This window comes from Cimex lectularius, unplaced genomic scaffold (genome assembly GCF_000648675.2).
Source record: "Cimex lectularius strain Harlan isolate CLEC.00 unplaced genomic scaffold, Clec_2.1 scaffold315, whole genome shotgun sequence".
Taxonomy (NCBI): Eukaryota; Metazoa; Arthropoda; class Insecta; order Hemiptera; family Cimicidae; genus Cimex; species Cimex lectularius.
In genome coordinates, this window is record NW_019392916.1 from 1 (window position 1) to 128,750 (window position 128,750).

Genomic DNA, 128,750 nt, shown 5'->3' on the forward strand with positions numbered 1-128,750 from the left:
TTTAACGAGAAACTTACCAGCTTGGGTGCTTGGAGTGAAAGGACACCGTCGGAAGAAAGATTCGATTTGAGAGCGTTGACATCAACATCTTTGGGAATCCTGTATTTCCTCGTGAACTGTCTCGAGATAAAACCGTGCTCGTCCGATCGTTCTTCGTGCTTCCCATCAATGACAACCATATCGTTCTCGACTTTTACTTTAAGCTCTTCCGGCTTAAACTGCTGCACGTCCAAGTTGACTTTGAACCCATCCTTGTCAGAGACGATGGACGAAAGGCCAGAATCCCCGGCAGCAAGGTTCCTCCATGGGCGGATGTAGCCGCAGCGTAGAGGATTAGACAACAACCTGCTTGGTCTCAAGTCATCGTCGAATAGACCGAGTCCAAAATGCTGGTCTCGCAAATCGCAGACTGGCCTGCGATAATCGTCCAGCAGTTCGTTCAACAAAACTGGCAGCAATGACATCCTTCGAAAGTAAATTATTATTTTAAAAACACAAAATACTCAATAAATATCATTAATATAGTACAGAATAAAAGACTTTACAACTTACTTTGACGATTGGAAAGTTTAAGAATTGTTTCGACTTCAACAACGTTGTAAAGCTAACAAAAGCAAACTGAAAACTGATGTTGCCAGTGGGGCACCTGGCTTTTATAAAACCCCCACCAGGCCCTAGAACGTTCCCGCCCCTTCTCCCCTTTTCTAGATGTTTACTTAAGTAGATTCAACATTATCACCCCTTCTTTAAATACGGTTATAAATTATTAATTGAAAATAAATTCTCAATCCACGGATTCTGTTGTGTAATGAAATATAGAAGAAATACGTTTTACTAAAAATATAAATACTTTAGAGATACTTTACAATACACAAACAAATAATCATTATATAATACACTAGTTTTGATAAAATAGCTAGATATTTTAATGAAACAATTTTTCATGATATTAGCCTGCAAATTAATAGACACGTTTCCAGAATGTTGTTGTCAATGGGCTCTTGGAGTCGAGAAAAATTTAAACAATTCACATGTTACTACTCACTCCTCTTCATTTTGGTTGTAGTTTTGTAAAAAAAAAATTCCAAATTGAACTTATGATAAGAAAATAATATCCAAGATCGAGATGACATATACAAAAGTTACTAACGTCAAAAGATGCTTCCAGTAGAATAGGCCAAACAATTCCCATTTGTGTAAAGCTTTCAAATATGAAATTTTATCGAATAAAAACATTGACATTTTTAGACAGGTCAACTTTTTTAACCGAGATCCAGTACGATGTTGTGTCAGTATGTCAAAATTATGCTTGGCAACTAACTAAGCTGCGGATATGCTAGATGATGATTTACATAATTTGTGACCAAACAACATGATAAAGTAGTTTGTGTATATTATTTTTAAAAAGAAACAAGGTTGATTGTTGATTTTGCACACCTAAAAACCCTGGAACACTGCTCACATTAGGCCTTAAAAGATAAATTAGAACCAGATTTACAAAATAAAATGAGAATAAAGTTCAACATAGATAATCCAGTTGAGTTAGGAATTTTTATGTGGAACCAAGAGAATAGTTAAATTAATTAAAATTTGAAGTGAAAGATGAAGGAACATTACTTTTAATAATGCTTACATGTTCACCTATTCTAAAATATTTGCACACACACACACACACACACACACATACACAAAATCACATGATCAATATATCAAACTAATATCAAATTCATCTTTTGTGATTAATTTTAGGATGAAGGAAATTTTGTGAAGAAATTCAGAGGATAGTCTTATTTGGAAAATGGAAATATTAGATTTTTTTTAAAAAGAAAAGTGTTTATGTGGACATAAACATAGGAAAGTGGTAAACATTTTATTAATATTATTTTTTTACTCAGAAAAATACTGTATCAGAACTAAACATAGTAAAAATTAGCCAAAATTCCTAGTTGAGTCTGGAAGTGGGGAGGATGTTCTAGGCTGTTCTCAACGAATGTCTGCCCCACTATATAAACTCAAGCTGCCTTGGCTCCCTCATCAGTTGAAATTGAGTGAAACAAGCGAACACAACTTGGAATCTTTTGATTCGACTTTATATACAACATCAAAACAATCAAAAGTAAGTAAGAAATTAGTCATTTAAATTTTACTTTAATTAAACTGTTTTAATAAATTTTGTCTGTAGTAGAATGTCATTGCTGCCAGTTTTGTTTAACGAGCTGCTGGACGATTACCGAAGCCCTGTTTACGACCTAACTGACCAGCATTTTGGACTAGGTCTTATGGAAGAGGACCTGAGACCGTGCAGATTGCTACAGGCTCCACTAAGGTGCGGCTACATCCGACCGTGGAGGAACCTGTCGGCTGGTGATTCTGGCCTCTCGTCCATCGTATCAAACAAGGACGAGTTTAAAGTCACTTTGGACGTGCAGCAGTTCAAGCCAGACGAGCTTAAAGTCAAGGTTGAGAACGACATGATTGTCGTTGATGGGAAGCACGAGGAACGATCAGACAAGCACGGCTTTGTCTCGAGAGAGTTCACGAGGAAATACAGGATTCCGAAGGATGTAGACCTTAACGCTCTCAAATCTAATCTTTCTTCGGACGGTGTTCTTTCCTTTCAAGCACCTAAACTGGTAAGTTGATAATTTTCCTAATTTCGCAATTTCATATATTTAATTTATTTGCTAAATATATTTTTTGTACGAAGGTTACCAAAGAAAATGCTGCTCGTGAGATTCCCATCAATCACACCAATGCCCCAGCTTTGAAGCAGAACAAAGAAAAACAACAGAATGGTGAAAAATAAGACTGATCTTCCTTATCTTGTAAATTAACATAAATTGTTAATTTTCTCTCCTTTGACAGAATTACCAGATTGATTCCTTTTCGTATAATTGTTATTAACTAATAAAGTAATTATGTGTAATAAAATGTATCTATTTGTTTCTAGATAATTTAAATAAATATCATTAAACCAAGATTTTTGTTTTAATTTACTGCATATTTCATTTTATTTCAACTGACGTTTGAATTGTTTTAATCTATTTTTTAAACATGCGTTACATTTAAAACTGTAAAATAACAATTTAAGATTCTATTATCTTAAGCACTATTTTGCAAGGTTTGATCCAAAGTTAAAAAGAAGGGAGAAAAAAATGTTTTAATGGAAATCACTAAAATAATGTTAGACTACAAAAGCGGTAGGTTCACACGCAGAACAAAAAAAAAAAAAAAAAAAAAAAAAAAAAAAAAAAAAAAAAAAAAAAAAAAAANTAACCCCTCCCCACAGAGGTCGGTGTTTTTAACGCGGGTGTGAGTGTGTATGTGTGTATTAATCTACGATACAACTAGCTTAAAATTATGTCCGTTTAGTCGCCTTTTACGACAAGCAGGATTCACTGTGGAGTTATTCTGACCCCTCACAACAGAGGTCGGTGTTTTTAACGCGGGTGTGAGTGTGTATGTGTGTATTAATCTACGATACAACTAGCTTAAAATTATGTACGTTTAGTCAGTTTTTCCGACAAGCAAGGAACACTTTTGATTTATTTTAACCCTTACCCACAGAGGTACTACCTACAATACAACTAGCTTAACTTGCATTAACCAAACTATTAAAAATATTGGAAAACACTTACATTTCTCTTTATGTGTATAGCTGTTCTGCTGTCCTCTGTTCGTTCCTGTATTCCCGTTCTTTCTGTTGAAATGTATGAGTTTTCCACCACGGTTTGTATGCGGCCATTTTGGTTATTATAGTAAAAAGTACGTGAGCCATGCCCAACCCAAAGTGTCAGTTTTCTTAATGACCTTTTCTGAATATTTGTTTTGGGATAGAACGAAAAAGTTCGTTTTTATTTGTTATGAAATTTGATTTTGTCATTTTTTGTGTGTATTATTTGAAAATTCATCGATCATTTTGTATTGATCTCTCGTTATTCATTATGTAATTTTTTTATATTAATTGTTGGACGTTCTTGGTCGGTAGTTGCTATTACGGTTATTGGTAGTTGCTAGTTGATGAACTTAAAGGATGACGTTTTTGACTAAATGAGTAATTCTATTTTCTTACTTAAGTTACATCACTACGTTTGCGGTTAAAAAAATTGTACTTACCCTCACTCGTACGTTTTGTTGGCAGGTGCCCTTTTCGGCCCTGTTCGATCTGAAATTTAGAATTGAGTATATAGTTAAACTTTAAAAATATTGTAATTTTTCATTTTACAGGCATTGCAATGGTAATTTCATGTTATGCGTATGGGTCAGCTTCGTGACCAATATCTAATTGATTTTTAGAATTTCTACAAATTCTGGAAAAAATTTAAACTATGTTTTGTCCACAAAAAGTAAAAAAAAATTGAATCTCATAAATATAGGAGAACATTTACGATTTTGTACTTTTGGAAAAAAATCAGTTTCCTTATTTGTAATATTGGAATATGTTTATAATGTGAAAACGTTTTTTGAATTCGTTATAAAAAAAAGTGAAGATGATTCCGTCTACAAAATCATAAGCTTTCTGTGTAAGAGATTTATTATGAAAAATATTCCAAAATGTGTAATATATAAGTTTAATGATTTAAATAAGAACATATGTAAATAAATTTCTACTTTCACAATCCGACAAGTTGTGACATGTTTTATAATAAAAGAATGAGAGGGAGTGAGTGAGAGAGTGATATAAACTGTGAACCGTAAGCAGTGGGAGCATGCCAGGTTAAAATGATGAGAATAAAAAAGGATGAGGAACATAAAGAAGGTGAAAATGGAAGAAAGGAAAAAGCCCAACGAATAAACAGTAACATGAAAAAGAACAACACAGACAGACGGTAAAAAGAAAAAAAAAGAAGGTGATAAAAAGATAGTGAAAACAACAGAACAAATGAGAGATACGTAATAAAAGAAAAGAGGGTAAGATTGAGTGAATAAAAATATGATGCATAAAAAAGATGGAAGAAAGGAAGAAACATAACGAAGAAGTAGAAAGAGATGGAAACGTGGCAAAGAAGGACCTACAATAACGAGGTAGAAAGAGGAAGTGGGAAACAGAAAGAGAAAATTGAAAGCGTGTCACAGAGAAAGTGAGTGAGTGAGTGTGTGTGTGTGTGTGTGTGTGTGTGTGTGTGAGAGAGAGAGAGAGAGAGAGAGAGAGGATGTGAGAGAGGGTGAGGGAGAGCGTGTGCGTAAATTTTTTCAAGTTTATTATATGTGTATGCATACAGTTGTATTTTTAAATCCAAATTCTCTTTTCAAAACCAAAAAATCTTGTAATTTTTTTCTAAAGGACTGTCATTTCCTCAATATAGAAACGAAAAGCAAAAAAATGTTGTCAACAAAATTGTACCTTCATTTTAAGATTGTAGAAGTGTACTAAGAAAAAGGAGGCGGAATAGATTGGCTCGTAGAATATTTTCATTTGGATTTTGAATAATTAAAAAAATGTCAAGTTTGGGAACTTCAGAAAAAATGTTAACTTACAGGGAATCCTCTCTATAATGCTAATCTTCCATGCTGGAACGAGAAAACACTGCATCCTGTTTCGTAAACGGTCACTTAACACAAAAATAATTGAAAAAGAGCGCGCATAAAATTTCATTCGAAAATTTTTCTAAAAGGACTGTTTGTCGTCTCCTTGGTTACGAACTATGACCGAAAGCTTACATTTTCTTTGCCTAATTTTAAATTGGGAAGTTTATAGGCCGACACACAGCTGAGGTCATCGCCGGCCCTCTGCGTGTTTTCCTTCTTTTCCTCTTCTTTCGCGCTTTTTTTTTGTTTTTGGACTGAAGCCATTTGAACGTCTCGATCTTGTTACTGACTCACTGATTTCAAATATTGAGTGAATAACAACATGATGTGGCATAAAAAAAGATGGTAATGGAAGAAAGGAAGAAACATAACGAAGAAGTAGAAAGAGATGGAAACGTGGCAATGAAGGACCTACAATAACGAGGTAGAAAGAGGAAGAAAAAATTGAAAGCGTGTCACAAAGAGAGTGAGTGGAGTGTGTGTGTGTGTGTGATGAAGAGAGAGAGATAGATAGATAGATAGATAGATAGAGAGAGAGAGAGAGAGAGAGAGAGAGAGAGAGAGAGAGAGAGAGAGAGAGAGAGGGAGAGATTGACGGAGAGGGAGAGTGTGTGTGTAAAATGTTTAAAGTTTATTATATTTGTATGCATACAGTTGTATTTTTAAATCCAAATTCTCCATTCAAAACCGAAAACCCTAGTCGGATACTAATGATTTTTTTCAAAGAAAAACCATACAAAATTTATCTCGTAATTTTTTCTAAAGGACTGTGTCATTTCCTCACAAAATAAAAACCAAAAGCAAAAAATGTTGTCTTAATAAAATTGGACCTTCATTTTAAGATTGTAGATGTTATTAGTGTACTAAGAGCAAAAAAGGCGGAACAGATCGGTTCGTAGGCTATTTTCATTTGGATTTTGAGTAATTAAAAAAATATCAAGCTTGGGAACTTCAGAAAAAATGTTTACTTACAGTGAATCCTCTCTATAATGCTAATCTTCCATGCTGGAACGAGAAAACACTACTTCCTGTTTCGTAAACACAAAAATAATTGAAAAAGAGCGCGGATAAAATTTCCTTCGAAAATTTTTCTAAAAGGACTGTTAGCCGTCTCCTTGGTTACGAACTATAACCGAATGTAAAATTTTGAAAGCGTGTCACAGAGACAGTGTGTGTGTGATGGAGAGAGAGAGAGAGAGAGAGAGAGAGAGAGAGAGAGAGAGAGAGAGAGAGAGAGAGGGAGTGGGAGAGCGTATGTGTAAAATTTTTACAGTTTATTATATTTGTATGCACTTTATTATAGTTGTATTTTTAAATCCAAATTCTCCTTTCAAAACCGAAAAAATAATTCACCCTTGTTGGATAATAATAATTTTTTTTTCAAAGAAAAAAACCGTACAAAATTTCTCTTGTAATTTTTTTTCTAAAGGACTGTTTGTCATTTCCTCACAAAATAAAAACCAAAAGTAAAAAATGTCTTAATAAAATTGGACCTTCATTTTAAGATTGTAGATGTTATTAGTGTACTAAGAGCAAAAAAGGCGGAACAGATCGGTTCGTGGAATATTTTCATTTGGATTTTGAATAATTAAAAAAATGTCAAGTTTGGGAACTTCAGAAAAAATGTTAACTTACAGGGAATCCTCTCTATAATGCTAATCTTCCATGCTGGAACGAGAAAACACTGCATCCTGTTTCGTAAACGGTCACTTAACACAAAAATAATTGAAAAAGAGCGCGCATAAAATTTCATTCGAAAAATTTTCTAAAAGGACTGTTTGTCGTCTCCTTGGTTACGAACTATAACCGAATGCTTAAATTTTCTTTGCCTAATTTTAAAGTGGAAAGTTTATAGGCCGACTCACAGCTGAGGTCATCGCCGGCCCTCTGCGTGTTTTCCTTCTTTTCCTCTTCTTTCGCGCTTTTTTTTTTTTTTTTTTTTTACTGACTTTCCGATTTCAAATATAATAATAATATATACTTTTATTGCAAAAAAGAAAAGTTATAAACATTACATAATATATAATTTAAAGTTAATTTACGGCATTGAGGGTGCGTCTGCCTGAGGTCGGAGTGAAGCATCACGGAGAGCTTTAGTGAAGTATACTTGTATATAAATGTAATAAGCAAAATGAAGTATACTTCACTAATGACAGAATGGCCAAAATACTCATGAAATTCATGAAATCCTGTCAGACGCAACGAGTGCAGTCGGGCCAGCAAAATCGGAAAAGACAGAATGGCCAAAATATTAAAGAAAACACATTTGTTTAAAGAAATAGTTGTATTTGTATCAAGTTGAAAAAACCTGTTGGAAAAAAAATTAAGTGGCCCATGAGGGGATCGAACCCGCGACCTTCGCGTTATTAGCACGACGCTCTAACCAACTGAGCTAATGGGCCGGTTGGTTCTGGTGGGCTAAAACGCCGTACATGACTTCCCATTCAAGTAAAGTTGTACTTCGTTTATTTATTTGTTTGTAATTGTTAAACAAATCACTTGATTATTAATTTTTTCTGAAAAACAATTAAATTAATTTTAAAAAAAGATCGAATTATCTTCAAAAAACCGAATGAATTGTTCAAATTACAGATACTTTTATTTATTGTAATACATATTTAAAAACCGGACAGATACACTGATACTCGGTGAAATTAATTCTCTGTCGCTCTCTTTATTTCTCTCTCTCTCGCTCTCTTTATTTCTCTCTCTATCTCACTCTCTTTCTTTCTCTCTCTCGCTCTCTTTTTCTCATTTTCTCTCCCTCTCGCTCTCTTTCTTTCTCTCTCTCACTTTCTCTCTCCCTCGCTCTCTTTTTTTCTCTGCTCTCTTTTTCTCATTTTCTCTCCCTCTCGCTCTCTTTCTTTCTCTCTCTCACTTTCTCTCTCCCTCGCTCTCTTTTTTTCTCTTTCTCACTTTCTCTCTCTCTCTCGCTCTTTTTTTCTCTCTCTCACTTTCTCTCCCTCTCGCTCTCTTTTTTTCTCTTTCTCACTTTCTCTCTCTCTCTCGCTCTTTCTTTCTCTCTCTCACTTTCTCTCCCTCTCGCTCTCTTTTTTTCTTTTTCTCACTTTCTCTCTCTCTCTCGCTCTTTTTTTTTCTCTCTCTCACTTTCTCTCCCCCTCGCTCTCTTTTTTTCTCTCTCTCACTTTCTCTCCCTCTCGCTCTCTTTTTCTTTCTCTCACTTTCTCTCTCTCTCGCTCTCTTTTTTCTCTTTCTCTCACTTTCTCTCTTGCTCTCTGTCGCTCTCTTTATTTCTCTCTCTCTCTCAATTTTTCTCTCTCTCGCTCTCTTTCTTTCTCTCTCTCTCTCTTTCTTTCTCTCTCTCGCTCTCTTTTTCTCATTTTCTCTCCCTCTCGCTCTCTTTCTTTCTCTCTCTCACTTTCTCTTTCTCTCGCTCTCTTTTTTCTCTCTCTCACTTTTTCTCCCTCTCGCTCTCTTTCTTTCCCTCTCTCTCTCTCTTTTTTCTCTCTCTCGCTCTCTTTCTTTTCTCTCTCTCTCTCACACACTCATTATCTCCCTCTATCCTTCTATCTTTAAGTATCTACCACTCTTTAGCCCTATCCCATCACTTCTTCTCTCCTTCTCTACCTATCTTTACCTACCAGTATATACCAATCTCTTACTTTTTCCCCACCCTTCTTACTCTTTCTCTTCCTCTCTCTTTCTCTCTCTCTCTCTCTCTCTCTCTCTCTCACACACACACACACACACACTCACACACTCTCACAAGCAAGTGGCAGGTATCTTTCTGTTGTTGATTTGTTTTTGTTTTGATGATTTAGCCTTCGATATTTTCACCACCCTGTTATTTTTTTGTTTTTTTAACAAGAGAACAAATTGAAACATTTTCTGTGCAACGTATTAAATTATTTTAACGAGTGAGGACGTGATGGCTTTCTTCGCCCTTAACAGCTCTTGTATGTTTCCATCCTGATCATCATGATGAATAAGTGCTTTGACGTTTATTGTCGGCTCCGGCACAACGACATCGTCAAAATAATAAAATGTAGGATTTTCCAAATATTGTTTATACAGTTGAAATATTTCCTTGTGATAATTTAAATAGTTGATAAAAGCGGATTTATACAGTTTGTACATGTCGGCGTATGTATCGGTCGTGTGATACCTCTCGTACAGTACGGCCAACGGTTTTGAATGCCCATACGGACTCGGCACCTCCTTATGTTGATTTTCCCAGCTTCTTTCAATGGCCGGCGTTCCGTAGTAGTGATTTCCGGACAAGGCGAACAACCATTTGAAACTGAGGGGGAGATAGTGCGACAGGTCCTTTTTCTTCAGGAAGGTCATCTTGTAATCCGTGAATTTGTAAGGTATGTCGAATCTCTGGGTCTTGGACCTGAACAGCTTCTTATTGTTGATTTCCACCTTGAATTTCAACTCGTCGCCGTAGTTGACGGTCTCCTCGTCGAGGCTGTCTTCTGGCGAATCGAGCAGTGTCGAAGAGAGGTCGCAAGACGAGTCCAAGTACGAGGTCGAACTGTCATGAACGTTGAAGACATCGTCAATCACGTTCCTTTCTATTTCTTCTTTTTCTTCTTCTTCTTTTTCTTCTTCTTCTTCTTCTTCTTCCTCCTCCTCCTCCTCTTTTTCTTCTTCTTCTACGACGCTTGCTAGATTTTCGCTTGTCACTATGGTCGATTGGGTACTATTATCACAGAAATCGGGCACGAATTCCCACCCGGAGAAGTCTCGACCCACCACGAAAAACCTGTTTGTGTAAAGCATATCTCTAGCTACGGAATCCTTCGCGTTGATGCTCTCGTCGAGGCAGACACATTCGAATTTGCCGTCCGAGTACACGCACAAAGCCCGCATGAGGCTGTCCGTGCACTTGAAAATAGGCTGTTTACTCGAAGAACCGGTTTGAAGATTGATCTCTGTCACTGTTACGTTGCGATGTTCATCTTTTCTTTTTGATTTGATCGTTATTAACTCCTTCTCGATTTGAACGGTCGTCGTTTCGTCGAGGCGTATGAAGTAGGTGGCATCGCCGTTCCTCGTCATGCACGTCGATTCTTCCAGTCGGACCGAGCATATGTCTGACTTTTTGAAATGTACTCTAACGTATTTTGGGTGTTCTTGCAAATACTCGTTTTCAAATCCTATGAATTCTTCGTCTTCGTTCGGCTCTTCGACCTGGCTAGGCGTCTTTTGTTTACTCGTGGCGCGATTTGGCGTGGTGAGGATCTTCGACGGGTCTATCCTTATTTCGCGAGGGATCGACGTGATGAGCGTGCCGTCGGCGTATTTGAAATGGAGGGTGCCGTCGTATTTGTAGAAACTGGTCGAAATGTCGCCCCTTTTCACGTAGAGCTCACGGCCGAGGTTGTGCGCAGCACGGATCTTGCAATCCTGGCGTTTGTCGCAAAGCTGGTTGTCCTTGTAGGTCCACCTGACCCCACACCAGTCCAACATGTCGTACTCGATGATTTTCAGCCTGCTCGGCAAAGTGTAACGCAACTGTGGGATTGATGAGGTTTTTTTCGTCTCGCTCTTTTTCGGGGATTTCACACCTTTTCTCAATTCAAACGTGTTTTTCCTGACCCTATGTGCTTTCACACTGGCCGCCCTGAAAATAAGTTTACGTAAACATAATTTAATTACAACTCACTTTAAAATTGCAACACGTAAAAATGTAGGATCGGAGCCTACAATGAACAAACACGCACACAACCAAAAGAGGATAAGGCATAGATGGTGACCACCATCGAAAGTGAATATTGATGTGTCATCGGCAAAGGCAAAAGTATCAGCGTGAGTTCTACCCTGTGTGACGCATTTCCTTAGATGGATGAAAAGAAGTGTCTTGGGCAAATTGGAAGTGTCGGTCTTTAAGATAGCATAAGGTAGATGGTAGGATACCCCGATTGCCATTATCATGTCAAATGCTTGAGATATATCCAGGAAGACACCAGGGCGGTTTCAGTTCGAGGGCAATGGTAATGACGTCTACAACGCGGTAAACTTGATGGCTACTGATGATTAGGAGTAATGATTATTTGGAGATCGTGAGATGCGGTGTGATGTACGTCCACCACACATTAGGAGTAATGTGGGAAGGTATTTCATTATACATAAGGAGCATTAGTAGTTTTTCTAGTATCTTGGAAATTGGGTAGGCTTGTTCTGCTTAAGAATAATCCTTAGAGAAGAGAATTTCCCTAGGATGGGGTAAGTACATAGTTCATAAAGATAATTGCGTTTTTAGGGTGTTGAGAACATTAATTTTTCATTCTCCGGAGATTATATATATGTATTTTACTTCTTTGGGAGAAAATGGTTTGGGAGGAAGGCAAAGTTGTATTGGTTCGTGAAATTCATTGATAATATTGGTGGGGTGGTAGTAGTCGTGTATGTCAGGGTGTGGGGGTGAACATTTTTGTAGTTCGGCTTTATCCTCGTCGGATTTATCCCATGGTCTGTTTGCAAACGTGCTTTGAAAGTTGAGGGAAATACAAGTTAAAAGACTTTCAGTGGTATGAAATAAGACAAGTTAGCGCAAAAGGCTTATTACGATATGATTAATCGAGTAGGACTTATTCCCATTAATAACTGATAGTTTTATAAGTCTATTATTTATTTACCTTTCCCTCTCAATTTGCACAATTTGGTTCATCAAGTCAATGCTCATCATCAATTCTTTTTCGGTCATTAAGCGGGCCTCGTAAATCGTCGTGACTGTAGAATCCGGATGGAGGATGGATATTTCGCCGTTCAGCATGAACTGTATGACCGAACCGTTGTTCATGCACACTCTGAGGCTTTCTTTGACTCCGTTGTACCAGTAGAGCTCTTCGTAGAGGTATTTCTGATAAACGCAGACTTGTTCGTCGATTTTAACGAACTTAAGGGTGAGACCGTTGGGCAGTGTGGCGACGACGTCAAGTTTGACATCCGTCTCGATCCTGGAAGCTTTTTTGCCGGTAGTTTCCGGGTATGCCGTTTTGATTCTCTCTACATCCAAATTGAAAATAATGCCGTTGTTCGCTTGAACGAACAGAGACTTTACCGGCGCTTCCTGTTGGTTGGATGTGCTTATCTTAAAGACAAAGGTATTTCCAAAAGAGTCTAAGGTTATCGTTTCACTAAGTTCTCTGTTGTCACGTCTGATGGTGACAATCGGCCCTTCGTAACTGACGAATTTTCCGATTTCTTCGTCGATGATCAGGCTTTCCGTGTCGTACACAAGCCTTCTGCCCATCGGGCTTTTCTGTATCGGCGGAAGCGGGTATTGAAGCTTTTCTGCCGATTTGTCGTCTATTTCACAATCGGGGAGAAAACGATGGATGAATGACTTTCTGGCCAGTTCGTCGGCCTCTCTTATTTTGTCACGATTGATTTCGAGCCATTTCTCTTTCTTCGGCAAGAAGTGAAATTCCCTAAAGCTCACGTTTGTATCTAGACGTAGGAATAGTTCAGACGTCGTAGGTCCTTCGTAATTGAATTCGTTCTTAAACCAGAAGACGATTTTATCAGTGAGGGTGAGGTAATGGTAGTAGGACCAGTTGTATTTGTTAAAAGCGTCCTGAAGACACTGAAGGATTAAGTCTGCCTTCAGCTCTTCTACTCGAAGGGAGTTGAACAGATAGCCCTTGACGTTGTAATCGAACATGCTCAACAGCTCTCTACAATGATGAAATTTCGATAATTTCATGTTGTCCTTGTCTTCGATGGACATTTCTTCAAATTTGAAAGCAATTTTGGAAAATTCTTCATTAGAGATTTCGTCGTTTTTTTCCGACAAATTTATGAGTTTGGTGAAGATCATTTGGTGTAAGTGAAGCTGGAACATATCGAAGGGCATTTTAACATCCCCGCATTTCCACAGCTTGTATAAATGGCTCTGTTTGCTGATCCGGGTCGCCGCGTCCTGTTCCTCGTAATAACGCCAAAGCGTGGAATACGGCATGTTTTTGTACGTGTTTATGTGAATTTCCATTAGGTCGAAACCCGTGGAGTCGATGTCGACATATTCGATCCCGATTTTGTCCTTGTAGTGGAGCAAAACGGGCTGTTCTCCTAGATCGCTGTCCTGAAAGGACTTGCTTTCGATGAGCACCGTACTCTTCAACGAGGGACACGTACTTTTCGCTTTTTCCACGATGACCTCCACCATGCTGAAAAGTATCAATTCTATGGTCGTGTTTTCCAACGGCATCATCTCCAACAACAGCTGGTACGGTATCACCAGCAAGTCGTTCACCTGTGCCGTCGGGATTTCTACGACATTGCCATCGTTCATGTAGTGTATGTAAGTTCTCATTTGGTCGACCCATTTGAACATGAGCGATTTCACTGCGTCGAACATAACCTGACCGTACATTTCCAGCGGGGCGTTTTTGATTTCTTGCACTTTGTACGGTACGACGATGAAATTGTTGAAAAGTTCTTTCTGGGGGTGATTACGGATCAGTTCGTCTAGATCAACCCAGTATGAATTCGACGGCACTTTCGACGATTGGCTTGTGATGCTCGTTCCGGCTTTCTTCGAATCGATACTCCCGCGTTCTTTGACCATCTCCTCTATCCAATTTTTGGCGGCGATCGTCTTCCATTCGAAGTGAACAGAAATAGCCAAATTGACAGGGACGTTCACCTCCAATAAATCGACGATCAAGTTCACGTCCTTAAAACCCGTTAGCACGAAGTATACGTGAGGTCCAGGCGACGGAAATCCCGAAACGCTGCAGAACAACTCCTTTTTCGGATGTGCCGCGATCCTGAACAGCATCAAGTCTCTCACTTTCAAGATGTAGTTTTTGATTTCCTTTGCGTCCTGTTTGAATAACGAATGTTTGTTGCCCGAGGCAGTTTTGCTTTTCTCGTCATTCCTCGATCCTGGCAAATAGTGTGAATTCCTTTTGACCCCGCCCCATAGAAAATGTTGTCTCAAGACTTTCCGGTTCAAGTTGACAATCAACTTTGGATGGTATGAGTTCTCGAAGGACGTCACAAGAAACTTGTCGACTACGTGCTCTTCTGCCAACAGCGTCACCATGCATGACCATTTCTCGTCGTTGACAGGAATATTTTTCCAATTCATTTACTACAGATTAAACAATAACGAGTTAAAAACAATATGTTCACAACTCACATATGAACAACAAACTTTAAATACAAAGTTGATTTCACGTTATTTTGTTTATTACTGTACTTGTGGCAGAATAAACACCATAGCCTACGTTTTCCCAGGACAGTGATATAACACACTTTTTATTTCACACCTGGCTCGTGTAATACGTGTATTTGATGAGTGAGAGAGAGAGAGAAAAGAGAGAGAGAGAGAGAGAGAGAGAGAGAGAGAGAGAGAGAGATTGAGAGACGTAGCGAGATAACAATGACCTTGAGTGATCAGGCAGCAAGAAAATATAGTGATAAGAGCCTGCCAGAGAGAGTGAGAGAGAGAGAAGAGAGAGTGAGAGAGAGAGATTGAGAGACGTAGCGAGATAACAATGACCTTGGTCCTTGAGTGATCAGGCAGAAAGAAAATATAGTGATAAGAGCCTGCCAGAGAGAGTGAGAGAGAGAGAGAGAGTGAGAGTGAGAGTGAGAGAGAGAGATTGAGAGACGTAGCGCGATAACAATGACCTTGGTCCTTGAGTGATCAGGCAGCAAGAAAATATAGTGATAAGAGCCTGCCAGAGAGAGTGAGAGAGAGAGATTGAGAGACGTAGCGAGATAACAATGACCTTGGTCCTTGAGCGATCAGGCAGCAAGAAAATAGTGATAAGAGCCTGCCAGAGAGAGTGAGAGAGAGAGAGAGAGAGAGAGAGAGAGAGAGAGAGATTGAGATTGAGAGACGTAGCGAGATAGCAATGACCTTGAGTGATCAGGCAGCAAGAAAATATAGTGATAAAAGCCTGCCAGAGAGTGAGAGAGGGACAAAGAGACATAGCTAGATAAAAATGATCCTGAGTGATCAAGCAGAGACGAAATGTAAGGATAAAAGCCTGTCAGAGAGTTAAAGAGAGACATAGTGAGAAGAGATTGGGCATGATTGATCAGGCAGATAAAACATATATACATAAGAGACCATCAAATGTTAAAAAATAAAATATATGCAATTCGCTCATAAGGGAGGTTACAAACAGACAAAGTCATGAAGGGACTGACAGACATTAAAGACATTGGACAAAGAAAAACAGAGATACAAAGTCATGGAGAGAAGATAACCATGAGCGACCAGTGACAAAGAAAATTTACAGATAAGAGACTGTGAAGCAGAGAGAAAGAGAAAATATTCAGAAAGATCGAAATTGAAGGCAAAAGAAATGAAGTCAAAAAGAGTCTGTTAGAGAGATAGATTGTGACTTTAACGGTGAAAAACAGAAAAAAAAACCTATATAATATGAGGCTACAAAATAAAGTGAAAAAGAAAAAGAGAATAAGAGGACTTTTGCCCACTTCATAAATTAACTCCAAATAATTCTAATTATTCTACAGTCTGAAACTGCTTACTGTACTTTAAAAAATAAAATAAAAAGATATGAGTCATAAATGTAGAAAATAAAGGTTCAATGGAAGAAACGACACCTTTTTTTAACAAACATATTGATTATTATCGTTATCACCACTCTCACAATATCGTAAATAAATTAACAAATTAAAATTATGAATAAAACAGGTTAAAAAGATTCAATAAAGACATGCACTTCACATATTATTGTACACATTAAATAATACAAAATATTTTCATAAAATAATTTATTTATTTTCCAAATAGAATTTATATAAAGAATTTACATATTGAAAATATAAGCTTGTTTTTCTCTAAAATCTATTATATAAGGCGTTTATAACTTTCCATCCTAGATCAATATATAGTTTGTTTTCTTTCTTTTATTAATCCTTTTTTTATTCAGGTAACTCCAATTGCTTAGATCTTGGAAAATGAGTATTAATTAAAATAATTCTATAATGACAGGAATATTTGACACAATTAAATTGAATTATTCTTTCTAAGGATTGGATGATTGCTTAAATAAAATTTATAAAATAGTATTCATGTTACAAGTAACTCTATGAATTATTCCCTAAAATGAAAACAATATGAGCATATGAAGGAGAAAAAACGGTTAATCCAGAAAAGAAGAGCAACATTTAGAAAAAAAAAAATTACTTTAAACACACATCATTAACAAATAATATTCTGGGTAACTTGCTATAATAATATAAAAATATCAGTTTATTAATATTGGTTGGAAAAAAAAAATTGTTTTGTATAGATATGTACATTCAACATTTATCAATGAACAAATTTAATCTACAATCAGAATTTCTGGGAAAGTGATAAAAATATTAAACCTAAGAAAAAACAAACTCGAGGCCTTAAATGAAAAATCATCACCTTCCACCATTCTTCGAGAATAGAATCCCCGCCCCTAAAAAATTGCCTTAAAAAAAAATATAGAAGGCAAAGGAATGTTACTTTTATTATATTGATAAATTGCAGTTGCTAATAGCTTCTACCCAACTACTTTTATAAGTTTTTCTTAGATCCCCCGAAATTAATATTAATACTGTTAAAACAAAAACAAAACAAAAATAAAAAAAGAGGAAAAAATTGTGAATAATGAGCAAACCTCTACAATCTAGGGCTCTAGAAAATGCATGTAAAACCTATATATCACAATCAGGATTCAGCGTTTGTCAAGCTGTTTTAGTCATTGGTGTAATCCATTGTCTTGATGAACTCGATCGCAGAGCAGAATTGCGTCCAATAGTACTGTTCTTCTCCTTCGAGCCGGTTCCCGTAGTAGTTAGTGACATATTCAATCGTGCTGAGCAGTGATGGCGGATTCGCCTGTAAATTCGATGAAGTTGGTAGGAAAAAATAGTTTCCAAAAATTTTATTTAAGATTAGTATTATACCATTATAAGGACATAAACGAGTACTGGCATCAAATCGTCCGCTGCTGGAACACACGTGAGAGACAGGAGATTCATTATCGTTGTTATACTTCTGAGTACGCAATGCAGTTTGTCCCTTGGACTCCTGTACGCAGCCATTTTACGTATTTCAGTCTGCGCGCTCAGCCAAGGGCATTCGGAATGGAACATCTGTGGGATCCTTAGATCCTTGTGATCCGGCGATATCACCTTGGACAACTTGGTGATGTGCTTTTGTAAAACCCTTTTAGAAGTGCAATAAATTAAAACTTCATGAATTTTAATTTTATTTATTATTTATTTTTATAAGTGTAAATAAGTAGCATATATTTTTTAAAATAATGAACACAAGAAAGAAAAAAAAAAGAAGAAAAGAGGAATATGTATTAGAGCAAATCACTGTCAGTTATGAGAACGCCTGACCAGTAATGATGCTTCAGGCAACAAAGAGAATTATTTGGAAGAGTGTGGGAAGTATCTGATTTTTAATGGTGGATAATTGTGAAACTTCTTGTAGCTGTTCTTGCTAGGCTGTTGTGAATAGTAAAATTAGATACACAGATTAGCATTGATAATAGTTCGAAAATTTTGGATAAGGATTGGAGTTGTCAAATAGTTGAATGAGAATGTGTGAACCTGACATGACACGATATTTATGATAGCAAAGGGTGAACGATGTACTCATAGGTGGTAAGGATTGTTTGGAGTCTATATTTTTTAAAGGAGAAGTCTTAAGATACTTCCTTGGGGAACCCCTGCATCTGTGAGATCCACTGGTAACTTGATCGTATGGGTCAGTTAAGAAGGATTTTAGATAGAAGGTAAAAGGGCGGACTTATGAGGCTTGCATTAGGTACGAATACACCTTGACAGCACTTCTTTCATCCAAGAGTTGTAGTGATGATATCTAAAATGCAATGGAGTTCTCGAATAATGGAATGAGAATGTCTGAACCGCACAAGATGGGATGTTTATGATAGTGAAAGTTGAATGGCATCATTCATAGGTGGTAAGGATTCTTTCAGAAGAGGTAGAAATGTTTGGAGTGTATATTTTTTAAAGGATGGATCCTAAGATACTTCCTTGGGGAACCCTTGCATCTGTGCGAGCCACTGGTAACTTGATCATATCTGTCATCTAGATTAGATAGCAGGTAAAATGGCAGACTTTATAAGGCTTGCTTTCTATATACGAATACACCATAGCAGCGCTTCTTTAGCCCCAGAGTTGTAGCGATGTGTGCAATGCAATGGAGATCTCAAATAATGTAATGAGAATGTCTGATCCGCACAAGACGGGATGTTTATAATAGCGAAAGTTGAATGGCAACATTCATAGGTGGTAAGGATTCTTTCAGAAGAGGTAGAAATGTTTGGAGTGTATATTTTTTAAAGGAGGGATCCTAAGATACTTCCTTGGGGAACCCTTGCATCTGTGCGAGCCACTGGTAACTTGATCATATCTGTCATCTAGTTTAGATAGCAGGTAAAAGGGCAGACTTATGAGGCTTGCTTTCTATATACGAATACACCATAGAAGCGCTTCTTTAGCCCCAGAGTTGTAGCGATGATGTGTGCAATGCAATGGAGATCTCAAATAATGTAATGAGAATGTCTGATCCGCACAAGACGGGATGTTTATAATAGCGAAAGTTGAATGGCATCATTCATAGGTGGTAAGGATTCTTTCAGAAGAGGTAGAAATGTTTGGAGTGTATATTTTTTAAAGGAGGGATCCTAAGATACTTCCTTGGGGAACCCTTGCATCTGTGCGAGCCACTGGTAACTTGATCATATCTGTCATCTAGTTTAGATAGCAGGTAAAAGGGCAGACTTATGAGGCTTGCTTTCTATATACGAATACACCATAGCAGCGCTTCTTTAGCCCCAGAGTTGTAGCGATGATGTGTGCAATGCAATGGAGATCTCAAATAATGGAATGAGAATGTCTGGGCCTGACGTGACGGGATGTTTATAATAGAAAAGGTTGAACGGCATCTTGTTCATAGGTAGTAAGGATTCTTTCAGAAGTGGTAGAAATGGTTGAGGGTATATTTTTTAAAGGAGGTGTCCTAACACCTTGGTGAACCCCTGCATCTGTGCGATCCACTGGTAACTTGATCGTATCGGTCAGTTAAGAAGAATTTTAGATAGCAGGTAAAAGGGAGGACTTATGAGGCTGGCTATCTATCCATGAATATACAATAGCAGCACTTCTTTCACATGAGAGTTGTAGCGATGATATCTACAATGCCATGGAGTTCTAGAATAATTGAATGAGAATGTTTATTTTGCAGAGAATGGGTCTTAAGATATTTCCTTGGGGAACTCCTGCATCTGTGCAAGCCACTGATAACTTGAAATTATGTGTAGGTTATGGAGGATTTTAGAAAAGGTGGTAGGTAAAAGGGAGTTTGGAGTGTATATTTTTTAAAGGAGGGGTCCTAAGATACTTCCTTGGGGAACTCCTGCATCTGTGAGAGCCACTGGTAACTTGATCGTATCTGTCAGCTAAGTAGGATTTTAGATAGCAGGTAGAAGGGCGGTCTTATGAGGCTTGCTTTGTACATACGAATACACGATAGCAGCACTTCTTTCGCCCCAGAGTTAGCAATGATGTCTAAAATGCAATGGAGTTTTCGAATAATGGAATGAGAATGTCTGAACCTGACATGACGGGATGTTTATGATAGTAAAAGTTGAACGGCATCATATTCATGTTTGCAGTGTTTATTTAGCAGAAAATGGGTTTTAAGATACTTGTGGAACCCTTGCATCTGTGCGAACCACTGATAACTTGAAATTATGTGTCGGTTATGTAGGATTTTAGAATAAGGTGGTACTTAAAAGGGAAGATCCTCTCAAGCTTGCAATTGAGCAGAACTTTTCTTATCAAAAGTTTGTTTCATAACTAGGAATGAAGAAACAAAAATACTTACTGATCTCGAGCTGTATCACCCTCTTCATTAGGGTACATTGAATGATTATAAACAGTACTGCACAAAGATCGTTCCACGGTTATCCTCGCTTGTTTTATCTGATCCTCACTTGCTCCTTGAAATAAACAATATTTTACAACAAACATCGTTACAACATGAAATTAAAATTACTTTGCCAGACTGGATCGCGTTCCATTTCGTCCAATATGACGTTCAAGAACGATTCAAGAAGATCGCTCTTTTCATCTGCGAGAGTCAACGATTGGAATTCCATGCTGAACTTGTAAATCTGCTCTTCTCTCTTTTCGAGGAAAATCCTAACGCAGAGTGAACTCAAGAATCCGAGGATTACAGTCTTCTCTCTGTTTACTCTTTCTAACAGCCTGTAATTTTTGTTTTTTATTATGTTGTAATTTACTTAAATGAAAATATTTTTACCTGTCGAGGTTTGAAAGAGTGGATAACAAACATTGCCTGCATTTTATCAAATATGAAATATAGGGCATTCTGTTTTTATAATCCATTTTAAGCGACTGGAACAGCTTATGACACCTGAAAGAATCCATTTATAAAATATTTTATTCGAAATCATTTGAAAGCAAAAAAACTTACTCTTCTTCGCTCAGCATTTTCACACAGCGCAGAGTCTCGTAAAGCTGTGGGATCAGACAAGAATCCTGCAGGTTTATCGCTTCTGCAAGTTGAAGTTGAAGAAAAGCGACAAGTTCGTTTTCTTTCCTGACCCAAGCTTGCCTCTAAAATATTTCCTTGCTTAATGCCATTCTTCGTTTTAAACGATCGTTAATAATTACCATGGGAAGAAAATCTGGAAGTTGGAGAACTTCAGTCGTGGACAGAACGAGACGGAGTTTCTTCTTTGCGTCTTCGAACACATCGTATTCTTTGTCTGCCTTGTCGTTTACATTCGTCTCCGGGTTGGGGGCCGGCCTGGATTTTTCCGTATCGACGTCATTCCTCTGACCTCTGTACTTGGCGAGAATGTCTTCGGAAGTGTCTGAAAAGAATTTTTGATTAGATGCACAATAGGGGGTTGGTCGAAGGACGCTGCATACCGATTCGAGGTGTCCTCTGCTCCTCGGACATTCCCCTCCTGAGCCTCAAAGGCGGCAACATGTCGGTATCGCTGGGTGGCAGCTGCTCATAACTAAATTTAAAAAAATACATTTGATGGATTAAACCTTCCATGCTGTAATTATTTTGATATTAAATAATTACCAATCTCCCCTGAATGATTTTCCTCTACGCTTCTTAAAAGAGAGTTTTAAATTGCGGAAGAAACTATTTTTTGGCTTTCCATCTTCATCAAGCAACTCCTGAAAATAAACAATATAAATTATTTTGTTTCACAGGTTAAAAAAAAAAAAAATTCACCTTGTCACCCCTTTCTGCAGTCTTATCAAAACTTATGCTTTTTGGAATAGCACCTGTATGCGCTGCTGGCTTCGGCATTGGATTGTCCGTCATCAGGACAGAACCGTTTTGAACAATTATTGTAGTTGACGTGAGGCTGAGTTCAGTCGGCGGGTTCCTCGGACCGACGCTGCTACCGCTGGAAGACGAGGAAGCACTGAAGCAACCCCCGACAGCACCAGGTTCCCTGTCAATCCTGTCATCATCCATTGATACCTAAAATACAAAACAAATTATCATTAAAAAAAATCTTTTTTTTTTCTTCTTCTTAACTAACCTCAAGACTTGATGTCGCCTGAGATGAAGTCCTAAATTGCAACTTCGATGACGAAAAAGGCGGAAGAAGTGAAGAAGAATGTAGCGGAGAGTTGGCTGAAGCTTCTGACGTCGGAACACTATGCGTAGGAGATCCGGCTGCCTCAGATGCAGCCACCTTGACCTCGATATTTTTATTAATCTGCGACATTTCTTCATGATTGCCTAAAATTAAAACAATTAGAAAAAGGAAAAAACAATAAAATTTATACAGGGCTTACTGAGACCGATGTGATCCCTGTTGCTTGCGACATATTCAACGGTGCGTCTCCTATTGTCAGGCCGGGAACTCCCTCGTCCAGTTGCATTCGACGGCATACAAGCTGAATCGCTTTTGACCGATCTGCAATCTGCAGCAGGACCTGAAACCACAGACAAAACTTGGGACAATTTATATTGAAAAACATTTGGCTTTCTCTTTTAAAACTATTAATTCCAACCTTTCAAATTATACTTTAAATATTAGAGAAAGACAAGAACTACCTGGTGGCATCATTGAAGCTTCATCTATCTGGTCAAGCTCATTACGGCTTTCTATTTCAGATCGTCCAGTGTCATCAGATCTAAAAGATAAAATATATAAAATTATCTGAACATTAAAAATAAATAAATAAAATACTGACCTAGCTACACTTGCAGTATCATCAGTGTCGACTTCAGTCATTCTTTCTGAATCAGAAGCCATTACATCCGTACTCCAGGCTTCGGAAGCCGTCTCAATTGCATCGCTTAGCTGTTATATTGTTAAAATGAATTATAAGAATTTCATAAATATATTTGGTTTAATTACCTGATTGCTTGATTGCGTTTCAGAAAGAATCGGCGGTGGAGCTGGTTGAATCGGCTGCTGTTCTACGGTCTCGCTGTCACTGGCGAGAACATCTGTACTCCACGTATCGCTTACGAGCGACACCGTTTCATCAGCTCCTTCAATCAACGTTTTAATTTCGAATTTGCCGAACTTGTCGTCCAAGTCGAATCTGGGCTGGGGTTGCATTTTCCTAGGCGGAAGCGGGTTGAACTCGAGCTGCTGCCTCGAGGCAGCGCCGACCGAAGTCAGTTCGTCGCCTTCGGTTATCTGAGAAGAAGGAGTGTCGCGGCCGGATATGTTCGGCGACCCCCTGCCAGACACGTTTGCAGAAATCATGTCGGAAAGGTTGTCGTTCTGATCCTCGGTCTCTAGCTCGAGTGATGAAGCGACGCTGTGATTTGAAGGCACTTCTGACACAACTTCTAAATTGTCGCTGGTGTTTCCGATTGAGCCATCATCATGCGATAAAGAAAATCTTGTCCGTTTTTCCTGTCCTTCCGTCCTATCAATATGCTCAGTCTTACCTTTATTTCTGTTCTTAGATTCTTTCTGCAAAGCTAAAATCTAAAAAGAAAAAAATGTTTTTAAAAAAATATTTATTTGTAAAAGTATCTTGTACCTTTTGCTCTGAATCTAGTCCTAATGAGGTTTCATTGTTAAGGTCAAATGGAATAACAAGCACCGTCGGCCCAGAGTCTTCATCTTCAGGTGAAGAACCATTCTCTACGCCTCCATTTACCCCTGCTAATTTCCCTTTGCTCACTATAGAAAATTAATTCAATTAATTAAGGTTTTTAGTTGAGATAAAAAAGTCAGTGTCACGAGCAGGATTCGAACCCACGACCTTCGGCTAAATACGCCACTACTCTACCACTTGAGCTATCATGACTTCGATCCACTCGATAGAAATTTAATTTTGATTTTTACATTTTTTCCAATAGGATAAAATTTCGAGTACTCACCTTTAGACAGAATGCTAGTTTTCTTGGATGAATTTTCTGGTGAAGAGTTTACGGATTTGACATGACCATTTGAAACTGACGTAGGAAGCTGGCTGATCAATTCAGTCACTTCTTTTTGCAACTTGACATCCTCACAGTTTATCTCATTTGATACCGTCCTTAGAAAATTCACCTTAAAAAAAAAAAATTATACAGAAAATATTAAGATTTAGTTATTTATTACTTACCAAAGAGTATAATTCTGCTTCAGTAAATAGAGCGGCGTTTGTAGAAAGGACTTCGAATTTATTTCCCTCCTCGAAAGTTGGCTCGTCGTTCGACAGGTTCGTATCGATCATCGAGTCGATAATCGAACACGAACTTTCGCTGTCGAAATGTGAATAAAGGTCTTCCAGTTTGGGATCGACTGGTTGGAACTTCCTCATGGCGAGCATTTGTATTATCTGGGCGACTTGCATCAGATTGAAACTCGCCACGATGCTTATAGGAATGTCCGTTATGCCGTAAAGCTCCGGCTTTACGATGGCCGGGCAGATGAACCTGGCAAAAATAAGCTCGGTGCATATAGCGAACGCTTCCTTTTCAGAAAGGCTGTTAGCTTTTATGAGCTTAGAATATATTTGGTTCACGAGCCAGCAAATGGAAGTGGGAAAGCAGTGGAGGTTTTCGTTCAAGCTCAAAATGAAAACTTGCGTTATTGAGACGAGACTTTTAATCGTTGAAGACCTGTGATTTTCAATATCGACTTTGTAATCATCACAGCCTTCTGCCCCTGGCCTTTTCATCCTTTCCTCCAATCTAAAAGAAAAATTAACTCAATACAAATTCAACATTTAAAAAAAATCATTAATCAGATTTTTGAATAAAACCTTATGGCAACTTTTTCAGGATCGATGTCGAGGTACTTTTCTTCCATCATTAATAACTGCATTATCGGCTCGTATAGTGCAGCTGTAAGATACAGCTTGGCAGAAAACAAGTTTTCATGGAAAGACGAGTACAACCGTGAGAATGCGCAAGATCGCCGCAACATTCTGAAAAGAACATTATTCAAACATAAAAATACAATATAAAATTAAAATCATACATTTCCTTTTTCTTTATTATTCATAATTGAACAAGTTAAAGATTGATTTAAGCAGAAATAGTTTAACTTTTATCCCCCCCCCATATATATTTTTTTAATGGGTCATTTTTGAGGGTAAAAAAAACCAAGAATAAACTTTTATTTATTGTCTAGTTACTCATGAACCACAAAGTTTCGATCTAACTATCCAGGGTTACAGATAGGAACTTTACTATTTTAATTAGCAAGATACTCATCAATATATATTTTTGGAAAGGTTTTTGCCGCTAAATTCAACTATGCAGTCTGTTTCGAATTTGGAACAACCGTTCTCAATTTATTCACAAATAAACTTTTTCAAACACTGCTTTTTTGATAAATGAAATATCCAACTTCTTCAATCGATCACCAATTTATTTATTATTTCAATTGATAGTAAATTACTTGGTCCTGATTCAGAAATAAAAATTTTGGAATATTTTGCTCAAATAACATCGATAAATGGGACGCTCTGGAGGTAGCTCAATAAAACCAAATTCAGCCTAGAGCAAAACGTAAATAAAAAATGATTTGATGACCTTTGAGTAATTTGCAAATAAACTTTTTCAAACAATGTTTTTATGATAAACGAAATATCCAACTACTTCAATAAATCACCAATTTATTTATTATTCCAAATGATATTAAATAACTTGGTCCTGGTTAAGAAATAAAAATTTTGAAATATTTTGCTCAAATAACATCGATAAACAGGACGCTCTGGAGGTAGCTCAATAAAATCCAATTCAGTCTAAAGCAAAATATAATTAAAAAAGGATTTGATGACCTTTGAGACTTTTGAATAATTTAAAAAAAAATTGAAATGTTTTAACGCATAGTTTTCTCTTATCATAAAAACCAATGTACTCAAGTTTACTTTTTACATTCTTCAACTTATTAGCACATCATAAAAACACGTTGTCCATTATACCAAAAATTGGAGATTCTGCTATTTTTAATTTGGAGCAATTGTCCTCAATTTATTCACAATTATTTCAACGCTGTTTTTTTGATAATTGAAATCTCCAACTTTTTCAGTCAATCGCCAATTTATTATTTTAATTGATTGTAAATTACTTGGTCCTGATTCAGAAATAAAAATTTTGGAATATTTTGCTCAAATAATACCGATAAGCAGTTTTTTGAATAATTCGCAAATAAACTTTTTCAAACAATGTTTTTATGATAAACGAAATATCCAACTTCTTCAATAAATCACCAATTTATTTATTATTTCAAATGATAGTAAATTACTTGGCCCTGATTCAGAAATAAAAATTTTGGAATATTTTGCTCAAATAACACCGATAAGCAGTTTTTTGAATAATTTGCAAATAAACTTTTTCAAACAATGCTTTTATGATAAACGAAATATCCAACTTCTTCAATAAATCACCAATTTATTTATTATTTCAAATGATAGTAAATTACTTGGCCCTGATTCAGAAATAAAAATTTTGGAATATTTTGCTCAAATAACATCGATAAACAGGACGCTCTGGAGGTAGCTCAACAAAACCCAATTCAGCCTAAAGCAAAACATTAATAAAAGATGATTTGATGACCTTTGAGGTTTTCGAATAATACAAAAATGAAATGTTTTAATTAAATATGTTAACACATCCTAAAAACTATCGCACTAAAATTTACTTTAAAAAAAAATGGAGATTCTGCTGTTGGGAAAAGTAGACCAAAATTTGCTCCAAGCTTAATCGCTCTTAATGAGCTACGTCCAGAGCGTCCGGTTAATTGATTTGAGGAAAAGAAACTAGACAAAAAATAAAAATTTAATATATCCCTGGGGTTTTCACAAAAGCGCCTCAATAAACAAAATATTGGGGGGAGGGCAAGCTAACTTCCCAATTAAAAAAAGTAAAATTTTATTGATAAATTTATTCCTTTATTTAATCATGCCTTTTTTTGTAAATCTTCTTTAAAAATTTACTAACACTCACCTATCAAATCATTTAACTACATATTTAATTCTAATGGTATTTTTTGTAATTTTTTATTGTAATTTTTTTTCTTATATTAATCAAAACAATGGATAAAATGAGAAGTCATTATTCTAGAGTAGGCGTACTATCTGTGTGTAGATAAGTCGCCTGCTATCTTCTTTTTAGCCTTGACATTTCTAGGCACAATGTAAAAACAAAATGAAGCAATTTTTTTTTTAATTTTTATTATTATTACTTTTATTTTTATTTATTTTTTAATGCCCATACCTCCTTGGGTTTTCCGACTGAACGAACTGGTGATTGACCAAGTTGCTGAGGATTTTGAGAACACTGTTCTTGTCCTTCGGGAGGACACAGCTCGTAAAAAGGCCAGTTACGAGGCTGTGTACGAAAGAGGGTATCTCCTCCGAGAGGCACCTTTCCCCGGCAATCAAGATCCTCGCGATCAGCTCTGGCGACTCCCTGAGAGTAAAGAGCATTTCCCCATAGCTTGAACATTTCTGGAAAAAAAATATACATATATAGAGAGAGAGAAAGATATTCTTTCTGCGCAAAATAAAACCTTTAAAAAAATCTATTACTTGGTATCCGAGTGTGGTGAGCGCATCGACGAACATAGTACACTCGAGCGAATTGGCTTTTTTGCAGCATGTTGCCGGAGGGGCGTCAATGCAGGACAGGGCTAGCTTGTTGAGGTTGAGCCTTTGCTGCGACGTCGTCCAGGCAACACGAGCAAGCTTTGACGAAGCTGTCAAAACCTTTTAAAGGAAAAACATTATATTAAAATACTTGAAAAGTGACAAAGGGTTTAGAAATGATTCTCACATATTATATTTACTCAGTACATAAAATCAGCATATACTATAAACATTAAATGTGAAATGAGTATAAAATAAATTAATAAGATAAAAGAAAATTTAATAATATTTAAATAAGAAACTGATTCAGTCTGAATTCAGCAAAAATCGGACACTTAGAGCATTATAAAACCAACAAACTGACAGAGTAAGTTTTAGTTACTAGACATATTAAATGTTCAATTAAAAATTAGATCTTTTTATACTCAAAATACAGAGTAATTTTGTGCTTGAGACAAAATCGCCCAATATTTAAAATAATCCAGAAAATGGCATTGAGAAGAAATTGTTGAGCCAAAGCATATACATAGACATGGAAATTAAACTTAAAAAAAGAAATAATTAAAAATCTTTGGTGCCAAGTTGTGTTAGAAAGAGATAATTAAAGAGATAGAACTTAAAATTTGAAAAGAGCTGGGGGCCCAGTGCGTAAGTGAAGAAGGGAATCAATTGGAGGCACAGATGAGGAAGGATCAACTGTGCGGAACGAGTTTAATGTGAGTGTCCGAAGGATCTGAAGGTGAGGCATCATATGTGTATGGAATTTGGAAGTTAAATGATAAAGGAAGGAGCTAAGGAAGTGTTAATTAAGGTATAACCATTTCGTCGATGCAGAGTCATGAAACCTCCTTGGGATGCAGAAGTTAAAATACACAAAAAAAATTTGTTAGACGTATAAGCTTATCTTCAAGCTCCCTGATGTGCCCCTGAACAAAACACATTCATAATTAAAATTTGTAAGGTACAAAAGGGAAGAAGGTGCCTGGCATGTCGGAACAACAAGAAACAAAATAACGTAGAAATCTGGGAGATATGGGGCTTCCAGGACAAAAATTCCAAGGTTCTTGAAGGTGAGACAGAAGGAAAAGTATGATTTTTAATTGTAAACAAAAACCTAGGAGATAAGGAATAAAGGAGGGAACCTGGGACTTTTCTAATTCGCTAATTGAGTTCATGTCCTACTGAATTCTTAAAATTCCAGCTTGTAAAGGATACATAAATCTGGGAGTCATCTGAATACAGGTGATGTAATACTTTATGAATTTAAGGAAGTCTTTAATGTAACAGCAAAAAGTTTTGCTTGAGCCTTGATTGGATAGAGAAGAGGATGAGGGGATTATTTGGTATTTGCTTGAATACTTGGTTCGAAAGGAAAGGATGGAACCTGCAGACATGTGGGAGACAAAATTTTATGTGTGACGTAAAAGGTACCTACCATTATCAATTTGTCAATAGCAATCTGTACATCAGTGGAGATTTTTTAGAATAGACTGTGTAAGTCAAGACAGAAGCCAAATTGGAGATTTGGGTTTTCTATCTAGGTAGACATTTGTACATTGCAAGATTTCACATGGTTAGAGGGGCTTGATTGGAATTTATTTAGATTGGATTTTTGGATTTATATAGGTTCAAATCCACACATACATACAAACATGTGTCGAGCCTATTCACTTCTCGTTGTACACTGGCGATTCCAGCTTTTCCTTTTTACAGTAAATCGCTGACAGTGTCGAGAATCACCCACCTCGGTGTTGGCAATCTGGAGAGTTACCTCAGTCTTATCCATCCAACCACTGAGATTGGACACCCGGGGGGAGGGGTGCATCAACAGCTGGTCAATTCAGCACCCATGCAGTTCCAACTCGTACTCACATTCATTCGTAAATTCACTCTTTACATCATTCATTCAGTTAGGGTGTTGGAGTACTTGATATTCCTCCTTCACCCTTTACACATATTTTACAACTAACCTAATCAAAAGACAACGGGGTACTCGATATTCCCTCGACCCTTCAGATCAAACATTCACGCTAATAAATACATTCACTCCCAACACAAATTAGATAGGTGAATTCAGCACCTAACGCAGTTCCAAACCCATTTGTACACACATTTACAATATATCCAAATACATTCACTCCTATTTATTCAATTTATTCATTTAAGGTGGTGGAGTATGCGAAATTCTTCCATCACCATTTACACACATCATACAACTAAACCTAAATGAGGGTTGATGGGGTACAAAAATTATTTAGAGAAGTGTATGGTTGTCTATTACGCCACTGGATTTTTTTAAATGATTTTTGCCTAGATTTTTAGTATTTTTTTATTTAAGTCATCTGTATATTCTGTCCTAGAACACTTTTTATCAGTAAGTGTGGCTGTAGTTGTTCTACTGACGTATTCTATTACACCATATCAAACCTTAGCGTTATCTTGATATATGACATCAAATGTTTTGATTTTTTTTTTTTTTTTTAATGAATGAATGGAAAAAACACTATTAAATAAATAAAAATAATCTCTTATAACATATAAGACAAGGCACATTCCAGGAAGGGTTTACAATCAACTTCCAGAGAATATGCTTTTCTATTTTTATTTTATTAATAATTTGGAGATCATGAGATGCGGTCTGGTGTGACGTAGGTTTTAGAAAAACATTTTCTTTATCGTGCCAACGTTTCGATCTTTATTGAGATCATCTTCAGGATTTATAAATATTGTTTAAATTTTACCATCACATGTAGGATGTGAAAAAAAAAATGAATTTTTACATTGCCAGAAATTTTAGATTCAATCAAAGCATTTGTATTTTATTATTATTTCTTGAATTAATTTTTTTCCCAGCACAGTAATTCTAAAAAAAAACAGTGTTTGATAAGGTGTAGGACTTTGCGGAGATAGGTGTGTAAATTTAATGTAAATTGAAGTATGAGGTCAAATGAGGTCTTAATTATGTGATCTACTATAACTAGGGGTGAATGAAGAAGGGAGGTAATAAACATATAATAGAAATAAATAATAAAATAGATACAACAGTTTGAAGGGATTTAATTACATCAAACCATTGAAAGCCTCAAGTCTGAGAATAATAGAATGGCAAACAGCTAAAAACTCAATCATTCATAATAAGTTTACGCTTAAATTAAATTTATCATATATTTTGCAGTTAATGAAATTATTGAATTTATTTTTTCTTCCATAGTTGATTGATTGATTTTTGTGTTTTTTATAAGGAATTATGTAAGTTTTTAATTATTAAAACGCAAAACGTTTTGAAATATATTTAGTAAGCAATTTAAGGAGGTAGACTCAAAACCGGCTTATTAAAAACATCAAGGCGCATATTTGGCAAGAACTGGCTTCAGTCATACTTTCAAAATGTTATGTTATTTGTTAAATTTGTAATAAAGTGTCAAATGAGATTTCTTCTACTTTGGAGGTATCACAAGGTACTCATTTGTGTCCTGTATTTTTCTTGTTTTATATTAACCTTGTTAAATTTGATTTTTACCAATCTCTCTGAGTGGTCTGCCAACATTGAATATAATTCAAATCAAATTTAAACAAAATAGACACATTGAAGATGGCAAAAATGAAGAAATGCCTCTAACAGAACAGCGCAGTGAGGGTAATCATCTTCACCCTGCATCAAAAAGATCTCATGACAAAATTAATGTATCAAACACTAACAAATGATTTTTTATCTTGATCCACTCTATTCAATAGAAATAGAAAACCAAAAACTCACTTTCATAAAAAGTTTTTTTTTAACCTAGTATCGATTTCGGGGTGCTGCCCACTTTTTGCTGAACGAATGACTTTTCAACAAAAGACTAGCAAATTTCAAATGTAGTCGTTTAATACAGTTTCCTATAAGGATTTTACATGACGGTCAATTTTTGAGCTTGGAGACAATTGGCCTTTTTTGATTAAGGGTTGCAGTATCCCAATGACAACTGTGAATTAATGAATAAGATTAAATGAATCAGCGATGACAAATAGGCCAATCTGATCAATTTCCTTTATGGTCACATTCAGAAAACTTTAACATAAAAAAACAACAGCTGAGCCTATTTCATTCTTTATTGATTACGCAATATGATCCTTACCTTTAATCGTCTACCTGTCTTTGCTGGTATGTCAGATTTGTACAATGTTGAATATGATTGAGACTAAGTTTTAAAAGGAACAGACACACCGAAGATGGCCAAAATGAAGAAAAGCATCTGACAGATCAACCCAATGAGTGCAGACGACCACTAAGGATCAAATTACAGAACCACCCCACAAACACAACATGAAATCTCACGACAAATATTTCAAGCATTAACTTTTTTTTTTTAAATACTAGCAAATAACAAATGAGTCGTTTGATACTGTTTCCTATAAGGATTTTAAATTATGTTGGTCAATTTTTGAGCTTGTAGTCAATTGTTCTTTTTTGCAAGGGTTAAAGAATCCTAATGGCAACTGTGAATGAATAACATGAAATTAATAAGCAATGACAAACAAGTCAATCAGATAAATTTCCTTTACAGTCACATTCAGAAAATTTTCATTATTATCTTTTCCTTATAATGTACAAGTCAATTGATCAATATTAACTGATTCTTCTTTAATGTCTTCAACTTGTCTTTTTCGATTAAGGGTTACAGAATCCCAATGACAAAAGTGAATTAATGAATAAGATGAAATGACTCAGTGATGACAAACAGGTCAATCAGATCAATTTCCTTTACAGCTACAGAAAACTTTAACATAAAAAGACAACAGCTGAGCCTATTTTTTGGTTTTATAAGTAATTTGATCTTTACCTTATCCTGTCCTCAAGGTTGATCTGTCAGATTTGTATCAATGTTGAATATGATTGAAACCAAGTTTTAATAGTCAGACACACCGAAGATGGCAGAAATGAAGAAATGCATCTGACAGATCAGCCCAGCAAGCAAATAAGCCAATAGTTTTATTCGCTCTCTTTTTACACAACCTCGCAAATGTCCTGGAACGTCGAATTCGTATATGTAATACGGCAATTAAAATATTAATGCATGTTGATGATATAGTTATTCTACTTATATCACCTCACATTTATTTATTTATATTTTTTTTAAAGGGGCAATCTTATAATCTTATCGAGATTCGCAAATATTTTAGGAGTCATATTAACCCTGAGACACTCTTGGACAAAGCACTTCTCTTGGAAAACATCAATTAGCTCTAAACCATGGAGCCAGCCTTCATACTTCAAGAAACTATCCCTATTGAAGTCAAATTTAATATTTTTAATGTGATATATCATGTAATTCTGTGTTATGGCTGTCAAATGTGAGGATATCTAAGGTTCGTAAAAATAGAAAAGTGCAACTTTCTTTTTTATAAAAAAGTTATTCTCATCGCCATCTGGTTCACCAAACTATATACTGTACGACCAAAATGGATTTAGTTTTGGTGTATACTTAAGCTTCACTACTCTTGTTTTGTGAAAGTTCTGTCTTCTGATACTAGATACTCAAAAATTACAATTTTGGCAGTAATAAAGTGTAATATTTCATGGTTTATACACTGGAAATATTTGTTTGAAAAGTGCCCTTCCTCCTAACCTTAGACAACCTCTGTGACCGGCACAATTATTTTTCAGGTCTTATCAGTAAAATTAAAAATCAACATCACAAAGAATGCCAGCCAAATGTCCAAGCATCTACGCGTCTCTCCCTTTACAAAGAAGTACAGATTTTTCCTACATGAAAACAATTTTGACGGCCTTTGTCTCAATGAATTGCGATGGCTATTAAGCTAAAAGTAGAAGGTCGTGGGTTCGAATGCCGCTCATGGCACTAACTTTTTTATCTCAACCAAGACCTTACATAAAAAGAATAATTAATTTAAATTTATTCTGTATTTTCCCCCCTTTCTGATTGTTTAACCAACAACCTCTGGTAGACGGAACCAAGATCCATGTCTATAAATGTTTGAAATAATGCTTTGTCAATTGTCATAAGTTCAATAAAGCATTATTATTATTATTCCTAAAATGTTCTTAAAAATTTAGATTTAGAGATTCATAAAAATTACTGATTTATTCAATCCATTATATTAGTGGTCTATTGACCAAATTACTTCTTTCAATTAATTAATATTTTTAATTTCAACCAAAACCTTGCATAAAAAGATTAATTACTGATTTATTGGTCTGGAGTCAATATTCTGCGAGAGATCAGACAGAGAAAAAAGACCTCTGCCAAGATTTCAATTGGAAATGTTTTTTTGTTTTACAAAATTCAAAATTATTTTCCTAATTTCTGTGCTGTAGAATTAAATCAATAGATGTGAAAGAAATCAGAGTTGACCATGCAGAATGCCCCTAAAAATTTCGATTTAAGTTTTTTTTAAATTATCGATTTATGTTCAATGGCAAAATCCTGATTTATTGGTTTTGATATGGAGTCAATAATTCTGTGAGAGAAGAGAGACTGACAAAATAAACCTCATCCAGGATTTCAATTTGAAATGTTTCTGTGTTTTACAAAATTCAAAACTAATTTCCCAATTTCTATGTTGCAGAATCGAGTCAATATTTCGGAAAGAAATCAAAATTGATCTCTAGTCTCATTACAAATTGTTCCTAAAAATTTAGATTTAGAGATACATAAAAATTACTGATTTATATTAAACAGCAGAATTAGTGATTTATTGATTTTGGTACAGAGTCAATAGTTCTGTGAGAGATGAGAGACAGAAAATAGACCTCAGCCATGATTTCAATTGGAAATGTTTCTGAGTCAAAGTCAATGCTGTAGAATTGCGTCAATAGTTCTGAAAGTAATCGAAGTTGACACTCTAGCCCCAATTCCAAATGTTTCTAACAATTTAGATTTAAAGATTCTTAAAAATTATTGATTTATCTTAAACAGCAATATTCCTGATTTATGGCTTTCGTATGGAGTCAATAATTCTGTGAGAGATGAGAGACTGAAAAAATATACCTCGGCCATGTTTATAAATTTACTTACTGATTATTGATTGTTTCATCATGATTTTTTTGAGAAATTATTTGTGAGAATAATTGATATTTGGCGTTTGGTATCGACAGTGATCGCTCGGAAGTCATCGTCATCGTCGTGCCAATTGACGTCAATATTGATTTAAAACCGAGCAAGGCCGAAACCTCCGCTGGCCCATTCAAGGACGTCCACAGGAGGAAATCCTTGAGCTTTTCCCCTGGGCATCGGTTTGTGTACATTTGTCGATTCCTGTCATACTAAAACCATTTTCTCAATCGGCCCGATGGCGTTCCAACGCTGACACTCCTCCAGGGCGAGTTTTTCCAGACCCGTTCCAACCCGGACCCTCGTCTAAATGCCATCCATCGCCTGTCTCGTTACCGTTTGAGGACAATTCGTCGAAATAACAATTCGGGAAAATGGAGCGGAACCCACTTCTTTGGGACATCGTCGAACTGGCCACTCACCTCCGCCAGGAGAGGCTTTTCGTCAACTCCGAACACGGATTCCTACAAGAGTTAAACGATAAAGTAAATACTTTCATTAAAAACAAAATCTCTTTTAAATTTATTTTCAAAAAACCTTTACTCAAATGGAACTTATTCTAAAACAAATTTGACTTTTAAGTCAATTTTTTTTGCCCCTTTCCACATTAAAAGAAATTAATATGTCTCTAGCTCACTAATTGACTGTAGTCACTAATTGACTTACAAGGTCATGCATGACAGCTGTAGTATGTAAATATTGACCAGTTTGCATCATTATTAAATTTCTGCCTGTTTGTTAAAAAAAAAACATTAGAAGTCAATCAGACTATGTAAAAAAATACATAAAAGGAAAAATCATATAAACTCCATTCCAGACAAATAAATTTTTTGGTAAATTACGAACATTAAAGAAGAATCAGTTATTATTGATCAATTGACTTGTACATTATAATGAAAAGATAATCAATAAATAGTTACATTTCATCTGTAACCTGTGGGATGATGAACATATAATTTGGTCCTTAACGATCATCTATTCTTGCTAGGCTGAAAATAATAATTTCAATTATTCTTTTTATGTAAGGTCTTGGTTGAGATGAAAAAGTTAGTGTCACAAGCGGGATTCGAACCCACGACCATCGGCTCAATACGCCGATGTTCTAACCACTTGAGCAATCGTGACTTCGATCCTCTTGGACACCAACTCCCCATCTCAACCTACAACCTTCAGAATTTTCTATTCTATTCCATTTTTCAAATGTGGAGGATTCGATTCTCAGCGAGTTATGAAATGGCCACAGGGAGCTTTTAGTGACATGATACTTCTTTATTTATTAAATATTAATCCATTTATGTTTAGTGGTCTAATTGACCAAATTACTTATTTCAAATAATTATTCTTATAATGTGAGGTCTTGGTTTTGAATTTAGTAAAACTCAGAAACATTTCAAATTGAAATCCTGGATGAGGTCTATTTTCTCTTTGATCTCTCACAGAATTATTGACTCCATACCAAACTCAATAAATCACTAATTCTGCTGTTTAACATAAATTGGTAATTTTTATGAATCTCTAGAGGTCAACTTTGATTTCTTTCAGAACTATTGACTTGATTATATCAATTATTCTCACAAATAATTTCTCAATAAACTCATGATGAAATCAATAATCAGTAAGTAAATTTATAAGCATTGCTGAGGTATATTTTTTCAGTCTCTCATCTCTCACAGAATTATTGACTCCATACCAAAGCCATAAATCAAGGAATATTGCTGTTTAAGATAAATCAATCATTTTTAAGAATCTTTAAATCTAAATTGTTAGGAACATTTGGAATTGGGGCTAGAGTGTCAACTTCGATTACTTTCAGAACTATTGATGCAATTCTACAGCATTGTCTTTGACTCAGAAACATTTCCAATTGAAATCCTGGCTGAGGTCTAATTTCTGTCTCTGATATCTCACAGAACTATTGACTCTGTACCAAAATCAATAAATCACTAATTCTGCTGTTTAATATAAATCAGTAATTTTTATGTATCTCTAAATCTAAATTTTTAGGAACATTTGTAATTGAAGATAGAGGTCAATTTTGATTTCTTTCCGAACTATTGACTCGTTTCTACAACATAGAAATTGGGAAATTAGTTTTGAATTTTGTAAAACACGGAAACATTTCCTATTGAAATCCTGGCTGAGGTCTAATTTCTGTCTCTGATATCTCACAGAATTATTGACCAAAGCTAAGAAATCAAGAATACTCGGTCCTCCATCATCCCATCACCCCTTAAGTCTATTTCTATTATATAACTAACCAAATTGAGAGTCAATGGGGTACTATATATTCCACAATCGGCCTTCTTACACTAAACATATGTGCTAATACATACATTCATTCTCAACACATGCTATAAAAATATTAAAAATATACACACTAAAGCAACCCTATTTCCTTCAAGAATCAGAAAAAGGGACCCAGATTCTCACAACTATGCACAATTCTCATATTGGGTGGTATTCCTAAATGCTCTCTAAATGGAACCAAGGAATGCACTTGTCGATCAGGTGGGGCACTTCAAATAGCCTACAATAATCAAAATCCTCTTTGCCGATCCGACCCACTGATGGTACCTTCTTTTAATCACATTTTTTTTTCATTGTATTTTTTATATCAAAAGATTGCAGGTTAAATCTGGAGGTTAGGTAGTCCTGGCGTTATTTACCAAGTTCTTTAATGGTAGTTTGCCTGTCCAATTAAATGTCCTGCATGGTGTAATTGGAAAATATGTAACTCCCAAGACTATAACAATTTTACACTTATTTTCATTTAGTTCCTGGCCACTCTACAAGTTTATTTAAAGTTTTTTGCATCATGAATGGAAATTAATAAAGACCCTCACATCATCAGCAAACAGGAGTAAATTAACTGAATTAAAGCAAGGATTAATATCGTTAATAAATACCTTGAAATGAGGGCTGAGTGATCCCTGTCCTGACAAGACTGCTACAACAAAATTCTTATTTTAATTTAATGTATTTGTGAAATGTCAAAACACATATACAATAAATAATAAATCTAAAAGGACCTGAACATGACAAATGGTGAATTAGTTATAATTTTGTTTAATATTCACGTATAATGTACTTACATCGGATAAAACTATTTTTCTTCTACTTCTTCACCTGTAATTCTCTGCGTTTTTTCAGTTCTTCAATTTTTCCTCAGAAATGTATTCAACATTTTTCCTCAATTATTGTATGGTTTGTACTAGAAATCTAGACGAAAAAATGTTACTTCTTAAGAGATTGTTTTAATTAAAGAGTTTTGTTCAAGACACAGAAAATTAATATGTATAATGAATATTTTTATATAAAACAAAGCATTCTGTGTTTATTTGTTTTAAACTTACTAACAATCTTGTTTTAAAAAACTATATGTCTTCAAAGTCATATTTTCCAGGCATATAATATCGTACATAGTTTTTCTATTTTTAATATTAGGAAAGGCAGTAATAAAATAATAAGTTATTGAATAATTCTCCATTTAATAAATTAATAACATAATGTAAATACAAATTCACTCACATTTAAAAAGATAATTAGAGGATTTTGGTGGAAAAATACTTTTGATTACTGTAAGTACAGTTGTAGAGATCAGTTATTTATTTGCTCATAACAAATCCGAGCAGTTTAAATGTTTAAGGTTAGCTTTTATTATTAAAACTTTCATGTGTTCAATAGACATCAATAGACATTGTAGATCCAAAATGTTGGTTGAAAATAGAAACAGTAAGAAATAACAAATAAAAGATATTTACAACAAAAATAGCATATACATATAGTCAAACTGTGCAGTCTTCATACATTCCTCAGTGAGTAGCAAACACTTCTTTATGTTTAAAATATGAAAAAAAATACAATTGCCTTTCAATTAGAACTGTTTGCTTCATGTGGCACATAATAGGTTGAATCAAGGTAAAGTTTTGTGAAATCACTGACGATCGACCTGTCTGGTATGCTCTGAGATTTGCCATACATTGCCATCTAAAATAAACAGTTTTTGAGTTTGAATTATTAAATAATTTTTATTAACAATTTTACTCACTTTTCCTTTGACTTCTGATTTTGGATCATTCATGATGATTTTGACAGTGTTTTTAACGTCTTGAACAAAACGGTCCGCGATGCCTTCTGCGACATGCATGTGCGTCACACAAAGATGAACCCTATTTAAAAGAATTGTATTTTTCAGAATTGAAATTATGTTTAATATATTTACCCTGGGGGGAACTGGAGAGGGTTCAGATTCCAGCCTAAATCGTTGAGAATCTCTGAAAGGCGATATATGTGGAAAACCTCCGAGCCGATCGCTATTACCGATGTAATAGGCTTACCGAATATGAATATCTCAGGGATCATTCTAAGTTCCCTTTCAATGTACTTTGTGGTCTCGATTATCTTTCTTGTCGACTTGACATACCCTTCCAGACCAAAGTACATCAAAGTCGCCCAACATGCAGCGATTATACCTAAAATGTTTGATAAATTAAACATACAAATTCGGAACATATTACTAATTAAAAAAATACCTCCAGCTCTGGAGCCGTTAATGGTTGGAGAACCATAAACACCTCCTGGCCAATCAGTTGTAACGCAATATTGATAATGTCTATACTCTGGTTTGGAGTATAGAACAACGGAAGATCCTTTTGGAGCAAAACCATACTAAAATGTTTTCAGTTATTATTTAATTTTATAACTGTATGTTGTGGGTTTTGTGTGTATTTTTAATTGTCATGTGTATTTTAGTTCAGTGCTTGTTTCTGTGCGTACATTTTTTACTGCATTTTTATTTTCATAAGTTGCTTGTTGAATAAATTTGTTTTTGTTTGTTGCTTGTTGTGGGTGTTTGTTTTTGTATTTTTGTTTTTGCTTCTGGTGAGGGAGTGAGTAAGTGAGTGTTGGTGTGTGTGTGTGTGTGTGTGTGTGTGTGTGTGTGTGTGTGTGTGTGTGTGTATGTATTTGTTTGTTACTTTTTGTGAGTAATTTTGTTCATTGCTTGTTTTGTTTGTTTATTGCTATATGATTTTTTATTTTCATATGTTGTTTGCTGTATGCATGCTTATTTTTGAGTTAATATTTGTTTGTTGCTTGTTGAATGCATGTTTGTTTTTGTGAGTATTTCTGTTTGTTGCTTGTTGTGTGTGTGTTCTTGTGTGCATATTTTACTTTTGTTTGTTGTTTGATTTGTGTGTGTTTTGAGTATAAATTTATTTTGTTTGTACATTCTGTTTTTATTTGTTGCTTGTTTTGTGTGTTCATTCATCTGATTTTTTATTTTTGTGTATTCCTTGATGTACGCATGTTTGGTTTTGTGTGTATTTTTTTATATTTATTTATTATTGGGTGTTTTTTAGGGTATTTTTTATCTTGAGTGTAATTATGTTTAATGCTTGTGTGGGTGTTTATTTTTGTCTCCATTTTTATTTTCATAAATTGCTTGTTGTGTAAATTTGTTTTTGTGTGATTTTTCATTTGATGCTCGTTGTATGCATGTTTGTTTTTGTTAATTTCCTGATGAGGGTGTTTATTTTTGTCTGCATTTTTTATTTTCATATGTTGTTTGTTGTATGCACGCTTATTTTTGAGTGAATATTTGTTTGTTGCTTGTTGTATGCATGTTTGTTTTTGTGAGTATTTCTGTTTGTTGCTTGTTGTGTGTGTGTGTGTGTGTGTTATTGCGTGCATATTTCACTTTTGTATGTTGTTTGATTTGTGTGTGTTTTGAGCATATTTTTATTTTGTTTGTACATTCTATTTTTATTTGTTGCTTGTTTTGTGTGTTCATTCATCTGATTTTTTATTTTCGTGTATTCCTTGATGTACGCATGCTTGTTTTTGTGTGTATTTTTTTGTATTTCTTTATTATTGGGTGTTTTTTATGGTATTTTTTTTTTATCTTGAGTGTAATTATGTTTAATGCTTGTTGAGGGTGTTTATTTTTGTCTGCATTTTTTTATATTTTCATATGTTGTTTGTTGTATGTAAGCATATTTTTGTGTGAATTTTTGTTTGTTGCATGTGTGTTTGTTTGTGCGAGTATTTCTGTTTGTTGCTAGTTGTGTGTGTGTTCTTGTGTGCATATTTTACTTTTGTTTGTTGTTTGATTTGTGTGTGTTTTGAGTATATTTTTATTTTGTTTGTACATTCTATTTGTATTTGTTTCTTGTTTTGTGTGAGTCTGTTTTTGGGTGTATTTTTGTTTGTTTTCTGTTGTTTACTATTGTGTGTGTGTTGGGTGTATTTTTATTTTTGTTTGCTGCTTGTTGTTGTGTTTGTTTTAAAAATTAAGCATTTTCTACATGTATATAATGTTGATTATGAATTCAGTACCTTATGAGTATCTGCAGAAATACTAGTTACACCAGGTACTGAAAAGTCAAAAGGTGGTAGCTCAAAACCAGCTTGCGGCATGAATGCTGTTAAAAAACCACCTAAACAGCAATCGACGTGTACAGGAACACCATACCTCCGGCCTAAGGATGCCAAAGCTTCAATATCATCCATAGTTCCATATGGATAATTCGGAACTGACCCTACAATCTATTTTTAAAACATTACATCACAGAAATTATAAAATATTTACGTAATATTACCATGATTGTATTAGAGTTGATAGCTTGTTTTACTTTTTTTATGATAACGCTTGTTGTCAATGGATCTACAGGTATGTAGCAGATTCTAATGCCAAAATAAAAAGCCGCCTTTTCAAAAGCAGGATGCGCAGTACGGGGCAAGATCATTTCTGGATTTGTTATACCGCGTTCTTCCCTTCCATAGTCTCTGAACGCCTTGCAGGCCATGATTATCGACTCCGTACCTCCCGAAGTCATCTGATTTCATTTGATTCAGATATTTTACAAGGCCGAATTTTTTAAGTCGGGTAAATTACCGTTCCGCAGGCTTTACTGCTCCCGTGAAACAGGTCCGTGCTTATGCTGACCACTTCGGATTCCATTTTGTTCACACCGGGGAAAATGTCAGCATGCAGGGGGTTTGTGTACGATGCGAGACCGTATACCTCGGTCAACAGGTTGATCAGCTCGGGCGAAAAATAATATACTGCACCTGATACAAAACCTTTATCCCATCTGTAATGCCCTAGGGAATAATAATAATAATTAAATAAATAACTGTACTTTTAAGAGAAATCAGCTACTACCAAGATCGAGGTTTTTCTTGAGCTCTTCAATGATCTCCTCTTTCGACTTGCCCTTGACTTGGAGCACCCTGTTGTAATTTGTGTGCCCCATCCTTTCCTTGACGTCTTTCTCGAAATCCGATGAGATCTTACTCAATTCCTTGTTTATTTTGTTTGCGACTGCAGGGATCTTGCGGGCCATTCTGAAGAAAAACTTCTTCCCCCTGCTTACAATGCCTAACAGAAAGTTATTTATACTAGTTTTATGCTTTAAGTCAACTGTTAATCTGTATACCTAGTTATTATCGAAAATAAACAAATAAATAGATAGATAGATATAATGATTCAGGGTATGGTATACTGCGCCCTTTAAGAGCTATTGTATCCCCTGTGCTCTGCCTAAAGCACATCGGTGAGTCCTATTTCATCAAGAAACTTGATTAATAGGCCCGGTTTCAGTGGTTGTAGTTCTTCTATGGTCACATTGTACATCCCAAAACACTTCCTCCTGTGGGCTAGTGTAGCTCCGCAGTTTGTTAGTAAGTGTGTTGGTGTCTCTTCTGCTTCCTTGCAGAATCTACATGTGCCGTCTTGGATTATTCCAATTTTCTTTAGATGTCCATTTAATCTACAGTGTCCTGTCAGGAATCCTGTTAGGATTCGCAGTCTGTTCCTGCTTCCTTTGACACATTCTGTGATTTCTTTCTTGCCAAAGTTGGTTAGAAGATTCTTGGATTGTCTATGTCCAATAAGTGAATTCCAAAGTTCGCTCATTTTCTTTTTGTCCTTCTGTCTGAGGTATTCGTTAATAGTGTGTGTTCCTATTCCACAGAAGGGTTCAGGTCCTATTAGCGGTGTGGCAGCCCCTTTTCTTGCCAGGGTGTCCGCTTTCTCGTTGCCTTCTACTCCCATGTGTCCTGGGACCCAGCAGAGGCTGACTTTATTCTGCGAGCCTAATGTATTTAATTTGGTTTTGCAGTTCAGCACCATCCTTGAACTAATGGTATTTGAGCTTAGTGCTTTGATGGCTGCTTGGCTATCTGACATGATAGCTATATCCTTGTTTTTGTATCCTTTATTTAGATTGAATTGGATACATCTTTCAATTGCATCAATTTCAGCTTGGAAGATACTGGTGTGCTTTCCCATGGGTTCTGAGTATTTGGTTCCGGGTCCGAACACTCCTGCCCCCGTACCTTCCTGTGTTCTAGATCCATCTGTGTACCAAAGGATGGTGCTATTTTTGAAAACAAATAAATACAACTGTTTGATTTTTGTCTTTGAGTTTATACAGAGGGTTTCTATTTTCAATACAATCTTTGCAAAATTTTATATTCAACTTAAAACACTGAATAAAATATGGTTGCTTCTGATGCAGGCATCTAGCTATTCTCATGAAGCGTTCTGCTGACTGTTTTAGAGCTTACCCTTACATTACGGACTGTTTGGAGTTGACAACCTATCATGGAAGCCGTTAAATGACGGTTCTGTACTGTGGTAAGAGCAATAAATTATCTTTAGCTGTCGTATATCATGATCAAACACCACAATCGATTGAGACTTCCAGTCGGCCTTAAACCACTACAGACCATCGTGAATGGCAGCAAACATGTCTACATGAATGCATAAGGAATATTATTAGAAATTCCATGTGCAGTAACTGTTTTAAGTTATATTAGGTCTATGAAAAGTACGTTCACAGAGTGTCAATTCAACAAGCAGTTTATGTTGCTGTAAGAAATGGTCTATTTTATACGTTAAGTACCAAGATGGTTGAACCATATACATCTGAGTCATGAGATCAGCAGAATCATACAATTCATCCTTGTCAGTGTATGTCAGTTCATTGGTCGTTAATTCTGCGTTGACAACTTCCTTGGAGCATCAGGCAGTTCTGAAGAAGTTTCCAGACGGGACTTAATGAAATTATCTTTATCTTTTTACTTACTCTCAGGCTGGAAGACGATGTTCCAGACCCAGACTCCGGCGAGAACGGATGTCGCCGTGATAGCTGCCACCTGCCAAGGTTCACGACCCGCGAATCTTGTATTTATGCACTCCTTGATTGCCCTAGGGCCAAGGCTCACCTGGAACTTCATAGCTAAAGCAAAAATAACAATCAACAACTCCGGTTCTACCATGAACTAGTCTTTGTCTGAGGAGTCGAGGTAGATTAACCGAGTGCATCTGATAATCTTATCAGTACTGATAAGAATAACATTTCAAGAGTATATCAAGGCCTGTAATCCAAACTTATTAATATTATAGACGGTTGTTTTTTTTTATCCCGAGGTGATTTTTTTCCTCTGTTCAAATAATTTATATCGAGTGTAATTTCAATTAAAAAAAATTAATCAAAATATTTCAAAAAAATTGATAAGATAAGCGTTATCAACTCCTGGAGGTTTCATACCTTCTAACCCTCCTGTTGTATGTACAAAAACAATGGGATTTTAATTATCTTGATTTTGTTGTTTTTAAAATGGGGAACGGAAAAAGCCAGCCGGCAGGGCTGGAAATCGACGAAAAACCGTTCCTGACGGGCAACTTCTACTCACTACACAACGCGACCTATGGCCAGCCGGAGAGAAGGGTCACAGTGTTCGAAGGCATACTCACAAACAAGGCGAAACACTCAGCCGTGGACAGGTTCGCCAAGGTGATAAATTTATCCAATAGTGTTAAAAAAAATCAATAATAAAGATTTAAACATAAAAAGTAGCTACTTTTGACTTGAGCTTGCAGTCTCATGTCTTGAACCGCTCGCATGTTGACCGTTGTTGGTTGTCAGTTAAGTGCACAGTGAGAATCTCAAGGTGTTTTGGTCTCACTGCACATATATTTACACACAAACCACAATGTACAATTCTATATAAAACACCCCGGATTCCCTTAAGAAGTACAGGAGGAAAGGAACAGGGGAGCCAACAATTGGCGCAAACCCAAGTACCATCTTTATGCCAGGGGTCATGCCTAGTCGCTACTTGGAATTTTGGATCATTGATAAGGATTCCCATGTTTATATTTACAATAACTACTTACTCCATTATTATATTATAATTGATATAAGAAAAGAATAACTACAAACAAGATAGTAATTTTAAAACTTGACAAAAAATTAGAAATAAGACCTCAGTCTTGTTCACCCAGACACCAAAGTTGTGCTCATATTCGTATTCATTTTCATCCTTAAGTACATCCACTGCTATTTACACATTCATAATATTACAATCCTGCATACTTGATATTCCTCTATAACCTGTTACACATATTGTACAACTAACGATGGGGTACTCGATAGTCCTCCAAGGACCCACTCGCGTGAAACATTCATGGTAATAAATACATTAAATTTTAACACAAACTAGGTATACACAGCTATTAGTACTATAGACAGTAGAATAACCCTGTTTCGGGGTGTCGGTAGCCGCAACGGTTTAGACGTTGAAACGGCACTCATCACTGAAAGGTAAAGGTCCTGGGTTCGAATGTAGGGCCGCTGGATTCAAAATTGTAATTCGCTGTAATTACAAAATCAAATTGTAATAATTCGCTGGGGATCCAGCGGCCCTGCATTCGAGCCTGACATACTTACAAATGGGCTTTTAAAAAAAAAAAAAAAAAAAAAAAAAAAACCGGCGCCCTGAGGGTTGATATGACCTCTGCTGTTGCAAACCGTCGTAAATAACCCTGTTTCCTCCAAGAACCAGAAAAAGGGACCCAAATACTCACTGCTGAGCTCAAGCACAATTTTTTAAATTAATTAATTAATTTTAACAAGGATATTTCATCTACAAGGTTATTGAACGTTTGGGATGCTGGTTTTTTTGAAAAAAAAAAAAAAAATTGGCCGTACAATTCCAAAACTGTTGTGGCACGTTAAACTGACACATTATCTCTGGTTTCCAATCAAGAATGTAAGAATTTTTTGATATGTGTTGTTTTTTAATTAGAGGTTGTAATTTATTATTGTTCAGGAGAGAAGATTTATCATCAGTATCGATGAATTGCAATTGTTGTTAAAAATAGGAATAGTGTAGTAATATATTTTTGGTTTTAGAATATCATGGTACACAGACACCCGAACATCCTGAAATACGTGGCGTCTTGGAGTGTAGGCGATAAATTCCACCTGGCCACCGAGGAGGTGAAGCCTTTGCAGCACGTAATCGACGAACAGACGCCGTTGCAGATCTGTGTCGGCCTGCACAGCGTACTCAAGGCGATTCAATTCCTACATGAAAAGGTGATTGCTCTCGGGAAAAAGCAAAGTTTAAATTTATTTTAAAAAAAATATATACATATTTGCAGGCCTGCTCGTCGCACAATAATATTTCACAGTCGGCCATTTATGTCACACCAGACGGACAGTGGAGGCTTGGAGGAATGGAGTATTTGTGCAGGTATAGTTTTTATATTTAAAAAAAAGTTCTAATAGTATTTATGTATTTTTTTTAATTTTTTGATTTTTATATTTAAGGTTTACCGAATTAAATTATAAATTTTTAAATGAGGCTAAAGAAGGGAGATACGACAGTGGTATTTACCCAGGAGGGACAAAAGTGCCTAATCCCCCTTCGGTAATTGACAGGTACGCATTTGGCGTACTCGTGGAAGAAGTCCTTACATCAAGAATATACGGTAATTTTTAGTATAAAATAATTTTTAAATTAAGAGAACAATTATACCTTTTTTGCTAGTAATAGATTATAGTTGACGACTGGTTTTCTTGTTACTATCTTTTCCCATTAGATTTTAGATAAAATTGAACAAAGGCTGTTGTTATGTAATTATTACTATGTCAACAAATGAAATATGAATTAAGAATGGGAAAGGTTCAACAAAACTTTTTGTTGAAACAACCGACAATTTTTGAATGGCTGATTATTTAGATATCGTGAGATGAGGTCTGGTGTGATGTGAGCTTAGAAAAATATTTTCTTTATCAAATTCACTAGTTTCATGGTCCGCTTGACCAATTAATATTTTGCAATTAATTACGGTTTTTAGTTGAGATAAAAAAAGTCAATGGCACGAGCGGGATTCGAACTCATGATCTTTGGCTAGATACGCCGCTGCTCTACCACTTGAGCTCTCGTGACTTCGATCCACTCAGACACTAACTTCCCATCTCAACCCCACATTTTTTTAATTTTCCCTCCTTTTTGCCATTTTTAAGTCACGATAGCTCAAGTGGTAGAGTAGTGGTGTATCTAGCCAAAGGTCGTGGGTTCGAATCCTGCTCGTGATGCTGACTTTTTTTTAATCTCAACTAAAAACTTTATTTAATTTTCATTATCGTTCCCAGTTTCAATCTTTACTGAAATCATCTTCAGGGCCTGGGATTTATAAACAATGTTTATAATATTAATTAACTATTCACATAAAAAAAATTATATAATAAAGTGACTTTTAAAAAGGCTGTTATAAATCAATATTTTTTATTTAAACAAAAACAATAAATGTTCGTGGTTTATTTTTTGGACAAGTATTTGTGAAGCTTTTGTACCAGGCTTGTGACTATCTGTAAAAGTAGGGTTATTACGAATAAAAGGACTATGACTGCGATCGCGGTCGACTTGCAGCAGTCCTGTTCCCCTTTTGCCAGCAAGAAAACTATAAAAGATGCCAGCGATAGGCAGCACGTGGCTTTGAAGCCGGGAAATATCGACTCCTTCTGAGAATGCTGAGTCTGCTCCGGGTAGTACGAGACGAACGTGGTTTCGTGGTCGATAGGTGTCATTTCACGGCTCGGGGTGTTCCTGATCTGAACCGGGTTGACGTTTTTCTGCCTCGGCCCGGCCTCCTCGGCATTGTCTAACTTGACACACGACCTTTTGGTCCTCCTGACAGGTGGCCTTCTCTCACTCGGTTCTCCCATGGGTATACCTTGTATTATATCGTTTAAAAACCTCAAGGAAATTTTATTTTAATCATCTGTCATTGTTAATTTATGGGAAAAAAATCACATGAACTTTTTATTACCATTTTCAGGATTACCATGTGTGTTATTTATTCAATGCCTGATTAAAATAAATAAAATTAAATGCTAAGATAGAAAAGCTTATCTTAATCATAATGTCTGGGGCAATATTACTTATAATGTACAGAAATAATTCATTTCCTTTGCCTACAAGATATTTTGGTTCACAAGACCAAAAATCAACAATTGTTTTTTTGGACAAAATGCATTTGTTAGAAGTACAGGAAGACTGTAAGATAATTTCCTATAAAATATTAACAAATAAATTTTTTAGGGATAAATGGTATAAATTACAATATTTTAGAATATTATTGAATATATGTAGAACTTCAGATCATTGTTTATCATTATTGATGATAAAAAATTGGGTACCCCAGAATCCAGATCCTCACTCATGACAAACTCGCCCCCATTTTTCTGAACTGACCCCTGACCCTGTAAATACAGAACGCTTTTAGTTCTTCCTTATCCTCAAACCTATGGAATTCCCTTCCTTTCTCTATCAAGTCCCACGCCTTTCCAGTTAGAAGAAATCTCTTTAATTTTTTCTTTACAATTTGATCACGTATATGCCGGATTCTCTGATAGTCATACGAGGTGAAGGCAAAGCATGTTTGGAACTGCATAGAAGCCCTGGAGTCAGCAATATTAATGACCTGACACTGGTATTACATTTTTTTCCTTCTTCTTGGGAAAAAAAATTAATAAAGCTTAAATAGTGGCGGGATGAACCGAGAAGAGAAACGCGAGAAGCAGAAAGCAATTCGCGGCCTGCAAGATCCTGATCGGGAGAGCACTGGGTCCGAGATTGAAAAAAAAAAAAAAAAAAAAAAAAAAAAAAAAAAAAGTAAGTAGAGTCAGTTCGATATAGACGTTCCGAGGAAGAGGTGGACTCCGCGAGGAAAGAAAATATTCTTTAAAAAAGTGTATGTGTTTGTGTGGCTTGTGATCCTAGTCGTGCTGATCGAAGAGTTCCTACGAAGAGAAAGTGAAGAGTGATCCCGTGAGTTGGTTCATTTCCAATTTCTTGTCAGGCCTGATAATTCCGGACTAGAAACATCTAAACAGCTATAAGTTTCGGCCTTTTGTTAGCTTTTAATTACAAAGAATTTGTCTATGTACTTGTAAATAGAATAATTGTGATTAGCATTCATTTTTTTTAATCGTAGTTTTGAACTCTAACTAAGCTAAATACCTTAAGATATCTTGCTTGTGTTAACGAATTAACTCGGATAGAAGAACTTCATCATTTAGCTCCCATCATAACCCTGGGTGGAAGCACCATCAGAAAGAAGAGAGCCAGAAGCGCTACATCGGTCGTCTGGGGTCTGACACGGAAACCATATCTGTACTTCCTTTTCCCTTTCTTTCTATTGTTCTACTCTTCTTTTCCTTTTTTTCCCCCTGGTTTCGGTATTTTTCCTTCTCCAAAAATACCGTGGCGCTCAACATAACACCTTTAAATAAACTTTCACCTCCTCACCGACCATCACTTGTCTCTCCCTTCAACATGTTCCCCCCCTTCTCAACTGAGCTACTGCCAACGTACTTGCAGCCACAGTAAGGAAGCTGTAACACTGGCATGGTTCCCTGGGCATTCAGGGCATGGAGGCAACGAAACGTTTGACGTTTGCCAAAGAGGTATCCAACACGGACTCCCTAGGTCTTGAATGCTACTGTGGCTTAGCATCCTGTGTCAAAAGAGGATACATCTTAAAATGGATCCTTAATGAGTCCAAAACCTGGTGGAACAATACTACATGAGGCATGTTTAGGATTCATACAAGGGCCATATGCAAAACATGAAGGAATAACTAACGAAGGCAACTACAACCGAATCAGAATTCTGGTCAGATTCCTGACAGGGCACTGCCATCTAAGAAAGCACATGCACTGGATAGTACAAACAGAAAAAACACTGCAGATACTGGCAGGAAGAAGACACCGCTAAATATTTGTGAAGATCTATCTAGGTGCAGGTTCTTGCAACTATGACAGGAAAAGCCACAAGCAAGATCCTACACTAAGGAGCTGCTTGCATGGAGGCTGATTAACAACTTGAAGCTGGCCAGTGAGTTATAAAAAAACAGGGGAGCACAATAGATCTTCTCAAGTCGAGGTGCAGAAGGCCTTGTGGCCTCTCTTTTATCCCTTTACTTATCTCTTATAAACCTTTTTTTTCCTCATCCATCATTCTTTGTACCGTTTGTATATTTCCAAAGTTTAAATTCCATTTTAGACAGCGTACCAGGCTCATCGGACTTTCTACAATTGGCGAAATGTCAGCTGCAGTCGCCCATACCAGAAAATTGCCCTTCGCTTGAAACCCTGATGAAACACCCGTTTTTCAACCACGAGTTCATCGCGATACACAATTTCCTCATCGAGCTGCCGTTGAAGACAGAAGTTGAAAAACAACTTTTTTTTAGGTAAATTTTAAGAATTTTGGACTGTTTAAATATTTAAAAAATAAAATTAAATAATTATTGTAGGGAGTTGACGTTGAAATTGGGTGAATTCAGTGAAGAAGTAGTCGCTGGACAGTTAGGAGCGCTGTTACTATCGAGGATAGTTCTTCTTGACTCGACAGCGCAGAAGTTCCTTTTGTCACAAATTTTAATTCCAAAATTAAGTAAGTCAGACAGAAAAAAAAAAAAAAAAAAAAAATCACGGAATAAAATTTGTTCGAATTTCAGGCGGAGACTCTGCGAATTTATTTTCGGAGAATGTATTCAAGAAGTACATCGTGCCAAAGTTAATGTCAATATTTTGCGTGAGGGATATTCAAGTCCGCCTCACGCTTTTATCTCATTTCAAATCGTTTTGTTCTATGTTCACTCCCATCCAGCTCCACACGCATATTTTGCCAGAGGTAGCGGATTTAAAAAATAATATTTGTGTCTCTCTCTCTGTGTCGTTTATTTTTCCATTCTTTATATACCAATTGTTCAATTAGCTTTTAGTCGGTATAAAAGATACGAACGACGACCTTGTATCAGCAACGCTCAGAGCCCTTTCAGATCTCGTACCAATACTTGGCGCCGCAACCGTTATCGGTGGAAAGAGGGCGAGGCACTTTTCAGACGGCCGTCCAAAAGTGAGAAAACTTTTTTTTCCAATAAAAAATTGTTTTACAATATTAACTGAATTTTTTTTAGGTTCATCCTTTAAAGGGTATCAAGAAGAAGACCGTTCGGAGCACCGAGGTTGAAAATTCAGGTTGGTCCTAGTCGAAAAATTTCCGCCTTAATAAACAAATACAATTTATAAATATTCATAAATTAAATTTTTTTTATTGTGTACTGAAACTAAATTGATAAAATAGTGAAAAAATTGACCAATTGAAATATAGAATTTTTTCTGTGCCTGTGCATCGTGATCTTAACAGTAGAAATCTTTGTACTTGACTATGTATATCATAGTATGTTAAATAAAAATATTTTAATATGTTCTAATCTTTTGGGGCGTCAGTAGCCACAATGATTTAGGCGGTGATTCGGCGCTAATCACTGTAAGATAAAGGTCCCAGGTTCGAATCCAGGGGTCTTGCATTCAAACCCGACATACAAATGGGCCTTTTTATTTTATTCTCCCAAAAACACCAGTGCCCCGAGGGTTCATATAATCTCGTAAAAAAAATTTTTTTGTTCAAACTCAACGATTTAACATCAAGCCAAACAACTATTTAATCGTAGACGATTAAACTTAAATCACTGTAAATTGTAATTGATCATTGATGATCATACTGTATGAAGTTAATGTTGGTCTCTGTACCACTTCAACTGTTGTCTAAGTTTAAATTTTAGTTTGCTCATTTCTGACCATTTTGATCTGCCTGGTCTCACTTCGTTTGTAATTTTGGCTATTGGTCCTGTGGATTTTGTACAAATAATATTAAACACACACCAACGATTGAAAAAAGAGGCAAAAATTATCAAACAAGTTTACTTTCAAGGAGAAATTTTTTTTATAAGCAATTTTTTATAAACAAATCTTTCATGGTAAATGTTTATATTTTTATTTCTCTTTTTGTAATTTTTCCAGGTGAAGATATGTTTTTATGCGAAAGGCCTTCTCCGGATGGGGGAGAAGCGCCTTCTTCTCAGCCACTCTCTGAGGATGAAGTCGAGCAGTGGGATTCTTGGGATCCATCTCCTGTTCTCGAACCCGTAAAATTACCTTTATTAAAAAGAATTTACTATTTTTTTTCTTTAAATTTGATTTTTCTGTTGTTTTACCTAGGTTGAAATTGTACCGACAATAGAAATAGAGATAATACCCGAGACGGTACAGTTGAAAACGCCAGATTTGCCAAGCGAAAAGGAAAAGGATGACGGGGAAGTCAAAAAGCGACCTTCTTTGCAACAAGAAGAAGTTGATTTCTTCCACGACATGGTGCCCGTCATATCTAAAACTCAGATCATACAGATCACGGAAGTTCAGCCAGAAGCCGAGCCGGAAAAGACGAACAGGCTTTCTTACGTGGCAGACGAGGAGTGTACTGGCGAAGGATGGGGGGATGACGGCCTCGAATGGGCGGAAGTAAGCGACCCGTCTGATGCCGAAGCCAAACCCGATTCATAAACATCTCAACTAATTGTACATAATTTCAAGGAAAAACATTTTTATTTACAAAATATTGCATTAAATTAAAAGAAAAAACAAATTGTCTTAATGAATGCAATTATATAAGAAATGCGACCCTGTGATAATCATCCAAAAACTTTCATTAACGCTATTAAAATACACCTGAGCGTTCTTTGGGTCCAGAAATTTACTGTTTGAAACTGTGATTTTATCATTTCAATAATTACAAAAAATAACAAGAACACTTTTTAAACCCTTAAGATTAAAAAGCAATATAATTAACAAAAAAAAAGTCTGTAAAATATTTATTATCAAAAACCTATGGTTATGCATTTAAATTTAGTTTAAAACAAAAACAAAGAATTAGTTTAGTTTCTTTCAAATCAGCGTCTGTATGCTGATCTGTAAACACCATAAACAATCTGTGATTAGGCATATGGCAAAAGAAAAAAAAACCTAAATCAATTTATCTTTTTTTTTTGTTTATTCTACTAAGGTTAAATGAGTGATACGTTGTTGGAAAGTGAAGTATGCTGTGATCGCGTATGTGGTACAAGGTGCATTCCATTTTTTTTAAAAGTTATTTCATAAACAGCAGTGTTTAAAATCCTATTTTGCATTTAAAAAATAGGTTTAAAGTAAATGTTTTTAGTGTTTGTATAATATTTATACCATAACATCAGTTTGTTCGCAAAAGTTGATCAAGTGGCAATATTATTTTTTGCTCAACTCTGAACATTTAATTTAAATATATAAAGAATTTTATTGTAAATTTATTCTGGTGAAATATAGTTAATTAATAATAAAAAATAAAAAATAATTTTGATCGTTGTACTTGTATATCCTGAAATAGCTGAAGAATTATTACTATTTATTTTTATGATTTAATGACTGTATTTTTTACTTGACAGACTGACTCACTGAAGATGGCGAAATTCCTAAAAGCATCTGACTAATCTAGAAAGCATAGAAGGATCAAAACAGGTTAACCCCCCTGCTGGAGATCTCTTGAATTATTAATAATTATCAAATTGTTTTTAATAAAAATTTAAACTTTGTTTTGAAAAAAAAAAAAATTTTAGAAAATAAAAATTTATTTTGTAAAAAAAGTATTTACATATTTACAATTATCTTAACATACAGAGTTTAAGATTTTTTTATTAGGAAAGACATGAACAGCCATGTCGTTGAAAACGTCCAAAAATTGAAATGTGTTTTTGACTTCTATGATTTCTGCATGTTCAAATGAATTGACTAGGTACGGGAATTCATTTTTCAAGGAGCGAGACGGTGTTGATTCGACTATTGACGCCAGGTTATTACCTGCGATGATGCAGTTGGCCAGGCTCTCGCCCCAGTTGGCGAGGAGGATGTTGTTGAACAGCTCGCGAGGGCAGTGCGGCAAGAAGAACAGCGTAGACTTCGTTGCTTTTCTCTTTCCCATTTCATTCCTCGGTATAAGTTCGGACCTCATCTCCTCCAGGATTTTCTTTTCAGGCTCCGTAAACACGGGGTCGAATACGAGGAGGGGGCAAGCGTAAAACTCGCTCAGCTCTACGGCCATGGCGTACTGGTAACGGGCGTTGGGTGATTTTGAAAAGTTTCCGAGACCATAGCAGACGATCTCTTCCACCTTCGGCGAGTCAAGATTGACAAGGCCTTCATCAATCGACTTGACAAAACTGAAAAACTGAAGAGAATCCACCATCATGCCTTTTACTTCCAAAAACTTCCTAGATTGACAAAATATAAAAACTTTTTGATTATTTAGTTCTAAAAAAAAAAAAAATCAAGCATCAAGAATTCTGTTTTGTTTTAAAGTTGAATCCGCAAAACTTATCGGTGGTGGTGTGAGAGTTGAACCGACACTGAGTCCGTTTATTGAAAGTTATGTTAGTCAAATGTGTTTCGGCTTTGTGCCCATCAGTGAGGAAGTTCCTCACACGACAAAACCAAAGGGTGATACCAGTCCCAGAACCGGTCCAACATATTTTAACAAAATATTACAAAAACATGCCACTAAACCTTTTATGCATCTGACATGATTTTATCAATGAATAATTACTTTTTGACTCGTTCCAGGTACAAAGGGGATTCTTCATCAAACTGTTCATAATTCTTCTTTTTCTTTTTCTTCACCAGTTTAAAACCGTCCTCCTCCATTTCACACCACTGAGATCTTCCTGCGACCATGGTTTAATTAATATTTGTTAAATTTGAAAGATTATTTATTTACTTAAATTACTACTTGTTAGGATGTTTTGAGTTGAAGACTCCCTAAGTTTACTGATAACGTCCATTAATCGAAACTTTATCAGTTGAAAATCGATTATTTTGTAACCTGCCTTTTTGACACGTGCTTTTAACATAAACAGTCTGAAGCTGATGGTGGTTGATTTTAATTACTTTTTAACTAAATATGACGACCTGCGATCTCAACGTCAACTTTATTGTACCCGAGAAAAAGCCCAAGGTAATCCTGAAAAGCCGAGTACTTAATTAAAATGATACCCTTTTTTTTTAACAGGCCAAAGCAATAAAATCACTTCTGCTTTGAACATTGCATTGGCTTTAAAAAAGAGCTTGGACTTTGATTTAGTGTGTTATTAGATTTTTCAACTTTGAAATTATTTAAGGTGCACAAAAGAATTGACTCAGCATTACAACCTGCTTCAAATCTCCAGTCGTTTCATAAGAATTTGCAGAAGAATGACTTCCCTAAGAAGGGTAAATTTTTCAAGCCGAATAAAGACGATGTGGATAGCAATAAAGGCAAAACTTCTTCGCTTTTCCACCACAACCCTGAAATACCGGATGCGACGGATTTTGACGTCGTCCCGATTGAGGAGCCGCTCTTTTCCCAAAACACATTCAAAAGCCTTGGCGTCCTTCATCCCCATCTTGTGAGTCGATCGATTTAAATTTAAACCTGTCCCAATGATAAATTGATTTTTAAATTTCAGGTAGCGAATCTGGAACAGTTATTTCAGATTACGAAGATGACGATAGTTCAACAGCTTACGATTCCGCCGTTGCTACAAGGACAAGACGCCCTTGTGAGATCGCAGACCGGAAGCGGGAAAACTCTAGCGTACGCTGTACCGATAATGCAGATGCTTCAGTCAATTACGCCAAAAATAGCCAGGAATGATGGTGTAAAAGCTTTGATTATTCTGCCAACACGAGAACTCGCACTGCAAACTTATGAATGTTTTTTAAAACTCTGTCGTGTAAATTTTAACCCAATAATTAAAAATTGTTATATTTTTGTATTTTATTTATTTATTTATTTATTTTTTTTTTAAAGGCATTTACTTGGATAGTCCCTGGTATAATAGTGGGCGGTGAGAAGAAAAAATCAGAGAAGGCTAGACTGAGGAAAGGCATAAATGTGCTAGTCGGAACGCCTGGTAGAATACTCGATCACGCCCAGCACACGCAGGTTTTATTGTTGCACAAACTTGACTGGCTTATTCTCGACGAGGCTGACAAGCTTCTTGACCTTGGCTACGAAAGAGATATCGGAAGGTGATATCCCTCTTAAAAAAATAATTTTATATTATAATTTATATTTTGTATTTGACAGCCTGGTCTCGATGATAAAAGACCAGAGGGATCGTTCAGATGAGGATGTCGGAAAGAAGCAGACGGTGTTGCTTTCAGCGACTCTTGGCCCGGGAGTCGAACGATTAGCTGGTCTTACTCTCAATAAACCTTTAAAAATTGATGCAAGTCAAAATGACATGCCTGAAAATGATGCTTTGGTGATTCCACACCAACTGTCTCAGAAATATGTTGTCACACCTGCTAAATTACGTTTGGTGACATTGGCTTCTTTTATTGTAACAATATGCGAGGTAAAATTTTTTTTCCTTTTTTAAACAGTGCAATTTTATTTAAAAAAAAAATTATTTACAGGTTGAAGGGAAAAGTAAGGTGTTAATATTTATGGCTACACAAGATATGGTTGATTATTACACAGATTTAATACCTTCTGTAATCACTTCAAATGTCGTTTATTTCAAACTACACGGCAACATGACTCAGACAGACAGGGTCGAGGTTTTTAATAAGTTCAGACAATCTGATTCCGGTGTTCTCCTCTGCACTGTACGTTTCTTTTTCAATTTTTAAAACTTTGATTTAAAAAAAAAAAAAATGCGCAGGATGTTGGTGCGAGAGGCTTGGATTTACCACAGGTCGATTGGATCGTACAGTTTACCGCTCCTATAGAACCGAACAAGTATGTACACAGGGTCGGGAGGACGGCTAGGGTCGGCACTTCAGGATCGTCCTTGCTCTTCCTCATCCCGTCCGAGCTACCTTTCCTTCAGTTTCTTCAGGAGAAGAGGATCAAACTCGAGGAGGTGAACATGGAGAATTACTTGAAGAATCTACTTAAAATAAAACTTGAATCAAAAGATGGCCAAGTAAGTTTTTACTACCATTTTTTAAAATTTATTATTTTTTTTTTTTTAACTTACACCAGGAAAGCCACTGTGAGAGAAAAATTAAAAATATGGACACAAACGTAAAATTTAAGATGCTCATGAAATACTCACAAATACTTCATCATAAATAAAAGATATTTTCTGTATTTTTGTTTGTAAAATTTAATTTTTCTCTTTTTTTTTCAAGAGTTATGGTTCTGGTGTTGAAGGCGCAGCGACTATGTTGCAGCACAATTTTGAACATGCCGTTCTAAACGAGAAAGGACTGCACTCCCTTGCTTGTAAAGGTAAAAATCTTGTAATTTTAATGATAGTCGTCTGTATTTGGCTTTTTGATATAAATGAAATTGATTTACCGTATGATTTTTTCAGCGTACAGGTCTTGGGTCAGATTTTATGCATCATACCCCAACGAATCAAGGGTGGCGTTTAATTTCAAGAGCCTCCACCTTGGACACCACGCGAAATGTTTTGCCCTTCGAGACACACCTTCGGTGATTGGGGGCATCGGCAAACCAAATTTCAAGCTGAAAAACCGGTCAGTTAATATTTTACATTATAATTTAAAAAAAAATACATTTTTTGAGATACCTTATCTTACCCAAGCTTTTCAAAATGATCGTATCATAGCTTTTATAAACTCTTTGATTGACATTACGATCGGTCCAGAAAGGGTTTAAAAAAAAAAAAAAAAAAAAAAAAATGAGGCTATTTCTCAAAAGTATGGATGTGTAACAGAAGGCGAGGATAGTCAGGGGGGAGTGTTACTAACACTATAATGACACTGTCAGACATTGTCTGCTATGATATTATATTATCCCCTTGGAAAGGTGTGAAAGCTTAAAACGTTTCACCTTGGCTTCTTCAATCGATTGATTTTTCTTTTTTAAAAAGTTAAAAAAGAAAAAATGTAGATCTAAAAATGTTTAAAATGGATAAGATAGTTTCTCCGTAACAAAGCCCTTTGAGTTTTTAACTGTACCTCTTCTATTATTGTAATAAGTACCACTTGTTTTTAGATGAGATGAACAATTAATGAAGTGTACTTAAGTATATCGGTTGTACAAGACATAAATTTTGATAAATTTAATTTATCCCTTATTGATTTGTAAAATATCAACTACAAATTTTAACATTAGCATTAATTTACATAAATTTATATATGAACTATAAAAATCTTCCTTTCTCGTTCTCTCTCTCTCTCTCTCTCTCTCTCTCTCTCTCTCTCTCTCTACTCATTCNTCCTCTCCCTCTCTCTCCCTCCCTCCCACCCTCTCTCTCTTACTCTCTCCCCCTCCAACTCCACTCCCTTTTTTTTTCTTAATCTCTTTATATCTCTCTCACTTGTTTTTTGTTTCTTGTTTTTATCTATATCTATTCTTTCTCCCTTTATCACTTTCTTTCCCTCTCAAACCCAATCTCACTCTATCTTCATCTCTCTCTCTCTCTCTCTCTCTCTCTCTCTCTCTCTCTCTCTCTTTCTTTCTTTCTTTCTTTCTTTCTTTCTTGACCTTTCTTCTTCACTCCATCCTTTAACTTTAACTTTTAGAAAATACACACACACAAAAACATCTCGGCTTTTTCATACATTAAAAAAAATTACTCTCGTTTTGTGGGTCATGTAGGCAAACGGGCAACTAGAAGGCCGATAAATTCGCCAAGGAAAGTTCGATCAGGACACCCATCGGCCCTGGACCCTTTTATGGCATACCCAATAGCCAAAACGTCAAAAAGGCAATGGGTAATAAAAATAAGACCTCAGTTCAATGTGATTGTGAAAAAGTTCATCAAAGGACAAATACTACTCCTGTTGGACTGGAATGATAGTAGGATTACAGATCCTAGAAGCTAAGACTCGTAGCAATAGAAAACAAGTGCTAGATATAGCCAGGAAGGAGAAGAAACGGTGGGATATTTTCTTTTTTGGTACACAGTTCCGTAATGTTCTAATACTCTTGAATAGGAAAAGCCAAGGCCTGGAAGAAAGCTTTGGGATGTGAGAAAAATCTTTTACGAAGAGCTCTAGACAATGATGATGGCATTAATATTGGCCGCGGTGCGCAAGGTCGTGAAGAGGCAGACTCCTTTTAACATTAAATAAATTGAAAAAAATCTTCCGCCTGTCGACTTAGCAAGGACTGGTTCAAAATATGGTCGATAAGGAGGAAATAAATTAAATAAAACCATTTAATTATTATAAGAAAATGTCAACTTGCAACAGCGAGACTAGGCGGTCCAAAAAGTATTTTATGCGTATTTTAATTTGGAATATTTTCAATTAACGAGATGCGACAATCCCACAGATGTCCATACGCTTTACGGCCATTGGATTTTTTTTTTATCTGAGTTTTATAAATAATTCTATTAGATTTCCAGATCCGATTGACCAAATAACTTCTTTCAATTCATTATTTATGTAAGGTATTGGTTGAGATAAAAAAGTGTCACGAGCGGGATTCGAAACCACAACCTTTGCCAAATCTCGCTAGTTACCAAAGGTACTTTAAATTTTGTTAAACTGAATAAATATAGAAAAATAAGGGGGTGTTAAACTCATTTTTCGTATGAGATTTTTCTGTGCGGTCGACAGGGTGAAGATCCTTTAATTTTATCGTTACTGATCATTTTGCCTTGCTCTTCTTCGCTGGATTGGACAAAGTTATATAAACGGAAGGAGGGTTGAATCTGTACAGAGTATTATTCGGAAATCGTGAGATGCGGTCTGGTGTGATGTAGGTTTCAGAAAAACATTTTCTTTATCGTGCCAACGTTTCGATCTTTATTGAGATCATCTTCAGGGCCTGGGATTACAAACATTGTTTAAATTTAACAAATACATATAGGATGGGGAAAAAAGTGAATTTATGCAACGCAAAAAAAGATTTTTTATAATTAATGAATATTTTCAGTTGACATTAAAAAAAGTTAACGGCACGAGAGGGATCCGAACCCACGACCTTCGGCTAGATACGCCGCTGCTCTACCACCTGAGCTATCGTGACCTCGATCCACTCGGACATCAACTCCCCATCTCAACCCCTCCTTATGAGTTTTCCCTCCTTTTGCCATTTTTCTTTCAACTCAACTAAAAACCTTCATTAATTGTAATGATTTAATTGGTCAAGCGGACCACGAAATTAGTGAATTTAATGAATTAAAATGAAGTACACTTCACTAAAGCTCTCCGTCGCCATTTCAGTTGTCGTCGAGAATCCAAACCGATTACACGACATTTGAAAAATGGCAAAAAGGAGGGAAAACTCATAAGGTGGGGGTTGAGATGGGAAGTTGATGTCCGACGGATCGAGGTCACGATAGCTCAAGTGGTAGAGCAGCGGCGATTCTAGCCGAAGGTCGTGGGTTCGAATCCCTCTCGTGCCGTTAACTTTTTTTCATCTCAACTAAAAACCTTCATTAATTGTAATGATTTAATTGGTCAAGCGGACCACGAAATTAGTGAATTTAATATTTTTTATATTCAACCAAAGCATTTCTACTATTATACTACTAATTCTATTTCTGCGTAATTATGCCATTCTTGCGTGTCGTGTTGACAGTGTCACTGAGATATTGCTGTTTTACGCAGAAAACAAACACTTTGAGTGAGTAGAAATACTTAAAATATAAAAAATATATTTTTTGTATTGTATAAATTCACTTTTTTTCACATCCTACATGTTTTTGTTAAATTTAAACAATGTTTGTAAATCCCAGGTTCGGTAGATTATCTCAATAAAGATCGAAACGTTGGCACGATAAAGAAAATGTTTTTCTGAAACCTACATCACACCAGACCGCATCTCACGATTTCCGAATAATCATCGACTAACGGTCACCCACCACCACACACATCTATACAGATTGTTCGACTGTCGGGATTTTTTAGATTTGATCCTTGTCTGAAGATGGCGAGAAGCTGGAAAGCATCGGTCAGACTAAAACAGCGAGGTTAAACATACCAAAATAATGGAAACAACCATTACAAAACAATATGTAAATATGAGGGTTGAATAGAATTATAGATTGTTTGTTGGCAGATAGTTTGGATTTTGGACAATTGGATCAGTTTCTGAAAATGGCTAGGTACCTTAAAGCATCAGGCATACTAAAACATTGAGGGTATGTAGACGGAAATTATCGAAGACAACCAAACAATGAATTACGTAAATAGTTAGCGGGATTGCATAGAATTGATAGATTGTTTGATAGCCGATAGCTTGGATTTTGGATGGTTTGGAGACTGAAGAAGGCGACAAGCCAAGTCGTGTCATACTAAACCGACGAAGATACGCAGACCAAAACGATTTAATTAAATAATAGGAGGTTTGAATAGATTTATAGATTGTGTTATGGTCAATTAATGGGAATTTGGAATACTGCATCAGTGATTGAAGATGGCGAGAAGTAGAAATGCGTCTGGTAGACAAAAATTGCTCAGGGTCCGAAGATCAAATGTCTTCGCAGACCCCAAGGGGAATCTCACAAATAACATTGTACATTTCTGCTTGGATGATGGTACATGCAACTTGTATGACCATCCTTACCCGCTTTCTTTCTTGTATCCTAATTTTCCATTATTCTGGTATGCCTATCCTCGCCGTTTTATCTGTACACTAGGATTTGGAAAGAAAACACTAAACAAACCAGATCTGTTGGTTGAAGATGGCGAAAAGCCGCAAAATATCTTGCGTACCAAAATAGGGAGAGTAGGTAGACCAAATGATCAAAAACAACCAAACAAGTAACGGTAAACTAAAATATAGACTGATTGATGATGAACAGATGGGATTTTGGATTGTTAGATCAGTGGCTGAAGAACGCGTCTCACAAACCAACACAGCGAGGATATGCAGACCAAAGTGATCATTAACGGCCCAATTAATTTTTTGTGTTACTAGATGCAATTTGTCACTAGTTGTCAAATGAAACAGGCTAAAATATAGTCAAACGCAACTATTTTTTTTTCAACTACTGTCTATTTTGTGGGCCGCCTTGTCTCGCTAGTTATCAATTGACACAGGCTTTACGGATTACTTGTGAAATTTTCACGAAACTGAATAAATACCAAAAGTAGAGCGTGTAGATATGGTTTTTTTTTCTGTAGAGCATTTTAGGATCGTCTCGTTTCGCTAGCTGTCAGTTGAAACACGTTAGAAAATAAAGGTAAATGTTAGAAGGTAACGACTGAACACCGGTTCGTTGGTTCATCCTCCGCGGTCTTAAAAAAAAAGTTGTTATGCGAGCACTATACAGAAATAGTTTGCTGTTCTACTCATGAATGCTTTTTGGTTGGTGCAAAATTAATGCAGGTTTCGAAAATTTGGTTTATTTTCGCAGGTGCTTGTCATATAAATAAGCTGAATCCTATACTATTTATGGATTATAAATAAATACTTTTAACTGTTATTTTTTATTCAAAACATTTTAGTTTATTAATTTCTTGGATTCGTGATGAGAGGTCAAGAATGAGGTAGTTTAGAAAAACACCTGTTTAATTTTGTGACCGCAGTTTCAAACTTTATTCGGGTCATCTTCAGGGCATAAAGTGTGGTTCTATTCTTGTGGTGTCGTATTGGTGTTGTGTGAAATTGTTGTATTAACAACTAGGTCAAATTTATTTTTACGAATTTAAACTTGGGCGAAGTGCGGCACGAACCGCGCTTAGCATCAGTACAGTTTGGGTAGAGGGAAGTATTAGAGAATGGAGATTTCGATCTCAAAGACAAGGAAGGTCGCGGTAGGCTTTCCGTTGTGGACGATGACCAACTCGTCGAAGAAAATTCACGTAAGACACGGAAAATTGCGGAAGAGCTAAGCGTTGTCCACTGAACCGTGGTACGCCATCAGGAGCAAATTGGTAAAGTAAAGAAGCTCGACAAGTGGTTATCGCACGAACTAACCGAAGCCCAAAGAAATCGACGCTTTGAAAAAATCGATCATTTTGGTCCGCCTATACTCGCTTTTTTGGATTGTCATCCCACCAAAGCTGGGTGGGATATTTCAAGAAGGCGAATGTCCGAAGTGTCCATATTTGTAGTTATGGGTTCGCCAAGTTTTGCTGATTATCAAAAGGCACTTTAAATTTTGTTAAACTGAATGAATATACAAAAATAAGGAGTGTTAAACACAGTGCGAGATTTTTCTGTGCGGTCGTCAGGGTGAAGAACCTGCAATTTTGTCGTTAATGATCATTTTGGCCTGCCCAGCTATGCCGGGTTATGTATACGGTAGGAGGGTTGAGTCTATACAGATTGTTTGACTAACAATTTGGACGATTTGATCCGCGTCTGAAGACCGACAAGTAATCAAGTCTCTATTGGGTAGTTTAGAAATACACCCTTTTCATTTTTTTTTGCCGATGTTTCGACCTTTATTCGAGTCACCTTCAGGGCCCTGTGTTGTGCTGTTCTTGTGGTGTCATATTGGTGTTTAAAATTTGAACCATCTCTTCTGTTGCGCCACAGAAATGATCGATTTGATCGAATCACGTGCGATATGAAATCTGCACGATAACAGGACGCATACTGGTCAGTGGTTGGACACGGATGAAGCGCCAAAACTCTTCCCGAAAATCTGCGCCCAGAGATGAACGTGTGGTGGTGTACTGATGGGGTCGTTCATTATAATATCTTTAATTATGATGAAACTATAACAACAGAGAAATATTGCCAAGAAATTGACAAAATGCACGGGAAATTGCTACGTCTTTGTCCAGCAATGGGAAAAAGCAACCCTGCAGAAACTTAAGGACTTAGGATATGAAACCTTACTGCTCCCTCCATATTTACCCGACCTCTCGTCTACAGACTTCCACTTTTTTTAGGCATTTTGAGAGATAAAATTTTTACAGAACGAGGTGAACTTCCAAGACTTTCTTGTGAGTTGAAATAAACATTTTTTGTCTGCGGAATATGTATAGATTGTGATGGAAAATATTTTGCACTAGCCATTTATTAATAAATATTTGTTTTTTAATTATTTCCAATGACTATTCAGCTTTGTTATTTACTAAATTCATCAGGTAGTATGAGTTGAAAGGCTTCAGTTTAAAAATGCCAATATAAAACGATTTTAAGGAGGAAGGTTTGCATAGTGGTATGAGCGTTAATGTTGGTTATGAGTTCGAATTTCATTACCGTCAACTTCAGGAACGCTAACTCGTCTTTTGAGGCTGTTCGAGTCGTCATCAAGTTCGCAATAAGCATGAACACGACAATTGTTGGAACAGAAGAAAACGTGGTCGATTTCGTTTTTCTTTGTTGCCCCTGAGGAAATTAGAATTTGATTCACTACAGCGTGGGGAAAACTATTGTTGGTTATCTCCAAGCATTCCAGGGGCGATTTTCCTTGGCACTTGAAGACGTTCTTCGCAGAATTGGAGCTGTAAACGGCCGTCACGACGGCCGCTAACCCAATCATAGATTTGTCTCGCGTATTTACCAACCAGATTGGTCAACACGTCTCCAGAGGCGAGCACGTGCACCTATTCTATTACGGCATTCAATTTGAGCGGCCACACACGGCCGGGAGGAGAAAAAAATTATAACATAAACCCATCCGAAGAAGATTCCCGGACCGTACGTGACCCGACGGGCCCCTTCTTTGCCGGATTTCGGCTTTCCACCCGGTTTTCTTCTTTCCGAGGGGGGAACGTTTCTAATTTTTTCGCTCCGTTGTTGAACTTTCTTCTTGTATCAAATTGAAACGGCAGCGGAAAATGATTGTTCAACTATAACGCAAGAAGCATAGTTTGAAAAAAAACTAACTAATTTGAGATCGACTTCCAGAACGAGCATGTCGAAATGAAAATAAAAAGGGCAACTGGCCTATTAGGTGCAAACGTGGGCAGGATTAAAAACAGAAACATAAGAGGAAACATAAAAATCGTTAAATTTTTTAAACATGCCTATGTCAAGGATAATTGCATTTCATGTCATTGCCATCTTCCGGTCTTGCGTTTCCTTTAATACCATGGGGTCATGTATCCTTATTTTCTGATCTGTTCAATTGTCGGCCGTTTAATAAACAACAGATCTTATTCTGCTCTTCTCGAAGGAAGCCATTCCACATCCGAAGGATAATTGCCTTCGGACCTTTCCTCTTTTTTAAGTTGTGCTCAGTGTTCAGGAATATACTGCATATCTGACATTGGGCCAACATTGTGGACGACCGGATGATGGTAATAATAAATAGATACTAGGAGGTTTTATGTTCACCCAGTTCATGTTTTATGTTCTACTTTTCTTTAATTATTCAGAAATCGTGAGATGCGGTCTGGTGTGATGTAGGTTTCAGAAAAACATTTTCTTTATCGTGCCAACGTTTCGATCTTTATTGAGATCATCTTCAGGGCCTAGGATTTACAAACATTGTTTACATTTAACAAATACATTTAGGATGTGGAAAAGTGAATTTATACAATACAGAATATATTTTTTATATTCAATCAAAGTATTTCTATTCACTCAAAGTGTTTGTCTTCTGTGTAATTGTGCCATTCTTGCGTGTCGTGTTGAGAGTTGTGTGTTCTACTTTTCCTTGTTCCGTAGTTAGTTCAGAGCAATCCACTCAATTCTTCTTTTAAGAAGTATTAAGTGCTTAAAATTCTTTTCCTCGGTTTTTTTTTGTATCCTAAGTAATGTCTCCATCGAGCGGTTGCTTCGCATTCGAAGATGATAAGGGTGGCTGTTTCTTCCTCCTTATTTCATAATCTGCAAATGATCGTCTTGAATATACCTATGTTATGTAGATGTTTTCTCAGATTCTACACCTTAAATTGAAAAGTAAGACCAGCAGGTTTATGTCGGTATTTTCGGAATACCACGTGTATGTATAAAACAGCTAGGAGATGCAAAACGACCAATGTTTCAGACCTCAAGAAAATTGTAATTGCCCAAATTATGGTCATCCTACTCAGTTCAATTCTAATAGAAACTTGTATCACACTGAATAAATTACTTGGGATAATATAGCGACAGTACGGAAAAAAGTCAAATGCTTTCCATCCAGGAAAGAAAAATCCTAAAATTTCTAGAGTCAATTCAATTGAAAATTAAGACCACCATTTTTGTATAGTGTTTTCTCTCCAAATCTACAGAATACTACACGTGTACCAAAATAGATAAAACAGGGGAGGATAAGCATACCAGAGGATGATGGAAAAAGACCTCTTAGACCTCAAGATAGATGTCATTGATCTTGTGTTTTCAACAAGTCAAACTCGAATAGAAACATGAATCAAGCGCGATAAATTACTGAATAATACAGCTATAGAGCAGAAAAATAAGGGTAAATAACTAATAAATCCATTACAGTTCGTGGTCCGATTGACCAATTAGCATTTTTCAATTAATTAATATTTATATAAGGTATTGGTCGAGATAAAATGGCAAAAAGGAGGGAAAATTCGAGAGGTAAGGTTGCAGATGGAAGTTAGTGTCCGAGCGGATCGAAGTCACGATAGCTCAAGTGGTAGAAGCAGCGGCGTATTTAGCCAAAGATCGTGGGTTCGAATCCCGCTCGTGACACTGACTTTTTTTATCTCGACCTAAATATTAATTAATTGAGAAAGGTAAATAACTATAAAGTAGGGACGCTAGACAGAACTCTGACTATCAGAAAACATATTGGCACTAGTATAAAGAAAGTATAGGTGAGTTGATGATCTAAAGAAGTATAGTATTCTAACTTGGTTGACCAGGTCATCTTCATACATTGCGTGATGACCTGGATCTCTAGCTTGTAAGCAGAAAATACCTCTCCACCTAGAAATAAAAACTGCAAAACCTCTGGAGGGATTTTTACTTAAATTAAATAGTGAAAACTAACTTAGTAAGAGTATATTTGGTACTCATATCTCTACTGGTAAACAAAACGTTTGACCAACTTAGGTACCAAAAAAGAGTGGGAGTGGTGAAAAAAAACCTCACGGTCGTATTGAGGTACAATCAATCGTATACCGATGGATCTAGGTTACAAGAAACCTAGATAATATTTACATAATGTTTTGTAATGTTTGTTTCTATTATTTTGGTATGCTTAACCTCGCTGATTTAGACAGACCGATGATTTCTGGTTTCTCGCCATCTTCAGACACGGTGCAATCTGTATAGACCCCTCCTTCCGTTTATATAACTATTCGGAAATCGTGAGATGCGGTCTGGTATGAGGTAGGTTTTAGGAAAACATTTTCTTTATCGTGCCAACGTTTCGATCTTTATTGAGATCATCTTCAGGGCTCAAAGTGTTTGTTTCCTGCGTAATTTGTCGTGGGCACTCTCAACAGACACGCAAGAATGGCACAATTACGCACAAAACAAAAACTTTGAGCCCTGAAGATGATCTCAATAAAGATCGAAACGTTGGCACGATAAAGAAAATGTTTTTCTAAAACCTACGTCACACCGCATCTCACGATTTCCGAATAATCATCGACTGACGGTCCCTAATCACCACACGTTTATATAATATTGTCCAACCCAGCGAAGCTTTCTTCAGTCGCAAATTCAACCATCCAAAAGCCAAATTATTGGCCATCAAACAGTCTGTTCTATGCAATCCTCGTACTATTGGGTTGTCCGGAAAATAATGCAGGATTTTGGTATTAAACAAAAAAAAAGAAACTAGTTACTTTAAAGCAATGTTCTTTAATCAAAATAATTTCCCATACTCTCAATACATTTCTCCCAACGTGTTGGTAACTTATTAATTCCGTCTGAGTAGAATTCAGAATTTTTAGAATTGATAAAGTCAATAAATGCATTTTCCAGTTCCGTTTGATTTTTGAATATTATGTGTTCTAAGTAGTGGTCCAGGTGTCTAAAAAAATGGTAGTCAGTAGGCGAGAGGTCCGGAGAGTAGGGTGGGTGAGGCAAAGTTTCATAGCCAAGCTCCAATAATTTTTGTGACGTTACACGTGACACATGTGGTCGAGCGTTGTCATGCAACAAAATGGGCCCTTTCCGATTGACCAAAGAGGGCTTCATTACTGCCAATTTCTGATGCATGGTATTAATTTGGTTACAGTATGATTCAGCATTGATGGTTTCGCCAGGATTTAAGAAGCTGTAGTGTATTAAACCAAATGAAGCCCACCATACCGTAACCATTACCTTTTTTTGATGAGTTGGGGGCTTTGGAGCTTCTCCTTTGTCGAGCCACTGTCCAGAACGTCTAGTGTTATCGTAGAGAATCCACTTTTCGTCACATGTAACAATTCTGGCCAGAAATGGGTCATTTTTGTTTCGACAAAGAAGTGATGCACAAACATCAAAGCGCTGATTTTTTTGGCGATCGTTTAATGAGTGTGGAACCCAATTTTCGAGTTTTTTCACTTTTCCAATCGCCTTGAGGTGGTCAGCGACGGTCGTTTTACTGACTTTGAGTTGCTCTGCACCCACCACTGATCGCAGAACATCATCATTAAGAGAGGAAGGCCTTCCACGACCTTCTTCATCTTCAAGGCTGAAATCTCCCTCCCGAAATTTTTTAAACCACCTTTGCACAGTGCACTCATTAACACAACCCTCGCCCCAGACTTGGTTAATGTTTCTAGCCGTTTGGGCTCCGCTTCGGCCGAGTTTAAACTCGTAAAAGAAAATCGTACGAAATTCTCGCTTTGACATTATAAGGATGACTGAATTATTTCCAAGTAGCGGAATGCTACAGAGGTAAACAAACAATATCATTTGGAAGAGGATTAATAAGTGTTGACATTCATACAAATGAGTAATCCTGTAAACGTAAACAGAATATTTTATATAGATTTTTTTTAATGAAAACTTAAAATCCTGCATTATTTTCCGGACAACCCAATATTTACGTAATTCGTTTTTGGTTGTTTTTGACCATTTTGGTCTTCCTGCCCTTGCGTTTTTGGTCTGCCAGATTCCTCGAGTCAGAGCCGCTCTTTGCTATTGCATACGTCTTGTTTTGTAGAGTTTTTCAGATGGCTAGAGAACAACCGATTGGTTATGATTTGGCATAAGGTACACCAGCTATTTTGACACTGTACTTTGCGGTCGTGTACATTGTCAAAGGGTACGCCTTAGCTTAGAGGTGTACAGTTGTAAATGACCAGATCGCTAACACGGATAGGAAATTTAACGTTTCGACACAGCGTTTTATGCGCTAACCGGTAAAACCGTAACAACAATTCCTTGTAATTTTTTCCCCTAGGACCAACACCGGGCCCGATAAAGGGAGAAAAAATTATAATTTGATTGGTATAAAAAGGCAATTTGTGTTTTGAAAACCTTTTGATAAGGGATAATCGTGAAGGCGATCCCGAGGCGCCTCGGCCAAGGAGGATAAAAAAAAATACTTCAATACCCCGGGGTATAACCAGTATTCTTTGCTTAAACATTTCTTTAGAGGACCCCTTTTCACACACAATAGCGGACGGAATTGCTTCTAATCCGGTGATGAGCCGTTACCTCCCGGCCATACCTGTAAAAACTTGAATTAGTGTCTTCTCTTTGATAAATTACGTTCTATCTTCCATCCACCGGCTTCTTGATTCCACTTCGATTAGCTATCACACATCTAATCAAGACCATTGTTCAACCCGATGTGTTTTCCTGCGGTCCAAATCCGTCACGCTCGATTCGGCATTTTTTAAGTATTCATTTAGGGGGCTCGCGCTTGGAGGAGATATCAAACAATCTGTACATCTAATCTACCTTCTTATCTTTCATAGGACTTATTGCTTGCTTGGTTTGGATCATTTTGGTCTTCCTACCTTAGCTGTTATTGCCTGCCAGACAGTTGTTGGCTTATCGTCATCTTCAGTCACAGATCCAACAATTCGATGTCCAATCTGATGGCCATCAAACAATCTGTACATCTAATCTACCTTCTTATCTTTCATAGGACTTATTGCTTGCTTGGTTTGGATCATTTTGGTCTTCCTACCTTTGCTGTTATTGTCTGCCAGACAGTTTTTGGCTTATGCCATCTTCAGTGACAGATCTAACAATTCAATGTCCAGTCTGTTGGCCACCAAATAATCTGTAGATACAATCAACCTTCTTACGTTTATAGAACTTATTGTTTAGTGTTTCTGGTTAATTTATGTCTTCTTACCCTTCCTGTTTTGATTTATAAGATGTGTTTGGATTCTCGCTATGTTCTGTCACTCTATTGACCATCAAGTCAGAATATTTATCCAATCCTCCCATTTACAGAACTTATTGTTGGGCTGTTTCTGGTTCTTTTTTATCTTCTTACTCTCTTTTGACCTGTGAAACTCGTTTTATCTTTTCACCATATTCAGCCACAAATTAAACCATACCAATTACACTAATGGTTTTACCATCAATCAATGTATATTTCTAATCAACCCTCCGTCCAGTTATAAAACTTGTAGTTGGGTCCTGGCCATTTTGGTTTGCCTATCCTCGCTGTTTTGGTTTAGCAGACGCATTTCGTCTTCTCGGCATCTTTAGTCACCGATCCAACATTTGTAATTTTCATTGATCAACCATCACACAATATTTCCATTTGTTCATCCCTCCTACCATTTACATAACTTGTCGTTTTGGGCATATCCAATCATTTTGGTCTTCCTGCGCTAGCTGTTTGGTCTTCAAGACGTTTTTCGGCTTATTGCAAAATACAGTCTCAGATCCAACAATTCAATATTAGATCTTTCGGTCATCGAATAATCAGTACATCTAATCGACCTTGTTTCTTTTTATAGGACTTGGCTGTTTTGAATCATTTTGTCATCCTACCCTCGCTCTTTTGTCCCGCGAATCTCGTTTCAGCTTCTCATCTTTAATAACAAAATAAACCATACAAATTACAATAAATTTACTGTCAAATCTATACTTGTAATCAACCATCCAACCAGTTAGATAACTGGTAGTTTAGTCGTCCCTGGTCATTTTAATCTGCTTATCAATTTTTCTATTCAATCCTTTAATCATTTACTTAACTTTTTTGGTCATTTGTGAATATTGCGTTCTATCTTAGTTGGTCTGACAGTCGCGTTTTGGCTTCTTGTCCTATTCAGTTTCAAATTCAAACAAGTAACTTACACTTATAATCTATCCGTCCAACTGTTTGCATAATTTGTAGTTTTGGTTATGTACGATTAGTTTGGCCTTTCTCCCCTAGATGTTTTGTTCTGCCAGATGATTTTCGGTTTATCTCAAAATACAATCGATTGATCATCAATCTGTACTTCTATGTAGACCTTTTACTTACAATTTACATAAATTTTTTGGCCGTTGGTGCTCATTTTGTTCTTCCCCTCATTGATGTTTCGGCTTCTAGCCATCTTCAGTCACACCAACAATCCAATAACCAATCTATTGACCATCAAACATTCTATACTTTTAATTAACCTTCCAAGGGGCGTCGGTGGCCGCAACGGTTTAGGCGTTGACCCGGCGCTCATCACTGTAAGGTAAAGGTCCCGAGTTCCAATCCAGCGGGCCTGCATTCGAGCACGACATACTTACAAATGGGCTTTATTTCAAAAAGACCGGCACCCCGAGAGATGATATAAACTCTTCTCTTGGGAACCCTCGGGAAAAAAATTAACCTTCCAACTATTTACACAACTTGTAGTTTGGTCGTTCCTGGTCATTTTGGTCGTACTCACTTAGCTGTTTTGTGCTGACAGACGTTTATCCGCTCTTTGTCATCTTCAGTCACAGCTGCAACAATCCAATTACCAATCTATTGACCATCCAACATTCTATACTTTTAGTTAACCTTTCAAGGGGCGTCGGTGGTCACAACGGTTTAGGCGTTGACACGGCGCTCATCACTGTAAGTAAAGGTCCCGGGTTCGAATCGACATACTTACAAATGGGCTTTTTTTCAAAAAGACCGGCACCCCGAGAGTTGACATATCCTCTGCTCTTTCGAACCCACGGAAAAAAAATTAACCTTCCAACTATTTACACAACTTGTAGTTTGGTCGTTCCTGGTCATTTTGGTCTTCCCTTAGCTGTTTTGGGCTGCCAGATGTTTATCCGCTCTTTGTCATCTTCAGTCACCGCTGCAATAATCCAACATCTTCATCTATTAACCACCAAACAATGTATAATTCTAGTCAACCCGTCTATTATTTATATAACCAGTAGGTTGGTCGTTCCTGGTCATTTTGGTCTTACTCTCTTAGCTGTTTTGTGCTGCCAGACGTTTATCCGCTCTTTGTCATCTTCAGTCACAGCTGCAACAATCCAATTACCAATCTATTGACCATCAAACATTCTATACTTTTAGTTAACCTTCCAAGGGGCGTCGGTGGCCGCAACGGTTTAGGCGTTGGCACGGCGCTCATCACTGTAAGTAAAGGTCCCGGGTTCGAATCGACATACTTACAAATGGGCTTTTTTTTCAAAAAGACGGCACCCCGAGAGTTGATTATAACCTCTGCTCTTGCGAACCCTCGGAAAAAAAATTAACCTTCCAACTATTTACACAACTTGTAGTTTGGTCGTTCCTGGTCATTTTGGTCGTACTCCCTTAGCTGTTTTGTGCTGCCAGACGTTTATCCGCTTTTTGTCATCTTCAGTCACCGCTGCAATAATCCAACATCTTGATCTATTAACTACCAAACAATGTATAATTCTAGTCAACCCGTCTATTATTTATATAACCAGTAGGTTGGTCGTTCCTGGTAATTTTGGTCTTACTCCCATAGCTGTTTTCGTCTGACCAACATTTTGGCATTTCGTCATCTAAAGTGACCTAACCGTGGATTGTGGACTGACCAATGCTTAACACACTCTCACATTCACCTTCTTGCTAATAAATATATTTAATCTCATTATACAGAAAGCAGAAGCACAAAACGAGATGTCTTAGTTGTATTCGAGATAAATTAATTTGATAAAACTTCTGTATGAATAATAATGATAATAAGACACTATATCCCGTCGATTTGTTGGCTTTTTGTGGTTCTTATACTAGAGCTGAATTGCATCACCTGACCACCATACTTCTAATGGTATGTTCTTGGAGCGAGGATGTTCCCTCTTCTACGATTCAAATCATCGGAGGACTGAAGTCTTGAAACGTAACTTTTCTGCCGATCCGACTTGCCGAGTTCCATTTTTATTGCATTTATCACTAAAAACATTAAAATTATTTTATGAAAAGCTTAGCTGGTGTAGGTTTCATTCTATACAAATTAGTATGTACTGTGTAGGATTCTTAAAAATGACGTAAAGCTGCGGCTTTGTTGATCTGTTCTATATAAAAAATCTTTTTCTTTTGTTCCCATTGGAGGGATAAATCAGAATAGCGTTAAGTAGAAAACTAAATATTAACATTTCACATGGTGTGGGAAAGACTATTAAGGATCCCGTGATTAATCGTCTTTTCCGTCATCTGTTGTCCGGCTTTGTTTGACTTCCTGGGGCGCCCTGGATTATTGATGTTAACCGCAGTTTCGCTTATTTTATATATATATTTTTTAAACCACCCATCGTGCGGCTCCTTTAAGATGCGTACCTTTTTTCTGTTCCAGGTCCAAAAGGAAGGTGAAGAAGGACTCACTGGGCCTGGAGGCTCAGGCGTCTAGGACCAAGAGGCTCATAACGTCGGAATTCGATTCGGGGATGCCTTCGAAAAAGAGGAAGACGTGAATGTATCTCATTCGTCGCATCACAGGAAAGGAAAACGTGCTAAATTCGCACAAAAAGACCAAGGGGGGTTGTCAAATGAATATTAACAATCCCAATTTTATTAAGTTAGGTTCGTAGGAATAGAATACATTCAAACCGTGTGTGCAGACATACGTTACATCAACAGTTCAAACCAGACAGACCGTAAAATTAATTTAAAAAACACTTATTCAAATTCAAACAAGGTTACATATATAATTGTAGGGTAAATAGAAAAATAAGTGTATAATGGAAAAAATTAAGGGCTAGTTAATAAAATAAGGAAATATCTTTTAAGAAAAATTTTACGTATAAAACTGGCTTATATTTCGGAGATAGAAGGAGATAACTATTTAATATTTCAGACATTAAAAAAAATTATATTCTCAGCATTAAATTATGTTTCATTGTGCTAATTGGGCTTCTGGTCCAAAAAAAATTGGTATATTTGATTTTATATTATTTGTCCTTTGGAAGTCGGAAAAATAAATGTACTCCTAAATTTAGCCTAAAAATCGCTGGATAAGCGTATTTTATATATAATTCGGCCCTACACAAATTTTTACAAAAAAATAGCCCAACTTTCCTGCTTAGTCGTATGTTATTTATATAAATTTATATATTGAAAATTAATTTCTCAGATTAACTAACACGTAAAATGATAAATATTTTAATTTGTAAAACAATATGTATGTATATAAAAAGTGTATATACTATTTTTTTAATTATGAGAATATTTTATTTACAATAAGATTAAAATGTAGGTATGAAAAATATAAATTTATATTTATTAATGAATTAACTATTTTTTCTTAATTATTTACCCGTGGAAATTGCTGATAATGCTTATAATTGGGCTCCTGTGAGATAGAAAAGGATAAAAAATAAATCATATCGTAATTTTGTGCAAAATTTCAGAACAATAACTCATATTGAGCTTATGTAAGCTGGAACAGGATGGTAACTCGTATCGGGCTCTTGTACAAAGTTTCAGGACGACACTTCACATTGAGCTTCTGTGATATGGAACAGGATGAAAAAATACCTCATAATTGAGAGAGCAAACAATCTTTTATTGATAGTTTCATGAAGATGTCACATATTGCGATTCTGTAATATGTAACAGGATAACAGCTCATAGCGAGCTTTTGTAAAAAGTTTCAGGACGAAAATTAAGGGCTCATGTGAAAAGGATCAGGATGATGAATAATCATATTGACCTCATCCGGGATTTATAAAGAGGATCTTATCTTAAGCTAGATAAGATAAGAAGAATATAATCCATATTTAATTAATTTGTTTAATCTGTAATGACGACTCTACAGCAAAGTATCAGGTTCAAAAATCATATCCATATTGACCGCTGTGAGAGGTACCAGGAAGACGAATATTCCATAGTTAATCCATGCAGTATGTAACAGGATAAAATAATTCGTGTCAACTATGATGGAAATTATCATGTGGATTAGACTATTGATCTCATAGAAAATAAAGCAGGATGACCGATAAAGCATCAGGAAGATAACCCGTATTGAGCTCCTGTGAGATTTAAACGGATGAAAAACCATATCGAGCTCTAATGCAAACTATCAGAATAATAAATCATATTGAGCTCTTGTTTCATGTAAAAATGAAAAACTTATCAACTTATATAACTTAACTCTTTTCAAGCTCTTGTGTTAAAGTTAAATATCAGGGTAAAATCCCTTAAAGAGCTCCTTTGAGATGTAACAGGATGGATTAACAACTCACATTGAAAAATAGGGCAAAGTTTCAGTACGAACAAAATTTGGACATCTTATAAATTTCTGAACGATAATTCATATTGAGCTCCTCTGAGAAGGATCAGGATGGATTAACATCTCACACCGAGTAGTAGTGCACACGTCGAGCTCATGCTGTAGGTGTTAGGATATCACATATTGAGCTATTGTGACTGATCTAGTGCAATGTTTCAGTATAGAAAAACCATCTGATATGACATGAAACTGGATGGCAAATAACCCATGTAGATTTTTTGTTGAATTTGTCAGTAGGATAACCTACGCAGAGCTCTAGGGTGAAATATTAGACTATCGAGCCCTTGCTATAGTTATCAGGATGATATCACATATCGAGCTGTTGTGAGCAGTATAAGGATGAAAAAATAACAAATTCTTGCTGTACATATCAGGATATCACATATTGAGCTATTGTGAGCAGTATAAGGATGAAAACTTAACAAGCTCTTGCTGTAGGTGTCAGGATATCACATATTGAGCCATTGTGAGCAATAAAAGGATGAAAACTTAACAAGCACTTGCTGTAGGTGTCAGGATATCACATTTGAGCTATTGTGAGCAGTAAAAGGACGAAAACTTATCGAGCCCTTGCTGTAGTTATCACGATGATATCACATATTGAGCTCTTGTGAGTAAGGATAGATTGATCCCTCATATCGAGATCTAGTGCAATGTTTCAGTACAGAAAAACCATCTGATATGACATGAAACTGGATGGCAAATAACCCATGTAGATTTTTTGTAAAATTTGTCAGTACGATAACCTACGCAGAGCTCTAGGGAGAAAGATTAGGATGAAAAACTATCGAGCCCTTGTTATAGTTATCAGGATATCACATATCGAGCTATTGTGGGCAGTATAAGGTTGAAAACATATCGAGCTCGTGCTGTAGGTACCAGGATGCACCTAGTTGCACTTATCAGGGTGCAAACCTACATTGAGCTCTAGTGAAAAATATAAGGCTGAAACCTTATCCGGTTTTTGCGTTATCAGGGTATCACAAATTAAGCTTCTCTGAGAAATATCGACATGGATTAACATCTCATATCGAGGTTTAATGCAATATTTCAAAAAATCATGTGGAGCTCATTCGAGGTGTAGCAGGAAGCAGTATCAGGATGACATCACATACAGAACTCTGAGAAATTTCAGGTTGGCAACACTTAAGCCGTAGAAAGTATAGCGCTGTTTAGTTTAGTGTCAGAATGATGACCCCCCAAGCGTATTGTTGGATGAAGCATATTGGGGCCCCTCTGAGATGAGTCAGCATGAAAAAGACATTGAACTTTTGTGAGAAATAGTAAGACGAAAACACATATTGAACTATTGTGGAAAGTATCAGGGTAATAACCTATACTGAACTCTTCTGAAAAGTTCCAGGAATATGAATAATACATTTTTTCCTTAGGTGAGATGTAAACAGAGTAAAGAGAAACATATCGAGCTCCAGTCCAAAGTATCGGAACGATAACCCATTTTGAGCTCGTCGAGATCAAGTTGAAAAATCACATATACTACAAAACTCATTTCCGAGGAACACGGTAATTAATTAACCCAATTAAGATCCTGTGAAAAGAATGAAAACTATTTTTGAAATTTTGTACAAAATGGCAGGTTGATAACCGACCTACTGTGAGCATCATCAGGGTGAAAAATCTTATACTCTATAGATAAGTAACTCTAATTAACTGTAAGTACTAACTACAAGTAACTCTCTTATGCACTCTAGTGCAACTTATAAAAACTTGTACAGAGCTCTTGTAAGATGTGAAGGAAAGGACGAATAACAAATGTTGATATGGTGTGAAAAATCCAGAATCTTGAATAATCCATATTGACCTCGTGTGGAACGAATAAAGAGCCAATGAGCACTTGTAAGATGTAATAGGATGATGAAAACTCATATTGACCTTTTAAGAATGTACAAGGTTGAAGAAATAATCCACGTTGAAATAAAAGAGCGATCGATGGCACATGGTGGTTCTGATTGTAGTAGCAATTCAGATGAGGATGCTAGAATCTTCCCCAGTTGCATTTCTTACGTATTGCATGTGCAAGACGTACATTATATGAAATGTTTCTTTTCTCGAACGTTGAAGGGTGAAAATCGAGTTGGTTTGAGTTGGAGCGATAAAGCTGAATAGGCTATTCAGCCGTAAGGACGTATAACGCCGGTATTTAATAAGAGGCGAGTGAGCAATACATTGTTACGTTAGGTGGTGTGAAGACAGAGTACTAGTTGAATTCTCAATCCCCCGTTTTGATGGTCTCCACAGACACTGGACGAAATGTTATTTCAAACTCAATTTGGCACGGTTTATTACCGATTAGGCCGCCTCTATAGGGCAACAAAAGGCCACAAAGTGTTTTTTGTTATTCTCAACTGGGGCCGTGTTCCCGACCGTGTTTCTTAGGCGGCTCCGATGTATAAAGGAGAAGGCGAAGAGCGCCAACAATGGACGGTAGCGCTGTTGAGATAGTCCGACCGGCAATAGTAATTACCAGGCGTTAATTGTGTTTAATTAAATGGATGCTGCCCGTTAAAAAATGGACCCGGGCTTCCTCCATTGTTATATTGTAATGCGGAGGAGTGAAAGAGATCCCATTACACTTCACCGATTGTCTACAACACAATCTTGCCCCGACGTTGCTACCATCCATTCGGGACAGTCTTCTGTTTCACCCTGCGCTGAACTAATTAAATACCTTTTTAAAAGGAGAGCAGTGCTGTGACGTGAATAAGTTACAACCTGAATATAAAACTCACCCAAAGGATTTTGGGTGAAATTAAAGAGGTCGGTAATGCTACGATCCTTCACTATTGCAGTTCACAACAAAGTTACAATGATTGTCCTTAAATAACAACAAGTAACAGGTACCGACGGGTCATTTGGTTCAATCTGGCTAATAAAATCATTACAACAGTCTTTTTAATTAAAAACGTAAATAACAATAAAAGTTTAAAAAATAATAAACGATTCAAAGAAAAAAATTCAATTAATTGCTTACCTAACCGGCTATGGATTCGTCGGTTCTCAGTGTTCCAAACACGATCGCCAGTTCAAAGAAATATTTGGTAAAACCAACTAATACAAAAATGCAACGAAACAGGTTCTCAAGTCAATATAGATTAATCATGATGCGGGAGTTTTCACAGGAGACCAATATTGGTCTTCTTTGAAATTTAATGTGAGTTCAATAAAACTTCTTACCCTGATATTTGACCCAAGTGCTCGAAAAGAGTTTTCATTCTCATAATTCTCACAGGAGCTTGTTGTGGATTATCTTGAAATGTAGAAGAGCGCAAAATGTTCTCATTCACACCTACTCAAATTTGGGTAATTCTTGCTTAGGAGATTGAAATGAGTTTTACATTTAACCTGTTGCATCTCACACAAGGAAACTGTGGATTATTTAACGTCCAGGTTTTTTCAGAAGAGCTCAAAGGAGTTATTCTCCAGATACATTGCACAAGAATTCTATATGCATTTTCCTCGTCCTTATATAACACAAAAGATCAATGTGAGTTTTCATCTGACACAACACAGGAGCTCAAATGGGTTATTGCAATCCAACTAAATCAATATGTGATATATAATGCTAAGATTTTTCATCTCACTAAAGCTCTATATGGGTTATCGTCCTGACGAGTTCAACTAGAAATCTATATGAGTTATTTGCCGTCTAGTAACATCTCAAATCAGATGGGTTTCTGTACTGAAACATTGCACTACATCTCGATATGAGGTGCTAATCTATCCTTATACTCACAACAGCTCGATATTTGATATCATCCTGATACCTACAGCAAGAGCTCGATAAATTTTCATCCTTATACTGCAAACGATAGCTCAATATGTGATATCCTGATACCTACAGCAAGAGCTCGATAAGTTTTCGTCCTTTTACTGCTCACAATAGCTCAATATGTGATATCCTGACACCTACAGCAAGAACTTGTTAAGTTTTCATCCTTATACTGCTCACAATAGCTCGATATGTGATATCATCCTGATAACTATAGCAAGGGCTCGATAGTCTAATATTTCACCCTAGAGCTCTGCGTAGGTTATCCTACTGACAAATTCAACAAAAAATCTACATGGGTTATTGAGCTCGATGTGTGCACTAGTACTCGGTGTGAGATGTTAATCCATCCTTATCCTTATCAGAGAAGCTCAATTTGAATTATCGTTCAGAAACTGCACAAGAGCTCAATATGAGTTATTTGTCATCTTCTGATGTCACAGAAGCTCACCATGAGCAGTTTTTCTATACGTTGATACTTTCCTATAAAGGTCGAAATGAGGTATTTGCATCCTGTTCTATTTCACAAAAACCAACGGGGTCATCGTCCTGAAACTTTGCACAAAAGCTCGATATGAGTTATTGTCATCCTGTTCTATCTCACATAAGCTCAATATGTATCGAATGTATTTACTAGCAAGAAGGTGTAGTGTGAGAGTGAATTCAGCATTAGGCAATCCTGAGAGAAGAAAACAGCGAGAATAGGCAGACCAACATGACCAGGAATGACTAATCTAAATGTTTGGAGGATTGACTAGATATATAAATTGTTTGATCATCAATCGATCGAATTTTGGGTTGGATATGCCACTGAATGGCCCGATATTTACATTAAAGCTGACTGAAGATGGCAGTAGGTGTACTGAAATCTTAAACTTTCAGGCAAAAAAAAAAATTACCATCTTGTTCATTGCCCGGTTTGTATTGATTTGAGCTCGTGAAGAAACGTACAAGGTAAGGCCCTTATCAGTGGTAGAAGGGTATGAATTTCACCCGTAATTAATTTAATTGTCGGCAATAAAAACCATGGAGGTGTGCAGATTATTAAATGGCGTGTGTTATGGAGTCAGTGATTTTCCCCTTGGCATTATCCGGCCGGGTATTTCTTTCCAACCCCCCAGCTTTCCCTCGGTCTGATCTCTCGCCGGTTTTAAACGGCCGTGGGATAATAAATAATGGCGTTTTAATCTTATTAGACGGCTTATCACCCTGCGGTCTAGAAATGGGTACACAATCTTATAAATACCGGAGCGTTTATGTTAATTCGGGCCCTGGACAAATTGGTTTCTAGCATGACGGCCGTCTCGCTAAAAGGTGTGTTAAAACGAAACACGGCCCCAGATAAACACCACTTTTAATCACACTTAATTTCCCTCCGCTTGGATATTTCTGACTTCCACGAAAAAGAAGGGAGCTTTCGATACTTTCCCCCTTAAGCCAAATACCGACGTGCTTTATTTTCCTGACGTCTAAACAAGGGTTTCTTTTGTCAGGGATAACAGGGATCATTACGAACCATCCATTTTCCCTAAACGACCATTTCTAACAATACTTTTTATTTCTTTAAATCAAACGTATCAAAATTTTACAGCTAAAAGGACCAGGTGTGTCACGGATTTGGACCAAACATTTTTAGTGATTCTACATTCCAATATATAACTTTTTAAGAATAGGACCTGGTTTCGCCGAAAAAATATAAAAGTTGAAATTTTCCGTTTTTTCATATTTCCATTTCATAGTTCAGTTCACTCTAATCAACTATTTGGATAAACCATTTTACAGCATTTTTCACATATATTAAAATTAAAATCACAAAAACACAAAGCATACAATATTTTTCAAGTAAACTAGGTCATAAAAAGTTTTTTTTCGTGAAATAGTATGAAATTTCGTTTTAGCACCTCTATTGACCCCTGAATATAAATTTTGTTTGAAGTTAAATTTGTCGATTTTTGACCCATACAATTTTTTTCCATTTTTAAGAAATCGTTCTCGGAATATTTGGTCGAAACTTTTAAAAGGATCTTAACGTCAAACATGCCATTTGAAAGGAAAGAAACCTAGCTTTTTAACGATATATGTCCCATAAAAATATGTAAAAGATTTCTATAAAAAAAACAGAAAATAGGAAAATTATTTACCAGAAATTAACCTTGTTTTTTTAAATGGAAATAATAGTTCGACTTTAATGTTTGATACAGTTCTCAAATCCGCTTGACAATTCCAAGAAATCGTTCTCTTCTTGTCGGTCGACACGTTTAAAAGGATCTTAACGTCAGACATGCCATTTGAAAGGAGAGAAACCTAGCTTTTTAACGATATATATCCCATAAAAATATGTAAAAGATTTTCTATAAAAAAATCCAGAAAATAGGAAAATTATTTATCAGAAATTAACCTTGTTTTTTAAATGGATATGATAATCCGATTTTAATGTTTGTACAAATCTTAAATCCGCTTGACAATTCAAAGAAGTCGTTCTCGGAATATCTGGTCGAAACTTTTAAAAGGATCTTAACGTCAAACATACCAATTGAAAGGAGAGAAACCTAGCTTTTTAATGACGTATGTCCCATAAAAATATGTAAAAGATTTCTATAAAAAAATTCAGAAAATAGGAAAATTATTTACCAAAAATTAACCTTGTTTTTTTAAATGGAAATAATAGTCCGATTTTAATGTTTGATACAGTTCTTAAATCCGCTTGACAATTCCAAGAAGTCGTTCTCGGAATATCTGGTCGAAACTTTTAAAAGGATCTTAACGTCAAATATACCAATTGAAAGAAGAGGAACATAGCTTTTTAACGATATATGTTCCATAAAAATATCTAAAAGATTTCTATAAAAAAATAATAGTCTGATTTTAAGGTTTGATACAGTTCTTAAATCCGCTTGACAATTCATTAAAGACGAATTATCACTCATGAAAATCGGTCCAGTAGCTTTTGAGAAAAAGGATGTTAGAGCTGCGTCAAGCATTTCAGTCAGGGGGTGGTCGAAATTATCAGTCTAAAAAATAATTTACCCCAATTTCCCCGAAAATCAGTATCTGTAAGTTTTTCAACGCTAGAATCACGACAATGAGGTCCAATCCGAGCCTTGACCATTTTCTGACTTACTTTGCTTACAGAATATTTTTTAAAATATGGGAAAATAAGGGAAAATATTTTGTTGATTTAACTGTATAAATTATACCAAATTCGAATATTCTACGTCGTAGGACATTTCCTTTTTGATATTAACCAATAATGAAATTAATACACATGAAAATCTACTTAAATTTAATTTATACTTAAAAAGCTACGTTCTGTTTCTTTCAAATGGTACGTTTGACGTTAAAATCTATTTTGGCCTTTTTTGAATTATAGCCGTTTCAATCAAATAATCCGATAACGGCTTCTTACAAAAATGGAAAAAATTAAGGGTTAAAAAATCAATAAATTCACTAGTTTCGTGGTCCGCTTGACCAATTAATATCATACGGTTAATTAAGGTTTTTAGTCGAGATAAAAAAGGAGGGAAAATTCAGAAGGTGTGGGGTTGAGATGGGAAGTTGGTGTCCGAGTTGATCGAGGTCACGATAGCTCAAGTGGTAGAGCAGCGGCGTATGAAGCCGAAGATCGTGGGTTCGAATCCCGCTCGTGCCATTGACTTTTTTATCTCGACTAAAAACCTTAATTAAAATCAATAATTTTAATTCAAATAAACATTTATACGTAGGGATCTCTAGAGGTGCTAAAACGAAATTTCATATTAATTTCATAGAAAATTATGAAATAGTTCAATTCACTAGGTTTCGTGGTCCGCTTGACCAATTAATGTCTTTCAGTTAATTAAGGTTTTTTATTGAGATAAAAAAGTCAGTGTCACGAGCGGTATTCGAACCGACGACCTTCGGCTAGATTCGGCTAGAAATATAGTGACATCAATCCTCTCGGCCGAGGGAAAATTCGAAAGGTGGGGTTGAGATGGGATCGAAGTCACGATAGCTCAAGTAGTAGAGCAGCAAAAGTCGTAGGTTCGAATCCCGTGACACTGACTTTTTTATCTCAACTAAAGACCTTAATTAATTGAGTTATGAAATAGTTTACTTGAAAAAATAGTTGTTTTAGAATTTGTTTTGGTTGTTGATAAACTTCGATAGCTTTTATCTATATTATTGAAAGTTAGGTAGAAAGTGCTGTAAAAAGATATATCCACATAGTTGATTTGAGCTAGTAAAACGCAAAATAAAAATATTAAAACGATGAAAATTTCATTTTCATTTTTTTTTCTCGGCCAAACGCTAAAATTATTGTACAAAAGTCGATTTAAGCGACTTATTTCTTGGAGTAGATTGCGACCTGGTTAGATATAAATATATTGAGCTGTATTGTAATACAACGAAAATAACAAAGTGATTATTATTGTCATCATCAATATGTTAAAAAAAAAATAAAAAAATAAAATCGCCATCCCGTTTTGTTAATGCATCCCATCAACAAGGGCATAATTGAACAAATGTAAAGTCGGCCTGTACAATTCATATCCAGGATAGTGGCCGTTCATCACACGCCGACGAAACAAACAATATTAATAATACTCATCGGTTAAACGGTCGAGGAAAGCCGGCGGCGATAAATCCAGGTAAAACAGGTAGTCGGACCACGGGCCATTTGAAAGTGTTCCCTCGGAGCCGAATTAAAAAAATAAAAGCCGAAGAATTAATTGCCCGTGTTCGGTTTCCGGTAGTGGCGGCGTCGGCGACTCGGCGGATGAATAATGCGACGGTTTTCGCCCCCCGCTGGCCACTTTACTCTTTACAATCATTAACTTACCAAAACCAGCTTATGTAAAAGATTTTTTCTATCTTAAGAGATCAAACCGAGAGATCAAATTCCAATAACATTCGGGGCGAAGATCCGTGAAGTCGATAGTACGTCTCAATTCCCATGATGGATGTTTCCTTCCTTCCTGGAGCATCGACGAAGGCGTTTTTCTCACTGAAAAAGCGTAAAACCAAAACGGCTTTAAGTGAAATCCAAAAACGCGATAGTGACAATAGAGCGTGAAGGGGCTAAAGCCTCAAATTATGTCCTAGCGAAACTTCTTATCCCCACACTATCAGTATTTCACATCCATGTTCATTTCACAACACTGTTCATAAATACTGAAAAAGTGCACAAATAAACATATTCTCAGACAGCAAAGCAGCACTGAAAACTTTAGACACTTCTTCTCAAAGCTAGTCTGGGAATGTTTTACAAGACATGAGGAGTAGCATACACCCTTTGGGTCATAACGGAGTACAACAGAAATCATGGAAATGACAGAAAAATGGATGAACTCGCCAGGTGCAAAACAACCAAAGTGGTGGAAAACAAATGTTTAACAGGAGAACATTAGGTAATTTTAAAAACCCTAAATGTCAGGGCATAGAATTAAAGTTAGTGGATTCAATCAAATTCCTTGGTGTGACACTTGACTGGAAACTTGGTTGGAAAGGCACCATATCAATGGTACAATGTAGGAGAATTGTCGGTAAAACATGGGGCATCAAACCATGGGTAGCCAAATGGCTATATACTGCAATTATTCTACCTAGATTCTTTTTCGCAGCTTTAGTGTGGTGGAAAGTTCGAGAAAATAAAGAGAATAGTAATAAATTAAGGTCATTTCAAAGACTAGGTTGTTTGATGATGACAGGAGCATTTTCAACTACACCCACCTTAGCACTTGAAATCATAACCAATACCAAACCACTTCACATTGAGGTTAAGGTCAGAGCACTAATCAGCTGCTACAGATTAATTAGCGAGGGCAGCTGGAATCATAAGTGCAATAACATAGGTCACTCGAAAATCTCTCAACTATTGAGTAAGGTTAACGGTCAATTACTAAGCGTTAGTGATAAAAAGATTAAAAAGGGGAAAAAGCACTTTCAGGTAGTCACCCCCTTGTGATTATGATTATAGTCTGGATGATGACCATCGTAACATAGACTGCTACACAGATGGTTCACTTATCAAAGGTAGAGGGAGTGGTGCAGGAATCTACATGCCAAAATTAGGAATCAGCATCTCCTCCCCTCTTGGCAATAACACCTCCGTTTTTCAGGCGGAAATCTGGGCCATCAATGTGTGTTGTAGAACACTTATGGAAAATAAAATTAGGAGAAAAGATATTAAAATCTTTTCTGACAGTCAGGCTAGTCTTAGGGTATTACAAAAAAATTCGTCAAGCTCACGACTGGTGGAGGAAACTATAGATCTTATCAATAGGATCTCTTTCAGGTTTGAGAACAAGGTGACCCTTATTTGGATACCAGCACATAAAGGACACCATGTCAATGAAAAGGCGGATGGCCTAGCCAAAGAAGGTTCTAATACTGCGTTTGTCGGGCCACAACCGGGATTACCTCACTCTATGAGCACAGCGGAGGAGAGTGTTAATAAATGGGGCATGAAACAGTTTCTTAAGGAGTGGAATCTATCCCCCGGACACAGGCAATCGAAAGATTTTGTTAAGGCGATCAAACCAGCAGAATCGAAATGGCTATTCTCTTACTCAAGGAAGGGAATTGGGAGGCTGATAGGTATTCTGATGGGCCACTGCCCACTGAGAAGACACCTCTTCGTAATGGGTATCCTACCAGATCCCTTTTGCCGCTTCTGCGAAATAAAAGAAGAAACGACAAAGCACTACCTCGCAGAATGTGATAGGTATGCTAGGACTAGAGTTGAAATCTTTGAAGGAGAGGACATCACCAAATCACTCCCCGAGATAAAATGGTCTAAAATCTTGGGGTTTGTGAACAAGTCCAAGAGGTTTATGCAGGACACGTGAGCCGACCAAGTCCCGGACCTTTTAGGGATGGGGTACGAGTCTACCCAGGCATTTAACCCCTCGGGTCTTGGTCGCCCACCCTGCATTATATATGCATATATATAGTGGTGGAAAACAAAAATCTACCTCTTTCAGCAGACAAGAATCAAGAAAAATAATAGGCCTTTAAACTGACCATTGCTCGTTTAATTATCACCGAACCATGGGAAATAAGGACGGATCAAATCCACACAAGGTGACTGAGGGCGTCAGTTTCTGGTTGATTGTGCGCGTATGAGATTAATTGAGTTTATGAGAATTTGTGAACAAGTGAAAGAAGAATTGGAGTGGGTGAGTTCGTGATTGATTTATCCAGTTGATTCATCCAGGAAGTTCATAAACTTGTGAGTCAGTAGGTGTGAATTTGTGAGAGGGTGAATAAGTGAAAGGCGGAATTTAAGCGAGTTTGGTAAGATAAGTGTGAATCTGTGATTGATACACCTTTTTAGTGAATTCCGAATGAATTTGTAAAGGTGAGCGTGGATATGAAGAGAGAGAAAAAAAAGAAATAAAAAGGAGAGGGTTAGACAGTAGTAGATAGATAAATTGATACAAAAATAGGGAGATAGAGAATGAGAAATAAGAAATAATGCAAGAGAGTTAGAAGTTGGTAGGAAGGTTAATAGATTAATATTAATTAATAGGGGGATAATAATAGGGGGATAGATTAATTAATAGGGGGTGGGAGGGAGGGTGAGAGGGAGAGAATTAAATTAGATAGATAATTTAGAAATAGATAGGGAAAGCGAGAGAGAGGGGGAATTAAATAAAATAATGCAAGAGAATTAGAAGCTGGTAGTATGTAAATAGACAGATAGGGAGAGAGAGAAAGAGAGATAGATAGATAGATAGATAGATAGATAGATAGATAGATAGATAGAGAGAGAGAGAGAGAGAGAGAGAGAGAGAGAGAGAGAGTAAGAGTGAGGTAGAGGCAGAACTATAGATAAATAGAGAGAAAGGTAGACAGGTATAGAGATAGATAGAAAGAAAATAAAGTGATATGGANAGAGAGAGAGAGAAAGAGAGGGAGGGAGGGAGAGAGAGAGTGAGAGAGAGAGAGTGAGGTAGAGGCAGAACTATAGATAAATAGAGCGAAAGATAGACAGATATAGAGGTACATAGAAATAAAATAAAGTGATATGGAAAGGTATATAAAAGGTATATAGAAAAAACATATTGAGGGAAATTAAGATAGGAAAAGAATATAAAGTGAAAAAGTAAAAAAGAGAGATGAGATGGATAAATAGATATAAATGGGGGGAGAGAGAGAGAGAGAGAGAGAGAGAGAGAGAGAGAGAGAGAGCGAAAGAGAGAGAGTGAGGGTGATAGAGAGAAAGGTATAGAGCATAAATACATATTCAACAAGCATAAACACCGAACGCCAATAGTCATTGACATCCTGATTTTTGCCTCGTTCCACATGAAAACTAACACAAACGCTAATAAAGCAGTTTACATTTATTTCCTAGAATTGTAATCGGGTTGTAATCAACGCGTGGGCAACGTTTGCGTGTCTTCATATGGATTGGTCAGCGGCCTGCGGTCCGTTCGTTTCCCTTTTTTTATTTAAATCAATTGGCCGGTGGAACAGATGCGACCATTTAATGAAGGCCAAAGTCCCCTTGAAGCCGGTACATGCCTCCCCCGACAAGGTGGGCAATTAAGCAAATTGGGAAACTTACTGCTGCGAAAGGGTCTAATTTTTTCTTTAATTTTTAGATCCACCTTTTTTTGACTTTATCAAACGTGATAATTTAAGTGCCAATTAAGGCCTTCTTTCTCAATTTTGGGTCCACCACCTCATATGCTACATTACTCAGTGTGTAACATGTCAAACTAAGTGTGAGTGTTTAAACCAGGAATATTCCATTGAATCTTTTTTTTTAACCTAAACAAAATTTAGGGATTTTCCCATCTTTTCGAGACGAAGTTTCAGTACGACGAGGTCACTAACATCGTCTGGCGCCCCTGATTTCCTCATAGTTTCCTACCTATTCAGAGACAGGTCCTTTAATCAGTAACTGCCTCTTGAGACAAAGGCACTTTTGTCTCTGAGTCTCATTCAAACGGCCGTGCGTTTATTCACAACGCGAAATCAGTCAATGAGGACTTGACAAAAGGGCCGGCCTCCGAGGGGGCCGCGCCTCGAGGAAACCTCGCCATTTCGGAACCGAGTGAAATCGAGCGGCTAAATTGGCAACAGCCTTGGGCAATGTTTTACCAAGTTGTCCCTAATCCGTGACAAAAAGGTAATGAGCCTCCGATTGGTTCTAAACGTTTAGGTTTCTTCACAAAAGTTTTGCCAACTGAAGGACGGTCCCATTAGGTCATGCTGGGTGAAAAAGAATTGGAAATCCAGGGCCAAGGACTAACGTAATAACGTCCAAACGTCAATCATCTTTGAAATAAGAACAACAAAGAATCCTCCAAAACTGCGAGAGATCTTGACCATAACACTGGCCTATCTTTTCTATAACTATGTCTCGTCCTATCCTCACGTCTATCCTATATCTGGCATATCTTCCGTTGGATCATCCATCGACTAACGGATCATCTAGTTATTCATCCATACAAACGTCTAACAATCGATAAAGCTTCCGCGCATCTATTCAACTATTCAGCTCATTAACATCCATAGACATCCAACAATCAATCAAAAAATTATAAGTCATCCATAAAACCATGTACATATACATATTCAATTATTCTAATAACCATCGGTCGACTATCAAACAATCCATATAAACGTTGATCGACCATTAAACAATCAATCAAATTTCATAACCATTGGTCGACCATAAAATCATATATCTACACAAATATTCAACCATCCTGATAACCATTGATCAACCTATACATCTATTCGACCATCCTGATAACCATTGATCAACCTATACATCTATTCGACCAACCTGATAACCATTAATCCACCTTTGCATCTATTCAACCATCCTACTATCATAACTGCAAGAGAAATCATCCATTTACAAAAACATTCAATAATCATCCTCAGAATCCCTATAAATCAGTTTCCTCGTACTCTCAAACTAGCTGTTTACAATATCATCAATTTACCATGCCATGTAACTAACGAGCCGTCCATTTTTATCCAACCAATTCATTATCCAATGACCTCCATGTCCATCAAACTGTAGATCTTCAACTCTATTTATCCGTCTATCGACCATCAAACAAACTACCCATTCAACCTTCAAATAACCAACAACTCAAACATTCGTTTATCTTAACGTACGATCAATCGAACAACTAGACTTTTGGGTGTATTTAATATCTTTCGATTACACTTACCGACACTGTCTCCCATCATTCCAATAACCAAGGGTCGACTCTCGAACCATCAGTGCATCTATCCATCATTATATCATAACTGCTCAAGAAAGCCATTCGTTCAACTAAATCTTAATCGATCTCAGTATCCTTCCAAATCAGCAGGTTAATTATTAAATAAATTATTCAACAAATCATCCATTTATCTATTTAAGCCACCGTTCCACCAAACGACCCATACATTACTCAAAACAACCTATAAGTCAAATGTTCATCCATTTAACCTTTTATATAATCAAACATCTAGCTCTTTAATTTTCGATCCTACCATTTTTCATCCTGCTCTCCATTATCCATACATAGGTCGACAACCGATATATCCAAATACCAAATTATCGATAGCCTCGATAGCCATCAAATACTTATGATCCAGCAAGCAGTTTATTCATGTATTCAGATATCCAACCATCGATCGAAAATCAAACAATCTATGGAACCATCCACTATCCTGATGACCATCGATGAAAATCAAAATGTGTGGTGATTAGTGACCGTTAGTCGATGATTATTCGGAAATCGTGAGATGCGGTCTGGTGTGATGTGGGATTCAGAAAAGCATTTTTTTTATCGTGCCAACGTTTCGATCTTTATTGAGATCATCTTCAGGGCCTGGGATTTATAAACATTGTTTAAATGTAACAAATACATATGGAAAAAAGTGAATTTATACAATGCAAAAAAATATATTTTTTTAAATTTAAACATGTTTGTAAATCCCAGCCCCTGAAGATGATCTCAATAAAGATCGAAACGTTGGCACGATAAAGAAAATGTTTTTCTGAAACCTACATCACACTAGACCGCATCTCACGATTTCCGAATAATGAAAATCAAAATCTTTCATCATCCAACTATCGTTATGATCATCGATGAACAATCAAACAATCTCCGCACCCTTCCAACTAACCTGATGTCTATCTATGCATCCATCGACTATCATGATGACCATCGAAATTATTTAATCATCATACAAACGATATAACTATTCAATCATCCATTTATCCCGCAAACCAACGAAATCAATTAATTAAGGTTTTTAGTTGAGATAAAAAAGTCAGTGTCACGAGCGGGATTCGAACCCACGATCTTCGGCTTGATATGCCGCTGCCACTTCGATACCACCGACTTCGATCCAGTCGGACACTAACTTCCCATCTCAACTCCGCCTTTTGAATTTTCCCTCCTTTTTGCCATTTTTCAAATGTGTAATCTGTTTGATTCTCGGATCGAAGTCACGATAGTTCAAGTGGTAGAGTAGCGGCGTATTTAGCCGAAGGTCGTGGGTTCGAATCCCGCTCGTGACACTGACTTTTTTATCTTAACCAATACCTTTCATAAATATTAATTAATTGAAAAATGTTAATTAGTCAATCGGACCACGAACTGTAATGGATCTATAATTATACAACAATCGAACAACATACATATACTTCAAACTTCATAATCATCAAAATAATTCGTTACAGTAGCAAATACATTCCAACCATTCACAACCGTCAATAATTCTAGTATGAAAAGGGTTAAATTATTTTAAGGAAAACTGCACACCTAAGGTTGTTTTGTGTTTCGAATTGCATTCAAGTGTTTCCTAATCATAATAGTAAACATTTCACATACTTTGATGTAGGCTATTCGCCAGTTTAGCCAATTTGGTCCGGTCGTTCGCACCGTTTCTCAATCACCGACAAAAAAAACGACGTCCCTTTGTATATTTGGCGTTAATTTAAGGATCAACGCCGAACATCTAAGTTTTTTGTTGATCGTTTTCTTGATCAGTCTTTTTACGGAATTTTAAGAAAGTTTTCGCATTAGTTACTAAAAATTTCACTTCCTGACACGTTAGAAAAACGCGCCATATGCGGCGACTCTGGCTTTTCTCCTTTTATTAATAAAGCCGTCATAATTGAACTGGCCAATCAACGCAGGATGTTGAAAAACGGCCGGCATAAATCATAACTGGGAGACAAAGGATCGTGGGATCAGGTAACAGTGGCGGCCCGTGATTCATCGGCAGATGTCTCTATTAAGGAAAGACACTTTATCGCCTAATTTCCGGCTTTTAATTATACTCCGCATGAACTAATCAAAGCCCAGGTCAAAAGTGATCGAATCCCTGCGAGACGACTTTCCAAATGTTTGATTAATGACATTTTCATCTAGCAATTGGGATTTTGGAAAAAGAATATATTTTTTAAAAACTAATAATAAGAGAGTAAAAATTTCGTGTAAATGAATAAGGACTCGGCGAAGCTTCAGGGACCACCTACATCGACGATACCCGACACCACTCTCACAAGCAGTTAGCCACAGGACAAGCAATCACGAAGAAATCCAAGATCCTTTACCGTGGGTGAGCCTTTGGAAAATTTTCGTCGGGGTAGAAACGGATTAATAAAAAAAAAGCTAACAGACTATAATAATTAAAGCTTAGCTCAAAGAACAAAAAGAAAAAAAATTAAAAAGCATATTCATAACGTAGTAATAGTAAGTTAAAATAGCATAAAAATGGATATAATATAAATATTATAAATCAAAATATACCAGTTAAACAAAATACAACCTTGAAAGTATTTTATATTAAAAAACAAATATCAAAACAACAACTCACATAAATTAGAATAATATGAGGGTCAAATGGAAATGTAATCTAAAAACAAAAATTAAAAGAGGTAAGGTAAGAAGAATTTACAGAAAGTCGAAAAAGGAAAAAATTACAGTAGTTGTCGCCTAAAACAGAAGAAATATGGATAAGTATAAGATACAATAAAAATTATTACAAAACGCTATTTGACAAAAAAAAATTTAGTATTATAACAAGAAAAAGAAGGAACCAAAAAAAGAACAAATAGTAGACTTAAGTATAGTCATGTGGAAGATAAAATAAAATTAAAAAGAACGACAAATTTTATTTTGATGTTCACTAATTTCTTGGTCGGCTTGACCAATTAATACATTACAATTAATTAAGGTTTTTAGTTGAGATGAAAAAAAGTCAATGGCACGAGCGGGATTCGAACCTACGATCTTCGGCTAGATACGCCGCTGCTCTACCACTTGAGCTATTGCGACCTCGATCCACTCGGACATCAACTTCCTATCTCAACCCCACCTTATGAGTTTTCCCTCCTTTTTGCCATTTTTCCTTTTTTCATCTCAACTAAAAACCTTAATTAATTGTAAAGTATTAATTGGTCAAGCGGACCACGAAATTAGTGAATTTAATGATTAAAATGAAGTACATTTCACTAAAGCTCTCCGTGGCCATTTCATTTGTCGTCTAGAATCCAATCCGATTACACGACATTCGAAAAATGGCAAAAAGGAGGGAAAACTCATAAGGTGGGGTTGAGATGGGAAATTAGTGTCCGAGTGGATCGAGGTCACGATAGCTCAAGTGGTAGAGCAGCGGCGTATCTAGCCGAAGATCGTGGGTTCGAATCCCGCTCGTGCCATTAACTTTTTTTCATCTCGACTAAAAACCTTCATTAATTGTAATTTATTTTGATGCTTGGGACAAAATATGGGGTGATAAGTCAGAGAACAAGGAGAAATGTTTCTAAGTTGCTAACATCGAGACAAAACTAAGAAAATGTTGAATTTGTGAATAATAGAAGAAAAAGGAGTGGTTTAAATTGATATAGTGTAAAAGTTCAAACAAAATTTATGAATTTATGACGAACAAAATTAGAAATAAACTCTTTAATTAAAATATGCTGTATGGGCGCAAAGAAAGTACACCACAAATGTAGAAAGAGGACAGCTAAGAAGGTAATATAAATGAAATGTACATCCTGAAACATAAAAAGATAGTAGAAGTGAAAAATGGATGATAAATACAAAAAAGAAAAAAAAATAGAAAAAGAGTAGAAAAAAGAACAATGGAAAAAAGGAAAATTATGTCAAAGAACCATAAATGGTATAAAATAAATTTATAAAACTAAGAAGTTTTGTATGTAAAGGGAATGACAGGCAACGGACAAATTTCACCAAAACACATACATAAAAAATATGTAAGTAGAGTAGATAAAATTGATGGACACAAAGAAAGAACACCACAAATGTAGAAAGAGGACAGCTAAGAAGGAAATATAAATGAAACATAAAAAATAGTAGAAGTGGAAAATGGATGATAAATACNAGACTATAGCTTAATACATAAAATAAAACAGAAGAAGGTGTACAAAACAGGGATTTATAAAAAAAGTATTAAATGAACAAGAAACGCTCATGCAAAAGAAAAAAATGAAAAAGAAAACTACTATAAATAGGTAGAATATGTCTTGTTATATAAAATAAAAAAAGGAAGCTCTACAGAGCAGGGATTTATAAAAGTTAGAATTAAATGAACAATGGTTAAGTATTAAGTATCAAATAACTAAAAACTTAGAATACAAGAATTAAGCAAACGATTAAGAAAATACAGAAGAAGAAAGATAAGACATGATACACTATTAGGAAGAAATAAAATAAATAGATTTATTGGTTAGATTGGCCAATAAATAGGTACGTTACAAAGGAATGATGTTGGAGATACAAATATAGAGGAAAATAAAGGACAATGATGTTGAAAATTATGAATAGGTAGATCATATTAAGACGTGCGGAAGATACAAACATAATCAGTTATCACAAAATAAACAAGGACGGATTTGATGGGCATGATGTGTATATGGATTAAGGATTAAAATTGTGACAATCTAATAATAATAAAATTGGAAATTGGAAATGAAGATTGACACTGCCTCAAAAGCGAAATTCCTGGGGATAAGACAGGACATATGCAAGGATGTAAACTAATTGGCATCTCAGGATTCTTAAAATTGTAAAAACAGTTTAGACTTTATTTGATAAGTGCTTCAGTAGTCAAACTCTGAAAGGTAATTTTTCAATACTTTTCGTAACGTTTAAACGTTTCCTCGTCGAGCCTCGTTGGCTGTTTTTCTTCGCTTAACAAAGGGAGGAAATCGCGAGGAAAAAAGGTTTTCCACGAAGAAACGCATTGTTCTCCATCTCCATTTCACCATTATTTTACATTCCATAACTAAGAAAAAAAGTCATCTTGATATGAAAGAGGACTATTTTCTAATCGAATTCGGCCGGAACGCTTCTGATTTCGTGTTTACGTTTCATTGGACCGGTAGACCTTTTCCCTTGATTCGATTTGGTGGCGGTTTTCAGGTCAGTTTGAAAACGCTTTAGGCCCGTAGTTTTTCAGCAGAAAGAATAACTATATTTCAACCTGTATTTAGTAATAGAAAGAAGAAACAGGGAAAAATTCGTTAATTAACTTCATAAATATTGAACAGCCTTATGGAAAGTCTTAAGCTCTCTTTAAGCTCAAAGAGGTTGTTTTTGATGAATAATAAAAGAAAAAATTGAATAACAAGATTAGCCCAGGAAGGATTTAGCGATTAAATAATCGTTGTATTTTGAAAATCCTTTTTCCTTTGGCTCAGAAAACCAAGAGGGACGCCCAATAAACGGCGTTAACCTTTTCACTCCGACGTGGAGATTAATTAAAGTCGGCTAATGATCCCGCCCAACCTTGCTGTCCCTGAGTCAAAAAGCCATTACCGGAGAGACAAGATTAAAAAGCCCATCGACTTTTAAAATAGAAATCTATTTTTGAAATCATACAACTGTTATTCTACTCAAATTTGATATTAGAGATTGCCAGAAAAACCGAAAATAAATTATGTAGAAAGCTAGAGAAATGTTCAGGAAAAGTAAGGCAAAGAGTGATTTGTCAATAAAAAAATCAGTTAATATAATGGCACTGAAAGATTGAAAAAATAATAGGGGTAAACTAAACCAACGAAAATAGCTTGTTAATAAGTACATAGGTGTTTTATAAACACAAAATGCACAAAATATTTAAAGAAAACTTTCCAGAAACTCAATATAGATAAGACGTTAATAAAATATTATATATGCCTATACTAAACTAAGTATGTTGCTTAGACTGCTTTAAATTCAATTGATTTTTGGTCGGAACATGAAAATTATACCTTTTTTTATACTAAACGCTCACCAGGTGAAGGCGAACATTATGAATTTACAATTAATTAAAGTTTTTAGTTGAGATGAAAAAAAGTTACTGGTACGAGCGGGATTCGAACCCACGATCTTCGGCTAGATACGCCGCTGCTCTACCACTTGAGCTATCGTGACCTCGATTCACTCGAACATCAACTTCCTATCTAATATCTAAAGGAGGGAAAACTCATAAGGTGGGGTTGAGATAGGTTGATGTCCGAGTGGATCGAGGTCACGATAGCTCAAGTGGTAGAGCAGCGGCGTATTTAGCCGAAGATCGTGGGTTCGAATCACGCTCGTGCCATTAACTTTTTTTCATCTCAACTAAAAACCTTAATTCATTGTAATGTATTAATTGGTCAAGTGGACCACGAAATTAGTGAATTATGAGTTTATTTGACAATTTTTTCATTTTTAGAAGTAAACTTGTAAGTAAAGTGGACATCATAAAAATAGAATCTTATAAATGAAATAAAGAATCTCCCGGAGGGAGAAAGTGTGAGAGAGAGAGAGAGAGAGAGAGAGAGAGAGAGAGAGAGAGAGAGAGAGAGGGTCAAGGGAGAAGAAGCAATAAGTAGATAGTAAGATAGAGATAGAACACCTAGATATTGTAAATAGAGCTAGAAAAAGGTGAGGGAGAATGTGAGCGACCAAATGAGAGAAAGAGGGAGGGAGAGAGAGAGAGAGAGAGAGAGAGAGGATGCAGGGGAGAGAAAAAAAGAGAATGAGGGAGAGCGAGATAGGAAGGGTTAGAGACGGAGAAGGGGAGAAGAAGCAATAGGTAGAAAGTAAGGTAGAGATAGAATACCTAAATACTGTAAATAGAGCTAGAAAAAATGAGAGAGATTGTGGGAGAGAGAGAGTGATAGTGTAGGAGAGAGAAAAAGAGAGTGAGGAAGAGCGAGAAAGGACAGAGAGAGAGAGAGAGAGAAGAATTCACGCAAGAGGGTTGGAAGGTGGTAGATACTTAAATAGATAAATAGCGAAAGAGAGGGAGAGAGAGAGAGTGAGAGTGAAAGGGAGAAGAAGCAATAGGTAGGTAGTAAGGTATAGATAGAATACCTAGATATTGTAAATATAAGTTGAAAAAAGCGAGAGAGAATGTGAGAGAGATAAAGAGAGAGAGAGAGAGGGTGAGTGGGTGCAAGGGAGAGAGAAAAAGAGACTGATAGAGAGCGAGATAGGGAGGGATAGAGACAGAGAAAAGGAGAAGAAACAGAAGGTATATAGTAAGGTAGAGATAGAATACCTATATACTGCAAGTTGGGCTAAAAAAAAATGAAGGAGATAGTGAGTGAGAGAGAGAGTAAGAAAGTGAGGGAGAGAGAGAGAGAAAGTACAGGGGAGTGAGAAAAAGAGAATGAGAGAGAGAGCGAGATAGGGTGGGATAAAGAGAGAGAGAGAGAGAGAGGGAGAAGAAGAAAAAGGTAGATAGTAAGGTAGAGATAGAATACCTAGATATTGTAAATATAAGTTGAAAAAAGCGAGAGAGAATGTGAGAGAGATAAAGAGAGAGAGACAGAGAGGGAGAGTAGGTGCAAGGGAGAGAGAAAAAGAGACTGATAGAGAGCGAGATAGGGAGAGATAGAGAGAGAGAAAGGGAGAAGAAACAGAAGGTAGATAGTAAGATAGATATAGAATACCTAGATACTGCAAGTTGGGCTAAAAAATGAAGGAGATAGTGAGTGCGAGATAGAGAGTAAGAGAGAGACCGTGAGGGGGAGAGACAGTGAGAGAGAGAGAGAGAGACAGTGAGAGTGAGTGAGGGAGGGAGAAGAAGCAATAGGTAGATAGTAAGATAAATATGGATAGATACTTAGATATTGTAAATAGAGCTAGAAAAATATAAGAGTGAAATTGAGAGAGAGAGAGGGGAGTGTAGGGTGGAAATAAAAAGAGAGTAAGATAAGCAGAGATAAAGAAAGAGTGAGAAAAAGGGAGAAGAAAGAATGGAGAAGAGTTAAAAGATAATCCCTAGATAAATAGAACTATAGAAAAAGAAAGTGAGAGATGGAATAAGAGGGTGGATGTTAGAGTCCGAGAGAAGAGCAACAATGGATAGGGTTAGAAGGTAAATAGGTAGATGGAGAGAAAGATAGAGGGGGGAAGAAACACTCGATAGATAGTAAGATAGAGATAGATAGATACTTAGGTGGATAAGCTAGAAAAAAGTGGGTGTGAAAATGAGCGAGGCGGAAAAGGAAGAAAGTATTGATGAAGGTTAGAAGATAAGTAATATAGATAGAAATAGATTAATAGATAGATTAATTGAGTTTGTTTGCATGCAAGTGTGTGAAACATAAGGCATAAAGTCACCAGAAAATATCAGGCAGCAATGTCCAAAGGGGATAAAATATATAAAGCCCGACACTTACAAAGTATTTGTTGAAGGTGTATTATTTCATTCTTATTATTTCCCCTCCCCGGGGTCCATTTTATTTTTTATTTTTCTGTAAGAATGTAAGAAAACATGCGAACCTCTCGTTACTTCCCACGGAAATAACAAATTATAGATTTGCATGTTTACGTGTTTAGACAATTTCTCGGGCGCTTGAAATCGCTGCGAGCCGTTCCGTTTATAAGGAACCGTTCGGTGCGACGATAAACGAGTTATTAAGAGTGCACGGAACCTGATCGATCTTTTGAAATGGAGAAGAAAAACAGAACGCACGATTAAAGTGTCGAACGACAAAGGATTTCGACCTCGATGCATCGTATGTACAGAGTGCAGCATAAAAAGAAACAAACCACTAAAATACAAAGATCCTACGCAAAAAGAATTGAAATCACGTTTCATAAAATCACAAATTGAACATTGATCGAATACATTTAAAATTAAAACTGAATTGATAAAATATCGATAGCGAGAACATACAGACCACAGATTATTTTAATTTATTAGAAATAAAAATAAAAGACAAGTAATTCCCATCCTGACCGAATAACAATTCACCGTATATATTTTTATATCAATCAGTTTTTATAACGTTATGTAAAAGATAATTAAGTTGGTAATTTCATAAGTCGTGGAAATAATGAAAAAAGCAGTTTTACAGCATGGCCAAAGATATGGGAAACAGATAGGATTTTTACACGCCATATTACAAAACGTTGATTAAGGCGACAGGTGGGCTTGGATAGTCAGGTTGTTGCTAAAAACAAGGAAAAAACAGAAGTTCGAAAACTCTGACCATCGTACACACGAGAAATAGTTTACTAAACTCTTTTATTTTATATTCACTATTTTCGTGGTCCGCTTGACCAATTAATACTTTACAATTAATTAAGGTTTTTAGTTGAGATGAAAGTTAATGGCACGAGAGGGATTCGAACCCACGACCTTCGGCTAGATACGCCGCTGCTCTACCACCTGAGCTATCGTGACCTCGATCCACTCGGACATCAACTCCCCATTTAAACCCATCTCAACATTTTATATATTACCAACTCCACGGTTCATATCTTCTCTATTGATGGGTTGAAAATTTCCAAGATCTACGTGGTTGAAAACCTTTATTCAATTTAGTAAATTACATGGACGTTTCGGGCTCCTTTATTCCAGAGGTATATCCATGGCGTACGTATATTGCTCGGCCTTCTTCCTCTTGGATCGACTATTATGATTGGGCTTCATTCCAATATTTTGCTTTCAATGAATCATTTTGCCCTCATACGAATAACGACTGTACGCCATGTGAAATCGTTCTGAATAATTATACTTCACGACCAGAACCAGTTTTGCAAAATTTCTGCCCTTCTTCTTGCAAGACAATCCTGATGATGTCTGGGCAAAAGGTGGTCACGCAGCATACGGTCATGGAGTAAAATGCACTGTAGGGAAAGGTGGAATGGCCACTGTAGGTCCTAATTATTTCATGACATTCCACACTGTTTTAAAAACATCCTCAGATTACTACGGAGCACTACGAGAAGCGAGAGTTATAACAGCTAATATGACCCAAATGATAAATAGCCACCTGAGTCGTTTATGTATTAACCAAGAGGTGACCATACAGCGTCTTCTATGTCTTTCACGAGCAATATTTAACAATGTGGACAGACACTCTTAAGTCAGTGTTTATATCATTACAATGAATTAAGGTTTTTAGTTGAGATGAAAAAAAGTTAATGGCACGAGCGGGATTCGAACCCACGATCTTCGGCTAGATACGCCGCTGCTCTACCACCTGAGCTATCGTGACCTCGATCCACTCGGACATCAACTTCCCATCTCAACCGCACCTTTTGAATTTTCCCTCCTTTTTGCCATTTTTCAAATGTCGTGTAACGGTTTGGATTCTCGACGACAATTGAAATGGCGACGGAGAGCTTTAGTGAAGTGTACTTCATTTTAATTCATTAAATTCACTAATTTCGTGGTCCGCTTGACCTATTAAATCATTACAATTAATTAAGGTTTTTAGTTGAGATGAAAAAAAGTTAATTGCACGAGCGGGATTCGAACCCACGATCTTCGGATAGATACGCCGCTGCTCTACCACCTGAGCCTTCATCTCAACTAAAAACCTTAATTAATTGTAATGATTTAATTGGTCTAATGGGTCTCGATATATCTTCTGCAATACTTATCGTTTTAACAATTTTTTTTGTTTTTCCAGACGGGCCAGGAGCCCGAACATCCATGTAATTTACTAAATTGAATATAGGTTTTCAACCACGGAGATCTTGGAATTTTTCAACCTATCAATAAACTCTTTTTTATAAAAACTATTTCAGTCTTAAAAAAGTTACCAAAGGTTTAAGGAAATAACAAAGTGAAACTCAATTTTGTGCATCGACTCAACCTCCGTTGATTATTTGACTCAAATGATTTTTTTTATTTTCTCGATAAAAGAAAATTTTGCCCTTAATTTGTCTCATGTTTTGTTTTATTTGTTGCCCTTAATTTGTTTCATCCAATAAATATTTTTGCGGTCTTAACGGTTTAGGCGTTGACACGGCGCTCATCACTGTAAGGTAAAGGTCCCGGGTTCGAATCCACCGGCCCTTCGAACAAATGCATTCGAACTCGACATACTTACAAATGGGCTTTTTGTCAAAAACATCGCCACCCCGAGGGTTGATATAATCTCTACTGTTGCGAACCCTAGTTAAAAAACACACAAAAAACATCTACACTAAAAACAGAATAATAAAATTAAAAAGACAAACATTACGGATGTTGTAAAACCCAACTTTAACTTATAAGAAGTGCACAATTTCCAAAAAAAAAAAAAGAAAAATGAAACAAAACACATAAGTTGTAAAACCCATTTTTGGCCGTACAAAAGAAAAGAAAACTTTACAGCACAAAGAAAAACCCAACTTTAACTTAATAAGAAGTGCACAAATTAAAAGAAAAATCCAACATTAAAATTAAAAAGAAAAAAATCAGGAACAATAAACTTTTGCTATGACTGTTCACTATGCTGATTGTTTCTTTTATTGTGTTTTTTTACGTTGAATTTTCTTTTTTTGTGTGGTTTTTTTGAGGTTAGGATGGGATTTTACAACTTTCTTTTGTCTGTATTTAGTGTTAATATTTTGACGATTTTTTCTGCTTTGGTTCTTCACTATGTTTATTGTCTCTTTATTATCTGTTTTGGTTGATTTTTACGTTGATTTTTTCTTTTGCTGTAAGGCTGGAGTTGGGTTTTATAACTTATGTATTTTTTTTCTTTTGTCTATGTTTAGTCCATTCACTAGTTTTCGTGGTTCGCTTGACCAATTAATATCTTTCAATTAATTAAGGTTTTAGTTGAGATAAAAAAGTCAGTGTCACGAGCGGGATTCGAACCCACGACCATCGGCTCGATACGCCGCTACTCTACCACTTGAGCTATCGTGACTTCGATCCGCTCGGACACTTCCCATCTCAACCCCACCTTTTGAATTTTCCCTCCTTTTTGCCATTTTTCAAATGTGTAATCTGAGTTTTTTATATATGTTTAGCGTAAATAATTTGTCTAATTTTCCTGCTTGGTTTTTAGCTATGTTTATTACCCTGTTTTATGTCTTTTGTTTCATTTTTTCTTGTTCTGCTTTTTCATTAATTTAAAGTTGGGAAATAAATTATATCCAAGGGAAAAAGTTGAATTAGAAGATTTTACCCACCCTCATCGCTTTTTGCCATTTAGCTTAAAATTTCTGCACTTTGATACGATGTCATTAAGGAAAATGGTATACCGCTAGAAAGCTTATTAAACGAAGAAGTTATGATATTTGCCGATCTACTGTTAATTTTTCCAGCGAGGTTGCAATTTTAAAATTTACCAGTTTTTAAAATATTTAATGTTTTTTTCCAAAAATTAAAATTAAAGTTCTAGAAGGAATCAAGTTTAAAATAAATGTAAAGCCCTTTTTAATGATTTTTTTATTGTTCCAAAAATGAATAGTTCAAGGGCTACGAGTAGATTTATGACGACTGTAGATAGATGAAAATTGTTTTTTTTGATATTTGCGAAAGCTTTGAGAACATGTCTACTTGGGATAATTTATTAATTACGTTATAATTTGAAACGAAGTAGTTGAAATTTAAGTTCAATAAAATTGGCATAGCAGCTTTATCAACCTTCCATCTTTGGCACATGCCGCAAAATTACCTTGACCTGACATCATCGATATTTTTCTTATTGATTTAATTTTTAGATAGATTTTTCCTTTTTGTTACATGGAAGGATTTTGTGTCGATTTGGGTCGTCCTTGCACTTACGAACAAACTTAAGGTTGTTTCGAATTCTTTTGACGTTTTATTTCTTCAGTTTCTTCCTATCCTCGCTGACTTGCTGTGAAACATCGCATGTCTTAATTTTATACACCTTTCTTGTTCTTGTGTACATAACTCGAGTCGTTAAGTATTAAAAAACCTGGAAGATTAGTGGTGTTATGAGCATCGTTTACTCAATAGGCAGACAATACAATTGGAGAAACTCATGAGGCGTCTTTTCGCGGGCAACAATGAGCTGGGAAACGCTTTAACATAACAGGTGTATTTCGTCCTTGCGTGAGCAATAAGTGGATCGCAAAACCATCTCTGAATAATTTCACGCCGGTAATTACACGAGTCGAAAAAAGCCAGATCAAAATAAACGTATTACCTCGTTGAATAAAACCAACACGGGTGGAGAGGAATGGAAAGTGGCAAGTCCGTCATTTCGTTCCTGGTGGACATTTCTCACAACAATTTATTACCCTGGAAAATTCACACGCGTGTTAATCTGATACTTCCTCACTTCAAAGCTCCGGAAACTCAGCAGCTAAACAACGGAGCGCCCATTCGATATACCGCTAAACGGACAAAAAGCTCATTTCAGCTGAATATCTCTATTTTAAATCGTTTTCATTACGCCTCGCTTCATGTCCACCTAAAAAAAGGAAAAAAGGAATGAATCAAGGATTACACACCAAAAATAATATACACTGACAGGCAAAAAATTTCACCCCCTTGTAATTTAACTTGATTTGTAGTATAATTTTTTATATATTAATCCTAGTTAATAATTGAGTTTTTGTCAAAAAAAGTCAAAAAAAGTAAAAAAACAATGTAAATTGCTAAGGGAAAGCAAAACAAAGACAAAAGCAAAACAAATTTTTTTTTTTTTTTTTTTTTATTTTTTTTTTTTTTTTTTTTGGCGTTATGAACTATGCATATTAGCCATGTGACAATTTCGTATATGTGTGTTCAAATTTGGGGGGTTATTGGGAAAAAAGGGCCAGGGGCAACGGTGGAAATCGAACCCACGACCGCGGCGTGAGAGTCTCTCATGCTAACCACTCGGCTACCGCGGTAAAAATTAACAAAGATTAACCCCACTTCCGCCTATTTACCACCGTAAAAAAAAAAACAATAAAAAAGAGAGAGAGAAATAATAAACATAGCGAACAGTCATAGCAAAAGTTTATTGTCCGTGATTGTATTTTTTTTTTCTTTTTCTTTTAATTTATGCACTTCTTATTAAGTTAAGGGTGGATTTTACGACATCCGTATTGTTTTTCTTTTTAATTTTATTAGTCTGATTTTAGTGTAGATGTTTTGCGCAATGTTCTGCCTTTCTTTATGTTTATTGTCTATTGTTATGTTTTTTTTTACGTTGAACTTTTCTTTTCTTTTGTACGGCCAAGGTTGGTTTTTACAACTTAAGTGTTTTGTTTTATTTTTATTTATTTTTGGAAAATAAATTTTACCCAGGGAAAAAATTAACAAAGATTAACCCCATTTCCGCCTATTTAATACCGTCACTACTTTTTCCCTGTTTAGCGTAAAATTTAAAGAAAACGGTTACACTGCTAGAAAACTTATTGAACGAAGTTGTTTTGGAATTTGCCAAGCTCAACCATGAATTTTGTCACCGAGGTTTCAAATTTAGTTTTTTTTAATATAAACGTTTCTGAAAGATCTGTTGTTTTTTTAACCAAAAATTAAATTAAAAGGTTGCCTTCTTAAAAGAAACTTAAAGCTCTTTTTAATGCTTTTTTCGCATTTCCCAAAAACGAATAGTTCAAGAGCAAAGAGCAGATTTATGAAGAAAACAGTAGACCATTACCATACCACCAGTAGGCCATGGTTCATACGAAAATTTTTGTTGCATTTGAGGCCTAGAAGCACCAACGAACGTGTCGTACGAGTAGTGAACCACCCTGTCTGTGATTTTTTGCTTTCTGAAACTTTCCTATACGATAAATTCAGGGATTACAATTTTTTTATGCAGGCAACTTATATTAAGAAAAAACTATTAATTAAAGTTTTTAGTTGAGATAAAAAAGTGTCATGAGCGGGATTCGAACCCACGACCTTTGGCTAGATACGCAGCTGCTCTACCACTTGAGCTATCGTGACTAGATCCACTCGGACACTAACTTCCCATCTCAACCCCACCTTTAGAATTTGCCCTCCTTTTTGCCATTTTTCATAAGGCAGAACGATGATGGGAAGCTGAGCCAATAGAAGCAAATCGAAAATAGGCTGATTAAGTAAGATAGATCAGCGATTTTTACTAGGCCAACGTGGATTTGTGAAAATTAACTTTTAGAGGTTTGGAAAAGGGATGAAATTTTAAATCAAAAAGACTCTTAGGTTAGAACCTTTTGCATTTAGCTATTGATGTTTTGCTTTTCATCAGCAGGGACCGCCTGACAATTAATTAAACGAGTCGTATTCACATGTGGAGAGTTGTAATTACACGGGCAATATATGCAGGACGGTTGACACGGATTTTACGACATGGCACAATGAGGGCTCACAATGGTCAGGAACTCTAGGCATTAGCCGGCTCTAATGATCCTCTTGTTCCCTTTTTTTATGACAAAACTTCCCGGTGATTCTTTTTATTTTATTTATTCCCCCACCGCAGCCGAGTGCTGTCAATTCCCGAACGGTCATCGCACCGGCGATCAATTTTCAGGAATCGGACTCGTTTCAGAAACTGGTCTGCTGCAGCACGACACAGTAAACCTTGTTACACCCCATTGAATTATTATTTCTTTAATAACTCCAAAACCGAATCAATCAGAAATATACCACTTTTTAAAGAATTTCAGGTTCAACTTAATAACATAATTATTTCTGAGTCTTAAAAAAATAATGATCATCGAATACCATAACATCAACTACCGCACTGCCACCTCTAGTTTTATAGTGTTCTTTGAATTAAAGAAAACATCTTATTTTCTCTATCTATCTGCTTTCCTGTATATTTGTATGTGTGTGTCACGACGGGAGAGAGGGTGAGGGAGAGGCAGAGGCCGAGAGAGAGTGAGAGAGAGTGGGTGAGAGGGAAAGGGAGAGGGTGATGGAGAAGGAAAGGGAGGGAGATTGATTGATTGATTGATATCGCTTTATTTACATAATCTCTCAAGATTTGGTCTCGATGACCACTCTTACATCTAAAGAGAAGTACAGATTTATTTTTACAATTGCTCTACTCAATCTTTTAGAAGTACATAAAACAAAAATATTCCTTGGTTTTACGCTTTGACCAATTCACTGTATAATATTACATAATCTGTTTACATATTAACAAGAAGGCGAACGAAAAATAACATAACAGTAACTAAAAAAAATTAAATTTTGCTTTTCAAAATAAAACATAAAATTTCTTCAGGACAAAGTAAAATAAGTGAACTTTCTTTTACAGGTGTGTGATGATTAGTGACCGTTAATCGATAATTATTCAGAAATCGTGAGATGTGGTCTGGTGTGATGTAGGTTTCAGAAAAACATTTTCTTTATCGTGCCAACGTTTCGATCTTTATTGAGATCATCTTCAGTGCCTGGGATTGACAAACATTGTTTACATTTAACAAATACATTTAGGATGTGGAAAAGTGAATTTATACGATGCAAAAAAAGACTTTTTATGTACTATTTCTACTCACTCAAAGTGCTTGTCTTCTGTGTAATTGTGCCATTCTTGCGTGTCCTGTTGAGAGTGCCAGTGAGATTTTGCTATTTTGTGTTTATATACGTTGGATTTTGAAGGGGTGGGGAAGGAAGTCGGTATAGAAAAGACATTTTTGTATAAGGCATTTTGTATAACTTCAAAATAGCTTTCAAAAATTATAAAACAATCCAAACATTTTTTTCCAAAATTAAAGATCCCACAGCAATAACAAATAAATCGGCAACTTACATCTGTCTTACATCCCAATATCTGGTCAAGAGAGTAAAGCAACATATCTACGATTGCAAAAAACCTAAGCAAAATCCTACAGCACTCGCTACCCACCACTTTGAACACCAACACAATTTCGACTTCAAAAATCCAGAAGCATTACACACAGAACAAAACAAACATAAACGTAATTTCTTAGAAATGGTTTATATCAACAGAGAAAAACACAGCATCAATTACAGAACAGATACATGTAAACTCAGTCGCAGCTACGCCAATATCATTAATCAAATCCAATATAGATAACATACATATATCATTACATTACATTCCACACATCAAATATTTTTCACATAGTCTAATTGTCCAACAATTTAGCATTCCTTTTCCTATTTATCCTTTTCTATATAATCCTGGAAGGATAATCTGCCCGAACCATTACCAACACATTGTTTCCCTTCGTCGGCACTTTTCACCTCAAAGAAGCCGACGCCTTATACAAAAATGTCTTATCTATACCGACACCCTTCCCCATCCCTTCAAAATCCAGCATATATAAACATAAAACAGCAAAATCTCACTGGCACACTCGACACGACACGCAAGAATGGCACAATTACACAGAAGACAAACACTTTGAGTGAGTAGCAATACTTTGATTGAATATATAAAATATATTTTGCATTGTATAAATTCACTTTTCCACATCCAAAATGTAATTGTAATACGTAAACAATGTTTGTAAATGCCAGGCCCTGAAGATGATCTCAATAAAGATCGAAACGTTGGCACGATAAAGAAAATGTAAATTCTGAAACCTACATCACACCAGACCGCATCTCACGATTTCTGAATAATTATCGATTAACGGTCACCAATCATCACACACCTGTAAAAGAAAGTTCACTTATTTTACTTTGTCCTGAAGAAATTTTATGGTTTATTTTGAAAAGCAAAATTTAATTTTTTTAGTTACTGTTATGTTATTTTTCGTTCGTTATGTTATTTCGCCTCGGTGACAATCTCAATTAAAAACCTTATTAATTGAAAAATATTAATTGGTCAAGCGGACCACGAAAACTAGTAAATTTAATGAATTAGACTGAAGTATACTTCACTAAAGCTCTCCGTGGCCATTTCACTTGTCGGCATAAATCAAATAGATTACACGACATTTGAAAAATGGTAAAAAGGAGGGAAAATTCAAAAGGTGGGATTGAGACACTTGAGATGGGAAGTTAGTGGCCGAGTGGAACGAGGTCACGATAGCTCAAGTGGTTAGAGCAGCGCCGTTTCTAGCAGAAGATCGTGAGTTCAAATCCCGCTCGTGACAATGACTTTTTTATCTCAATTAAAAACCTTAATTAATTAAATGATATTAATTGGTCAAGCGACCATGAAAAATAGTGAATTGTGTAAAAGATATAATTTATCCAAATTGAAATTTGACCTGTGTCGAAACTACCTCGATACTTTAATTCCAGGATACCTATGTCGATTTTAATTTAACTTAACCTTAACTAATGTGTATTGTTGTGTGTAGTAATTAGTGACCGTTAATTAATTATTATTTAGATATCGTGAGATGAGTTAATGCGATAAAATGAATTTCTATCCCTAACTCCTTCAAAACTGGATGTGTAGGATCTTTGGGGTTGAAGTTGAACCGGGCTTGAGGTACCCTGTATAGAAATGTGTCACTAACGGTGACCGTTAATCGGTAATTATTCAGAAATCGTGAGATGCGGTCTGGTGTGATGTAGGTTTCAGAAAAACATTTTCTTTATCGTGCCAACGTTTCGATCTTTTTAGAGATCATCTTTAGGGCCTGGGATTTACATTGTTTACATTTAACAAATACATGCAGAATGTGGGAAAAAGTGAATATATACAATGCAAAAAAAATTTTATATTCAATCAACGTATTTCTACTCCCTTTGATTGAATATAAAATTTTTTTTTGCATTGTATATATTCACTTTTTCCCACATTCTGCATGTATTTGTTAAATGTAAACAATGTAAATCCCAGGCCCTAAAGATGATCTCTAAAAAGATCGAAACGTTGGCACGATAAAGAAAATGTTTTTCTGAAACCTACATCACACCAGACCGCATCTCACGATTTCTGAATAATTTTCTTTTACAGGATATTTACAACTACTTATTAACAGAGGTATATTATAATGTCCGACGGTATTATGATTTAAATTAAACATTGCTTTAAATTGAATTAACCTTAGTTTTTACATCGCTTATAACAGTAATTAAGTATATATAAACTTAGCTATTAAACTAACAATAGTAACTAACATAATAAAAATAAAAGAACATTTTTTTTCTTTACTTTTTCTGACAATCTTACACATACTTTGAAAGTAGCCGAGTTTTTAATTTTTTTTTTCTTTAACTTTCTATTTTATTACATTTCTGCATGCAGTTTGGGAGTTTAGAGAACGTTTTGGCACCTTTCACTATAAAAGAATTACTAAATGTTTTTGTACATTTATATGCCTATCTTTATATCTTGTATTAATATTAAGTATTTCAGAAGTGAATTTAATGTTCTCATATATATGCTGGGGTTTTTGTTTTTATTATTTTAAACATGGTACGTAGAATTTTAAAATCCAACATGTCTTTTATTTTTAATATTTCTAGCTGCGCAAATTTGTCATGTATGCGATCATCATATTTTAAATGAAAAATATACCTCATGCACATATTTACTTCTACTTGTAATCTATAAATTTGCATATGTAATGGGAGAGAGGGAAAGGGAGAGAGCGAGAGGGAGTGGGAGAGAGAGAGAGTGAAAGAGAGGGTGTGAGAGGGGGTGAGGGAAAGGGGAGAGGGAGAGGGAGTGGGAGAGGGTGAGATGGAGAGGGAATGAGTGAGGGAGAGGGAGAGGGAGTGAGAGAGTTTCTAAAAACTGTAGAAATGATTTAATTTTAAAGAAATTAAAGGGAAAATATCCACTTTGTTTGAAAATTAATCAAACAACTCCCAGGATGTGGACTATTTGTATTTAATCAATCTTTATTCGATTCGGACGTATTTTTTTTTATTTACCGTCACAGAAGGGTAGATAGTTTTCTTTATATCGTAATGGAAGCGGCTGCCCGCGGGAAAAAATATGACTTTAATTAAGTACCGGACAATTGACGGCTACCGTGCCTTTTGATTAATGGAACGCTTCATTGTCTCACCGTCTTTAAAACATAATTACCAATCCCCAGGCCTAACCGCCTTTGAAAAGGTACACCTTGAAAGGAATTGAATTATTTACGCGAACGTAATCCCGATTAATTTTACGACTTGAAAATTATAAATCGATGGAATACTCACGGGTGTGCTGTTAAAAAAAATACTATAAACAAAATATAAAATATGATCATTTATATAAGTAGTTTGATTTTATTGCCCGTCAACCATGCTGTAGCAGGTAAAAGTCAGTTGAGGATCAAATTGCCAGATGACTTCATTGATGTCGTAAACATACTGCTTTAATAAGAGTTAATTTTGTTAACTTAATAATGGATTTTCTGTTTCGTGCGTTTTTTTATATTTATTTTATCGTTCCTCTTTGACGTCGGCCGGCATGCCCCCTCGTGATTATTATAAACAGGCGGTAATTTTCCGTGAAAAGTAGACAATGGGGCGGATGCCGTTGACCGCACTAACAACCGTCATTACAAGAACATCGACTATGCACAACATTTGCCAATACGACATATGCAGACGGGCCGAGCTTTTGTCTCCTTTCTCTTTGCCCGGTTTATGTATATCATTAGATATTGATTATATGACATAAGTGTTCAACGAGCCTGCTTGCAACAACGGTTGGAAACGTCTTAACATGTCCTCTTGATGTTTATTTACTATTTTATTTTTTATATCGAGAGATCTGTGGTTAATTTAAATTTATGTTAGACTTATGATAATTTACCCTTCATCAAACCTTTTATTACCTAGCCTTTTAAGCATTATACTAACTTGGAACGTAATGAGGTACGTAACAATAGAGGTTTTTGTTTTACATCAATTCACTAGTTTTCGTGGTCCGCTTGACCAATTAATTTCAATTAATTAAGGTTTTTAGTTGAGATAAAATAGTCAATGTCACGAGCGGAAAGATGGGAAGTTCATGTCCGAGTGGATAGAAGTCAGGATAGCTCAGGTGGTAGAGAAGCGGTATATCAAGCCGAAGGTCGTGGGTTCGAATCCCGCTCGTGACATTTTCAATTCTCGCCGAGAATCAAATAGATTACACGACATTTGAAAAATGGCAAAAAGGAGGGAAAATTCAAAAGGTGGGGTTGAGATGGGAAGTTCGTGTCCGAGTGGATCGAGGTCACGGTAGCTCAGGTGGTAGGGTAGCGGTGTATCAAGCCGAAGGTCGTGGGATCGAATCCTGCTCGTGACATTTTCAATTGTCGCCGAGAATCAAATAGATTACACGACATTTGAAAAATGGCAAAAAGGAGGGAAAATTCCAAAAAAGGTGGGGTTGAGATGGGAAGTTAGTGTCCTAGTGGATCAGGTGGTAGAGTAGCGGTGTATCTAGCCGAAGGTCGTGGGTTCGAATCCCGCTCATGACACTTACTTTTTATCTCAACTAAAAACCTTAATTAATTGAAAAATATTAAGACTGTTATTTAACAAAAATTTATATAGTGTAATATATTGATTGTTAAATACCTGTAGTCACTATGGGAGCAGGTAGAATAAACTCCCTGGTCACAGGGTGCACTGTGGCCAGCAATAAATAGAAGTTTAATCAAATCCCCCCAAAAAAGCGTAATCTACGTGGATACATCTGCACTTTGTACGGTTGCACAGGTTAAAAAAAGGACAAAAACAGTGTTGAACCCGTTGAAAATGTATGCAGATTGGTCGTGCAGGGAGGTAGAGTCGATGTGTATCGGCGACCGGCTGCAATCCAGCTAATTCCATGAGATCTCAATTCTGTTGTTTCATCCCGGAAGTCTAGCACGTTATAAATATGGGCCGGTGATGAATTGCTGATGGGTATCTTTCTTATAGTCGAGGATTCACACTCCAACACACTCTAATTAATTATCCGCTATTTACATAACTAAATTAAGCTCGAATTAATTGTTCCGTTTTAGATCTTTTTCTCTGTAATGGCCGAGCGGACTATTATGATTTATGGTGTCTTAATTAAATTAATTTTCCCTGGCCTTTTTTATTTATAGTTATCCATTTTAAATGACTTGCTATGAAGAATGTTGTTTCGACTCATGTGCGGATGACATATTGCCGGTCAATAGTGCTATTTTCCCAATATATCAATATGTAATCATAAAGCCATAAAAAAATAATATGCCCCTCCAATAGAAATGAACAGCTGTATAATCCTAATATCAACACATGTGAAACATCCTACGTAAGCAGAAATGGTTTAGCATTGAGCAGTGGGTTATTTTGGCAGACCTTATGGCACAGAACCATTGTCAAGATATCGACAGTTTTTGGAGTAAATTGATATTCTATGTGTTCCTGATCAAGCAGTTGTCTCAGTAGATAGAACTAGATGTGGCGGGCAATACAGCAACTACCTCAAGATGCCGATCTATTGAATATCATCATTTATATTAGGAAAAGTTGATGATGTAGATGCTTCGTGCTAAACTGTAGCAAGTGGATCGAATTGGTTTAGATCTTCCCAGGTTGGGCAGGGTAAGAAAAAACATACGGTTGATCTCATATACCAAAACTTCTGTAGTTCATCTAAGAATCAGGTTTGATCAGTATCACATTTTATTTGACTTTTCATACAACCGATGTTTTTCAGATTTTAAAATGGAAAATGTAGAAAAATTCTTGTCAATGAAGCATCCAAATGCAACATGTCAAGCCTAGACTTATGTTGTATCTGCTCACTTGGTAGATAATCAATGAAAATATGGTACTTTTCAAAAGGATAGTTCCTACTCACAGTAAGTTGTTGTGCAACGATCCGGATTTCGAGCCTTTTAGCTCATCATCAGGTTGAAGGACTTCTACNGTATTGAACACCACACTCACTCCATCATTTATCATTTCTATGAAAATATGATGTTCTTCGTGATAATACCAGTGAAATAGTGAAGCAATAAGTCCTTGCTTTACGCCATATTTAGTGGATATATTCATTCTCTGGCATCGTAAGGGTCATATCTAACTTTCGTAATTTCCTTCATTAAACTAACCAGATAACCTATGTTTTTCTGAGAAATTAATTTACGCCAAACAGTACTGTAACTCTTCTCTATATGGCATGACTATATTCCTTCTTCCACCAAGAATAGAAATACAAGGATTACGCTTCTATAACGAATGCTGCTATTAAAAATGAGGTCAAATATCTAGGAATAAACTTTGATAAGAAATTAACCTGGAATCCTCACCTGCAACATACTATAGCAAAAGGTAAAATATCGCTAATGACCACAAGAAGGACCTTAGGCAAATCTTGGGGGCTAAAACCGAAAATGGCCCATTGGCTATACAGGGCAGTAATAATCTGCCCAGAATAATCTATGGATCACTAATCTGGTGGAACCAAGCTCAACAAAAAGTACCTACCCAAACATTAGGCAGCATACAAAGACTAGCAAACCTATGTATCACAGGGGCGATGAGAACAACCCCTACAAACGCATTAGAAACCTTGCTAAACCTACCTCCACTAGAAATATTCGTACAAGGAGAGGCTAGGAAAAACTCATTTAGGCTCCAAAAACAATTAAATTGGAAAGGAACTAAACATTTCGGGCATATAACCATAATCAACAAAATCAGACACCCATTATTAGAAATGGGGACTGATTATATGATCCCGGAAACTATCTTCACAACTTCCTACAAAGTCTCAACGGACTATAAAGGAGAGGAAGAACACTGGAGAGCAACAGATACAATGATATGGTACACAGATGGCTCCAAAACAAACGAAGGAACCGGATCAGGCGTTTTCTGAACAAGCCGAAAACATGAGCAATCAAACTCATTAGGGAAGTACACTTCGGTCTTTCAAGCAGAAATTGCCATCAATGCTTGTGCCTTGGAAAATCTTAAAAGAGGTTACACTGACAAAAAAATCCTCATGATCAGATAGCCAAGCAGCCATTAAAGCATTAGCATGGAAAAGAATAACATCAAAATTAGTCAGTGAATGCATCCAAAATCTCCAAAACCTGGGGAAACACATCAACATGATATCTTGGTTGCCAGGGCACAGGGGAATTTTGGGAAACGAGAAAGCCGACAGACTGGCCAGAGGAGGATCTGCAAGACCATACATAGGCCCCGAACCTATTCTTGGGACAGCAAAAACAAATATAGAATCCTCCATCGCAGAATGGATCCAAGCAAAACAAAAGGAGAAATGGATAAACTCTAGCGGTGCTAGACATAGGAAACTTATGATGAAACAACTCTCACCGAGACTGGTAAAAACACTGCTGCAATTGGAGAGGGCCAAACTCAGAGGATGGTGGGACTACTAACCGGTCACTAGTATCTGAGAAAACATCTACACAACATGGGTATATACAACGATGATCCCATTGCAGGTTATGTAATGAGGAGGAGGAAACAACCACTCATATCATCTTCGAATGCGAAGCAACAGCTCAATGGAGATTTAACCTAACGTACGGAAAAGACTTAGGGAATCAAATAGCAGCAGCAACAGTCAATGACCTGATACTTCTAAGAAGAAGGATTGAGTCTATTGATTGAAGTAAGGAACTAGGAAGGTACAATAAGCCAGAAGGCTGCAGTGCCTGGGGAATACAAACCCCGCTTCCTAGTATCCTTTTCCACCATACCGTACCATAGATACATACATAAATGAACAGTATAACATCTGCCAACCAGTACTGGAACTACTATATGGACATGACTATGTCCTTCTTTAATGTCCTGATATCTGATGACTGTCATCCTTTTCCATTATTCAACTTAATAGATAGCCTTTGCTTTCCTGAGAGAATAATGAAAAATTATAACTTAAGCCAAACAGTATTCAACTATGTACCATATGACATGACTATATTCCTTCTTTAGGAATGGTTAGCCCTAGGAGTCAGATCTGATGAATGCATCTCTTTTCCTCGACTAAACCCAAACAACTTCCTCTTCATGAGAAAGTTAGATAAATACATAATTGGATAGTATAATATCTGTCAAACAGTACTGCAACTATATACTATACGGCATGACTATATTTCCATATCTCTCCTCTTGCTCTCCAGAATGGATGACTCCTTTTACTAAATCCCCAACGAAAGATCTTTGCCTTCCTGAGAGCGTAAGAAAGCAATCGAATAGAAAATATAACATATGCCAAACAGTACTGCAACTAGATTCCATATGGCATGACTATATTACTTCTTTAGTATCTTAGGAGTCAGAACTGGAATCTTTTCCTCGATTCCACACAACAAACACCCTTTGCTTTGAAAAAGTTAGATATCATTCAAATGGACAGTATGACAAATACGAAACAATACTGCAGCTAGATACTAAATGACGTGACTATAGTTTCTCTTTAATGTCCTGGAAGTCTGATCTGATGAATGCTACTTTTTCCTCGATTCAACCCAACAAACAACCTTCACCTTGGTGAGAAAGTTAGATATCACACAAATGAACAACATAACATATTCCAAAACATACTGCGACTAGATACCATATGACGTGATTCCTTCATTAGGGTCCTGGGAGTCAGATCTGATTAATGCATAGTTTTTCTTGTTTCAATTCAATAGCCAATCGATGTTTTTCCAATGAAGTATGATAATATTTAAATGGAAAGAATTGCATGCCCGTTCTTCAACTATATGCCATATCGTTTGCCATAAAGTTGGATTTGTAGTTGAAGTAAGTAAAGATCCTTTCGCACAAATGTCCTACCAGGTTAAATTCTGAATTTTTTCGCACAGTCGACGAGAAAAAGCCTCCGGAAGAAAAACAAAACCCCTGACATCGACTTGTCTCCAAAAGCAATTTTTCCATCTGGCCTGCGCTCGTCCTAAGTGAGAAAAGATTGGCTTTTGAGCTCGTTTATTCCGGCCGCCCATAAATTTGAAATTGAACCGCTCGACGACCCTTAGGTCTGCTGGGACTTGCAAACAAATTGCCAGTTGCGGCGGCACACCTTTTTGTCCCTCGGCGCCTCCCGGCCGCCACGTGAGGTCCTCCTTCCGTCCGGTTCGGAACGACTGCTGAGGAGGAAGGGCGATAAACATAAAAAAAGGCTAATCAACATCAAACGGAAAAAGGGACAAAATGGGTTTTGTAATTGGTAATCAAATTAATTTCAGTTTAGACATTGTATTAGTTGGTGATAACATGATTTATCATTACCATTAAGGTATAAAAGACCTAACTACGAGATTTTTTTTTATTAAAAAACCATACTAACCAGAAATATATACTCAATACCATTTTGAAAAAATGTACAACTTTGGTAATACGTCACAACACATTAGACGAACAGCCAAAGCGAAAATAGATGGACCCAAGATATATGTCCATCAAACATAGAAAATAAAATCCCCAATAATTTTTCGAAAGAAATTTACTTTTATTAGCTGGATAAAGTTAGTCTTTTATATAGAGTTTCATTATTACCTGAATCCATAGGTTACAAAATTATGAATATTTCCCCCTTTTTAATTATTAATTTTAATTAATAATTTAATCATAATTAGAGAATCATAAAATAAAAGGTTGTTAATTTAATCCATGGATTTTAATGTCCTGATAACTGATAGCCTTCGTTTATCACACTAAAGTAAACGTCAACTCTTCAACAAAAAACAACTCCACTCAATCAGTGTTGCCGACAGTGTTACCACAAACATGTACGAAGGAAAAACACAGCTTACATTTGTGTATTTTTTATTTTAAGCACCATGAATTATTAAATAAATTTGTTTATATATAATTGATCAATGTATAATTACTAAGATCGTGTAAAATTTGTGTCCAACGTTTTTTTTCTCAGTATTGTCCTCCACTGTATTCATTTAGTAGTAAAATGTATTCAATTTTTGTTTTATCTTATTTTGTTAATATTATAAAGTGATTAACGCACTTGGGAAAACGTCATCCTACTAAACAAAACCTCACTCGGAATCAGTGTTGCCCGCAGTGTTACCCCAAAACATGGACAGAGGGAAAACCAGGGGTCTACACTATTTTAAATATATATGTGTATTTTTTATTGTATGCACCATGAATTATTAAATAAATTTGTTTATATCCAATTGGGCAATATATAATTACTAAGATCGTGTAAAATTTCTGTCCAACTATTTTTTTCTCATTATTTTCCTCCACTGTATTCATTCAAGAGTCCTAAACTTTATTCATTTTTGTTTTATCTTATTTTGTTAAAATCTGTATCATTTATAAAGTGATTAACGTACTTGGGAAAACGTCATCCTACTAAACAAAACCTCACTCGGAATCAGTGTTGCCCGCAGTGTTACCCCAAAACATGGACGGAGGGAAAACCAGAGGTCTACACTATTTTAAATATATATGTGTATTTTTATTGTATACACCATGAATTATCCAAAAGGTTTTTTTATTTACAATTATTAAGACAATACAATTAATTAAGGTTTTTAGTTGAGATGAAAAAAAAGTTAATGGCACGAGAGGGATTCGAACCCACGACCTTCGGCTAGATACGCCGCTGCTCTACCACTTGAGCTATCGTGACCTCAATCCACTCGGACATCAACTCCCCATCTCAACCCCACCTTATGAGTTTTCCCTCCTTTTGCCATTTTTCAATGGTAGAGCAGCGGCGTATCTAGCCGAAGGTCGTGGGTTCGAATCCCTCTCGTGCCATTAACTTTTTTTCATCTCAACTAAAAACCTTAATTAATTGTCTTGTATTAATTGGTCAAGCGGACCACGAAAATAGTGAATTAATGATATTAAGACAATGTTAAATTTTTGTCTAACAATTAAAATATTTTTCCCTCGCATTTTTCCTTCACACAAAATTTCAAAAATTATATTTCTTACTTTATTTTAAATCACAATACTTTAAAATCTAGCTAGTGTATAAAGAGAAACCTAAGATATTTTTATAGTATCATTTTTAAAATTTGGTACGTTAAAATTGACCTATTCGAATATCGCAAAACCTAATTTTCGCGTTTATCTTCATTCGACTAGAATTGGATTTTAATTGACTGTGAATGAGTGAAAGAGGGGTTTAGAAATTAGTTGAGTGAATGAGAGTCGGGTAGCAATTGAGGATTAGGGCAGAAAGGGCCCGGCTTTATCCCTTTCCCTTGCTGCTGAGCTTAAAAGGTCTCCGTTAGCGCCTTTTAAGTGCCTTAACACTCGGAGATTTTCCCACTTAAAAACAACCGCTTGCCACTTAGAGCGGATCGACGGCACTTGCGGACTTGACGACTTAACGCTTTTCTAAGTTCCGTGTTACAACTTTTCCATAAACAACGTTAACGATAGACTCAGAACAAACGGACTGTCTTTTTTCCCTTCAACGTGTCTTGTAAATATTACAGAGTTAAAACTTTTTCATAATTGAATTTGACGGGTTTCAAGTTGTACCGTGAAAATTCGGTTTGTGACCTTATCAAAAGACACATTTTTATTTCGGGGTGCCACGAGGGGGAAAACAACGACTTATTAAAAGGAGAAAAGGTGGTTTGTATGAATGGGAATAGTACGTGGATTCGTGCGCATTGTACTGCGGTCAGTCGGAAAATGCATCCATGCACACGATCCGGTATGAATTGGAATTCCGGAAAATTCCACGGCTCCACCGGCGCTTTCATTCAACTTTCAACACAAGCATATCAAGTGTACTAGATTTAAGTTTCGATACAATGCGCGTAATTTTATATCAACCAAATTAGGGCTAGAGAATGGTAGTTATTGGGATAAAGATAGATCGAAAAAAATTTAGGTAGATACATAGATAAAGATAGAAAAATATGTACATAAATAGATGGATTGTGCGAGAGAGAAAGAGAGAGAGAGAAGAAGAGAAGAGAAAAAAGGGGAGAGGAATAGTATGTGATTGATTGAGATAGATAGATAAAAATAGTCTGAAAGATAGATAAATATATAGAAACAAAGGAAGAGAGAGGGTGAGAGTGGGAGGAGAATAAATATTGGGAGCGAGTTGGAATGTGGATAATGGTGATAGATAGGTAAAAAAATATAGATAACATACGTAGATGATATATTGACAGCTGTTCCCACAGATCAAAATCAAACTACATTAGATACATTTAACAGCTTTCACCCCCGCCTACAATTTATACATGAAATCGGAAACAACAAAAAAATACCATTTTTAGATACACTCGTAATAAAAGAACCAGATGGCACATTAATCACAGATTGGTATCAAAAACCAAGAAATACAGATCGCTACCTCAACTTTACCATCTCACCATCCTCCTCATAAAATAATAAACACGGCCGAAGAGTTACTTCACAGAATGATTACCTTAAGCCATGAATCCTTCCACCACAAAAAACATAAAGATATACAAACAGATCCTCCATAACAATCTCTACCCTAAACACATAATTAACAGGATAATGAACAATTACAACTCAACAATAATACCATCCACTATTACTAATAATACTACATTAAGTCTATCGAATACAAACAAACCAGCATACATTTCCATACCATTTATCCAAGGCCTATCACATAAATTAAACACATTTCTCTTGTCCGATAACTTCAAAATAGCTTTCAAAAATTATAAAACAATTCAAACACTTTTTTCCAAAATCAAAGATCCCACACCAATAACAAATAAATCTGACGTAATCTACAAGAACAACTGTTTAAACTGTCCGGCAACTTACATCGGTCTTACATCCCAATATCTGGACAAGAGAGTAAAGCAACATATCTATGATCGCAAAAAACTCAAGCAAAATCCTACAGCACTCGCTACCCACCATTTTGAACACCAACACAATTTCGACTTCAAAAATCCAAAAGTATTACACACAGAACAAAACAAACATAAACGTAATTTCTAAGAAATGGTTTATATCAACGGAGATAAACACAGCATCAATTACAGAACAGATACATGTAAACTCAGTCGCAGCTACGCCAATATCATTAATCAAATTCAATACAGATAACATACCTGTATCATCACATTACATTCCACACATCAAATATTTTTCACATAGTCTAATTGTCCAACAATATAGCTTTCCTTTTCCTATTTATCCCTTTCTATATAATCCTGAAAGGATAATCTGGCCGAAACATTTTTTCCCTTCGTCGGCTCTTTTCACCTCAAAGAAGCCGACGCTTTATACAAAAATGTCTTTTCTATACCGACACCCTTCCCCACCCCTTCAAAATCCAACGTATATAAACACAAAATAGCAAAATCTCACTGGCACTCTCGACACGACACGCAAGGATGGCACAATTACACAGAAGACAAACACTTTGAATGAGGAGAAATACTTTGATTGAATATAAAAAATATATTTTGCATTGAATAAATTCACTTTTCCACATCTAAAATGTAATTGTAATATGTTAACAATGTTTGTAAATCCCAGGCCCTGAAGATGATTTCAATAAAGATCGAAACGTTGGCACGATAAAGAAAATGTTTTTCTGAAACCTACATCACACCAGACCGCGTGTCACGATTTTAAATAAATATAGATAGATATATATGCACAGATAGATAGATATATAGGACCAGAGCGAGAGAGAGAGAGAGAGAGAGAGAGAGAGAGAGAGAGAGAGAGAGGGAGGAAGAGAGAGGGAAAGAAAGAGAGATAGATAGATAGAGAGACAGAGAGAGAGAGAGAGAGAGAGAGAGGAAGAGACAGGGAAAGAACGAGAGAGATAGAGAGACACAGAGAGAGAGATAGAGAGAGAGAGAGAGCGAGAGACAGAGAGGGAGGAAGAGAGAGGGAAAGAAAGAGAGATAGATAGATAGAGAGACAGAGAGATAGAGATAGATAGATAGAGAGAGAGAGAGAGAGAGAGAGAGCGAGAGNAATATATATATATAGAGAGAGAGAGAGAGAGTGAGAATTCTCTAAAGAAAGGGAATCTCTTAAACTACAAGAAATCGGTCAAATTTTGCTGTATAAATTACAAAAAAATTGAGGCTAAAATGTGATTAATCAATCTCTTCTATTTGGGCTAATATTTTTGTTTTTTAAATACATTCATAACTTGGATGCTTCAATTGTTTCATCATTGTGTGTAGCGTTTCAATATTTTCAGTTTGTGTTCTTCTATTTCACAATCTCTCAACGTAATCTTCACGCTTGAACTTCCGTGTTGATTTTTTAAATTTTCAGTTTCGATTCTCTGCCTTGAAAATGCCTTAAAAGCAAGAATTCTTGAAAAAATCGACGTTGTTTTTTAATTAAAAGATTATACGTTATAATTAAAAGATGCATATCAGCCCGGTTCGAATACTTTTTCCCCGGCTGATTTTCATTGTAATAAGTTAATAGGAAAATTATCTGTTCATCAGACGAGAATTGAGTGAGAAAGAGAGAAAAACAACAGCCATTTCCCCCTTTATCCCGTATGAAATCGACATTCTAAGCCGGCCGTTTTTCCCATTCGGGTAATATTTTTCAGACGATTTACTCCATCGGCAGAAAGCCGATCTTCGCCTCTCCCACGGCGTCTGTTTGTATTCATAATTCCGATCACTTTAATTTTTCACATGTTGAGGTGAAAATAAATGAAAGGGCTCCCACCCGGGCCTCATTGAATGAGATAAATTACAACCATTAACAGTCCATTAAAGACCGAATTTTAATTACCCCAGCCTAATTCGATAATATCCTCTCGTCTTGATTAATCTCCCTTTCTTCCTAGCCCGGTTTTCGAGTCGTTTGTGGGACCACCCCGGGCGCGCGATCCGATTTCAGTATTGGTAGCGGACTTTTTGTACGACAAAAACGACACCTTGTATCCTTAAAGGATCGCATTGCTCCCTTGTCAACTGTCTATTCAGGACCCGTACAAATTGTTTCGACATATGTTTAATACCCGGTTAAAACACAACCAAAGTCTATTATTACCTACCCTTTTTAAAATCTGCTCCACCATTTGTTTGTGTGTGTGTGTGTGTGTGTGTGTGTGTGTGAGAGAGAGAGAGAGAGAGAGAGAGAGAGAGAGAGAGAGAGAGTGCAAACTAAATAAAAAAGAACTTGGAGTTCGATCGTCTACGACGGTTCTGATTTTTTGTTTTTACGACTGTCAAGTGCGTTTCGCTTCTCGCCTTCTTCAGTTGTGGGTTTGACAAAACCAAATGAACCCAAATTATCGAACTATAAAATAAAATATTTTGAGATTTTCTTTTAAGGCCTGTAAAGTTTTAAAGAATTTGGTCGTTTACGACCATTTTGGTACTGACTTTCCTTATTTTTTACGACTGTCAAGTGCGTTTCGGCTTCTCGCCTTCTTCAGTTGTGGGTTTGACAAAACCAAATGAACCCAAATTATCGAACTATAAAATAAAGTATTTTGAGATTTTCTTTTAAGGCCTGTAAAGTTTTAAAGAATTTGGTCGTTTACGACCATTTTGGTACTGACTTTCCTTATTTTTTACGACTGACAAGTGCGTTTCGGCTTCTCGCCTTCTTCAGTTGTGGGTTTGACAAAACCAAATGAACCCAAATTATCGAACTATAAAATAAAGTATTTTGAGATTTTCTTTTAAGGCCTGTAAAGTTTTAAAGAATTAGGTCGTTTACGACCATTTTTGTTCTGACTTTCCTTGTTTTTTACGATCAAGTGCGTTCGGCTTCTCGCCATCTTCAGTTGTGGGTTTGACAAAGCCAAATGAACACAAATTATCGAAGTATAAAATAAAGTATTTTGAGATTTTCTTTTAAGGCCTGTGAAGTTTTAAAGAATTTGGTCGTTTACGACAATTTTGGTTCTGACTTTCCTTGTTTTTTACCACTGTCGGGAGTGTTTAGGCTTCTCGCCATCTTCAGTTGAGGGTTTGACAAAGCCAAATGAACACAAATTATCGAACTATAAAAAAAAATATTTTGAAATTTTATCAAAATTATCAAACTAAAATTATAAATATTGAAAGATTTTATCTCGATGTCGTCGTTGTGGTGAATCTGGAGTTTGATCTTTTCCGACCAATTTTGTCTAATTTCCTCGCTTTTTAGGTCTTTCAAGGGCGTTTCCGGTTTTCTCCGTCTCAAGTTATAAGTTTGATTGCCGAAAATTATTAAAATAAGCGTTAAATATTCTGAGATTTTCTATCGATCTCTGCGTTCGAGCAGCTCCTCGCCATCTTCAATTGTGAGTTTGACAGCACAAATTTATCGAACTACAGGCTAAAAATGGCGAGATTTTTTCTTGATTTCTTGACTGGTAATGGGCTTGTTACTGGTTGTTTCAAACCATTTTGGTTTTGGCTTCCGCCATCTTCAGCGAAAAGTCTCACACAGTAGAGTGATAGAAAACGATCGAAATACAAACTGAACTATATCTGAAGAAGATTTGAGCATATAACAAACCGTTCTTTTATTAATGTTAAGACAATTAACAAAAGGACCATTGTTAATTTGATTATTCAAAGGTAGGTCGATAGTAATAAATAATGTGTGAATTAGCTGAAGAAAGACAACAGTGAAAGACTTTCTAACAAATGGAGGCAAAAATTATATTTTTTATAGTAGTGTAGTAGTTATTATAGCTTTGAACAATAGTAAGGATTAATTGGTGGAAAAATACGTGGGAGAAAGTGAAAGACATTGGTTGGATTTTCCATCTACCGCCTCTTGATATGTCTGAAGAGATTTTATATTTGCTTGTGCGGGCGACTTCCTGGCGGTAAATTTCAATCTTAACTTTTTCGTTCTCTAGGTAATTGATTTTGCCCCGGGGAAGCTCAACTTTTTTCAATCAGGTCTAGACATAATGCGAAGGGTGTTAATGGAGTTGAGACAGTGGCCAATCAGAAAAATGGAAATTGGGAAAAGAGGGATGAAAAAGGCCGGCTCTGAAAGAAGAATTCCGACAAAATCGAATCAACAACTTGTCAAACCAAATCGGTCTCCTGCTAAAATATCTCGCTAACGGGGAATTGAGGACCCTCCTTTCCGCGAGAGCGGCCCTGTCGGGGTGGGGAATTATTCATGGGTAGAAAAAAAAATTACTAACAAGTAATGTACTAAAAAGAGATTCGAAAAACGGATTTTCCGCCGGGGAGGGGGCCCAAATTACTTTTTGTAAACGTCTTTCCCCGCATTTTTCCCGCACCGATGAGCCCGAGTTTTCGCCCCCGCCCCTTTTCCCTTTGAACGGCCGTTTTGTCACTTTGAAAGCTCGGCCTTTGTCACATAATTAACCCTCCACTTTGCAATAAGGGATGGAGAGAGAAAAAAATCAGATTAAACTCACCGTTTGAACCATTTTTGCCACCGTTCACCACTTTTAATGAGCTTTTTCTCATTTTTTTAAACGATCCTGTAGGAATAAAGTGGACGAAATAAACACAGCACTGGTTAAGGAAAACCACAGGTACTCCATAGAAAAAGCTTGCTGGCAGAATGTCAGGACGGTTGACTTATTGCATTAAAACTTTAATAATGTTACGTTAATTTGTAATTTTTTTTGCCCATCCTAGATGAAGAACGTCGAATCACTTTAGGCAAAACTGAGTGGAGTTCTTGGTACAACGAGACGAGGCGGACGCTGTATGTTTTCCATTCGCAAGGGGACCCGGAAAAAGTGTTGGGGGTCAATCTAACTAAAAAGTTTTATTATCTTAAAAAAACAATTACCGATCCTAGATAATGTGCTTCAAGAATTTTTAAAATTGAATCGCAAGAGGTTAAAAAAATCACAGAATTAAAAATTTCTATTCCAGAAGCGGGCGCCATTTATTATGCACTACCTCTTTCCGTGGCCTATTTTCGCAATATCAGACTGGGGAAATGAGTTTCTAATCGGAGAGTTGAAGAAAATAATCGAAGAATCAAACTGGGAGTCGGGAGTTGAAGAATCGAAGGGATCGGAGAGTTGAAGAGTCGTCAAAAGAATTGAAGAATCAAACTGGGAGTCGGAGTTGAAGAATCGAAGGGATCGGAGAGTTGAAGAGTCGTCAAAAGAATTGAAGAATCAAATTGGGAGTCGGGAGTTGAAGAGTCGTTACAAGAATTGAAGAATCAAACTGGTAGTCGGGAGTTGAAGAATCGAAGAGATGGGAGAGCTGAAGAGTCACAAGAATCGAGGAATCAAACTAGGAGTCGGGAGTTGAAGAATCAAAGGGATCGGAGAGCTGAGAGTCGTCAAAAGAATCGAAGAATCAAACTTGGAGTCGGGAGTTGAAGAATCAAAGGGATCGGAGAGCTGAGAGTCGTCAAAAGAATCGAAGACTCAAACTGGTAGTTGGGAGTTGAAGAGTCGTTACAAGAAATGAAGAATCAAACTGGGAGTCGGGAGTTGAAGAATCGAAGAGATCGGAGAGTTGAAGAGTCGTCAAAAGAATTGAAGAATCAAACTGCGGTCGGGAGTTGAAGAATCGAAGGGATCGGAGAGCTGAAGAGTCGTCAAAAGAATCGAAGAATCAAACTGGTAGTCGGGAGTTGAAGAATCGAAGAGATCGGAGAGCTGAAGAGTCGTCAAAAGAATCGAAGAATCAAACTTGGAGTCGGGAGTTGAGGGATCGAAGGGATCGGAGAGCTGAAGAGTCGTCAAAAGAATCGAAGAATCAAACTGGGAGTTGAGAAATCGTGACGTGATCCGTCCCCTCCAGTTTTCTGAACTGAACCACAACGAACTTGGGGGAATCAATTGAGTGGTAGATTCTTTTAGTAGAGTCGATTCTTTGAATCGATTCTCGATTCCTTTGCCAAAATAGCAGGAAAGGACCCAAAATACTGCAAACAGGTCCACAATTTGGCAGAGTTGTTGGTTCGTAGTAGAATCGATAGTTAATGAGAAATAACGCAAAAACGTCACTTTTGGGGAACTAAGTGAGAAAAACAGCCTCCCTGAAATGTAAGGTTTTTTTTTATACAAAAGTGACAAGATCTGCCAACCGAAGTTATTCTTTTCAAATTTTTTATGGTGTAACGTAAAAGGTATTTAAACACTTCGGCGAGAGCTTTTCCGAAAATAACAATTACATTTGGAGAAATAAATTTTCAAATATTAGAAAAATGTGTTTGTAAGTTTTCCCGCTGTAGATTGTTTTCAAACGAAAAGTTAAAAAAAACTCGTGTTAAACTTGAGAGTAATAATAGCGAAACATGTGTACCAAATTACATCTAAAATGGCTCAGTAGTTACTGTGAAAATGTGCCTTTTAGGTTACCCAATTCTTCGTAAATACTACCCGCAACACTTTTTCCGCTCTTAAACAAGTTCAAAGCTGAAATAAAGCGAGACCAGGCGGAACCCAGTTTCTTTTCCAACTACAGTAATCAAACTTTTAAATGTGAAACACAGCGAGACCAGGAGGACCTTGCGACTATTATTCATTGATCCATAGTTATCAAGTCGACCATCTCTTTTCTCGACACTTTAGACATGCGTTTATTTAGTGATGCTTATATTTTTAGAATTTTTCTTGTTTTTTTTTCGTACTCTATGGATGTTCTTTGTTTTTGTTTTTCAATTCTCCATGTTCTTGTGTTTTTCTAAAGATATCCTCTGGCCCCTCCCCCTCGGCTAATGCGCTCATTGTTTTGATGACAGGGGAGATCGAAAGGCTAATCGTGCGCGACTGGGCCCCTCCCAAATAACAAAAATGGCTCTTGAAACAACGTAATTGCACCATGGTGTCTCGCATTCCATGGTCTTGGATGATAGAACGATGAAAAACTAAAATCTGCTGACTTTTTTACCTCGAACAAACCACCCGATGAGGCCGAATGCAGTGGATGCTGCATTGAGAAGAAATAAAGCAGAGGACGAAGTAAAGAAATATAAAAAGATCAAGCAATTCAGAACGTTTCCTTAATACTACTAGTGCAGAGGGTGCAGAGGGCTTAAATATGGAACTTAGCTCAAGTGGAGTACTGGACCTATTAAATTAGAAAAGGTGGATATTTCATCAGTACAGCTTAGTTTTGATCTTCCTATTTATTTTGTAAGTCCTTCTTTTATTTCTTCTGATAGCAAAATTTAAATATTTGTCTGTCTCTCTTTCTTCCATCTTTCATTTTCTCTTCCTTTCTATCTATCTATCTCTTGTTCTACGTACCATGTAACATGAAAAGTTCATGCGGTTTTTCTTTTGTTATTGTTTTAATACCGTAAATCCATTGTTCTATTTGCTTAAGAGGAGTAGACGTTTACATCACGTAATCGCGAGGATAATGCGTCCGTTTATAAACAAAGAAAGTTTTTTGACCTTCTGATGTTCATCCTACCATAAAACACCTAAAATCAAAAAGCTCCAGCTTTTGATCTTATTACCCCAACATTCTCCAACACCTTCCCAAAAAGGCAATCACACTTATTGCAAACCTATTTAATTCTGTTTTCTGGTACAGTCCTTAAAAGGACAATGGGGATCTTTAACGTCCGCACCTAACCTTTTGGCCTTATCGGACGTTTTGATTCTCAAGATGAGAGCTGACGCACCTCCGCATAAGACAGAATGGTGTTACTGCCGCAGCATTGGTGTAGTGGCAGCTCAGCCTCGAAAGCCCAAGACAGCCAAGCATTAGACCGTATGCCGCGCGCATAGGGCTACCTAAGCTGAAATATATCAGCCTGGTCTTCCGCGTGCTCCCTAGATAGAGAAGGCCACTCTATCTCCCAGAGTATTGGGACTTCCCCGGCGTAGAAATTAACGGATGGCCGCGATTTTGTTTAAAGTGGAATTGCTAACCACCCCCTAGAAGAGTACCGCCTACGGTAAAAGCCCCCAATCGAGCTCAGCCTCTACCTGCGTGCAAAGCATACTCGAGTAGGAGCAACCGATTCACTACCCGTTCTCATCCGCCACTTCTCACGCATTCGAGGACTTTTCAGCATAATCATAGTGTCCTCAACGCTTATACGCTGCCGTCCGATCCGCCGTCTCCCGTGAGGCCGGGTTGGTGAACGGTGGTACCGGTAACGGTGGTCATACGCAAGTTTCGTGCGAAGGTCACAGATAGAAGACAGCCTCTTCTCCAGGTACCGCCAGGGACGTCACCACAAGCTACTACGAATCCATTCCCAGTGTAACAGGGGCCGGATTTTGGAACATTTCTGTTACCCCGTAGTACAGATGGTTATGCACCCTCCCCCGTCTATGCAGACAGGATCTGGTACCCTAACCCTCGTGTGCCTCTGATAAGGCACTCGCCGTCCCATGCCGACCCGAGGCCGACACGAGTACAGCTTGTGCTTTAGAGAGGTAGCCACGCCCTCAGGGTTGCTCCGTTATGTGGTGACCCGGACATCCTCCTTGTAACTAAGGGTTGGGAGGTGTCACAGGAAAGAGTGAAGGAACCTGGATTGAGAAAGAGACGTGGATGAGAACTTGAGGTGCCCCTTTTCAGGGCCCCGAGCCTTAACCACATTATACCACCTGTCGTCGCTGGTTTTTAGTTGAGATAAAAAAGTCAGTGTGACGAGCGGAATTCGAACCCACGACCTTCGGCTAGATACGCCGCTGCTCTACCACCTGAGCTATCGTGACTTCGATCCACTCGACACTAACTTTCCATCTCAACCCCACCTTTTTCGAATTTTCCCTCCTTTTTGCAATTTTTCAAATGTCGTGTAATCTATGTGATTCTCGGCGACAAATGAAATGGCCACGGAGAGTTTTAGTGAAGATATACTTCATTTTAACTTCCTCAATTCACTAATTTTCGTGGTCCGCTTGACCAATTAAATTCTTTCAATTAATTAAGGTTTTTAGTTGAGATAAAATGGCATTGGAGGAGAAAATTGGCAAAAAGGATGGAAATTTCGGAAAGTGAGGTTGAGATGGGAAATTAAAAGTCCCAGAGGATCCACGTCACGAAAGCTCAAGTGGTAGAGTAGTATCTAGCCGAAGGTCGTGGGTTCGAATCCCGCTCGTGACCCTGGCTTTTTTATCTTCGACTTTCTTTGATATCGATTTCATACTTTTTCAGATACAATTTTCTAAACATTAAGAAAAGTTTTGTTTGTATACTGAAATTGTATGTAATTGTGTATAGTTTAGAAACTTAAGACTGATGAGGGGGAGGCGGATGCTCAGAAATCAATATCAAATCAAGTTGTACAAACAGACGGGTCATTTAGTTTCCAAACATCCATACTTTATATTTCACACCTTGTCAATTAATCATCTTCCAGTAAATGATCATAATTTAGTGCAATTTCAATTATTTTCTACATTTGAGTCATATTTTGTTAAATTAAAGATCATTCATTCAAGGAAAAATATAATAATGTGAATTTATTTTATTATATTTTAGAACTTGACAAATCTAATTTTTGGCAAATAAAATTATAAAAGAATTGTGCAGTTCTTGTGTGCAAATGTTCATATAACATAAAATGGTCTTGATCGTTTGTATGACTCTCTGTCTCTCTGTTTCTCTCTCACTCTCAAAACTGTAGTAAATAATAAATGTTGATGCAATAATAATAACCGAGCATGTATACAAAGACGTTGATGCGCGTTATATGTTATGACAGTTATGTGATGTCAGAATATGTGTGTGTATATATACATATATATGTGTATATATACATATACATATGTATATATATGTGTATATATACATATATATACATATATATATATATATATATATATGTATATACGTATATATATACGTATATATATACGTATATATATATATATAT

At 36.4% G+C, this 128,750-nt stretch overlaps 8 protein-coding genes and 2 non-coding genes across 14 annotated transcripts; 4 read left to right on the forward strand and 6 right to left on the reverse strand.

Moving 5' to 3' along the window:
• Window positions 1-6: 6 nt before the first annotated feature.
• LOC106669043 (protein lethal(2)essential for life-like) lies at window positions 7-654 on the reverse strand (the record flags this gene model as incomplete). The annotated part of the gene is made up of 2 exons (XM_024229301.1): window positions 553-654; window positions 7-465 (listed from the first exon to the last, which is right to left on the reverse strand). A coding segment is annotated over exon 2 (458 nt), but the record flags the coding sequence as incomplete, so codon positions are not given.
• Window positions 655-2,023: 1,369 nt separating this feature from the next.
• LOC106669050 (alpha-crystallin A chain-like) lies at window positions 2,024-2,921 on the forward strand. Its single transcript, XM_024229300.1, has 3 exons — window positions 2,024-2,116; window positions 2,183-2,633; window positions 2,708-2,921. The coding sequence occupies exons 2-3, from the start codon at window positions 2,187-2,189 to the stop codon at window positions 2,804-2,806; spliced, it is 546 nt and encodes a 181-aa protein (XP_024085068.1). The 5' UTR covers window positions 2,024-2,116; window positions 2,183-2,186; the 3' UTR covers window positions 2,807-2,921.
• Window positions 2,922-7,857: 4,936 nt separating this feature from the next.
• Window positions 7,858-7,931, reverse strand: Trnai-aau. The gene has a single exon. It is a non-coding gene; the product is annotated as a tRNA-Ile (tRNA).
• Window positions 7,932-9,363: 1,432 nt separating this feature from the next.
• Window positions 9,364-14,628, reverse strand: LOC106667628. Its single transcript, XM_014395694.1, has 2 exons — window positions 12,135-14,628; window positions 9,364-11,119 (listed from the first exon to the last, which is right to left on the reverse strand). Exons 1-2 carry the CDS (start codon window positions 14,591-14,593, stop codon window positions 9,391-9,393), a joined length of 4,188 nt encoding a protein of 1,395 aa, XP_014251180.1. The 5' UTR covers window positions 14,594-14,628; the 3' UTR covers window positions 9,364-9,390.
• A 1,768-nt stretch (window positions 14,629-16,396) lies between these two features.
• LOC106667480 (GTPase-activating protein and VPS9 domain-containing protein 1) lies at window positions 16,397-38,461 on the reverse strand. Its single transcript, XM_014395439.1, has 24 exons — window positions 38,444-38,461; window positions 37,745-37,766; window positions 37,559-37,599; window positions 27,541-27,717; window positions 27,227-27,459; window positions 24,766-24,930; window positions 24,124-24,694; window positions 23,897-24,068; window positions 23,554-23,696; window positions 22,914-23,498; window positions 22,747-22,856; window positions 22,607-22,686; window positions 22,345-22,485; window positions 22,086-22,288; window positions 21,770-22,024; window positions 21,614-21,711; window positions 21,451-21,542; window positions 21,190-21,392; window positions 20,990-21,132; window positions 20,816-20,929; window positions 20,549-20,760; window positions 20,378-20,492; window positions 17,422-17,683; window positions 16,397-17,353 (listed from the first exon to the last, which is right to left on the reverse strand). The coding sequence occupies exons 1-24, from the start codon at window positions 38,459-38,461 to the stop codon at window positions 17,210-17,212; spliced, it is 4,299 nt and encodes a 1,432-aa protein (XP_014250925.1). The 3' UTR covers window positions 16,397-17,209.
• Window positions 38,253-46,566, reverse strand: LOC106667581 (sphingosine-1-phosphate lyase). Of its 3 annotated transcripts, none has more exons than XM_014395617.2 (10): window positions 46,485-46,566; window positions 43,745-43,897; window positions 41,818-42,033; window positions 41,548-41,756; window positions 41,252-41,488; window positions 40,989-41,198; window positions 39,185-39,320; window positions 38,875-39,124; window positions 38,701-38,821; window positions 38,253-38,639 (listed from the first exon to the last, which is right to left on the reverse strand). In XM_014395617.2, exons 2-10 carry the CDS (start codon window positions 43,893-43,895, stop codon window positions 38,523-38,525), a joined length of 1,647 nt encoding a protein of 548 aa, XP_014251103.1. In that variant the 5' UTR covers window positions 43,896-43,897; window positions 46,485-46,566; the 3' UTR covers window positions 38,253-38,522. The 3 variants fall into 3 exon arrangements, with proteins under 3 accessions (XP_014251103.1, XP_014251104.1, XP_014251102.1); XM_014395618.2 differs by lacking the exon at window positions 46,485-46,566 and adding an exon at window positions 43,935-44,040 and having other exon boundaries at window positions 43,745-43,883; XM_014395616.2 differs by lacking the exon at window positions 46,485-46,566 and having other exon boundaries at window positions 43,745-44,011.
• LOC106667580 (protein-associating with the carboxyl-terminal domain of ezrin) lies at window positions 44,150-53,145 on the forward strand. Its single transcript, XM_014395615.2, has 11 exons — window positions 44,150-44,455; window positions 45,857-46,042; window positions 46,108-46,199; window positions 46,277-46,437; window positions 50,019-50,208; window positions 50,272-50,411; window positions 50,476-50,651; window positions 50,736-50,876; window positions 50,938-50,998; window positions 51,824-51,948; window positions 52,022-53,145. Exons 1-11 carry the CDS (start codon window positions 44,279-44,281, stop codon window positions 52,361-52,363), a joined length of 1,791 nt encoding a protein of 596 aa, XP_014251101.1. The 5' UTR covers window positions 44,150-44,278; the 3' UTR covers window positions 52,364-53,145.
• Window positions 53,146-53,484: 339 nt separating this feature from the next.
• Window positions 53,485-54,682, reverse strand: LOC106667485 (SRR1-like protein). 3 transcript variants are annotated; one of them, XM_024229298.1, is made up of 3 exons: window positions 54,615-54,682; window positions 54,432-54,549; window positions 53,485-54,099 (listed from the first exon to the last, which is right to left on the reverse strand). In XM_024229298.1, the coding sequence occupies exons 1-3, from the start codon at window positions 54,664-54,666 to the stop codon at window positions 53,499-53,501; spliced, it is 771 nt and encodes a 256-aa protein (XP_024085066.1). In that variant the 5' UTR covers window positions 54,667-54,682; the 3' UTR covers window positions 53,485-53,498. The 3 variants fall into 3 exon arrangements, with proteins under 3 accessions (XP_024085066.1, XP_014250930.1, XP_024085065.1); XM_014395444.2 differs by having other exon boundaries at window positions 54,612-54,681; XM_024229297.1 differs by having other exon boundaries at window positions 54,603-54,681.
• Window positions 54,683-54,700: 18 nt separating this feature from the next.
• On the forward strand, window positions 54,701-74,107 carry LOC106667643 (probable ATP-dependent RNA helicase DDX31). Its single transcript, XM_014395719.2, has 10 exons — window positions 54,701-54,839; window positions 55,003-55,269; window positions 55,330-55,596; window positions 55,674-55,894; window positions 55,953-56,223; window positions 56,285-56,476; window positions 56,533-56,796; window positions 57,005-57,104; window positions 57,190-57,355; window positions 73,304-74,107. The coding sequence occupies exons 1-10, from the start codon at window positions 54,786-54,788 to the stop codon at window positions 73,419-73,421; spliced, it is 1,920 nt and encodes a 639-aa protein (XP_014251205.1). The 5' UTR covers window positions 54,701-54,785; the 3' UTR covers window positions 73,422-74,107.
• Window positions 74,108-82,604: 8,497 nt separating this feature from the next.
• Window positions 82,605-82,677, forward strand: Trnah-aug. Its single transcript has one exon. It is a non-coding gene; the product is annotated as a tRNA-His (tRNA).
• The last annotated feature ends 46,073 nt before the right edge of the window (window positions 82,678-128,750 follow it).

Excerpts from the sequence above, each read along its gene's own strand:
- LOC106669050 (XM_024229300.1), top strand. The coding sequence starts at position 2,187 with ATGTCATTGCTGCCAGTTTTGTTTAACGAGCTGCTGGACGATTACCGA. Across the intron at positions 2,634-2,707 it reads CCTTTCAAGCACCTAAACTG|GTTACCAAAGAAAATGCTGC; the intron begins GTAAGTTGATAA and ends TTTTGTACGAAG.
- LOC106667628 (XM_014395694.1), bottom strand. The coding sequence starts at position 14,593 with ATGAATTGGAAAAATATTCCTGTCAACGACGAGAAATGGTCATGCATG. Across the intron at positions 11,120-12,134 it reads GTGCAAATTGAGAGGGAAAG|GGCGGCCAGTGTGAAAGCAC; the intron begins GTAAATAAATAA and ends ACTTATTTTCAG.
- LOC106667480 (XM_014395439.1), bottom strand. Across the intron at positions 21,133-21,189 it reads TTCCAGATTTTCTTCCCATG|AGGCAAGCTTGGGTCAGGAA; the intron begins GTAATTATTAAC and ends GAAATATTTTAG. Across the intron at positions 17,354-17,421 it reads TCGTTTATGTCCTTATAATG|GCGAATCCGCCATCACTGCT; the intron begins GTATAATACTAA and ends TCGAATTTACAG.
- LOC106667581 (XM_014395616.2), bottom strand. The coding sequence starts at position 43,937 with ATGGTAGAACCGGAGTTGTTGATTGTTATTTTTGCTTTAGCTATGAAG. Across the intron at positions 41,199-41,251 it reads TCAACTCTAATACAATCATG|ATTGTAGGGTCAGTTCCGAA; the intron begins GTAATATTACGT and ends TTTTAAAAATAG. Across the intron at positions 39,125-39,184 it reads TAACGGCTCCAGAGCTGGAG|GTATAATCGCTGCATGTTGG; the intron begins GTATTTTTTTAA and ends CAAACATTTTAG.
- LOC106667580 (XM_014395615.2), top strand. The coding sequence starts at position 44,279 with ATGGGGAACGGAAAAAGCCAGCCGGCAGGGCTGGAAATCGACGAAAAA. Across the intron at positions 50,652-50,735 it reads ACACGCATATTTTGCCAGAG|CTTTTAGTCGGTATAAAAGA; the intron begins GTAGCGGATTTA and ends TTGTTCAATTAG. Across the intron at positions 50,999-51,823 it reads CACCGAGGTTGAAAATTCAG|GTGAAGATATGTTTTTATGC; the intron begins GTTGGTCCTAGT and ends TAATTTTTCCAG.
- LOC106667485 (XM_024229297.1), bottom strand. The coding sequence starts at position 54,666 with ATGGACGTTATCAGTAAACTTAGGGAGTCTTCAACTCAAAACATCCTA. Across the intron at positions 54,550-54,602 it reads CCTAACAAGTAGTAATTTAA|GAAGATCTCAGTGGTGTGAA; the intron begins GTAAATAAATAA and ends CCATGGTCGCAG. Across the intron at positions 54,100-54,431 it reads TACCTGGAACGAGTCAAAAA|GAAGTTTTTGGAAGTAAAAG; the intron begins GTAATTATTCAT and ends TTGTCAATCTAG.
- LOC106667643 (XM_014395719.2), top strand. The coding sequence starts at position 54,786 with ATGACGACCTGCGATCTCAACGTCAACTTTATTGTACCCGAGAAAAAG. Across the intron at positions 55,270-55,329 it reads GCGTCCTTCATCCCCATCTT|GTAGCGAATCTGGAACAGTT; the intron begins GTGAGTCGATCG and ends TTTAAATTTCAG. Across the intron at positions 56,477-56,532 it reads CCGGTGTTCTCCTCTGCACT|GATGTTGGTGCGAGAGGCTT; the intron begins GTACGTTTCTTT and ends AAAAATGCGCAG.